At 37.6% G+C, this 119988-nt stretch overlaps 6 protein-coding genes and 1 non-coding gene across 12 annotated transcripts; 2 read left to right on the top strand and 5 right to left on the bottom strand.

The window, feature by feature from the left end:
* Positions 1 to 10723: 10723 nt before the first annotated feature.
* Positions 10724 to 10830, top strand: LOC131331693 (small nucleolar RNA R71). Its single transcript, XR_009201493.1, has one exon. It is a non-coding gene; the product is annotated as a small nucleolar RNA R71 (small nucleolar RNA).
* Positions 10831 to 15099: 4269 nt separating this feature from the next.
* On the top strand, positions 15100 to 34776 carry LOC131331380 (ubiquitin carboxyl-terminal hydrolase 17). 2 transcript variants are annotated; one of them, XM_058365300.1, is made up of 12 exons: positions 15170 to 15850; positions 27197 to 27861; positions 27940 to 28517; positions 28607 to 28695; positions 30302 to 30387; positions 30504 to 30666; positions 30782 to 30902; positions 31042 to 31199; positions 32566 to 32650; positions 32733 to 32945; positions 33712 to 33773; positions 33873 to 34776. In XM_058365300.1, the coding sequence occupies exons 1-12, from the start codon at positions 15534 to 15536 to the stop codon at positions 34495 to 34497; spliced, it is 3162 nt and encodes a 1053-aa protein (XP_058221283.1). In that variant the 5' UTR covers positions 15170 to 15533; the 3' UTR covers positions 34498 to 34776. The 2 variants fall into 2 exon arrangements, with proteins under 2 accessions (XP_058221282.1, XP_058221283.1); XM_058365299.1 differs by having other exon boundaries at positions 15100 to 15850; positions 27197 to 28517.
* Positions 34777 to 40859: 6083 nt separating this feature from the next.
* LOC131331379 (AT-hook motif nuclear-localized protein 17-like) lies at positions 40860 to 58850 on the bottom strand. Of its 2 annotated transcripts, none has more exons than XM_058365298.1 (2): positions 57832 to 58850; positions 40860 to 40874 (listed from the first exon to the last, which is right to left on the bottom strand). In XM_058365298.1, the coding sequence occupies exon 1, from the start codon at positions 58729 to 58731 to the stop codon at positions 57856 to 57858; it is 876 nt and encodes a 291-aa protein (XP_058221281.1). In that variant the 5' UTR covers positions 58732 to 58850; the 3' UTR covers positions 40860 to 40874; positions 57832 to 57855. The 2 variants fall into 2 exon arrangements, with proteins under 2 accessions (XP_058221281.1, XP_058221280.1); XM_058365297.1 differs by lacking the exon at positions 40860 to 40874 and adding an exon at positions 54742 to 55048.
* Positions 58851 to 63319: 4469 nt separating this feature from the next.
* Positions 63320 to 72790, bottom strand: LOC131331378 (AP-4 complex subunit mu). Its single transcript, XM_058365294.1, has 13 exons — positions 72629 to 72790; positions 71133 to 71227; positions 70360 to 70563; positions 69444 to 69560; positions 69210 to 69338; positions 66865 to 66991; positions 65643 to 65746; positions 65435 to 65539; positions 65121 to 65215; positions 64443 to 64530; positions 64247 to 64307; positions 64051 to 64124; positions 63320 to 63508 (listed from the first exon to the last, which is right to left on the bottom strand). Exons 1-13 carry the CDS (start codon positions 72684 to 72686, stop codon positions 63410 to 63412), a joined length of 1356 nt encoding a protein of 451 aa, XP_058221277.1. The 5' UTR covers positions 72687 to 72790; the 3' UTR covers positions 63320 to 63409.
* Positions 72791 to 77173: 4383 nt separating this feature from the next.
* On the bottom strand, positions 77174 to 81451 carry LOC131331377 (putative transcription factor bHLH107). Its single transcript, XM_058365293.1, has 2 exons — positions 81169 to 81451; positions 77174 to 77780 (listed from the first exon to the last, which is right to left on the bottom strand). Exons 1-2 carry the CDS (start codon positions 81412 to 81414, stop codon positions 77268 to 77270), a joined length of 759 nt encoding a protein of 252 aa, XP_058221276.1. The 5' UTR covers positions 81415 to 81451; the 3' UTR covers positions 77174 to 77267.
* A 2020-nt stretch (positions 81452 to 83471) lies between these two features.
* LOC131331376 (PWWP domain-containing protein 4-like) lies at positions 83472 to 88127 on the bottom strand. 4 transcript variants are annotated; one of them, XM_058365292.1, is made up of 7 exons: positions 87898 to 88012; positions 84843 to 87771; positions 84655 to 84746; positions 84504 to 84546; positions 84319 to 84375; positions 84040 to 84237; positions 83472 to 83719 (listed from the first exon to the last, which is right to left on the bottom strand). In XM_058365292.1, exons 2-6 carry the CDS (start codon positions 84987 to 84989, stop codon positions 84067 to 84069), a joined length of 510 nt encoding a protein of 169 aa, XP_058221275.1. In that variant the 5' UTR covers positions 84990 to 87771; positions 87898 to 88012; the 3' UTR covers positions 83472 to 83719; positions 84040 to 84066. The 4 variants fall into 4 exon arrangements, with proteins under 4 accessions (XP_058221275.1, XP_058221272.1, XP_058221271.1 ...); XM_058365289.1 differs by having other exon boundaries at positions 83472 to 83698; positions 87898 to 88011; XM_058365288.1 differs by having other exon boundaries at positions 83472 to 83730; positions 87898 to 88010.
* A 9435-nt stretch (positions 88128 to 97562) lies between these two features.
* Positions 97563 to 99049, bottom strand: LOC131331375 (chaperone protein dnaJ 49-like). Its single transcript, XM_058365287.1, has one exon. It carries the CDS (start codon positions 98900 to 98902, stop codon positions 97976 to 97978), a length of 927 nt encoding a protein of 308 aa, XP_058221270.1. The 5' UTR covers positions 98903 to 99049; the 3' UTR covers positions 97563 to 97975.
* Positions 99050 to 119988: the final 20939 nt, after the last annotated feature.

The following is a 119988-nucleotide window of genomic DNA, read 5'->3' as shown; positions in this document are numbered from 1 at the left end:
GGGTGAACTCCACACACACTGCTATATTTACACACGCACACTCACAAAGGGATAGACCTCACACACTTGTGAGTGTGTGTGAGTGTTTATGTGTGATTGTAGAGGGGAGTCGTATCCCAACCAGTTTGGATTGGGACCAGTTTGGTCAAGTTAAGACTGATTGTGGGCCCTTTTCGCGCTTATAACAATGATCGGAATCGTTCACTTTTTAGAGCTCGTTGAGAACATTGACCACGCCCAAAAATCACGTTGATCGGATATCGTTTGACATATTTTCGAAATACATTAATCTTCAAATAATTGTGTCAAATGGGTTGCAATCCTGTGTTACACACTTTTATTTTTACAAACTTAAATGCATTTCGAAATCATGTCAAACTATATCCGATCAACGTGATTTTTGGCGTGGTCAATATTCTTGACGTGCTCTAAAAGATGAATGATTTCGATTATTTTTGTGGGCCCTTTCCGGGCCCACAATCCATCTTAACCGGACCAAACTGGTAGGGATACGTCCCCATTGTAGAATGGTTGTAATGTGCGCATGTTGATTTGATCATTATGGGATATGATTTGACTATGGGATATTATTTGTCTATGAGATATGATTAGGACATGCATGCATATGCGTTACACATAATGAGAAGGGTGAGAAGGTTTTCGCCTCTTTACCTTTGCATCTTCAAATCCCTTCTCCATTTAGTGTAAACACTCGAACTGAATGTGTGACATTTGATGGAACGAAGGCTCATTGTAAGTCGCAGAAAATTAATAAAAATGTGAGATAAAAAAACACACCACATTTGCCAAACTTTCTGATTGTTTTTTCCTCCTCATCCAGGGTTATTTATTTTATTTAATTATGGTAATATAGAAGTTGCCTCGTATTATGCGTTGTTGTATTGGGACAAGGGGTCTAGTACTGAGTTATATCACAATGGGGTTGTAGTGGTATTAATGCTAAATTAGCTCAACATTTTGACAAAATGATTGTGTGCGGGCATGCTAAAAAAGAATAGAAATTGTCATTTTCAGATTAACTCAAAAATAGTTAACTTAATCAGGCAATTGTGATTATCCGTTCGATTACCTCAACGAAAATAATTTTTCTAAAATGTATCAATTAAACCGAATCGACACACTCCAAACAGAGAAAACAGAAAAGATAACGGAATATAAACAAGTTTGAATTTAATCAAAAGCAAGCTTATACACAATTACTTTTAAGATTTCAGCAAGAACAAGACAGAAATATAAGCACGCTATAATTGAATCAAAAGCAAGCTTATACGCGATTACTTTTCAGCAAGAACAAGACAAAATAATGTAAGATAACTTGAATTTAATCAAAAGTAAACTACATTCAAATAAGTCTTCAAACTTGCAAAATATTAAGCTACAACTATATAAACTACTACGTCGAACTAATTTATAAGTCCTAAACTACTTTAGTCTTCTGCTTCCCATGTTTGTTGCTCTAAGTAGTGGCTAGACATGTTGATAATGGGCTCCCTATTCTTGTGCAACATGAGTTAGTGCTTGGAAATGGACTATTTAAACGGATGGGGATAAATATAACTGATTCCCATCATAAAGGGTCTCTAAAGGACACCGTTCGATGGTTAATGAGTTTAATCAACGGTTGTACTTAATTATCCTTTTGGCATTTGTCACTTTATGACCAAATGTGGTCGTTTTCAATCCAAACAATATTGTACAGTACTAAAATAATATCGTAATTAAACCCGTCGATCTCATGTATCTTAGGTGTAATTATAATGTATTTTGATTAGTTTGCACATTGTTTAATGCCACGTGTAATTTCTTCATTGAGTGGTATATTTTTTGATGTAAACAAGTGGACTTCGGGTTGGTGTTGTGTAGTGATGTGTATCATGTTGTACACCTCAAAGCCGTCGGATCAGATCTTATCTCAGCAATTAACGATCGAGAACAGTTCATTGCCAAGATGAGATTCGAGCCGTCGGATGTACGATCTGATGGCTCGGAGGTGCGCAGCACGGTACTACGCACATCACTGCACAACACCATCCCCTTAATTCGGTTGTAGTATACTTCGATTGATTTCACTGAGATTTCATCACTCTAATCTAAATTGTCGTTCATGTAGAGTCCGCAAATAAACTCTAATTGATCGGATAGAATTAGCTTCTTGATCGACAATACATAATTAAAAATGAGTTTTAACACAGATCTATCATTTCATGAGATTATCATCGTCCGATTAGCTTCATTTTCGGGACGAATACAATGCTCAGAGGATTTTACGGACTGAACAATTTAGATCACGCGTATGAGAGATTTCAATAAATTCACAGAGGTGTCCTTCGCGGGTAAGTGGGGGGTGAAGTGACCGCGTCGTTCCGTGTCAAAAATAAATTTATAAAAGCTTGGAGTTAACTACTACTCCGTAGAATAGTGGTCAAGACCGAGTGTCGATCCGCAGGGACAAATTGGCTAAGTTACTATAATTCGATCAACTTCTAGATTAATTCGGAAAAGTAAAGATTGATTGGTTGAATTGTTTTGAAGAGCTAATTAAACTAAAGAACAATTTAATTAAAAGATTTAGAAACGATGGAGGAAAATATCTAGGGTTTCGAATTCACCCCGACCGCGTAACAACAATATGCATAGGCTAGGTTTATTTATTCGAATCAAAAGAGATTATCGCTAGGGCTTGCAAACCCTAACGATAATCATCAAGAAAATAATCGGGTTGTTAAAAGGTATAAACTATCCCATAGCACGGACCATCTCTCAGTTAGCACGATCTGGCAACCTAACGGCACGATCCGTCTTACGAGCATAATCTATCTCAGAACTCCAACCACAATCAGTGAAAACCATTGCAAAACTATGTATTTGAAATCTAGAGTACAAATACTTAATCGATATAAAGAATTAAAATCAATTCATTCAATTGAAACGAAAAGGATTCTGAGTTTTACAATCGATCCGAAAAACAAACTAAAACCCATGCATAAAAGAGGTTACTTGGCGCGAAGTTTCATCTTCCCCCTAGACAAGGGGTTTAGCCGGCCATGGGAATGGAAACCGTGGCAGTATGGATTGATGAAATCATAGTCAGAATGCTAGAAAATTCACTGATCCGATTGAGAACCCACGTCCAATAACTATTCTCCTGATTACGTCGAAGAAGTCTGCCTGATGTCGTCCAAGAATTCCGCCTGATTACATCCAAGAATTCCGCCTGACGTCGTCCAAAAAGTCACGTCCCATATCAGTAGCATCCTGTATACTTTATAGTGTAGGGTTTTATTAACTTTTAAGCCATGAATTACATTAAGCCCCTTTGGACTCTGGGTAATAATAAATTAATCATGCTACTTTTAGATAATTTGCACTATGACCCCAAGCTTCTTTTAATCTTATTATTAATCAACCCAATTTGCACATTTTCGCACCCATCAATCTTTGAGGCCTGCAAACACCATAAAATACTAAAACGAATCAAGTAACAGGGTAAACGGATAAACAATGCGTAAATTAAAAGGAGTAAATGGGTGCTTTTCAGCACCTATCACACCCCTCAACTTACACTTTGCTAGTCCCAAGCAAAGAAAAGAACTAAACAATTAATGAAAGCAATGAAAGATAGGACATTTGAACCCCCGGGTGCTCCGGTAGGACGAGTTTAGTCTCGTAAAAGTGCGAGGGTTATCAGCAGTGAACACCCACAAACATAAGGAACCTTTCAATACAAAAATCGCAACCTGTCATGCAACTCATCGACATATCAAGCAGAGGACACAAAGCTACCACAAAGATATAGCAAGGCAAACATAGTTCCGAGTGTTAACAATTCAAGAAATAAACTGTGGCACTTAAACTTGGCGTGTGTGAATACGGGCCTCAATTACATATGAACAATAACCAACCACTCTCTCTGGACCGAGCCTCGACTTCAATTCTCACCGTGTCATGCACTCACAAATAAAATCACTCGAAACAAGTTGCATTATGAACTCTCAAGTGTGCGATTTGGAGGATACGTTAATGGAAAACAAAGAACTCCGCACACTATGACACGAAAAGAACGCTTTATATAGTGGACACGCAATCTCATGAACAAAATGCCAAGCATTGGAACTCTCCACCAATCAAACCTCAACCCAACACCCCTAAAGATCAAACAGGACTTTAATTTCGGTTGTAATGTGGGGTAAGGAAAAATATTTCAAGGTTACGGTAAAACATCACGTGTCCGAGAATAGGCAAACAACTTAGGGCTAATTTAATAATGTGCGCCCAAATTTTTTTCACTTTTCAACTCCACCTTATCTCTCCTTCTAACCTTCCAACATTTTTCAATCATAAAACACGATTCCTCCTTTTCAAACATACCGGTGCTCCTTTCTTCTTCTTTTTTTTTCTTTTGTGTTGTTGTGTTTTCTTTTTTTTAGGGGCACCACCTATTCAATTACAAAATTTCACAATCTATCCAAAAATTATACCTTTATATTTTTGCCTTTCTCCAAACACAATATGGTAGATGGAGCTAACCAAGAAAAGGCTAAATCTATAAGGCTCAATGTGACTCGCAAGGGATAAATGTAAACACAAAGGAACGAACTAGCCCAAATATCAAGAAAGTGCCTATAATCCTCTCGCAGGGGTGTAACATCCATGTGACTAACCAAAACAAAGAGATATTGTTATGCTTTCAAGTTCCAACACTTGGCAACCAAAGATGATGAGATTGACAACAAATGTGTTTCTTTCCATGACAAACAAAGAGTTTATTCGACACTACTCCAATAAAAGATAAGGCTCAAAAGCTCACAAGGGTAGGGTATAAGTCTCCACTAATCATAGCCTTTAAGAACAGTCAAATCACAGCTCAAAAACAATTAAGGCCCGACGTGCAATGTGCAAAAATGCTAAAACAAAAGTGCCAGCAGTCTAGCAAATTGAAACTACTCTGCCAAAGAGATATCGAAATGGTAGCAGAGTGCTTATACTCAAGTAATCAACAAGCGAGCACAACAAACAACAATCTCATGCAGAAAGGCTCCCATTTTTTAATTTTCAATTTTCTCAATTTTTTTTGTTTTAAAACAAACTACTAACGAAAGCATCCAAAGTATGCCCCACCCCCCAACTTAAACTAGTCACTGCCCTCAGTGATTGCAAAGGCATTAAAAGAAATAAGGCAATGGAAAGAAAGAGGAAGGATATCACCTCGAGTGGAGAAATAAGCAGAGCAGAAAAGATATGGTGGCCGAGAGGCCCCCCAACTTGAATGAAACAACCTGCAATGCGTTAGTCTCCACCAAAACAAGATACAAAAATAAATTACAAAACTAACTGACAAAACAAAAGGAAAAGAAAACTCCAGAGATTGCATAAAAAACATAAACAACAATTAAAATCCACCACTTTCTTCACGCAAAAGACACGGGTACTACTTTTCTCCCTTGTCAAAGACTGTGGTTCCCTACTTGTTGGAAGAGCAATATGCGTAGGATTCAACGATATCTTGAGAAGTGGTGCCATCATCTAATAGGCTGTCACTCCCTCTGGGGCTACCAGATTCCTTACCCACCACTCGGCTTATGAACCAATCTCCGCCAAGCTGGACACTAAAGTCGGATGGTTCAGACAGATTTCTCGCTGCTAACTACGCGCCTGCCGCCAGACCCAACCTCCTAAGTACTACATACATAGCTTTGACAAGGTGGCTATACCAGACCGTTGGAAGCCGTTCGAGCACGGCAAAAACTAGAGGTATCTCACCCTCTATGGATTTAAAGTCTCCCAGACTTCATTTAAAACTCAATTATCTGGATAAACCGGATCAACTAAGTCGACTTCCTCAATCACCTTCTCATTATAAATACCTTCCACATATGGTTTTAAACGTTGACCGTTAACCTTAGAAACTTTACCATCCTGTGGATCTTTAATTTCAACAGCCCCATGGGGAAAAACTTTTTGAATTATGAAGGGCCCATCCTATCTTGATCTCAACTTACTCGGAAAGAGACGCAAACGAGAATTAAAAAGCCACACTTTTTGATTTGGTTCAAAGGATTTTTGGACAATATGTTTATCATGAAAAGCCTTAGTCCTATCCTTGTAAATGCGTGCACTCTCATAAGCATCATTACGCAATTCCTCTAGCTCACTCAATTGGAGACGACGATGAGACCCAGCAACAATCATATCAAAATTAAACTTTTTAATGGCCCACAACGCCTTATGCTCCAACTCTACAGGTAGGTGGCATGCCTTACCAAAAACCAACCGGTAAGGAGACATGCCAATAGGAGTTTTATATGCAGTTCGGTAAGCCCACAACGCATCGTCTAGTCGTGTTGACCAGTCTTTACGATCAGTCCTAACCGTTCTGTCAAGAATTTTCTTTATCTCCCTATTTGAAACCTCAACTTGGCCACTAGTTTGCGGATGGTAAGGTGTCGCCACCTTGTGTGTGATAGAATACTTACGCACTAGAGCCGCAAAATACTTATTAACAAAATGGGTTCCCTCATCACTTATGATCGCTCTCGGACAGCCAAACCGACTAAAAACATTGCTCTTAAGGAATTCGAGCACAACTTTATGATCATTCGTTTTCGTAGCCACCGCTTCCACCCACTTAGACACATAATCTACCGCCACAAGAATATACTCATTCCCAAAAGAATTAGGGAACGGTCCCATGAAGTCTATGCCCCACACATCAAATAACTCTACCACTAGAATGAAGTTCAATGGCATCATGTCTCGGCGGGATATGTTTCCGGCACGTTGGCACCGAAGACACGTCCTACAAAACTCGTGGGCATCTTTAAAAAGAGTTGGCCAATAGAAGCCACTCTGCAACACTTTTGTCGCCGTTTTCTTCCCACTAAAATGTCCCCCACATTCAAGAGTATGACAAAATGTCAAAATACTATGATACTCACACTCGGGGACACAGCGCCGAATCACTTGATCCGCGCAATACTTAAAAAGTATCGGATCCTCCCACAAATAATGCCCAACCTGAGAAAAGAATCGATCCTTATCTAGACGGGACCAATGCGAAGGAATCTCACCAGTGGCTAGGTAATTAACAATAAAAGCATACCACGGAGGCCGAACTTGCGACACCTCAAACAATTGCTCATCGGGGAATGAGTCATGGAGAGGCACAGTGTCACATGAGGAGTCAACAAGGATCCTCGACAAGTGGTCGGCCACAGAATTTTCGGAACCTTTCTTGTCCCGAATTTCAAAATCAAACTCTTGTAGCAACAGAATCCATCTAATAAGCCTAGGTTTCGCATCTTTCTTAGAAAGCAAGTGACGCAATGCAGCATGATCAGAATACACAACAACCTTAGACCTGAGGAGGTACGACCTAAACTTGTCTAATGCAAAAACAACAGCAAGTAACTCCTTCTCCGTAGTAGTGTAATTCAATTGAGCATCGGAGAGGGTTTTACTCGCATAGTAAATCGCATGGGAAACTTTGTCAACTCGTTGGCCAAGGACAGCGCCAACTGCATAGTCGGACGCATCACACATGATTTTGAAAGGTAATTTCCAATCGGGTGACTGCATAATAGGTGCAGAGGACAAGGCATCTCTCAACTTGACAAAGGCCTTCATGCAGGCCTCGTCAAACACAAATGGCACATCCTTGGGGAGGAGATCGCACAAGGGTTTAGCAATCTTGCTAAAATCACGAATAAAGCGGCGGTAAAAGCCCGCATGCCCTAAAAAGGATCTAATCTGCTTAACAGAAGATGGGGGAGGGAGTCGCGAAATTAAGTCAACTTTAGCTTTATCCACCTCAATCCCCCTCGTAGACACCACATGTCCCAACACTATCCCCTCTTGAACCATAAAATGGCTCTTCTCCCAACTTAGCACTAAATTTTTCTCAATGCATCGCTCAAGCACCTTGCTCAAGTTACGGAGACAATCATCAAACGAGGTCCCAAAGACCGAAAAGTCATCCATAAAGATCTCGAGAAACTCCTCCACCATGTCAGAGAAAATAGACATCATGCACCGTTGAAAAGTAGCAGGTGCATTGCACAAACCAAATGGCATACGCCGGTAAGCGAAAGTGCCAAAAGGACAAGTAAAGGTAGTTTTCTCTTGGTCTGCAGGGTCGACGGGCACTTGATTGTATCCGGAATAGCCATCCATAAAACAATAATAGCTTTTGCCCGCTAACCGCTCTAAGATTTGGTCAATGAAAGGCAATGGGAAGTGATCTTTCCTAGTCATGGAATTGAGCTTACGGTAGTCAATACAAACACGCCACCCTGTGGTGACTCGTGTCGGGACAAGCTCACCTCTCTCGTTCTCGACCACAGTTATGCCCGACTTCTTAGGCACCACTTGAGTGGGACTCACCCACTTACTATCCGCGATGGGGTATATGATACCCGCATCCAAAAGTTTCACAACCTCCTTCATTACCACCTCCTTCATATTCGGGTTCAACCTCCGTTGCATCTCACGAGATGGTTTAGCATTCTCTTCGCAATTGATGTGATGCATGCACACGGAGGGATCAATACCCTTCAAGTCCGCCACGGACCACCCTATCGCACTCTTATACTGCTTAAGCTTCTTAACCAGTTGACCCTCCTGTGTGACAGAAAGGTCAGACGCAATAATAACTGGAAGGGTGTCATTGGTACCTAGAAATACGTACTTGAGATTAGCCGAAAGAGGCTTCAACTCAAGTTTCGGTGGAGCCTCAATAGACGGAGGGGCGGTCTCATCAGAAAGTGCAGGAAGAGGTTCAAACTGCGCTGTCCACTTTGGAGGTGAATTATTAAGTAACAGATTCACCTCCTCAATGGACTGATCGATATCATACTCCCCATACCCAAAGTGTGCCAAACAAGCGGCCAACGGGTCATCGGTCAAAACATAAGGCAATGCCTCCTCCACCAAGTCCTCCACGACATCGACTGTGAAGCAGTCTTCCTCTAAGGGAGGGTGTTTTGCGGCCTTATAAACATTAAGCTTAAGGGTCATGTTCCCAAAGGTCACCTCCATCTCTCCACTCCTCACATGAATATTAGCATTCGCGGTCGCCAAGAAAGGACGACCAAGAATAATCGGAGTCTGCTTTTTGAGGGTTTGCACCGGTTCTGTGTCAAGGACTATAAAATCAGCCGAAAAATAAAAATCATTAACCTTGACAAGAACGTCCTCAACTACTCCACGTGGCACCTTAATGGATCTATCAGCTAATTGCAAAGTAACCGACGTGGGCTTCAACTCCCCAAGCCCCAATTGTTCGTACACCGAGTACGGAATCAAGTTGACACTAGCCCCTAAGTCTAAAAGTGCTCGCTCTATGGCATATTTTCCAATGACTATATCAATAGTCGGGGTACCAGGATCTTGCATCTTAAGGGGAGCGTCCGACTGAAAAACAGAGCTCACTTGCTCGGTGAGAAGGACCTTTTTGGACACATTGGTTCGGTTTTTCCTCTTTTGAGTGCAGAGGTCCTTTAGAAATTTGGCATAAGTTGGGACTTGTTCGATGGCATCTAGGAGTGGGATGTTAACTTTCACTTGCTTGAATACCTCAAGGGTATCCTCCATAGATGCTCCCCTCTTAGGAAAAGGAGATGGTGCATTCAAACATGATGGGAACGGGGCTTTAGGCACATAGGGTGGTACCTTAGAGCCCGCTGACACAGAAGTGGGCGATGCAGGTGTGACTGGAGGGGTTCCCTCCTTACTTTGTGAACTCTCCTCCCCAAAGTCATTGGGGTCGGAGGGAGCCAAATGCTCCTTCGATTTCGCTTTCTCTGGTCGGGTTTCGACTTCTCTCTTATTGCGCAAAGTCATGATTACCTTAGCATCAGCAAGAGGCGGGTCATGAACTACAAACTGTCCTCCAAGGGGTTGGACAGGTTGACTAGGCAACCTACCTTCTTCCCTACGGTTAAGTGCATTGGCTATTTGACCCATTTGGGTCTCGAGCCGCGAAATGGACTGGGTATTAGAACACACTTGCTGTTGGGTATCAGTTAAACGGTCAAGCGCTTACAGCACCTTGTCCTCGAAGGATGGATCCCGCGTGGATTGGGTGGGTGCTTGGTGGTTTTGTGAGCAATAGGCAGCTGGATTAAATGGAGTGTTAAAAGGCCTATGCTGCTGGGCAGAGGAACTACCCTGCTCTTGCGATCTCCATGAGAAATTAGGATGTTTGGCCCAACCCGCGTTGTAAGTATTAGAATACGGATCATTACTTGGTTGGGAGAAACCTCGTGCATTAGCATACCCTTGTGCAGCATTAACCTGCTCCTCCACAAAAATAGGGAATTGTGGGGCTACAGGACAGTCAGTGATGAAATGGGCCGGACTAGCACATAAAGAACATGCCTCCTGAGAAAGTGGAGGCTGTGAGGTGGCCGGTCCCATACAAAGAAGTTTTTCAACCTTTTCAGTCAGTAGTTCGACTTTGGAATTGAGGTCATGAGATGGTTTGATCTCATACATACCTCGTGGCTTATCAGAGCCAGTAGTGACTGACTTACCTCTCCTCTCAAAAGAAACATTTTGCAAGGACCCTTCGCTCATAGTTTCAAACAACTGCCAGGCATCCTCTTCATTCTTAACCATCACAGAGCCTCCACATGAGGCATCAACCATCACACGATGCTGCGGATGCAGCCCGGAATAAAAACTCTGTACTAATTGCCACTTAGGTATGTCATGGTGCGGACACTTACGAATGAGATCCCCATATCTCTCCCAAGCCTCATAGAACTGTTCATTCTCAACTTGTTGGAAAGTGGTAATCTCCTGCCGAAGTCTGAGTGTTTTTCCTATGGGGAAGAATTTCTTAAGGAATGCCGCACTCATTTGCGCCCAAGATGTTATAGAATTAGTTGGCAAAGTACTAAGCCAATGTTTGGCATTCCCTATCAAAGTGAATTGAAACAAAATCAATCTCAATGCATCCATCGGAAAATTATGAATTAAAAGCGTGAAACTGAAGGCTTCAAATTCAGTGATGTGTTGATATGGATCCTCTTGAGATTGCCCTTGAAACTTAGGGAGCATTTGGAGTGTACCGGGCTTAATCTCATACTGATTAGCCGTGATGGTGGGTAATCGTACACATGATGGTGTAGTGTAAGCCGTAGGGGCGAAGTGTGAGTTGAGAGGGAGGGGGTTAGGTACCACAAGTGCTCCATCAGCATCATCTGCCATTGTGACTAAGTTGGTCTTTTTGTTAACCCTACGTCTCCTATCTAAATCCAAATTAAGAGGTACGAGTTCGGATTCCAAAGACCGACGACCAAGCATGCAAGTTCAATACCCCTCAAGTGTAAAAAAGGGGTACTCCAGATACAGACACTAATTTGCCAAAATGAAGAACAAACTCACAGTGGGTCAACGAAATCGCTTTTATATCACGGCACCGCTTCTCCACAGTGATCTTTGCTCGTTTTGCCGCCTCGTAACCTGTAGCTAAAAGTACCAAAACTAACAAACAAAATAAAAATAAATAACAATGAACTAAACTAAAAACTAATTAAATTAACGCAACCGTGCAAACTGTCCCCGGCAACGGCGCCAAAATTTGACCGCGTCGTTCCGTGTCAAAAATAAATTTATAAAAGCTTGGAGTTAACTACTACTCCGTAGAATAGTGGTCAAGACCGAGTGTCGATCCGCAGGAACAAATTGGCTAAGTTACTATAATTCGATCAACTTCTAGATTAATTCGGAAAAGTAAAGATTGATTGGTCGAATTGTTTTGAAGAGCTAATTAAACTAAAGAACAATTTAATTAAAAGATTTAGAAACGATGGAGGAAAATATCTAGGGTTTCGAATTCACCCCGACCGCGTAACAACAATATGCATAGGCTAGGTTTATTTATTCGAATCAAAAGAGATTATCGCTAGGGCTTGCAAACCCTAACGATAATCATCAAGAAAATAATCGGGTTGTTAAAAGGTATAAACTATCCCATAGCACGGACCGTCTCTCAGTTAGCACGATCTGGCAACCTAACGGCACGATCCGTCTTACGAGCATAATCTATCTCAGAACTCCAACCACAATCAGTGAAAACCATTGCAAAACTATGTATTTGAAATCTAGAGTACAAATACTTAATCGATATAAAGAATTAAAATCAATTCATTCAATTGAAACGAAAAGGATTCTGAGTTTTACAATCGATCCGAAAAACAAACTAAAACCCATGCATAAAAGAGGTTACTTGGCGCGAAGTTTCATCTTCCCCCTAGACAAGGGGTTTAGCCGGCCATGGGAATGGAAACCGTAGCAGTATGGATTGATGAAATCATAGTCAGAATGCTAGAAAATTCACTGATCCGGTTGAGAACCCACGTCCAATAACTATTCTCCTGATTACGTCGAAGAAGTCTGCCTGATGTCGTCCAAGAATTCCGCCTGATTACATCCAAGAATTCCGCCTGACGTCGTCCAAAAAGTCACGTCCCATATCAGTAGCATCCTGTATATTTTATAGTGTAGGGTTTTATTAACTTTTAAGCCATGAATTACATTAAGCCCCTTTGGACTCTGGGTAATAATAAATTAATCATGCTACTTTTAGATAATTTGCACTATGACCCCAAGCTTCTTTTAATCTTCTTATTAATCAACCCAATTTGCATATTTTCGCACCCATCAATCTTTGAGGCCTGCAAACACCATAAAATACTAAAACGAATCAAGTAACAGGGTAAACGGATAAACAATGCGTAAATTAAAAGGAGTAAATGGGTGCTTTTCAGCACCTATCATGAAGTACTACCGGAACCTTGGCCTTTTATTCTATGGTATCAAATTGATTCAGGCCCCGTTCCGAAAACGGAAATAAGTACTTATTTTTTTAGAAGACAATTTTAAGCTAAAAAATTATGTGTTTACGTAAATAATTTTTCTATAAATATGGATCTTGTTTGATAGATCTCATTGAGATCTTTTATACGGTGAAAAAAAATTGAAAAATAATTTTTCATTTATATTATTTTTGAGTTTGAAAATGTAAAATAAGTATTTATTTTTTAATAAAGTGTTCTGGAACGGAGCCTCACTGTATAACTCGTGCATATTTTAAAGAAGAGAAAACCTAGTCTATTTTTGCAGTTCGTAGGTAGGCCTCCAAACCGGTAAATGTGGTCCCCCTGGCCGAATATTTCCCTTTCGCGAGCCAAGAATTCACGCTTTCCAATGCCCTCAACACAAAATTCCTTTCGTCCAATCATCAAATTCATCTACTTTTAGTATAACCTATCGGTCAATTTTCATTACAGAAGGTCTAAAATTTCAAACTCCCACAGATTTTTCATTTTTTTTTTAATTGTTGTGGAATTTTTTTTTTATTTTGCGAGAAAAAGGAAGTAAATCTCAAGAGCCTTACGCCAATACGCGCCGATCGACGGATATACAGGAAAAAAAAATTAAAAAATTCTCACTAATATTTGTTTTCATCCCGTGCATACAGACGAGGGACGCGGGGGGCTGCTGTTCCAATTTTGGGGCCCACCCCGCTCTCGCTCCGATAATCTGAATCGTTCACTTTGTAAAGCTCGTTGAGTAGAACAACTATGTTAAAAATCAGCTTAATTGGATATCATTAAGTACCTGATCGGAGCCCATATAACTCTCAATCCATAGGTTGCCGTGGATTTGATCCAGTGTTTCGGATCCATTCTTTTTAAGATAAAAAGGTTCCGATTAGGTACTTAATGATATTCAATTAAGTTGATTTTTTACATAGTTGTTCTACTCGACGAACTCTACAAAGTGAACGATTCAGATTATCGGAGCGAAACCGGAGTGAGTTCCAAAATGGAGTGCAGCAGCATGCCGCTGTCCCCTTCGGTACAGCAGCCCCCCTCCCTCCACAGACGAGATGCTAGTAAATTTAATCCAATTCTACGAAATTCAATTAGGCTCGTGCCATCATGGGATCCCTCCTTGTCTTTGAGGAATTTTTGAATTCACTCAAAATAATCGAGAACATTCAATTTTCAAAACTCGTCGTGATGATTAATCATATCAAAAAATCATGTTGACCGTATGTGCATCGATATGAGTTCAGAGAGTATATATACTATTTAAGTCCTGCTATTGGTAGCGATAGGCGTACCGAAAATGGACCAACGGCCGTGCCGGGCTGTCTCCGGCCACAGGACGGCCGATCCAAGCCGTCCTAAAATTCTAAAAAAAAAAAAACGAGTAGGCTTTTGCGAGAATCAACGGCATCCGATGTGTGTAGGTGCTCGATCCAAACACCCCATTTTTTGTATATACATATATACACGAAAAAAAGATGTTTGGATTAAGCACCCTATACACATCGGATGCCGTTTATTTTCGCGTAGGCTCTCTTGTTTTTTTTTTTTTTGAATTTTTGGACAGTTCGGATCAGCCGGGGACGACCCGGCGCGGCCATTGGTACGATTTCGGTGAGGACCCCATCGGTCCCTATAGGTTTTCTAAAACTATTTTGGTTTGAAACTCATCTTTATCCACATAAATCCGTTTCGAGTCAAATAAAATATTATAGTATTTTGGTTCGAAACTCATCTTTATCCACATATATCCGTTTCGAGTCAAATAAAATAAAATTCGATTACCATGATTTTCTACTATGACTAATGTCCTTATCGAATCTACACCATAAATACTTACGATCATCATAGTCGATCCGTAAAGAATCCAAGAAGACTCCAATGAAATTGTTTAGCCCTAAAAAAATCTATCCGGATAAGATTCTCCCCATTTCATATTTATTGTCAAATTTCACAGAAAAAGATAGGCTACTGATTTTGCCACTTCATTTTTGCGTTAACAAAAAAAAGAGTAGCAAAATCATTTCTCAAAAGATATATATAAAGAGAAATGATTTCTACACTTTTTTTTTTATTATAGCACTCTATTTTTTGTCTTATAATGAAGCTTTTGTGTGTATTTTTTTGGCTAAAAGACAAAAAAAAAAATAGAAAAAGAAGAGAGAGTGTTGAAATCATTTTCCTACATAAATACTACATATTTACAAAATCTGAAATCGATTACTGTAATCTCCATTAATGAAAAAATCCTTCTCTTTAAAGGGCAGACATGAAAATCATCTCAGGTACTGAAGACTTTATCGCTTATCCAAACCAAACCAGATTCCGTGTAATCTCTCTCTCTCTCTCTCTCTCTCTCTCTCTCTGTATGTATATGTAGGAGTATATAAATATATACACACACACCCTATAATATATCATATCTGTATCGATATGTATATCTTCCTGGGTTGAATTTCATCAACGCCTCAACCACCGCCACAAGAAATGATGACGCAATCGCCTCCATCTCGTTGCGTTCCCACGATCCCCCCGATTCGCGCCTGAGATCCGCCACCACCTGCATGTGCCGCCGCCGTGACGATCGTTGCAGGAAAACCTTCTCCTGTACTTTTGATGAAACTAGGGCTGTCGAGCTGTGCCGCTGGATGCATGTTATCGTTAGGGCCGAGATAGATGCCTTGGGGAGGGGATCTGGGGTTTTCGTCGTACCTGGTCCTGCTGGGGCTCTTCGTGGGCCCGTTGATCGCCTTCGTTCTCCGCCGGAAATGGCGGCGCTCGGTGGCTAGGAGGGAGGAGATCAGGAGGCTCCTGGTCTTCGCCTCGGAGGAGGCGGCTAGGGCAGAGCTCGAGGCCTCCTCCGCGTATGTCACCTCTGCCGCAGCTGCTACCGCCGTCGCATCGGAGATTTCCCGGTCAGTGCAGTACCAGTGCGCCGTGTGTTATTGCCCCACCACGACTCGATGCGCTCGGTGCAAATCCGTTCGATACTGGTATGGTAATTCATTGCTTGGTGTCATTTGTTGCTGTTAGGGAAAAGAATTTTTGAATTTAATCAATGTATTGTTACTTTATGTTTTCCCTAGTTTCATTTTTCATGGTCAACGAATTGGGTGCAAGGAATCCGTTCTTTGATGTTAGTTTTTGAGGAATCTGGTGAGAATGTACTCCTTGGGAAGAATCTTAGTTGGGGATTTTAGGATTTTATTTATGAGGTATAGGGTTTCAATTCCGTTTATATACAGTCAACATCCTCTGGACTCGACAATGGCCAAAATGGGTGCAAAAGTTGCAGAACGGAATTTGATGTTCCTCCTAAGTCATAGCACGGATTCTTAATTGATGAGCCCGGGCACTTGGTTGATTCGGGGAAATCATATCAACAGTTTGTCCCCGCAAGTAGAAAGAGTATTCCTGTTGTGATGCAGCAGCTACTGAGATACAAACAGATGACGTGCAAAAATAAGCGATATGCACGTTGATATCATGGCCCCTAACTCACTATCGATGCATAAAAGAAAAGATCTTTAGAAGGGTAAAAATTACATTAACTATTTAAATGTTCATGGTTAGGAGGTTCAGGATTTGGATGATATTCCGGCTTATCAACCTGTTCACCTTTACCTTGACGTTGTGTAAGCATTACAGATAGGAATGACAGCGGGGATTTGCGGGTCCTTATCCCAAACCAGTTGTGCTAGGAGAAACCCTCAACCCTCTCCTCCCTCAACCAGCTATGCATCCCATGCCTTTTTCAATGGACCTCGTCCTGTTTTTTGGGCAAAATTTCTTATTTCCAAGAGTAGCCTTGATGGTGAGTGTCACATTTATGAGGTTAATAACAAGTGACGTTTGAGTGAGAGGCGGCATTTAGCAGATCTATGACATATCTAGATGAACTAACTTATAGTGCGTTGGTATTATGTTATGTCATGGAATAAAAGAGGGATTTTTCTTTGGGAAGAATCTGCTACAGTATATAGGGAGACAATAGGAGGATCTAGAGAGGTTTGAGAAAGATGAAAATACAAAAATCTTTGGGATTGCATGAATGGGGATAATTGTAAGCGTATGCCAATGGTGACTAGAACTGAATCATGAATCGTAATGCGGTCAACATTTCTAACTTTCATGTGACATGTCTCTATGCATTTAGATTTAGGCAATAAATATATGGGTTGAGATCCTTCTCAATAAACACTCTCTCTCTCTCTGAAGATCTTGTGTTCCTTTACCTTTGATGAGACACCTCATAAATTGAGAGATCTGGCGGTGAAGATGATGCCACCACAGAAGACCCAGTTTAACAAATGCTATGACATCGTCTTTGAGGGCTTCACAAATGGCAGAATGATTGCTCTGTTTCTCCTCTTCTTTGTTAGCATTGTATATGCCTCGTGAAATGGTGAAGTTTTACTACCTGAACAAAATCCCTTTCGGGCTCAACCCCTCAATTCCCCTTCCCCATTTGATACCCTACTCCCTTCGGCTTTCCAATGTCACTGCCTCCACTATCGCATTGCTTTGTTGTTAGTAGTTTTTGTATCAGAAATTATGTAATTTATATGGCTTTTTATGAGTTCAATGCAGTCCGCTTGCATTTTGTCATGAATCCAACATTTTGAGAAGACATCAAAGAGTACCATCATCAATGGAGAACATGGTGCAACGAAAATTATAAGAGTTTCAATTCTTTTTGCACATATTCTCATTCAAAATCAAGCCCTAAGCCCCATATCCATTCTCTCTGCCCAGCACTTCGATTTGATTGCATGTGGTTGTTTCATCCAAAAGGCCATGGTTGCGAGAGGTGCCAGATAATGGAAGATGAAGCCCTTGTTTGGTTGTGGGTTTGGAAAAAAAATTGCAAACCCAAATCCACTCATTATCTATATTTTCAATCATTACTTTCATTTCTCTCTCCACTCATTACCCCTATATCCAATCATTAATCTCATTTATCTCTCCCCACTCATTACTCCTATCCCCAATTATTATCCTAATTTCTCTCCTCATTCATTACCCAAAAATCAAACCCAAAAATTTTCCAAACACACAACCGAACAAGGCAGAAGAGAAAGATAGCCGAGAGAGAGGCTGGTGCTTGCAAAAGAGAAAGTTGGAAGATGGAGAGAGGAGAGATTATTCCATGGAGAAGATGTGGGGAACCTCTGTTTTTTTCCAAAATAATCTGTGGGGAGAGTGAGAGAGAGTAGGCGTTAGAAGAAAGGAGAAGTGAGGATAGTGGAACAAAAGTTAGCCTGTTGTATTTTAATGCCGATGATGATAAATGAAACCGGGCCGTTTTGTTTAATCGATTGTGCGCAACGGATTTCAACATTTGGATTCCGAATGTTATGGGGTGGTGGGCAAAGGATGGAAGATGGAGAAGATATGGAGAGAGAAAAAGTGAGACAAGATTTGAACCTTAAAGATATATTATCAATGTGGAGTGTAGACCTAAATAAACAACAAGGTTATTTTTAATAATGATTACATGGTTCAAAAGGTAACAAACTTGCTTCTGTGCCCAGAGATTCCTATTTATATTATAAATTACTTTATATGAATGATCATTCACACAGTGCATGTACATATTTGAATTAGAAGGAAACTTGAAATGAAGATTCATCATAAGAAGCAGTAAGTCCAGGGACGGAAACCAACCTTGTGAAATGCACTGATGGACAAATTGCCTAGAAATGGGCCTCAAGCCCACACAAATAGATCTTGAGTCCATACATGCTGTTCCTCTAGTTGGGTTATGGTTGCTTTCTGTTTTTGGGACCTAGATTCATTAAACGCATTCCATCTAAGATCGCCACATTACTCTCTTTCTAGTTTTTTTTTTTTTTTTGGTTCATTTAGTATTCTTAATGGAGAGACCATACAAATCCAATCTCGCAATGTCTAAGTAACTATTCCTTAGTCACAGTTCTATGGCATATGTACTACAAAAAGCCACCTTTTGTTAAGTTATCGGTGTCCCAAAAGCTCAAGATATTAGGAAATGGGTCCAACAATGTATATCAAGCTATTCAACACCCTCCCTTAAGTGCAACCCCGTCTTGCACGTGGAGATGCAAATTTTTCGTAGATAGATCAAAAAAGAATACAAAGGGGAGAAGAAGAATGCAAACAAAGAAACTTGAACCGAAGACCTCTTGCAACTTGAGTTTTGATATGATGTTAAGTTAGCAGTTGTCTCAAAAGCTTAAGCTGCTAGGAAGTGGGTGCAACGCTATTCAACTTGGGATATAGTTGAGTGTGTATGCCTTGAATTATTTTTGAGAGGATGGTCTCTCTCTTCCTCTTTTCTTTGGGATTTGAGTCTGTGAGAGTAAAAGGCAAAGGACTAAAATGGCATATGGTAACTCTAAAGACCTTAAAAGGATTGCTTGAATCCTTTCTGATGTAGTTTTGGTTTTGTTAAGTACCGTTAGCGGACCCACTATCGTGGATCAAGGCGGAAGACATGCTAAAATCAGACTTTAGGACTTGTTCTTTACTTTTTAGGGCCGTAGCTCGAGGATTTTGAGCCTTCCTTGCTAGATTTAGCAGAAATCAATCAAAAAATTGTTTCTGCAAATTTTTTGCTCTGATCCATTCTATACGGATTCACCTACTGCTATAGTTATTAGAACCTCCAACCATACTATTATCAGTTTTGGTATCAAACCAATTGAGATCCTTAGTTTGCTTTCACAAGTTTTCTGAACATGGTAACTAACGCGAAACGTGATGAGAAGATTCATGCCCACGGTGAGTGGGTTTAAAGTCTTGAACAAGTTGTCAATGGTCCAAAGACCGCCCTTGAAAACCAAATAAAAGAAAACAATGAACGCTTTCAATAGTTAGAAGATATGTTGAGCACTATTTGGAGGAATTTTCTCATGAAAGCCGTCGCAAAGGTATTGTTGATAAATGAACTTCATTTTCAACTGATGAACATGTATTAATTTAACCAATTATTTGAAAAACTACAATTACAGTTAGCATACATAAGCTGCATTCGTGGTGCAACATTTTCCAACCGATAGAGAAGAGGATCATAGTCCAAGAAGGATGAGATAGTTTTTGGCGGCGGAGAGACAATTAGTTGGATATCATGCAACATGATGCCCTTGACAACGTTTGATGGAGAAAACGGATTCATACAGTCCACCTCAATTGGTTGGGACTTAAGGCTCCAAATAAGACCATCGACATGAATTAAGGGGGCAACAATAGACGTTTTTAGTGTCATATGGTCGTCACTATGATTAAAGAGCCAATTAATGGCCACACAAATGTTAGAAATTTAAATTTTAGTTTTTTGATGGGAGGTAGAGTGGTTAAATAAGAAGTGGCTGACTTTCATGGAAAGATGAATCCATAAATTTTCCTCAATTGGTTGCCAGGGGAGATCATTTATTTAGTTGCATCAAGTAATTGATGGAAGTAATGCAATTTTCAGATTCTAAATTAGAGGGAGCAATACACACATGGTGGCCAAGAACGCAAAAGGCAAACACAAGAAAGTGGTAGAGTGAAGTAATTACATGGGATGAATCAAAAACTCTTGAAAAGGGAAAGCGTCTCTATGGTAATGGACTATAAGAAAAACACTTGAATCTTGAATTTCAATTAATCACAACTTCTTTAAACCTATACAACCATATACATGGTACCTAAAAAACTTTGTGGTGAAGTACTTAGGAACAAGATAAGGAAGTCACAAAAGACGAACATGTAGCCTGTTGAAGGTTGGGAAAGAACTGCCACAGTGCCACTTGATAGATTGTATTCAATCTCGTGGATACGTCATCTTAACAATCCAGAAGTTAGCACAAGGTGTCTACCGGGAGACTAATTACACAAGGAAGTCTGTACAAGGTTGTTCTTAAAACATCTGAGATTGTATTTGGGCAACCATGGATGTATGATTAATTTGGCACTTATGACACAAGGGAAAATACATATACATTTGATTGCAAAAGTTGTTTGATCACTCTCCGACCTCAACTAAAGAAAGCTCATGTTTTTTTGCTCGTATCAAGATAATCACCTCAATTAGGGAGGGCCAAATTTTACTCGACCGGGAGGATTGATGAAGTCAAGCTTTAGGAAAGAAACTTGAGGAGGATTCATTTGATTAATCAGCATTTGTGGATGCCAGTTTACGTAGTTTATAGTTATGCTCATTTAGGCATACTTTTATTAGCTTTCTTAGTTGCAAAGGAACCTGCTTTGGAGGTGTGCCCCTTGTAAGGGGCTTGTATGTAGCTCCTCACTTGTTTATGCTGAAGTGAGTGCTTGCTTGCTACGTGTCACTTTCTTGTTCTATCTATCTATCTATATAGAGGTACTTCACCACTAGATAATACTCCCTATGTCCCAAAATCTTGGTCTTTTTTGGGAGTGCGTGTCATTTTTTAATTGATTATATCTTACGATCTATAATCTTTTAGGTGATTTTAAAAACTTTGTATAAAAGAGATCATTGAGATCTATCAAACAAGATCCATATTTGATATAAAAAACATTATAAATTAGAAGATATAGCCAATCTTTTGAGACTTCTAAAAAAGGAAAGAGAACCAAGAATTTAGGATGGAGGTAATATAGGGTTTGAGTATTGGTTTTGAAGAAAGCTATCTTTTATGAATAGAAATGTGGGATTTAGAGTTTATTGTAGCCTTATTGTGCTGCCTTTAAGGGCTTGGTTTTGAGCCCAATAGTTTGTCAATTGCGAGCTTGGCTTGTTGGACTTGCCATAAAATTTGATTTTCTAACCATAATTACTTAACTACATCACTAGTCCAACAAGAAGAAAAGGAGGGGTAAACAACCAAATTCGTTGACTGAAAAGTGAATCAAGATTTGCAGTAAATTGTTGGCCACCCACTATTAGAGTTTGTCCCCCGTTGAGTGATTATTGCCTCCAAAACGAATGAGTCTGGGCTGCCACTCCACCCACCCACTACCAATTGATTTCGAGTTGGATGCTTCAACATAGTATAAAAGCTAGACTTTCAGAGGCTTGTAGACAAGACTCTCTTGATTTGATTGCGCCGTTGTTTGTGCTTTAAGTGCACCTTGTTTCCTTGTGGTTCCTATTTATGAATCTTCCATTTACCTCTCCACATGTGATTCAAGGGTCGCACGTGCAGGGTATTAACTATTAAGAGTTTGCCCTCCATTAACTAATTATCTCCAAAGTTAGTATATGAGTATGAGTGGCCACCATTCTTATTTCATTGCTATTTGTGATTCATGCAATGTGTTCGTATTATTGCTATTTGTGATTCATGCAATGTGTTCGTATTGATACCCACTAAATCGTATCGATATGATAATTATGATTGTAAGGGTCCATACTCCACACTAGTGTACTACGTGGAGGTGTATTGGAGAATTGAGATTAGTGCTACCGGCCTAACCTAACCCTTTGCCCGACCTGACTTTTGGTTCACTTTTCATGTAATGGAATTGGCCTTTTAAATTGTATGCTTGGAAGAGGAAAAACGGAACATTTGTGTGCTCCAATATTGTAACCATTAGTCCCACCGTCGGTATCTATATCTATTTTTGACGGGTTGTGATTATAGTATTATCCCCAAATAGTTCTAATCTCCTTAGGTTTGAGGAAATTCAGACTTGTCAAAAGCAATTTTTTGTTGCTTTTTTCTTTTCCCGAACATGATAATTAGGTGATTTCAAATTTTTTATGGTTTATATCTTCGCGTAGGAAATTATATTTTCTAGAATATATTGAGTCATAGTGGATTTTGGAATTTATTTTGTAGTAGAAGTTTAGGTTTTAGTTTGGTAGGACCGTAGGAGAGCTAAGGTAGTCATATATCTTTATAAGAGCTGACCTTTGTACAAGTAATAGGTAAGTTGGTTAATATAGTTGTTGGAATATTTTATTTGTCAATGGTGAGATTCCGCGTTGAAGAATATATATGGAAGTATTGTCATTACTATTAGATTCCCAGTAGGGGAAACAAGCGACTGCCCAATTGAAGTAGGACTACACAAGGATTTGCTTTGAGCCCTTACCTCTTTGCATTAGTTATGGGTGACTTGACTAGATGTATACAAGATGCATGAATTGTTCGCAGATGATATTGTCTTAGTAGATGAAACTCTTAACAGGTGTTAATGCCGATTTAGAAACTTGGAGAAAAGCATTGGCCTACAAAGAATTTTGAATCTATCGTAGTAAAATGGAGTATGTAGAGTGTAAGTTTAATGGTTGTCATAGTATTAATGTTGATAGATTTACCCTCCAATAGCAAGAATTACTCCCTTTTTCCCGTGATATTGTCCTGCCTGAGATTCCATGCCATTTTCAAACCCAAAATTTTTGCATTTTTGAAAATAATTTTGTAACTTGTTTTTGCACCGTTTGAAAGTATGGAATGGAAGTTTAGTGGAAGTCAAATTGCTTGTGTTGACAGAGTTATCCTAAACAATAGGAATTACTCCCAAGTATGGAATAGAAGTTTAGTGGTAGTCAAGTTGCTTGTGTTGACGAGTTATCCTAAACAATAGGAATTACTCCCTTTGTCCCCCCTTGGAATCCGTGTCATTTTCAAACCCAAAAATGTGGGAAATAGGTTTTTTTATTTTTGGACACCGTTAAAAGTTCTTTGATCCTAGGCAATACAAAATCATGGGATAGAGGAGTACCAAGAAGCGAGCGTTTTTAAGTATATCGTCTCAATTGTTAGCAAGGATGGAAAGATTGCGAGTAATGTAACACAGAGTACAAGTTGGATGGATCAAATGGTGAAGTGCTTCGAGAATGTGTGCGACTGTTCCACCGTAGAATATCTGCAAAGTTGAAGGTAAGTTATACCGTATTGCTGTAAGGTTGGCCATCGTATACGAAGCGGAGTTTTGCGTTACTACGAAACAACATTTGAGTTAGATGAGTGTAGCAGAAATGAAAATGTTGCGATGGATGTGTGGTAAGACTTTGCGAGATAGAATTAGAAACGGAAACTTTCACGGAACGGTAGGGATAACACTGATAGAAGATACGATGAGAGAAAATAGGATAATAAGTTGGTTTGGACATGTTACAATAGGTTTATGTGGTAGTTATGAGAAGTGATATGGTTAAATTGGATGGCAACAGTAAGGGGAGTGGGAGACTAAAATGAACTTTACAGCAGGTGGTTGTTCGCTAGAACTTAACAAGTTAAGGGATCCATCAATGGAAGCTATATATATAGATATCTATATATATAGGAAAAGTTTCAAATGAGGACCTCTTAAAATGCGGACTCCTCTTTCCCATCAAATTTCGATGATCCGAGTCGCTCAATGTGTTTAGAACGTGATTTTAAGGGTTTCCGTGAGAAATCAGCAAAACAAATGACCAGGAAAGGCTTGATTTGAGCAGTTTTTTATTGAACCGTTCAATAAAAAGCTATTCGGATCAAGCCATTCCCCTCCCTATAAGGGCGTCCGCACTCAGCAAAGTGCGGACCTCCCCTTTCCCGATCTAATTTCGATGATTTCGAGCCGCTCAATGTGATCAGAATGTAATTTTAAGGGTCACCGCGAGAAATCAGCAAAAAAAAAAGACTGGGAAGGGCTTCATTCGAGCCGTTTTCATTGAACGGTTTAAAAAAACTGCTCGGATGGAGTCCTTCCCGGTCATTTTTTTTGCCGATTTCTTGTAGGTACCCTTAAATCACATTTTGAACACATTGAGTGGCTCAGATTATCGAAATTCGATCGGAAAAGGGGACGTCCGCACTTTAACACAGTGCGGACGCCCTTAGGTGAAGATTTGTGTGTGTGTGTGTGTATATATAAGGCCTTCCTCTTGTTCGATCAAATTTTGATAATCCGAACCATTCCATGTGTTTAAAACGTGATTTTAAAGGTACACGCTAAAAATCGGCAAAAAATATGATCGGGAAGGGCTTGATCCAAAGAGTTTTTCATAAAAACGCATTATTTGATCGGAAACAATGTCAAACTCATGAGGTCCTTAACTTGAGTTAAGGACGCCCTTAGTAGAAGGGAATTGATATATAAAAACACTCAAAATCTCAATCTCATAGTTCTCAATCAAATTTTGATGATCCGAACCGTTCAATGTGTGCAGAGTGTGATTTTAAGGGTGCCGGTGAGAAATTAGCAAAAAAAATGACTGGGAAAGGCTTCATTTGAGCAGTTTTTATTTAAACCGTTCAATCAAAAACTGTTCGAAACTGGTCGGATCAAGCCCTTCCCGGTCATTTTTTTTACTGATTTTTCTCGGGTACCTTTAAAATTACGTTTTGATCACATTGAGGGGCTCGGATCATCAAAATTTTATCGGAAACTATGAGGTATTTTTTTGGGTGTCCCCGGAACCGCCCCGTATATATACACACACACACACACACAGAGTCCACTTCTTATAAGGGCACCCTTACCGTATTAACGTGCGGACCTCCCCTTTTCTCCCATTTTCAACCAAATTTCGATGATCCGATCCGCTCAATGTGTTCAAAACATGATTTTAAGGGTACCCACAAGAAATCAGTAAAAAAAAATGACCGGGAAGAGTTTGATTTGAGCAGTGTTTATTTGAACCGTTTGATAAAATATAAACAATAAACTGTTCGGATCAAGCCCTCTCCGATCTTTTTTTTTCCTTCTGATTTCTCGCGAGTACCCTTAAAATCACGTTCTTCACACATTGAGCGGCTCGGATCATCGCAATTTGGTCAGGAAATGGACGTCCTTACCTTAATACGGTAAGGGCGCTCTTATAAGAAGATTTGTGTATATATATTATATATACACACACACTAGCCTTCCTGTGGACTCCCTTACATATGCTATGTAAGGACTTCTAATAAGGGCCGTTAGATTGTGTTTTCAATGGTTCAGATCCGCGAATGGTTTATAACCATTTATGACCAACCCCTTCCCAGTCTATATTTTTTTTTTTTTGGCTGATTTCTCGTGGTAACCCTTAAATCACGTTCTGATCATATTGAGCGACTTGGATCATCGAAATTCGATCGGAAAATGGGAGGTCTGCACTTTGCTGAGTGCAGACGCCCTTATAGGAAGGGGACTGATATACACTAGCCTTCCTGTGAAGACTCCCATACATAAGTTATCTAAGGACTTCTAATAAGGGCCGTTGGATCGTGTTTTCAATGGTCCAGATCCGCGGATGGTTCATAACCACATATATATATATATATATATTTCAATATTATGGAGCACGAAGCCCTCAATGGAGAATACGGATTCACATAGCAACCCTAAGGCCCTGTTCGGTTTTGGTTTTGAGAGAGGTTAGAGTAATGAGTGGAGATAGATATATAGAGAAAATTTATTGAAGACCGTGCCCAGGGGTTTTGGGAGAAAGATATATAGAGAAAATTTATTGAAGACCTTGCCCAGGGGTTTTGAGACCCAAAACAAACACGGCCCAATTGTTTGTGACTTAAGGATCGGTTGGGTTTGATTCAGTAATGTTGCGATTCTGCACATTTGTTCTAGCTGAGACTTTAGAAGAACTTAGTTCTAACTTTGACCTACTTTTTCTTCTTCTACTTTTCTAAGTTTTCTTTTACACTAGTTTATAATAATGACAGCCACAGCAACCTTGAAGGCATTCCAAAACTTTATTACTTCTTCCGAAAACCCCTGATCGTCATTACCTTAACCCTTCATCTGTGGTGTCTAGGAATAGTTGTGAGCATTAACTTTCACTATCTTACCAAAATTTAGCCTACGACCAAATTGAAACTTGAACTCATCCAATACCTTTATTTGTACTTTCTCAGCTATGAAATCCCTCTGTTGAATCCCTTGCAAAAAGGGGACTCCTTGACTGTAATCTCAAGAAGTTGTTGCAATAGCAGTGTTGAGCCAAGTCAGTTGGTAATTTGAGTGCTTCTAGGTTCCTACTTTGAGGCCTTACATGGACTTGGTTAGGAGTAACGGGTGTTGGTGCGATTTACGATTAAGTGCAGGATTCATGCAAAATCGATACAATCTCTTGTGAATCGAGTTCGGAAGATAATCTGTGATGAATCTCTTCACAGACCGATTCACACTCTGATTCACAATTTAGTACAATTCTGGCGATTCTTTAGAGTGCATCTGGCAAATTATGGACCATTTTCACTTCTTCTATCATGAAAAGAAATCTGTGTCCGTGCTACATAGGTCTAGGCAGCAGCTGTGAAAGTAGAATTGCTTGATGTTTTTGCACACTCTAACCAAATAACCAGCATGTTTCTACAATGAATGCTAGATCTACTTGTTTTCTGTGTCGTTGGAGTTCTTTAATGTTTGCAGCTACTCACATGACAACTTAATTGTTGCAGCTCTGGTAAGTGTCAAATTATTCATTGGAGACAAGGGCACAAGGAAGAATGCCGTCCTTTTACCATTTCTTACCACATCAATGACACAGGAGGGGGCTCCAGTCAAAAGGTGTTGAAGCAGGAAGAGGATGAGATATACGGCGGCCGCTTTGTGACCAATGGGAGGCAGTTCGCTGAGTCAGTTGAAAACTTCCCTGCAGAACATGCATGCTTCAAACCAAACGGCTCTCCTAAAGTTTTCAATGGGAATGATGATAGTGATGAGTGCCTTTCAGATGGGGAAAGGACAACTTCCAGTTCAACTGAAACTGAGAGATCAGAGGCACATCTATCCCCTAATATTTCCCCCCATAAGCCTGAAACATTTTCTGTTAACAAAATGGATCAAAACGGGCCACCATCTTCAAAACTCAACACTTCAATGGCTTATGTGGATTGTCTTACTAGTCCAGGTAACTTGAATCAGCTGAAACCCAATGGCACTCATCACAGTATTCAGCATGGTTCAACAAGCTCATCGGGTTGGAGTGCAGATGGCACCAACGAATCTTCATTTTCTGAGCCTTCTACCCCCTCTTCTGGTTTCTGGGAAGGAACTCTAACTTCCGGTAGGCCCAAAATTGATACCCTTGATGATTCTATTCAGTCCAGTTCCAATGGGGATGGTAATGGCTATATGAACAATTCTCGGTCTTGTCGTAGTTTTTCCTTCAACTCTGACAGTCATCCCGCTCCTCCTACAGATGTACGACATACTGATGCCACTAGATTTGCATCAGATGGTGCTCCTTCAACTACTTTGGGCATCAAGAAACCTATTGACGGGGCTACTCTATCAAAAGAAGTACGTGGCGATGCTCCAAAGGGCAGAAACTCACCATTATTGGTCCCTGAAAAACTTAATCGTCTGGATGTTGACACTAGAAGTGATCGACCTGTATCTAAATCCAGAGACCCTAGAGACACAACTTTCATGAGTATGCATCCTCCAAATGTCAGCAGTATCCGGTCCTTGAGTCTTGAGAGGTCAAATCACATGATTAATGGAATGAAAACTAGTCTGCATCCATTGGAATCTAAAGAAGGTGGATTCTTATCACCAACTGCTTCTGTTACTCATATTCTTCCGTCTAGTACCAGAAGGTCACTTCAGGGTGCTGTTGCTGCTAGTTCTTCTGAGGTTGGAAGCTTTTCACCAAATGCTAGAAATGGCTTGACAACATCAATGCGGAAAGTTGTTGACCAGCTCCGAGGCTCTAAATCCTCACAAGAGCATCAGTCGGTGGTTGGGAGTGAGAGTGTTGGAAGATACAATGCCAAGGTTTGGAAAGAATCCTGTTATGTTATTTTGTGCCAGCAACTTGCTTGTTTGGGACTTGATTCCAGGATTGGATGTCTTCGTTTTTACAGGGTCTGTTTCCTTATGATCATTTTGTCAAGCTCTACAATTGGAACAAGATTGAACTCCGGCCATGTGGCCTTACAAATACTGGGAACAGGTAAGTAGAACTGTCCCTTATTTCGGGAAAGCTGTTAGAAAGTGCCAAGTTGTCCATTTTTCTCAAAGTTTTTGGTGTAGCTTTAACCCTGTCTGATGTGGTATTTCCACTGTTACGTTTTATTTTAACATCCTTTTCTGCCATATAATCTGTCTATCTGGTATAAAATGAAAATTGTATATTCAAGTAGTTGATTCTTGAAAAGCAGCATCAATTTTTGTGTTCTTTTATGCCACTCCCATTGTCCCATATCGTTTGTCAGAAAATTATGCGCTTTGTTGTATAATCTTTCAAGTTTTTTCCCTTTAACCATAAGAACTATTTGAGATCTTTTGATTGGTGGATTATCTTTTCATCCTAGCAAAGGCACTAGTTTCCGCAATGCACAAACCATATGTGATGGAGGGACTACTATATGTAGTTGAGTCCTCTTGGTGGTGGTGATGTCATATTGACCTTTGTAATGCAATCTTCCCATTGTACTGTCGATTACTTATTTGAGTGCGTGGGTGTTGCTCTAATTAGGCGAGATTAAGCAAAATTATTAATTTCAAGAATTAGATTTATTGGCTCTACGCAGAGCATAGAGATATCTCCAAATTGTTTTGTGTTACCTCATTAAGCTGTAACTTTTTATAAGATGGTTTTAGTGACTTTCATTTACTACCTTTGGATTATGTTGGCAAATACATTTCAGTAACACCTGCAAGTGCAAATGCCCCCACAAGCATGACGTGCTCTTCTCTATCTTGCATTTGATAATGTATGCTTCTTGATGTACTTGTGGGAAAAAAGCAAAATAAGCATGCTCGTAGTAGCATTTGGTGGTATATTGCCATTGTAACAAGAATAGAACGGCTAAGATGACAAATTTTCATGTGGTGCCTTATTGTCTAAGGAGTGAGAGCTGTCTTGTCATATAAACACTGATTTGATCAGATGCATTCATGTATCATATTATACATATGTTGTTTCAGTAACTTCATCGGTAATCATAATTTGCAATGGGACATCAAACTTTATATTCTCGACACTCCGGAAAAATAATGGTCTATGGCTTTAAATATAGGAATATTAGTTTGTGGTAGACCTGTATGGACCGGCAGATCCGATCCGAAAAATCCGAATCCGATAACGTCGATCCAATAATCCGAATCCAGTAATTCAAATACGGATCGGATCGGATCGGATTCTGATTAAATCCGTCATCAATCCGATCTGAAATTTTATTTTTTTAAAATTTTAAATTTAAAAAAAAAAACTGTAAATTTTTTATTTTGAAAAAAAAAATTGTTTAAGAAGTTGTATTTTTATTTTAAAAAAAAATTTTGGATTTTTTTTTTTTTATTTTGCTAAAATTTTTGAAGTAAAAAAGTTTTCGGATCGGATTCGGATTTTCGGATCAAATCCGAATTTTTCGGTTTCGGATAACCACTATCTGATTCGAGTCTTATCGGATTCGGATTTGTCGGATCCAGCCCATTGACAGGCCTAGTTTGTGGCTTTGTGCTCATCCATTGATACAGCTTGTTTCATTTGGTTTGTTTTTAAAAGCATCTTTATGTTTCCTAACACAAGTATGTGTATTCTGTCCAAATTACTGCAGCTGTTATGCTAATGCGGTGCTCCAGTGCTTGGCATGTACCCCACCTCTCACTGCTTATCTTGTTCAAGGGCTTCATTCCAAATCATGTACATTTCTAATCATGATATCTTTGTTGAATCCGTTGTTTTTCAGATTTTTTAATGCCATGTGTTTTTTTGTCTCCCATTGTATCAATTTCCTTTATTTTTCTCTTCAATGTAAGGTGGAAGGAAACAATGGTGCTTCACCTGTGAATTTGAGAGTTTAATTATGAAGGCAAAGGAAGGGAGTACTCCACTCTCTCCAATTGGGATACTATCCCAGATTCAGAACATTGGTCGTCACTTCAGTAATGGGAGAGAAGAAGATGCGCATGAATTTCTGAGGTGAGATTACTTTTGATTTGTGGAGCCTGGCTAGCTTAATTTAGGGGCTTCTGATGTCTTTGTGATTCGTCATGAGGAAATATTTTGTGAACCACTAAATGAATGACATTGGCAGGTATGCTATTGATACGATGCAATCTGTTTGCCTCAAGGAAGCTGGAGTACATGCATCAGGATCTTTAGAAGAAGAAACAACTCTCATAGGCCTTACATTTGGGGGCTATCTTCGATCAAAGGTAATTGGCCATCTAGTTTTCAGATCTTTTTACAATTAAATAGCTCTCCCTATATCTCTTGCGCAACAAATTGTTGAAGTTCATTTGAAACGCTGTGGGAAACATTCCCATCTGGAATCCTAAATATTGCACCTTGCAGATAAAGTGCATGAAGTGTGGAGGCAAATCCGAGCGGCATGAAAGGATGATGGATCTTACAGTTGAAGTAGAAGGGGACATAGGAACTCTTGAAGCAGCCCTTCGACGATTTACCGGCACTGAGATTCTGGATGGTGAAAACAAGTACCACTGCAGCAGGTTGGTTGGTTTGATTTTTTCTTGAAACTCTTAAGAATTTTTTTTTGTTATATATGTGATTACAAGTACCTCTTTCTCAGCACATTGGTACTTCATTTTGATAGAGCCAAGCATTGCAGATTTTTCTTGGTTATGCATCATTGCATTGTTTCTTACATTGTTGAAATGAGGATCGGAATGCTTAAAAATTGAATGCTATTCCAGCATCTATCAGGCTTTACGTTCTTGGTAAACTCTGAGGGAAAGTGTTTACTATCATATGGCTTCAAAATGTTATGTGGTTATCCCTTGGAAAGAGAACTTGTAAACTGCATGGCCATTTGGCTGGTTAACTATCAAGTCAAAATGTGTTGGCCAAGTCCGTCTGAGTGGAATTCTAGGAGTTTTGGCCTGAAGTTATGCTGTATTACTAGTTGCTTTCCTGTAGGTCGGTAAATATTTTAAACTCTGTCGTGAATCATAGTTTTATCCGTTAAGTCGACTGAAATTGTTGTGCTTAAAGCTTCCTGGTTATGGCTTCTATTTACTGTCTTGCTCTTCATGTTGGATGCTTCTTGATAAGGTAAGAGTTCTGGTCCAGTTTAATCTACAGTTTTGCTCATCATTTTCGAGATTTACATATTATTTTTGGATTAATGACATGGTAGCGGTGGTGGTCATAGAGTTTCGTGATGGGACTAAGTTTCATTATATATTGTTTTTCTTTTGTTTCCTGTTCTTCTTTAGAAAGTTAAGTGCTGGATGTGAGTACCAGTATTCAGCTGTTTGGAACTCTCTTGTCCTTCAATTTTGAATTTTGCATACTCTCAACCTCCCATTTTGACTTTTGAAGAAACAATACCCTATCTCTTCATTTCTTGTTATTCTGTTTTTTTGGTGGACTCTTCACTATATTTGACTCTTGGGTGGGGATGTGTCCTATACTTTCCACAGGACACCTTTTAAATATACATTGTTGCTACTTGCTATAATGGAAAGTTCCTTTTTTTATTTCATGCTAAATAAAGCTTCATTTTATCTCTCAAAAAGTTAGAAATTAAAAAATGAGTTTTATATTTGGATGTATATCCTTCTATTGGAGTTTTGATGGGCCCAGCCCCTAGATACGACCTGAGTCTATGTCACATAGGTCATTGTCCTCCACTGATCTTTTGGAAAATATGAGGTGGCCTACGAAGCCCTTGTACTTGGGTTAGTCAATGGCAGAAGTTGAAACTGGGTCTACATATGTTCGAGAACGTCATAGAAACTAAAACCGGCAGTATGCTTCTCTTATTTCTTCTATTCAAGATGAATTGAGGCTTCTTTTTATGTTGGGACGGTAAGGACATTCGGATGAAGTACTGACTTTATCAGTTTGTAACAGATGCAGGTCCTATGAGAGAGCTAAAAAGAAGTTGACAATACTGGAGGCTCCTAATATCCTTACTATAGCACTAAAGCGTTTTCAGGTAACCTTATCTAGCAATTGAATATGATGTTTTGGTCTAGGTTATGTTTTTAATGGCTCCTTACTTTGCATGACTTTTACAGTCAGGAAAATTTGGAAAGCTTAATAAGGAGATCAAGTTTCCGGAGATTCTGAACCTGGCCCCATGTGTGAGCGGGACAAGTGACAAATCACCTATATACAGGCTGTATGGGGTGGTGGTTCACTTGGATGTCATGAATTCCGCATTTTCTGGTCACTATGTGTGTTATGTCAAGACTATCCAGAACAAATGGTTCAAGATTGACGACAGCACAGTATGTTCTTTTGCTTGTTGATTAGTTCATTTAGCCTTTTTCGTGGGTGTTATTTCTAGTGTATCTGAAATTTACATTGGTACTTTTATCATATGATGATTTGAGTTTTTGGCTTCTGGTCCTTTTTCTGCATTTCAGTTTTTTTTTTTGAAACAGCAACAGGTTTATTGAGAAACTTGATATTGGGTACATCAAGTAGGGGGAGAAGGGAGGGGAATGCAAAAACTTTTCTGCATTTCAGTTCTGGTAGCTCTGGTAGCATTAAGTAGACACCCTTTGTGTAGTGATTAGATTTGTAATGCTTCCATTTGCTAAGGTTTGAAAGAAATTAAGAAACACCTGGGTGAAGATTTTATCAATTATGATTAAGCTGTTTAGTGCAGGCTTAGGTTTGGTTGTTAAGCACGGGAGCCTAACTACTGTGTTCCACTATTAATACTTGTCTTCAAACCTCATGACTACAGGCTTTTTTTTCTTTGCTCAATAGTTCCATTGTCTTTGTTTCAAAAATCCAACATTGTATTTATTTTAGATCAAGATATGTACAAGTGTCCGTATATCAAACATTTCTGGATATTGCACGATCCGAACTATCATACACCAACATAGCAGTCAAAAACTCTAGACCTTACATTTTTGAGACCCTTTATTTCTGCTTAAATTTTCCTGTCATCTCTAAACATCAAACAACCAACGTTTACAATTGATGCCAATCAAGGCATTTTGTTGAAGAATTGGACCTCATGCTTTTTATGGTTGGGTATAGGTCAAGGCTGTGGATCTCGAAAGTGTCTTAACAAAAGGGGCATACATGCTTCTATATGCTAGGTAAGATATTTGTGTTTGCCTTTTGTTATGCAATGAAAAAAGAGAGATTTGTCTTTCCTTTCCAGGTTATCTATTGGACGACTTTACCATTTTTCGCAGGTGCTCTCCTCGTGCCCCGAGATTGATAAAGAATTCAGTAATACCAAAGAACCATGCATTCAAGTCAAGATCCCACCCCTCAAGTCCTTGGAATCCCCCTGGACCCAATCCTCTAAATGATGAGACTTTTACCGAGAACTTATACCCTAATTGCATGAGTAAGCCTCCAATCCAGACAATTTTGGAAGAGGACTCATCAAGCGACAACTCATCCTCTATCTTCTCGGAGGGATGTTCCTTCAGTAGTGATTCCACCAAATGGGACTCTACTAGCACTGATAATGATTACTTTGAGTCCTTTTTTGGCGATTTGGGACGCAGCTTAAGTAGCCCGTGGCGGAACTTGTCAGATTCTGATTCTTCCTCTTCGTCTTCCTCTCCCTCCCCTTTGTACTCAAGGCTTTCACAGAATGTGGAATCGGGTACGGATGATCGAGGCTTTTGGGGAAGAAGATTACCAAGTGTGAGAAGCAATTGGGAAGGTAAATCTAGTGAACCCTTTTTGTTTTCTGATGACCAAAGTAAACAGTGTAGGAAAAGTAGTAGTTATAGGGAGACTAATTCAGGCAGATTAGGATCCTCTAACCCTTCTTTTAGAAGATCAACGAGGGAAAGAACAGAATGAGCCTTTTATTAGAAAGTTTTTTTTTTTTTTGAAGCTAGAGATGGGGGAAAATAAGAGTTGGGGAGGAGGGGTTAGGGAGAGGCTGTATATGTTATAGTAGTACTCTTGCTTTGGGGCTCTGTCTTTGGGAATCAGCCATCATTTTGTCACTCTCCTCCCCTTTATATGTATAGTTTATATATAAGATGCAATTATTCCAAATTTGTACAGAGGGATGGGACCTTCAAATAGATGACCTTTCTAATTATCGACATTAATCTTTAGATTTATTCCTTGGCATTCTGTTTTTGTTGCTATTTCCCTTCAATTTCTTTGGGAATTTACAAGTATAATTTTTTGTGTTGAGTGGTGTTGCTATGGAACTTGATGTCAAAAATGTAAGCAGGAAGTCTGCATGATCTCTCTTTTGTAAGAGTAGGACCTCAGCTTGTGTCCAATCCCATTTCCATGGAGTACTCTCTCCGTCTCAAAATTTGTGTTCCGTTGGCATAGTGAGAATTTAAAAAAAAAATACAAAATTTTTAAGAAAAACTCAAAATTTTCAACAATTTGCCAGATATCAAATGGTTCTTTAAATTTATGAAAAAAGTTTTGAGTTTTTTGTGAAAAAGAGAGTATTATCTTAAGTTATTGTTTTGTGGACCAAACAAATATTTTGGCATTGAGGTATTGCTGATGAAATTAACACAGAATGACCGATCATTCCCTGATTTTATCTTTTTTATTTTCACTTCTTTGTGAAGATTTGCTGATTTTATTGCACTTTGTCCAAAACCAACACGCCCACCTAACCCAACTAATAAGTCAATCGGTGGCTTCTCGGCGGATTTTCTTGGGTCCGAGAATGTGAGAGGCTCATGGCGGTGTGAGCCATTGTCTGGTGGTGTTGTGGTTCACGGCCTGGTGTGGTGATGGGTTGATGGTGGTTTCAGAGCTTGTTTGATCTGCTTTTAGTTAGCGTTAGGAACCGGGCTGGGCTGTTTCGGCCCTTGGGTTTTGAGCTGTAGATTCTTATTTGGGCATTTAGGCCCTTTGTTACTATTCCTTTAATTGTCTGATCTAGGTATTTTATGATCCATAGGTGTTCGGGTTTGGCCCGTTTTTTCAGGCTATGCCCCACAGGTGTTTGGACTTTGGTCCATTAGGTGTTGTCCAACTTTTGATTAGAATCTCCATCCTTTCTTGATGTACTCCTATCAAGTTTTTAATAAATTTGTTGTTTCAAAAAAAACACCTACGGGCGAAATCGTGGGGCGTTTGCCCAACTTTAAATTTATTTTACAAACCACATTTGAATTGATAATCAGTATTAAAAGCCAATTAAATTGATGCTCACCAATATTATTTCTTATGTTTTATTTTTTTTTACCCAAAAGCAAAAATAGCACCCTCCATCTCTAAATAAGTGTTTGGCGTGCAAACCTAAGCCTTACAAAAGATGAATGTTTTTCGTTAAAAAATCTAATTTTTTTCCACAATATAATAGAACTCATTGTCATCTATTGATTTGTGGAAAAAAAATTGATTTTTTAACGAAATAAATGCATTTTTTTAAAGGTTTAGGTTTGTGCGTCGGACACTTATTTAGAGATGGAGGGGGTAAGAAACACAAGGAAACACTTGTGTTCGGATTTCAAAGGATAAGTGTACTACGAGTTATAGATGTGACCTTTTAATATCATGGATGTGACCTTTTTAGATCTTATCATTTTGATGTGAACCGTTTATTTTATTAAGTTGATTAAATATTGGAAGTTATACTATAACCTAACATCTATACTTTTTTTTTCGGTGCGATGGAAATTCAACATCTATGCTTTATAGTAGTCTATACTAAAGCATGCAGTTACGTAAATTAAAAAAAGATATTCTTAACTCTCTCTCCTACATGGATTTTTTTTTTAGTTTTTTTTAATCTTTCATTCATTATTCTACGGTTTTTACAAAATGTAAAACATATATTCTAATTTCGCTTGAAAAGGAAACTTTCTCCAATCAAGAACATAACAAATAAAAGAAAACAATTATACTTCTTTCTTTGAGCATCCGCAATGGTAATAATCAAAACCAATAACCAAAATGTGACACGTCAACATTTGATTATTCATTTAGTCCATAATTAAACTTAATAATCTCTACCTCTACACTGGTTTGTTTTTGCATCCTCAACCAAAAAACCCCCCACAATACACAATCTACATTTGTCCAATCGCATACGAGTTCCAATCACTCATCCGACCACACTAAATTATTCGTCTCGATGAGACAATTCCAACATGGGGTGTTTTTGAGTTATTGAGTTTTGAGTTTGGTTATTGGTAAAAGTTGTTAAGTTTGGTTATGGAATGGGTGAAATTTGGTTATTTGCTAAAAGACTTGTAACTTTGTTTATTACAATATGAGATGTTTTTTGAGCATTGTTGTTAAATTTGATTATCTATACCCATTTGTTTATTACAATGTGGATGCTCTTATACTGAATTTCATCCTTTTTTTTCTTTTATTTACGACTAATACACAATTTTTCGTATAACATAAAATAGTATATTTTGTCGTGAATTATTTTTTCCTTAGTCCTGGTGCACTTGTCATAAAATACTTTAACATACGATTATTTGAAATACTGTAAGAACTTTGAATCACTTTTGCTTTAATTATATTATTATAAGACCTTATTGAACATATTTCTCTCTATTTTTTCCCTAACAATATGCAAAAAATTACACATTATCAAAGTAAGGGTCCATCAAATACAACGCGTGGAAATTAAGCACAGTGAAAAATGAATATGTTGTCATTCATGATTTTTTTTTTCATCTACGCATTTCATTATTCTGTATTCTGATGAACGATTTTCACATTAATTTATAAATGAAAAATAAAGTGTGAAGGAAATATATTCTTGCTTTGTGAAGGAAAATCACTCAGTTTTCCTTTTCTTTTCATTCTTAAAGCTCCTCCACAAATCATAGATCAAAACACAAACTTATAAATCCGAGCATCACTTTCATATTTAGAATAAAAATACTAGCATTCAAAACCGTCATTGCACAGGCTTTATTTAAAGTTAATGTGAAACTATCTGCTTTCTTCCTTTGTTTTTTTTTTTTTTGTTTTTTTTGTTGTAAAATTTTCTTAATTTTTTCTGCGAGAATATATATATACACGCAAACACTCATATGCAAGAAAATCAATTCTTTTAAAAAGGAGAGTAAATTCGAAGAGCCGTCCGTGCCGACTCACCAATGATGTACAATGTCATTATCAATGCTTGAAAATGTGTTTTGTTTCATTATGCTACCGATCTCCGATCGACTTACTTTTTTATAGAGTTAATTACCGCTGATTATTCTAACATCAATCTCTCTCAAAGTAAGCCCCAGGCCGGTGACCATTTAGCCCAACTAGGTACATTGTTTTGACCCAAGATAAGAAGGATATATCCTTTTTTTGTTTACAATTCAATCCTGATGCAGGGAAGCGTATAAGAAAACTGATAATCGAAGCGATAAGGACAATCACAAACTCGATATTTTAGAGAAACTCTCTCTGACTCTTTTCTTTATCATTAATCAACTGTTTAGCCCTAAGGCATTAAACTGAATATAAAGGAACCCTAGAAAACATAAAGAAACAATACTGAAATTAATTCGGACCCACAAACTAGACGGGAAAACAAAACATCAGAAAAAAGAATGGGCCTAATTGGACTTTCCTACGGAAAGTTATAAGAGCGTAAATAATAGCCCAAAAACGGATCGAAGGCCTAAACGGCCTCAGAAGGCTAAAAAAACACACCGCACAGGGCCTATGGCGCTGTGTTCTGACCGTCGGCCCATTTCCAATCGAACCCAGGCAAGCCCGACGCCTAATTCCAAATCAGTAATATTACGAAAATACCGGTTAGTAGAAATGGGCTTTGGCATGCTTAAAATGAAACTCCTCCTCTTTGGCTACTGCATCAAATCCACACCAGATGTCAGTGATCTTCGTGCATGCATTGCTTGGGAAACAAGGACCAAAACCTAAACTTTCAAAAATGGGCTTCTGTTGTTCTCTAAAGGTCTTCACAAATACTAAGACTCTTGCCCCCACCACTATCGATAAGCTTATCTTTGTTCTCTAGTTTTTTCAGAGCATTTCCAACCCATTATCTATATAACTCCATTTAAGTGTATCAATTTACTCCAACCCATTATCTATATCCATCTCTATTTGAGAAGACTCTTGAATTTTTTTTTTTTCTAAGTTTAGAGGGAAAGAGTGAAATATTAGAGTTTTAAAGTGATTTTTTGAGAAAAAGAGGTAGAAAATAGAGTATTGGGTTGGATTTAAACATGAATAGTGAACTCTTTCTTAATCATTATTTGAATAAATTGCATTATTCTGATACTCTCAAGTACTAGAGTATTGGTTGGAGATGCTCTAGAATTGGCTATAACCTCCACTCCGCTATCTTCTACGACATGGTGCAATACTCATTCATTAACGCAACAATCAAAATAGGTAAATTGAAATAATGGCAACCGTACGACAATTCTGTAGCTGCACCTGCGTACAATGAATTTGAAAATTAAATTCATATGGACAAAAAGTCGATACTCGAATAAGTTGGTTAATAGCATTATGATCAGGTAAATTCTAATAACATGTGATGTGAAAGAAAAAGAATAAAAAATTGAAAAAAGAAAGGTAATAACTAATAAGTACCGCCACTCTTTCGAATTTTACATTGGCAACCAATTGGAGTTAGCTCTGTTGGCTAGAACTTTTGCATTTCACTAAGAGATTAGGAGTTCGAGTTTCCCACCTGCATATGAGTGTTCTTCTATTTGTATTTATTGATGTTATTTCTCCCCTTAATGAGGTTTGTAGTTGAGTTGGGCTTATATATTTATCATGTTAGTTCACTTGAGCTTAGTTATCTCGTGGACTCTCACACTATGGATGCAGTATCCCGTAATTTGTACTTTGTACTTTATATATGATGTAAAGATCTCTCCTACCGATTGGCAAAAAAAATTTAAAAAAAAAAAATCTTACATTGGCAGGAAGGAGTGGGAAAAAAAGAGAGAGCTAAACTGTATCTGTATGGTGCATAATTATTACTACTAATGGCAACACATGCTTAATGTGCCAAATGACATCATTACTAACCTTAATATACTATTTCCACTCACAAAAGCAGCCTCACGTGGATCAGTGTTGGCGGTTGATTACCAAGGAATAATGTGAGAAAAAGCTTAATTAATACTACTATAGGGTAGAGGTGAGAAAAAATCCGTCAAATCACGAATTCAGTCCAAATCAATCCAAACCGAAAGATTTGGTTTGGGTTTTTAGTAGTATGGTTTGGTCATGATTTAAAAAAAATTAGAAACCGCATTATATGGTCTGGTTTGTGGATTCACGTACACGGTTATGATTCCAAACCGATCTGAACCATATATACTTATTATATAATTTAATTATGATTCACCAAATAAATATGGGAGCCTTAGTCAACTACTTTTCCAATTATTGATCCTATTAAATTCATCGCAACTCATTCCTAATTTTCTATAATTATTAATTTATCATACACAAAAAGCACATAGGATCACCAAATCAGTCAACTTATACTGCCCAATTCCTAAATTTCTCTAAATTCTATTCCTATAATTCCTTCACTACCAAGACTTGAAGCAATTGTGGTATTCCACTCTTAATTAGTTGGTTGATGTTAGCGGATTTTGATAATTTGAGTGAAATTGATTTTAATATAAGTTTTCTTTTAATTTATCTTCGTAACTTTAAGTACTTTAAATATTTTTTGAAAATGATAGCTTAATTCATAACAAACTGTGGTTTAAAACCGAAACCGAACAGTACTTTAATGGTTTGGATTGGTTTGGTTCAATGTACGTCTTTTGTGGGTTGATTTGGTTCTCTAAATTCATAATCCGTAAGTATTAGTTTGGTTCTCGGTTTACTATAAAATCGAACAAATCCAAACCATGCTCACCCCTACGTATATGGAGTACTTGGAAAAGTTGTAACCTAGATTAAGGTAGTCACAACTAGACCTGTTAATGAACCGGATCCAATCCGAAATATTTGAATCTGATTCCTCTAAAATCGCTCATCTCTCAGGAAGGGGCGGAGGAGTTTGCAATGGATGAGCTAAAAAGAATTCGAGCTAAGCCAGAACGGCAGGACAAGACTTTCTCACTTGGACCTCAGCGAATGGCAAGAAAGCAAAATCCAGGTTTCATTCCATAAGAGGCTACTTTTGTTCTACTTTACTAGAGCAATTTTAGATCTGCCGGTCGTCCGATCTGATAATCCAAATACTTTGAATCCGAGAAAATCCATCCGATCTGATAACCCGAATAAATCTGAATCCGAAAAATTCAATTTTAATAGGATCGGTCGGATCCATATCGGGTTAGAAGTTGATCCGAAACTCAATTAAGCAAAACCCTCTTCTCGTAATATGTTCAATAAGGGCTGGGCAGCCATGCACTAACAAAAATGTAACCCTAAACAGTGGTGTTACAGTACATGTAAAATTAACCAACAAGCCTTAATGCAAAAACTCAATTGACAAACTCATACACGAAAAGCCGATCTGCGATGGAGCAGTGATGCGACACATTAGCCTCTAGGTCTAAGACAAGAAAAGTGTGGAGTTAGAATTTTCGAAAAGTGTGCGCGTAAAGAGTAAGCGAGATTTTATTAGGTGGAATGTGTTTGTTGAAACTTAACTATGCATACGACATGGATGAAGATTAAAGGAAAACGTGTTTGTTGAAATGTAATTGATATGAACAAAACACCAATTGACGATGTCGCTGGATACATGATTAAAGCAATCGCGATCAAGTGCAAACCAACCCATCTCCGGCATAAAAAGAATCATCATATCATCGAATTTCAAGGGACAACTTAGCCGAAAAAAAAGACAAGAATTGAAGAATGTGATCTGGGGACAAGCTCTGTCCATTGATCTTGCCTCCACGTTAGAAAGTTGGCAAATACAAGAGTCAATAAAAGAAGCTCAAGGTAAGAAGAAAATTCCCAACAAGCTTTAGCCAAAAAAAAAAAATCTAATAGAATCACGTGGAAAAGTGGAGCAACGGATATATTGTAGATTCATGCACCAGAATTGAGCTTCAATATGTGAGAAGTATTAAGGGTCCACCATCCACTTGGTCACATTGTGATTAATGCAAGTGCCACTTCCATTATAGATATGGTGGTAGTTTCAACAACCTCTTGACTTCCCCACATTCATTATTGTACTAGTTTAATTAATTGGTTTATTTGATGGAAGGAAACTATAAGGTCTTTATAAGGAGATATAGGGTCCCTAACCTAGCATGGATATGTAGCTTATGGTCTCCATCAAATCATGGCAAAAGTCATGCATGGGTCAAAAGACACATAAATCTAGTGCATGTGCGTTCGGTGTTCAAACTTGAACAACAATAACTAGAGATTAGTTCGATTATATTTTCGCTGCACATACCGGTATGGTATTATTAGCTCCGGATCCTCTGTCCGAGAGAGCCTGTCCGGCTCCTCTGTCCCATACCTATCTATGTGCCATGTTACCCATGCTCCACTCCCTCAACTTTTACTCCGTATTTTACTCGGCTCCTATGTTTTGTTTGGTGGCCTTTAACATATGCTATTTACTATTTTTAATTTTTGTAGGGCCATTATGGGTTTTACAAAGATGATTCAAATCGTAATTTATTATTAATTTTTTTATGAGTTCTTTTACCGATATCGGATTGTGCTAATTTTTTCTAGGAATACATAAAAAATAATTTAAGAATAACTTATGATTTGAATCATCTTTGTAGGATCTTTAATAGACCCCACAAAAATAAAAAAAATATCATTACTTTCTTGCCCATTTAAACTTGTTTGGTTGGTACCTATGAAACAGGAAATAAATTAATGAATTTTTTATTTTTTTGGGGTCCATTACGGATCTTACAAAGATTATTAAAACTACAAGTTATTCTTAAAATATTCTTTTTGAGTTCCTGAAAAAAATTAGCTCAATCCGATATCAGTAAGGGCAGTTTCAGAATTCGTAAGAAACCGATAAATTCTGAAACAGCTCTTACTGATATCGGATTGAGCTAATTTTTTCAAAAAACGCATAAAAAAATATTCTAAGAATAATTTGTGCTTTGAATCATTTTTATAAGACCTATAATAAACCCTACAAAAATAAAAAATAAAAAAAAAATGTTAAGGCAACCAAATAAAACATAGCAGCCGAGTAAAACAAAATCATAGGGGTGGAGCATGGGTAACGTGGCACCTAGATAGGCGTGGGACAGAGGAGCTGGACAGGCTCTCTCGGACAGAGGATCCGAAGCCGGTATTATTTAAATTACAACAAGTTTATTAATAATGCAAGTATGATCAATAATGCAATTGATTTGGAAATGGATTGTGTTTGTTAAAAAAAAAAAAGTACACTTTCTATTCTGGCTGATTTTTCTGGATACGTATACATGTTCTGGGCAAAGTTAAATTACAACAAGTTTATGTGCATGCTTATGCGATGAAAAGATTTTGGATGTCTTGTTTGCCTCTGCCTATATATGCCTGAACAATGAAGTTTGGCTCGATTTAAGCCAATATTATTGCTTACGGTATTTGTTCACAATTCATGTTCCAACCTTGTTCATGAGTCAGGCTCAAGATATCGAGACCATAGAGAGGGCATTATTGAGGTTTGTCCCATCAAAGTTTGGTGATGCAATAGATGTGACTTGAATGTTATAATATTTTGAGATTAACCACAGCATTTTGAAATATTATAGTGTTACATATTAAGTTTAGTCACATGCGGAATAGTCATTGCACTATATGTGTTTATGTAACAACCTGTATATTTTTTTTTCATTAATAGTATTATTAGTATTAATAAAATTCTTTTCCTTAATTTTTATAAACAAACGTTTTTTTTTTTTTTTCCATTTTTGCATGCAATCACATGCATGCATGTATTATTTTTTTTCCCCTACACTCCCATACATGCATGCACATTCTTTCTCCTCCCTCATCTCACTCTCCTGCAGTATCTCTCCCTCCCACAGCTCCATCTCTCTCCATTCAATAACTCCCTCCATTTCTTTCCCATAAAAAAAAAAAAAACAAATTCATCCCCCGTTGCCCAAAACCCAAAATTCTTCATCACCAAGCAAAATCCGAAATTTAATTTGTTCATATCCTTTTCCTGCTTCCTCTTGAGCCCCAAAAACAGTCCCAATTCGTCCTTTTTAAGTTCATGTACCCAACCCCATTAAATTCAATCTTATCATTTCCTTCCAAAATTCACCTATAAATACCCTACCCCATTAACCTACGGACACATCGCGATACTCACCACACTTCATCGGTCTGAAGAGAAGAGAAAAACAAAAGAAAACCAAGCTCCAAGCTATGGAATTCTAGAGAGAGAAAAAGTGGGTTTCATAGTTACAACCCACCAAAACCCAAACTGACCATTCCAATCACTTTCTACAACTCCTAAAATCACCAAACATCATTAATTCAATTCAGTCTCAAGGTTCCTCCATAGCCAAAACTGAAGTCATCTTCCCCAAAAATCCAAGTTTCGATTTTGAATCAATTCGATCCAATCGAGGTATTATAATCTCTTCCAACCACTTCTCTAAGTATATTAAGTGTTATATGCTTGACCCTATGCCCCGAATGATCCCATGCATCAAAACCGTGGCAAACAAAAAAAAAATCGAATTCCAGTCGCGACCTTGAGGCCGCAACCTTCGAGTTCTACCGCCGCAAGAACCAGGCCTTCCGACCTTGCGGGCCGCAAGGTCAACTCGGTCCAGCCTTGCGGTGTGTACTGCTTTGGTTCAAAACTACTTTGTGACCTCCCGAACATCATTTTTGACACCTGGACTATTTTTCCTAGATTTTTCACACTTCAAAGATCATAACTTGTTAATATCATATATTTTTTTATTTTTCTCTCTATTTATTATATTTTTCACTTGTTTTCATTCAAAGTTTACAAACGAAAAATCTTTGCAGCCTTCCAAAGAACGTTTTTACCACCCAAACTATTTTTCTTAGACTTCTCACATCTCAAAGATAATATATTGCTAATTTCATATTTTTTATTAAATTTAATATTTATTATTATTTTTTTAGATGTTTCCAATCAAAATTACTTTACGACCTTATTAACCTTGTTGTTAGTCTCAACATATTTTATTTATTAGATTATTTATTGTATAATTATTTTACTTTCAGCAACTTTCGTTAATATCTTTATTTTAAATATTTCCGCGACCCTCCGGATTCAACTTTTGATACTCGAACGTGTTGTATAGGACCTTTAGGGCTCTCATTAATGTTGTGATAATTATTCTAATATTTTACCTAATTAATGTATTTAATTAGTGTTTTATCAATCCAATTTCTTAGAAAAATTTAATGAGAGCCTAGCAAATTTTTTTTTTAAAATTTTCTAAAAAGTTCTTACCGTATTATTGACATCGTGACCATATAAGACTAATGACAACGGCACATTCATAAAAAATTGTGTGATTGCGTTGTTGTTATTTGTTTTAATTATAATTTGATTTAATTGTATATTGCACCGATATTTTATTTGAATGTTAGATTGGGCCCTAGAGACATGGGGTGGTATACGAATAGAATTCACCTAAACGGTACTAGGTAATGGATAAAGTGGAAAGTTTTGTTTTTAGATTGCCTGCAGGCAAAATTTTTAGATGTGATGATTTGAAACTGGCAAAGTAAGTCCAGTGATGACTTGAAGCTGGCAAAGTAAGCCCAGCGGTGACTTGAAACTGGCAAAGTAAGCCCAGCAGTGATTTGAAACTGGCAAAGTAAGCCCAGTGATGATTGTGAAATTGGCAAAATAAGCCCAGTGATGATTGTGAAGTGGTGCTTAAGATAGGCGAACCCTAGTTATGATTCGTGCATGATAAGCTTCCTTTTGTTGTAATGAGAGGGATACACGCTGGTACATAACTTGGGTGCAATCCGCGACAACAAAAGAAAGTGATCTCATGGGACAGAGCATAGCTAGCAGTTGGGGAGGAAAGATCTCGTGGATGAGATCTTAGATTTCACGATAGGTTAATGGTTAGTAATGAACTGGTTATGTGAAAAATCTCTGTTTTACTTTTTTGCATTACTATTAACTTGCTGCTTGCTAGCTGTAAAGTAAGAGGGATGGTTAAGTTGGATTATTTTTACTGGGTGATTTATCACTCACAGTTACGTCTGTATCCTGATAAATCGATTGCTTCGCGATCAATTTGCCAGAGGGCGCAGGATTCAGCGGAAGGGATTCAATGATGGTGCAGTTCGACACAGAGAGAATATCAGGAACAAAGATCGAGTATGCTTGCAATCCGTATCAATCCTAGAGTCGGCTCTGAAATCAATGTATTTTGAATCAGTAAATTTATCTTGAGATTGTAATAGCTAAACTTTATTTTGAAAATTTTTATTTATTTAGCAAAATTTTCTTAAGAAAGTATTTTATTTTGCTCCCGAAAAATCGGGGCATTACAGTTTGTGTTCGATGGCATTTAACCATGAGTTTGAATTAGTAAAATTAATTATTTCTGCCCACAGGAGAATAATTAGTTCTATTAATTCGTTTAGGAAAATTTCCATGTCCACACGTGGTGGAATTTTATTTATTTAGCAAAATTTTCTTAAGAAAGTATTTTATTTTGCTCCCGAAAAATCGAGGCATTACAGTTTGTGTTCGATGGCATTTAACAATGAGTTTGAATTAGTAAAATTAATTATTTCTGCCCACAGGAGAATAATTAGTTCTATTAATTCGTTTAGGAAAATTTCCATGTCCACACGTGGTGGAATTTTCATTTTGATGTTCAAAATTTGCTAGTCTTCTTGTTGTTGCAGTGAAGTAAATTCAGTGCGTGTTGCAACCTTTGCCCATAGGGAGGTTTGAATTTACTTTATTTAAGTTAAAGATTAGCATAAAAGTTGAAGTTACTTCCTGGAAATAAAAACTCATGCGAGGAGGTTGTTATTTTTGTGATTTACGTTGAGTAAGATAATCATTTGGAAATCAAGGATAAATTTTTCCTATGCCCACAGGTATGGAGTATTTGTTCTCATTATTGTGATTATTTATCTTATTCATAAAGTGTTATGTAAATTCATGTGTGATGCACCTTTACCCACATGAAGGTTTGAATTTACAACTTAATTGAAAGTCGTTATTTCTTGATTGTTGTAGTCATTCATACAATTTATAAAGTTGCTTCTTGTATTCTGCTATAAAGTTGCAAGAATTATAATGACTATCTAGAAATTCACTTTTCTCTGATGCAAAGGTCATGATTTTGCGTTATGTGTATGAAACATTTATAGTCACATAATCAAGTGCGCAAATTAATGTTAGAACATAAATAGTGGGAGAAATTTAAGCCTTTAAGATTAATGTTCAAAGTAATATCCATTTGGAGTTCTTTTTCTATACTAATGGCCGGTTTATGGACCATTGGAAGATCTAATATAATTTTGGCTTGGATAGCATTGAGAAAAGAGTTTTGCCCAAGAAAAATATAGTCATTTTGCTTATAAGTAGCAAAAAAGTATACTCCGTAAGGTTAGTGGAAGCATATACATTTTTCTGGGCTATAAGCATATTGGTCAAGGGTTTACTAGATCGATATCCAAGTGGCCATGATATGAAATACTAGAAGGCTACAAATAAAGGTTGTGAGGTACCTATAAAGAACCAAGAATTTTTAACTTGATTTACATACTGTGGGCTCCCCGCCCGGCATGCCCTCGAAGAGTCGCCACCCGGATTTTTGAGATGGATGATCCGAGAAACCGAGAACTCGTTTTGAAAAAGGCATTTGATCTAGCGAAAACGTCGAGACTTTGGGTTCGGGAGCCACGTTACAAACGTGGAAGGTTTTGTTAAAAAGCACCCTATTTGCCCAGCAAAACCGGTCTCTACTAAACATTTTCAAAGGGAAAAAATTTCGTATATTTTTCGGAGAATAACACTCTTTAATAAACAAGCAAAGGGGGAAGGGTCATGGGGGAATATATCACAATGGCGTGCATGTGGTGTTGCCTGTACAGAAATGATAAGAATATGATGTTATGAGACGAAATAACTATCTAATAAACCGTCTTAGATCAGAACCATCCCCACACGGTTTACCATAATACCGCGCATGGTCTTATGGTATGCCGTGCGGTCTACCTGCTTTGCTGTTAGACTATCATCAATATCCATAACAGCGCGCGGTGTGTTATATATTCTGTGCGTTATTCCCTAAAGATATCAAGAGACGCACAACCGTTGATCCGTCTTGAAACAGTATCATCTCTTCAAGCCATGAATCAAAAAAAGATTTTCAGTGTATTTGATCACCTAGGATGATCAGGAAAACCTCTTTTGGACATAAAACATGGCTTGTAGATGTGGTCTCATTCTTATAAGTATTGATGACAGTATTTTAACAATACAAACAGGCTTGTTGAAAGATGGTAATGATCTAGACTGTTCAAACAAACGAACAACAACTAACAAAAGGCCGTGCGCTCCATTCTACGTCGTGCGACGCATCAGAATGTCGCATGACGTGGTATGTCCAATAGAGTGACTGTTTTTGTTTTTGAAAATAGTTTTTTAAGTCAGTCTTTAACCAAAAGAGGTTAAACCTAACTACAGGAAAGTTCCCTTAGGGATCAAGACATGGCCTATCCCAAGGAAACTTGATTTTTACCTTTTGTCTTGAGCTTGAATCAGAGCCGGCTATATAGCCAAGGCGAGGGAAGCGAGCGCTTCGGGCCTCCGAAAAAAATTAAAAACGAGGGCCCCCAAATTTTTAGGATTCCTATATATATATGATCCACCAAAAATTGCACTAGACTTCTCTACACAAAATAGGCCCAATTGAAATTTAGGAGCCACAAAATAAGCCCAAATTGTGGTATTATTCATTAGAAACACTAATGCATTAAAAAAAAAAAAAGAAAAAGAAAATAACTTAAGGGTATGCAGGAACTAGCAAGGAAGATATAGCCAATCAAAAAAAATCAAAAAAGAAAAAGAAGATATAGCCGATCATAAGGAGTAAGTACGGCATGGCAGGAACTAGAAACGCTTCATGCATTAGGAGTCGAAAGGGAGGGAAGACAACAACCAACGACTGTGGACGGAAAATACTTGCACAAGGAATTCCTTGAGGCCTCTCTTTTACTATCTCCAACTCTCCACCTCTACCAAGTAAGTTTTTTATTATCTTAACCAGTTGACCTAATTGGTAAAATTTGTAGATCACTTTTGTATGAAAAATATAGGGTGGCCCCATTCAAGAGGTTCGCTTCCGACCTCCAAAACTTATGAGCCGGCCCTGGCTTGAATGAGGACGGATGATGATGGATGAATGTGGACAAGATCGGATGAGAAAAGATGAGTGTGGGTATGAATGGTTGTTGGGTGTTTTGGTAAAAGACTCACTTTAATGGTGAGGATAAAAATGGGGCATTTGGAGAAAGAAAGTACCTAAAGAATGTCTTAGAGCAACTTTCTTAATACTTGGAAGTAAGGAATGGGAGTGAAAGCATGATGAGAGAGAAAGAAAATTCAGCAAAAGGAGAGAGAGAGAGAGAGAGAGAGAGAGAGAGAGAGCCCTTCTCTTGAGTGAAGAAGTGTATTTATAGGCAAAAGGCTAAGGATTTTGAATTCAAATGAGAGAGGTGTTTTCTGGGCGGGCTAGAAATGTTTTTTTAGTTAAGCCATTTTGCAGCTGTGGCTCAAACAAACGTGGTCGACAGCTTTCTGAGCCAGTCAGAACTTTATCCAAAATACCGTGTCGTTTACCTCATGACCTCGTACGGTGTAATGAAATTCATTACGCTGCGCGGTGTAGAAATGTACCGTGTGGTACTAAGAGTCTAGTTCCGGGACCTTGGGCTTATTCTAGGCTCTTGGGTTTTTGGGTTGAGGGAGTCCTTCATCCAAGCTCTCGAAGGTATCATTTCCTTTATTTCATCATCGGGACATTCAAAGAACCTCTGAGGTCCAAATTGGGGTGTCTACCCATACACATCATAATCATGTCTTAAGTTACTATTTTCTATGAATGTAGAAATTAGTGGGAGCTATGCATAAAACTAGCTAGCATGTGGGTCTCAAGTTGTCGATGTTATGGTGAGATCATTACCAAATTTACTACAACTACAATTTTCTTCTCTAAGATAAAGTAAAAAGCCGAATAGAGTATATCGACATAAAGTAGCTCATTAGGGGAGAGAGATAGAGAGTTCAAAAAAAAAAAAACTTTTCGTGACCATTGAGCATAAAGTATTGAGTTAATTCTTGCCGATAAAACAGTATATGTCATGTTGTGAAATATGATATGTTAGTTCATTTTATAATGTTTTCTCTCATTTCTTGTTCAATTCAGGTTTTGTCACATTATAAGTGTTCTTGGAGAATAAAGACGTACATGTGCACATAAGGTAAAAAGTACGTATAAAGGTTATCCGTCGGGATGAATAAAGAGGACCCTAAATGACTATTAATTAGTCATTTATAAAGTATATCTTATTCGATCTTATCCAGTACTCGTTGGGAAGTGTCACATATTGTAATACATGAAAGGGACTGCTTATTAGTAGAGCACTGCTGTTATGATTTATGTTTGATATTTTTCGATGGAGTAGGAGGTTTTCTGAATTTCAAGGATATGGGCAATTTCAGTTACATGAGCATATTAAAGTATTTATTGCCTAATGCAGCAGTATACAAGTGTCTCGTGAGCCAATGGGAGAATGTAAGAAATATTAAGGACCCACTTGGTCACATTGTGATTAATGGAAGTGCCCACTTCCATTATAGATATGGTAGTGGCTTAAAGAACCTCTTGGCTTCCCCATATTCATTATTATACTAGTTTAATTAATTGGTTTCTTTGATGGAAGGAAAACTAGAAAGTCTTTATAAGGAGATACAGGGTCACTAACCTATCATGGATATGTAGCCTATGGTCTCCATCAAATCATGGCAAAAGTCATGCATAGGTTAGAAGACAACTAATCTAGTGCGTGTGTGTTCGGTGTTCAAACTTAAACAACAATGGTTAGAGGTTAGTTCAATCATATTTCCGCTGCATATACCAGTATGGTATTATTTATCTTACACAATACACCCTCAAATATGACTAGTATATATGTTCCACAAAAAATGGGAAATGTTGTAGAGCCATCTTGGCACAATGTTAATAATTTGTCTATATATGGAGGCTTTTGATCTAAGGTTTAACCTGAACCTCACCGTGTGCTATCAATTCTCTCTATAAGACCAGTCCTCACAGAGCACTGCACACTTTCGAGTTCTTTGACAATGGGCAATGCCATTGTTTACCCGATATATTTAACACTCGCAGCTTCACGTTCTTAAAACTTGATATCATCACGACAATACAAGGAATCAAGCATTTACAGACAATGCCATTGGGAGTGATTCTGGTATAGTACCCTTTTTTTCTTGAATCTAAGTTAGAGTGTATTCTTTTAAAGTAAAAAAATAAAATAAAAAAACAATTTGCTAACATCATGTTGCTGTTAGGCAATGAACTCACAACCTCGAGGTTGTTACAGGATTGTAATCCCGCATCTATATTGGTTCCTAAGATTAAGCTCGTCTCTCGTTTTATCACGCATGTTTAAAGATAAAGACTGGACTAGAGGGGAGACGATTTACCTACTTTTTTTTTTTTTTTTTTTTTTTGGTAAGTAAAAAATTTTATAACACCAAAAACCGCAAGAAGCTACAAAACCTCATAGGGGCATACCCCTAGCAAACCTATACAGTAGTTTCAAAAAACGAAAAAATACAGATTCCTATCTACACGTATTGATCCCAAAAATTCGACGATTTACCTACTTAATAGCCCATGTAAGAAAATAAGAAATTATTCAATACCACTCGGTGAATAGTACTACAGTAGTGGTTAAACCGGACCTATATCATTATTTTCCTCTTCATCCAATGGTCAAAAATGATTTTTCACTTCTTATTTCATCCAAATCAAACATGGTTTAACTAATTCTGTGCTTCAATCTCTTTTATCACCATCATTAATCCTATTTTTCAATCCTTTCAAAAAATAATTCGACAATTAAACGAGCCCTATAACTAAACCAGTGCGAAAAATAACATGGAAGCAATTAGCAACAGCAATCAACAAGAAGACAAAACGCAAATAGGCCTCCCCAGTGATGAACAGCTCAAAGATCGAATCAAAATCCAAAGAGCCACCAATTGAGGAGACGGATAAACTTTTGAGAGAGATGAGAGGAACCCTTTCTCTCTTTATTCTTTCCCCCCTTCTTTCACTCCCCATAGGAAAAGGTACAGACATAGAGACAACCAAAGTACAGAAAAAACCAAAGGGAAAGAGGGATAGATATAAAGCGGAAAACCTACGCCCACCGACCCAGATGGTACCGACTATCCACGAACAGCCACGCGAGGCCCACTCCAGGTCCCGTATCAAAAATCCGAGCTGTTAAATAATTTTTTTTTTAAAAACGAATGGATTTATGAAAAATTAGCTCAATTTGATATGCGTAGGTACTCAATCCAATCTTTTCATTTTTCATTCAGATGATAGGATCATAAAATATGAATGAAAAATGGGAAGATTGGATCGAGCACCTACACATATCGGGTTGAGCTGATATTTTGCAGGCCTACTCGATTTTTTTTTTTTAAATTATTGAACAGCTCAGATTTTTTGTGCGGGACCCAAAGTGGGCCCCGCGTGGACACTTAGTACCGTCTAGGTCGGTGGCTTTCGCAAAGTTTCTAAAAGCCCACATTCACTCACCATAATTGATAAAGCAACATACAGTCTCTATATCGAGTGGATTATTCAGTGCTCCAAGGGCCTCTGCCACCACACGTTCATGTGAGGTCTGTACACTTGGTTCTAAATTCCTACGTGAATATGTCGTAGTAGAGGCCTTTAGAACTTCACATGACGGTATTCCAAGAGCAAAGACTAATAATTTTCCCTCCCTCCCTCCCTCCCTCTCTATTTTGCTTCCCCGCTGCACTAGAAAGAACCAGCAAGCACAACCCTAAGCCAGAGCTTTATCCCTAACCCAGAAGAAATGGCCAAATCTCAAACTCCAAAGCCAAAACCAAGAACTAGTCACTGTCCAAACCATCTCACCCTCTACCTAGGACGTAAGTACGCAGTTATGCTAATAATGGCCTATTAGGCCGTAATTACAGTATAAACACTAGACCAAGTGCCTAATTTAAATTCAGGTACTTAAAATGGTAGTAACCATGACCAGATAATCATGGTTGAGAAATCATCAGTCCCCTAAATTTGGCCCACAAAAGCTAGTAATATAAAGTGGACTGGAGATGGAGCAATGCGATTGCACCGAATAGTTTCAAGTTCTTAAGTAACTCATAAACCATTGCCTCGACTCATAATTAAGCAATGTCTATGCAACCCATAAATCAGTACTGCCAATCCCTAAAGACTAGGCGAGTATAGCAACGGTACGAACAATGCACCAAAAAGAGTCTCCAAAGATGCGATAATCGAGCGATAAAGTTCAAACAAAGTCTCCAAAGATCCGATAAAGGAGCGATCAAGTTCAAACAGAGTTAACTTACGAGCGAAGTTAAGATCACAAGTTTTCACCCATATCAAATTAGGGGACAAACTAACATGGTGCATTGATCATCACGAGAAAGCCACCTAAGAAAAATGAAAGAGTCAACAAAAGGGGCCCAAGTTAAGAAATTTCCCAACAAGCTTTGAATACGAAGGAAAGGAGGCTCGACGCATGACTTGGAAAAGTTGTTTAGTGTAGTAGACAAAAGATACATGCATGCACCCAGTTTTACCTCCAAAGCAGCCTTAAACATGGTTCCACAGCAAGGTAAGCAAGGTATCTATTTTGTTAAGTCAGAATATAGCATGTATCTAAAGTCCCAAAACCTTTTTTCCCTTTTGGTTCGACGGTCAGGGGTGCCTGAGCCAGTTTATGCGAACCTCGACTATTCCCTTCACCGATCCAGTCAAAGGCAAGTCATCCAAGCTCAGACTAAGAGATTCACAAGAGGTTTTTCTCTTGCGGCCTGACCCCAAGAGGTTGCCAAGGACTACGGATAAAGTACGCACAAACTTGTGTACATTGCATGAGAGACAAGGGCTAAACCCTAAACCTACATTTGCCATAAGTGCCACCAGTATTACAAGGCATAGAAGATGTTGGAGGTAATGGCGTGAATTGTGACACCATTAGCGCATAGGCCGCGCTAGCAAGTTACTCCACAACAGCAATTCGATGCCTTGCATCTTCCACAAAATTCTCTGACACGTGCTTTGCAGAAAAAAAAAAAAAATCTATGACACGTAAGAAGTCATACCTAATGCACAAGACAAATATACTGCAACAGCTAGAAAATGTATTAGCAAGAAAGTAGGTCTATTCATGAGACCAAATCTACGCCATGGTAGGATAAAAAAAGGAGCTAAAATTTAAGGCAAATGAAATGTTATGAATGCCGGCAAATGTTGAGCATGCCAAATGAAATCATTCCAAACCCAAAATATTTACTCTAATCACAAGACTAGCTTCACATGTGGATTAGTGTTTGAAGGCCTTATTGTACTTTATAGTAGAGTATAATAAGACAAGTGCTAATTAGTTAATATTCAAAAACTGAGAAAGTAAACAAGATAAGATCGATATTCAAGTTCAGCACACAGTCAACAAAATTTGACTCTAAAAGCTGGCGGTACACTTCAAAAAAAAAAAAATACATCACCTAAATCTGCTACACTTAAAAAATTAAGCATTCACCTAAATTTGACTCTAAAAGCTGGTGCTACATTTAAAAAGACTTAACCGACAAGCCATAAAGTCTGAACATCCAATAAGAAACTGATATACAAACAGCATAATGGGTAAATCCAAGTTTCACATCACAAGTAAATAATGTAAATGAGTAAAGAGTAAATCATTTGGTAAATAATGTAAATGAGCAAAGAGTAAATCATGAGGTTTAGTGAGAAGAACTTGATTGTTGCAACATAACCATGGATATGATATGAACAAAGCAACAATGAAAAATGTAGCAGAGACATGATTAAACGGATCGCGATCAAGTTCAACCACATGTAACTTAGGATCAAAGTTATGGCAGATAATTGACTAAACACATTGCAATCGAGTGCAACCACGTGTAATTTAGTATCAAAGTTACAACACGAACATCCTAAGAATCGCAACCACATGTAATTTAGGATCAAAGTTACGACACAATTACGAAATCCTAAGCTTTCATATAGGAATATATCATCAGATTCATCACAAAATCAATCTTATGGCACAAGAACTCTGGATTTACAATAGTAATGGGCATCCGCACACGAAATGTGGCAATACAAGGATCAAGAAGGGGGCTAGCTCAAGGTACTCCGTAACTCAGGAAAGTCGCAACAAGCTTTAGCACAAAAGAAAGTACCGTCTACATATCACTCGAAAAAGTTGGGCAAATGAACAAAAGATTAATGCATGCAACCCAATTTGAGCTCCAATGCAGCCTCAGTAACGAAAAATAGACGTAGTTACATTAGGAAGTTTCCCAATTCTGACACTTATATATTCTGTTTACAAAAGTTTTATTTTTATTTTTATTTTTTGAACCAAGAAAATCCTAACTGAGCTAGGAGGCATCTTCATTTACAAGTGTTTGATTGATGACCCTTTTTGCATTTAGAAAAGAAGATACTATCTAAAACTAAATCAAATGATTTGTAATTTGTTCCACAATTACATCATCCAACCCAGCTTAGCAATGAGAAATGATAAAGAATACCAGGACTGAAGTCACATGTGTAAAAGTATAGGAGTGGATTGTAGCACTCCACTTCTCTACATTAACAATCCACTCTTAGTCCTTCTTATGTGGAGTTACAAGAAGGAAAAAAACTTCAACCTATCATCTTTATTATGTTTGAAAGATTTCTTATGGTAATTTTGTGTAACAAAGTGAAGGATTTTGAAGTAATATTTAAGAACTCCATTATTTGCAATAATCCAATTTCATGTCTAATCCGGGCAATCAAATAGGCCGAATGAGTGGAGAAACAAGGCCTACCACCATAACCTGCAAAGTCTTTGGGAAAGTTGTGGAAGCCTCCAAACTAGTGCCAATCAATGACATTGTAATGGTGACAGGGATGAGGCTAAAGGAAAATCCCAAAAGGTCTCCCTAGTGGGAAGCAGTGATGGGGATCACAAACTTTAGAGCACCAATTTGGGAGATGGATAACTTTTTTTTTTGTTCGGCGGTCAGGAATTTTCGGGTCAGTTTACAAATACCTCAACTAATTCCCTCTCCTATCCGGTCAAAGGCAAGTTCATCCACACCGAGACTAGAGAATTCATAAGAAATCATTTCCTTACGGCCTGACCCTAAAAATCAAACCCTAGTCAATTGTGTAAAAAGCAAAATCACCAACCAACCAATCTAAACTTGAGGCCGGAGATGGACAACTTTCTATAAGTTTAGAGGAGCCCTTTCTCTTCCTTTTTCCTTTCCCCTTTCTCTTTATTTCCATTTTACTCTGACCAAAGGAAAAGGACAAGATAAAGAGACAAATGAAAGTACAAAAATTAGATCAGCGAGAGAGAGAGAGAATGGGGTGGAAAATAAAAGTTGGGGTCTGGAACTCTGAAAGCGCCTTCATTCGCTCACCATATCGGATAAAGCACACAGTGAGACACAGACCACCTCCCTCTCTCTCTCTCTGAAAAGAAGAAACTGGCAGGGGGCACAAAACCCTAGACACAGCCTTTATTCAGGACAAGAAAATCAGAATGATCCATTCCATCCATCAAAGCATTTATCTTCAGAGCCCAGCTGGTTGCAGCAAAGCAGACCACCCACCAGCATGGTCTCCGGACTCATCAAAGCTGGCGGATATGGTCAAAGACTCCAACTCCAACGTCAAAGACCAAACCCTAAACCAAATTCCAAATCTAACCCAACCCGTCTTCACATATTCTCGATTCCACCCCCACCATTACTAATCTAGGGCATGTTTGGTTTTTTTTTTTTTTTGATAGGCCATGTTTGGTAATTGTTATAGTTATGATGGGATTGGTAATGAGGTAGAATTAGAATTGAGATACCTAAGAAGTGAGATAGTACTTGTGAGGAAAGCATAAGTTAAACATCCATGTTTGTTTTGAACCGGATTACATTTGGTCATTTTCTTGTAGCATGGGCATCGTGGTAAATACACAAACAAAGGTGAGATAGGATAACTAATAACACCTCCAATGGGATGGCTCCTCCTATTTTGGAGGATTAATGGAGTATTAAAAGTCCACTTGAAATCTAGAATAAGATTTTTATTTTTTTAAGTACTTATTTCTCGCTTTGTGAAATAGATCATTCTCTCACAATACATCACATTCAATTCAAAAAATAAGTACTTATTTTTTCCTTCGCAAAACGGGGCCTAATAGTCCCATTCAATTTCTAGAGACCCACAAGATTAACAATTCAATCCTCCCACCTATAATGGTTATCAAACAAGCCCTACACGTTCCAGTAAAAACCCAACCACATTGCTACTTTATTTCTTTCTCTTTCTAATTGTATAAGGAAAATCAAACCCCAATGGGAGGGGTTTGGTTGATGGTTAAAGACTAGGACATGGGTTTGCCTCCTCTCACACATGCAATCGACCCTTATGAGATCAGTTCATACATGACTTTACTCCAATTTTTATAGGACCAGTCAGTGGACGATGTGATTGCTCCTTGGACTAATCGAGTTGCGCATGAGCTAATCAGACACGAGCTATCAAAATGCTAACAGCATAAAAATCAACACTAGTTAAGATGCAAAAAGTGCATAACAAAGGAAATATATATATAATCACGAGCGTATTAAAATATATATAGTACTAAGAAATTTGTGTGCAACTTTCACGCTTAAGCACTAATAGACACATAATCACCGCCAAAATTCTTTGATTCATACACACGCATCACATCATTAGCAACAAAAAAAAAAATCATCAAACACTAAAATTAAAAAGGAGCAATATGCTGCACTGCATTGCACTACTCTCTTCCAAGTTCTATTACCAAGTTAAATGAATCTAACACAACGTGATAATAAGAGTTTAAACATGTGAAATTCAAAAGCAACCACTACCACTAAGAGAGGGGAGAGAGAGAGAGAGAGAGAGAGAGAGAGAGAGAGAGAACCAGAAGAGCCAAAAACAAGCTCATTCATCCATAGTGCGGCGGCGGCGGCGGCGGCGGTTGTCTGGCAGTAGGCGCCCATATCACATCCGAGCCCCCCACGTGACAGCTACTTGTGTAAACCGACATCCCACACGACTCCCCCGCCTCTCCTCCGCCACCAGACCCCACCGGCGACACCTCTCTCTCATCCCTCCCTCCTCCCCCCTCCTCCTCCCCATCCACCACCGGCAACCGATGGAACGACGGATTATTGAACGACGCCGCCACCACGTAAACCGTACCCGCAGCAAAGAGCGGGCCCACCACCGACCCGCCGATAACCTGCCCCTGGGGGCCCGATAAGGTTATAGCGAACCCATTGCTTCCAATCGAAGGGTTGGTGGTGATGTTCGGGTGGAGGACGGTGGCGGAGAGAGAGAGGAGGTCGAAGCGGCCGTGGAAGGTGACGGTTGCGCCGGGGGAAGTCGGTTGCCGGAGGGTGACGTTGGCGACGGCGCCGGAGCCGGAGAGGACGCAGAGGCCGGTGTTGTGTTTTTTGCAGAATCTGGTTATGGAAACGACGACGTCGACGCTGGTGGGGACCTCGAGGAAGTACGGGGTCATGGAGGGGTCGGGCTCGCGGGTGATGAAGACGGGCGGCTTGGGCTTGTTTTTGGAGCCGGGCGGGCGGCCGCGCGGGCGGCGGACGACTTCGATGGTGGCGCCGTCGCTGGTGGTGGTCGGGGTTAGGGTGGTGGTGGGGCTGTGGTGGTGGTCGGGTTCGTCGGGGGTGAGTTGGAAGTGGTGGGGGTGGTGGTGGAGGTGGGGAGGCGGCGGCGGTGGTGGTTGGTTAGGTTGGAATTTAAGCTTGGCGAACATGTCGTTTGGGTGATCCTTTTCTTCAACGTACTCGCCTTTCATTTTCTCTCACTATATATATGTATGTATAGTTGGTGCGTTGTATGTGAGGGGCCTGAGGGGTATAAAATAATGGTAATCAAGGCGAGGAGAGAGAGAGAGAGAGGGGATTTATTAGACTGGGATGGAGATGGGATAAGGTTCATATGCAGAGGGAGGAGAGAGAGAGAGAGAGAGAGAGAGAGAGAGAGAGAGGAGGTGGAAGGTGGAAGGTGGGGACAGAGGTGGGTGAGCTTGGAAACCAAGTAAAGACAGAGGCTAGATGGAGTGAGAAAAGTAGGCTCCACCGAAAGAGAGTAGTGAGGAAATTTGGAATCAGGCGTGTGGGTTAGGGGGTGTTCCGGTTTCACCGCCTTTTTATTTTCTTCGATTCTAGTTTGAAACAAGAGGGTGGAGAGAGAGAGAGAGAGACACGACGGTCTCTTTTGAACAGCTCGCACACCGACTGGATTGACAAAGATGCCTTGATGTTCTCCTTTTAGGTCAAGGGGGATGAGGATCTTTCTCTCTCTCTCTATGTATATATCCTGACAAATGACAATTGTTTGTCTCTCTCTCTATCATCTTTGTTTATCCGTATCTCCTATGGTCTATGCCCCATGGTTTTTCTCCATTCGAAAAAATCTTCTTCACGGTGCGTCCGCTCACGTCCAAAAGTATTTTAAATTATTCGAATTGAAAATTAATTGTGATTGCTAATAATTATTTTTGATCGGTCAAAATTAAAAATATATTTTAGTCATTAATTACGTGAATGGACAGGTAAGATTGCGTGAAACTGAAAATAAGTTATTCACGGCAGAACGGCTCCGCTGTGAATAAGTTTTGAGGGCGACTATTCGCAGTCTCGTATTTTCTTCCTTAGCCCACTACATTTCGGTAAATAGTTGTTGAAAATCATACATAACATTTCGGTAAATAGCTGTTGAAAACAAGATTATATTTCAGTAACTACATGTCGAAAATATGTTCAACCTTCGATAAACAACTGCCGAACATACATTTTCTATAAATAGCTGTTAAAAAATATTATATTTCGGTAATTGTATGCTGAAAATGTATCTCAATTTCGGTAACTAAATGTCGAGTATAATTGAAAATTTTTAACGGACTAAGAAAAAAAATACGGGGCTGCAAGTAGTCGCCCCTGAGTTTCTCTCTTTCCAGTCAAACCTTGATTGAATAATAGGTTGGTAAAATTATGCGGAGACTCCCTCAACTATTACTTTTTTCACGAAAACCTTCTAACATTTAAAATCGCTTATACAGACCCTCTCAACTATAACCATTAACCTATCTGCACCCTTCTGTCAAAGAGACCGTTAAGATAAATAGATCAGCGTGGAAAATTTTTATAGATGAGGGAATTAGTGTGGGCAATTTTTTAAGGGTAGAATCATCATTTCTCCTCATTCCGTTAACAGAGTTAGCCGATTTTTCATTTCTTATAGTTGACGGGTTTGCATGAACAATTTTAAACGTTAAAGGGTCTCTGTGAAAAAAGACTTAGTTGAGGGAGTCTTCGTGTACTTTCACCTAAAAGATTCTTGTAAACTTTTTTTTCTTCGTTTTGTTTGCTTTGTACGTCTTTTTTGAATTTTTGTTAGATTTGTTTTACATTTTTTTAATTAATCATCCGTCTCAACGATAGTAGTCTAAAAAATAAATAATTATGACCAAAAGCAAATAAAAGTTCACTAAAAACAAAAATAAATAAATTAAACAACTGTTTTTTTTGTCTAAAGTATCATCTTATATGAATATCTTTCAAAATTATAACGAAAAGTTAAACAAGAAGTTATGAAAAGTAAAAAATATCGAAATAAGTTTTGAACAAATAAATTTATAGGAACACAGCCAATGTATAAAAAAATAAATATGATCAGACATCGATAAACACGTGAATAAGTAAATCGTTATGCAAAATAAATGGTAAATATATTCTACAGTTTAACCTTACAATTTATTGAACGAAAAGTAATTTATTCGCATGTCTATGGATATCCGTAGCTGTCAAATGGTCGTGTCGTGCTGGCCCGGCCCGTTTAGCTTCGTGTCAACCCTGCTTCGTGTTGTGCCGTGCTAACCCATTTATTTAATCGTGCCGTATCATTTTTAATCGTGTCGTTTCGTTTTTCAATCATGCCATGTCATGCTAATCCGTTTACTTAATTGTGTCGTGTCGTGCTGTACCCTTGCCGACAGATGGCCAACCGATTTTTGTTCGAAAAAAATTCTTCCCAAAAATTTTAAAAGTTTATTTTAGTTAAATTACGAAGCTAAAATGTGTTGTTTACTATTTTTACCTTATATTAGCTACATAGTGAGTCAATTTATTTTTACCTTAATTAATGACATAACGAGTCAATTTTTTAATAAAATTAAAATTATTATTTGTTTTCCTGTGCCTGTGCCCTTTCGTGCCGTGCCAAGCTAGAACCGTGTCGTACCATGTCGTGCTCGGCCCACTTCCGTGTCGGCCGTGTCGTGCTCGGCTAAGATTGTGCCATGCCCGCCTCACTTCCATGTCGTGCCTTCACACTTCCGTGCCCGGTTAAGATCGTGCCCAGGCCCATCTAAAACCATGCCCATACCAGCCTGGTCCGTTTGACACCTCTAGATATCCGATTAGAAACGGATCCTCTCTTGTCCAAAGGTTTGGATTAATTGGACGAGACAGTCCATGTATGGACCGTACATTTGCTACAATGAATGATTTAGATTTGTTCAAAACCTCTTCTAGTTTAAAGAACAATTCGAACCATTGATTACCAATGAACAATCCCGATATGGACTGTCTCACCCTATCCAAAATTTGGAATAGAGAAGATCCGGACCCTAACCGATTATACTAAAATTTTGTAGACTAATAGTTTTATGCGTGTTCTATGAAATGAATGGCTTAGATCATAATTTTTTATCCAAGATGTGGACGAAAATTGAGAATATGAAGGGATGGAGGATGTAGAGGAGTTGATCCCATACGACACGACCCATTTAACATCTCACGATATATATCCCCTGTTTTAGATCATAAATTTAGTCCTTTTTTTATAAAAAAAAATTAGTCTTAGATCATAAATTTAGTCTTTTTTTTAAAAAAAAAAATTTAAAGTTTCATCCACAAGTTTAATTTTTTGATTTGTCTCATCAAAGACTAATAAGGTCCCGTTTCGCTAAAATTTTTATTTTTTAAATATTTATTTTCCGCTTTACTTTTTTTTTCACGGATATTTTTCGCTTTATGAGACAGGTCATTCTCTTATAATATATCACCTTTAATTTAAAGAATAAAATAAGTACTAATTTCTCTTAGCAGAACAGGACCTAAGAAGCATAGAATAATTTGATGCCAAACTAAACAAAAGTTTGAAAGACAAAAAGTAAGCCATAATTAATACTTGGAAAATGATTTTCACACTTTTCTTTTATCCATTGGCGCCTCCTTTTTTGTCTTTTATTAATGTAAAATTACTAAATTACCCTTACCTCTTGAGTCACTTTTTCATATGAAGGGCAAACTAATACTTCACATGAATAAAAAAGAAAGAAAGAGTATCATTGGATAAAAAGGAGTGTTAAAATCATTCTCTTAATACTTAGGCCAAATGGAATTTATGAGAGTTTAGTGAGTAAAAAAAAACACTCCGGATTTACAAATGGATGAATTTGGCCTTTTTATTTGATTTGTTCTTCATTTTTCTCTTCGTGCGGCAGGAGTTGTAGTCCTCAATATTTGTGTTCTTATATTTCCTTTTTTTTTTTTTGGATAAACTCTTATATTTCCTATTCAGTCATCAGTTTTAAGAACTTAGCTTACCTGCAGTCTCATTTGGAATTGCAGGATGCAATTCACCCACATTCACATTCTTACTTCACAACCCAAGCCGTTCATACCGTATGGCATGCTAAAATCTTAATATACCGTCCACGCAAAAATTTAAGTTAATCGGACACCCCCAAATACTTCATCGGAGCACTCCTATCTAAGGAAAATAGATGGTCTAAGAATTTTTTGGAAAACAAAAGCACCACGAGGAGGTGGTTAAGGTTGTTTCATCAACTTGATTTTATGATACACGTACAGTTCAACGAGCCCTACAACTTGAAAGCCGAGTAAATATGGAAAAGTTTATTAACGCAACACATCATACAACCGTTTATACAACATGCATATGTAGCATTCTATCATTAGTGAGTGAATGATTTGCAATTTTTTTGTTTAAACTCATTCACCTACAAAATAATGCCACATAGGCGTGTTGTGGCTGTGTAGTATACTTCCCCTACAATTTAGTGATCACTATCCTTCATTTTTCTATTTTCGTGACAAGCTTTGTACTTGATGAGTTTTTGGTTGTTATACATGCTACTACTTACTACTTCTTAAGAGTGCCGGAATAATCACATTTGAGTATCATCTAATTCGTACTAACAAGTGGACTTTTTTTCAATTAAAATATGTTACACAAATTAGCAAACTCGATAAATATAGTTTTAATCACTCATGTATAATACAGTAATTGTACATCAAAACTTGAAATAGGCCCTATGTAAAAGAATTGCCACACCGATTCAAGTCCAAAAAAAGTTTGTCAAATTCTTTAGAATCCGTATGGACTAAAAGAAGGAAACAAAAAGAAAAGAAGAGAATGGAACGAAAAGGATGACTTCCCTTGGGTTAAATACGAGCAACGTATGAATTGGTCTGGGTAACATATCTCACCCACCGATACGGATTGAAGGTTTTGGATTTCTTGGCTATCTGCAAGTACTTCACCTGCGCATCAAATGACAACAGCAGGAAATAGGTTAAAAAAGAAAAAAAATCTAGCCCGAATTATACAACTCCACTGTGATATGGTGTGTACACACAAATCATGTGTTGTTCCAATAGAAATATTCTCGTTATACTCCAACTCATAAGCATAAAGTGGATCCCAATCTAAAGATCCTGACGGGTTTACCATGTTGAAGTATGCGGAAGCTGAATAGTAATGGACTCACTGGCAAATGTTAGAAGTTTTGTACCAGTGTTACGGGTATTATGGCAATTTCATTGTATATAACCCCAAACAGTCTATAATGCTGCTATCCTTAGTACCTATCTACACCTTCTTCCTGATGCCATAAAATAGTGAAAGCTGATATTAGCCGTAGGCTGCATTCTTGCCAAACCACGTAAATTTGTTTCGCGTCTGCTTTCTTGGTGCAATTATTTGATTACTCTTTCTGCAATGTGTCTGTATTTGGTTTGTTGTCCAACATACCCTAAAGAGAACGGAAAATGTACAGTAATCAGCAAAGTCGGAAGAAGCTCACCTGAAGCCTCGAGGCATTATACATTGGTATTGTAAAGTTCATACTGACAGGTCCAGCTTCCTTAGTGATGTTTCCTATATTGAATAGTAAAGAGGACCAAAATGGAAGGTTAAATATATGCCAGAACAGCAATAAACTCTCTGCTAGTTTTCAGCTGATTATATGCAAGGTGCTACTGTTGAGAATATAATCATACCATGTAATTCCTGGGAAAACGTAAGCTTTGCACGCAGTGTATGTTCAGATCCACCAACAATCTGTTGTGCAAGGCATCATTCATTAGTTACTTAAAATATAAAAATAATTGGAACTACTTTGAACAGGAGAATTATTGTTAGAAAGTGAACTGAATTTAAAATGCAACTCATAAGAGCATTGAGAAGGAACATTGCCTTTTTAAGACCCCACTCAAGCCTCTTATTGGACTCCTTGAAATCAGTCACTTGTCCAACAGCGCCAGGTTCCAACTCAAAACTCACTCTGAAAAACAAGATCATTATCAAGATTAAGTATAAATGTGCCAGCAGAACCAGGTTCTAACTCAAAACAAACTCTGAAAAACAAGGTGGAGGTAAAAGGAGTAAAAGATCAATACTACGATGAAGTGAAGTTGCGGCAAAAAAAAAAAAAAAAGTTCTACCGGATTTAGTTCTATCAGTTCTCACTCCTCATGTTGTAGCTACTTGCTTTTCGGGAACACAGGACTGTCACCAAGATTACAATTATGTGTTACCTGACCTTCTAACAAACCACCAGGAACGAAAAAGTTTAAAATGTTTGCTGCAGCCAGTATAATCTAGTTGAAAAAGAAGTTTTCTGTGCCTGGTCATATAACTTGACAAGGTTCCTGATCTCTTGACCATCATAAAGGCGAAAGAGATGCCAGTGCCTACTAATACCAGGTACACAACCATTCCATACAAGATTGCTACCCCCAGAAGACAAACTTGTTTAGCATTTCAAATTTCCTAGGAATGTTACTGACAGTCAATATCTGATTAGTGCATATCAAAGCAAAACCTTAAAAATTGCCAAAATTGTAGAAAGAAGTTGACCACAGTGAAGAATACCTGGTGGTATATGTTGGTAGTGGCATCTGCACTAGAATAGTGTTTGCAGTGATGCTTGAGGCATATTCAGCACGTATTTTCAGAATAACTTCAGCCTTAAATAGTTAAACTAAAGTCAGATACTTTGAGAATAAGAATAACTTCAGCCGTAAATAGTTAAACTAAAGTCAGATACTTTGAGAATAAGAACCCCTACTTGCCGTATTTTTCCATGGCATTTGAATGTAAATCCAAACAATTGCTGTTATCCAATCACTGTTGCAGGTCACATTTTCATTTTATTTCAATTATCAGACAAGAAAGATAATATCTACCTTAAGTGGCCCAGCTTGTTCAATCAAAGCGTTGATGCGAAAAGGAGGCTTGAATTCCTGGGTTATGCGGTAATTCATGACAGGAAATTCCCCATCTGGCGGCACCTGAAATATAGAAAATATGAGGCATCTGTTTTACCAGGAGAGGGTTCAAACAAGCGTATTATGATATTCAACTTCCAGAATAACAGAGCCTTAGACCACTCACCAAAGACAGAGTCCTGTCCACATCAAAACTATCAAGATGAACAGATTCATGGAAATTACAATCATCCAGAATCACTGCTCCAGATCCAGAGGAACCACTATAGTCTGTCAGAAAGCCAAAAAAAATGAGGTGATGAAAGAAGTATCAAAGATCGACAAACTTGAAGCACTGACACTCCTAGAGAATGTTGTATCTGTGTTGGACACGCGACACGCCAGGGACTCCTGCGGACATGCACGTGACACGCCATGTGGCGAGTCCGTTAAAATACTAATATTCTTTATGGTGGGACATGCTGGGGACACAGGGGACACACATCAGGGACCATAGTTCGGAATATCGCCATCGGTTGCCATGACGCGGTTTCACTATATACATTTGCTCTACATAAGCGAGGCTAATCGAGCAGAATAATGTCAGGTTCAGGCTTGGCTCATTTATTAAACGACCCTAACATTGAAGCTCAGGTCATTTTCGTTTAATACACGAACCAAACTCAAACGAGCCTTTACAGCTTTACCGAGTCAAACCTCTGAAGTTCGCGAACAGCTCGGTTCATTTGCAGCCCTATGTATGAGCGTATTTCAAACCATGCCAAAGACACGCATGGAGACACGGCAGGGTGGTTTTTAGAAATTTTAAAAGAATTTTCTTGATAAAAGATATAAACTTTAAAACTATTGTTTGTATACACGATCAGTCAATAATGCATTCGATAGGAGTCCTAACCTAAATATTTAGCAATTACAATGCAGGTTTGCATAACTACATAATTATTTTAAAAGAAATTGCCGTGTCCCTATTCTTGAGAATTTCCGTGTCTTCCACCATGTCTGTGTCCGTATCCGTGCTACACGGTCGACAGACTGCAAGAGGATAACGCCGTAGTCATAGTATAATTGCTAATCACCACACCGTAAATGCATAACTATAAAAGAACAAAGGAAACACACAATCCTACTTTGACAAGCAGAAAATAGATACACGGTTCTTACTTCTTAGATTCAAACTCATAACAGTACTTAGGTAGAAATGAATAAAACAAGAGAACCAGAATAAATGCAAACAAGATCAAATAGTCAATTGAATTACTATTGGATCAAGTAAACGAAGGAATCGTTAGAGTTTAACTTTCATGTAGTCCATAAACTTTCACTTTTGGAAATCATGCGTAAAATCAGTACACGAAAAGTATATCAAGTTGAAGGGGACATTTGAATACCATAGATAGATCTGCCGCCTCTTCCTATGCTCAAATCATCATTGAGGGCTAACCGGATTTCTGGATTTCCACTAAGATAACTTTTCATTTGAATAGTGCCATCAATCTCCGAAGTCAGTATATAACCCTGTTAACCGATACCATTTGTTACATGAAAGCTTAAATGCGAAGCCCACGAGGCATATAGCAGAGATGGAAACTACTTGGGGTCGGAAGAATGCCAATCTAGGAGACACTCATCAATGAAGAGCAAAAATTAAGGCATTAGGATTATGTCCCACACAGAAAAGAAAATAAAAAACTTGACGAGAGAATCAAGCATCTTATCTAGTTTCCCGAATGACCAAAACATGAGAAGATACAATTTACGTATCAAAATAACTTGTATTTGCTAATGTAGTGTTGTTGCAGCTTAAGAAGCAAACATTATTTGCCCACAAATATTAAAATTGTAAATTGTGCACAACACAATAAGGTAGCATTTTGTGTTGGCTGTTTATCTAATGCATCCTCTTTTTATCCCAATGCATGGAACATGCTATCGTAAACAAGGCAGGAGCCACAAACGGAGTTGAAAGACAGTTCTAATGTGTCAGGTCACTACTACAGGCTTCTTATGAGTAGCGACAATGGCTCTATGAACTCAAGTCTTTCTTGTGTCTTCAGGTGCAGCTACCAGTGCTGAATCCAAATATATCAGACAAGTTTGTAAAGGAAGGAAATAACCCAAGATCTTACCCTAATTCCACTATGGGTCGAAGGAGGAGCTAGTCCAACTTCTTGGTCAAAGTGTACCCTAGTTTTTTTTACAGGTCTTCTGGCATCTCAACCAAAAGAAACAATATAATGAGTTAGAGATAGGGCTGTTTCCTCCTCTAGTCCTCCTCCTCCTTTCTTTGTAATTTCCTCTATTGAAGGTGAAACTGCACGTTGCTCACCCTGTGGATGTAGGCTACCAAGCCGAACCACATATATTTTCTGTCTCTCGCTTGTTTTGACTTTCCGTGTTTGTGTGCATATTTCGATCCTATTACCTTTCTGGGTAGGTAAGAGATATCAAGTGTACAACTCTCGCAATTAAAAAAAAATGTGCAATCCTCGTGTATGCATCCCTTAAGTAGCGGGGAGCATGGTTTGAAATATCGGTGATGCGTGTCGGTATCGGTAGGTACCGACTGCCGAGTCCCAATACAACCGATATTGCGGTCTAAAAGAAAATCGCATACGTAACCGTATCGGCTGATACCTCTGATACGTAACGGAGGTATAGGTCCGTTATGGCCAATATGGTCAGTATTACGACCGATATGTAACGGTAGTGTAAGTTATGTGTTGTGCGAAATTTTAAAAAATTCACACCTCTGGTCATCGATACCATTACGCTACAACTGATATGCCCAGAAACCGCGACATTGCAACCAATACCGTTATGGAGACTGCTACCGATATTTCGAATGACGGCGGGGAGCTCCTAAAGGGGTGCCTCTCCCACCTAAGGAGCTTGATGGGAGCTTGCTCCCATCGAGATGGGATCACGTTTCTTACAAAGATTGGAGCTTTTGTAGGATTCTTGTATTTAAAAACAGAGATTTATCACTTGGTTTTATTAATTGGTCTTTGATGAACTCATAATATCTAGACCAAGTCATGATATCTGGACAAGAAAACCATACTTGTAACACTAGCCCATTTCTTACGCGTATAGTAGACTTGGCCCATATTTTTATACCCTAAAATGGTTGTACTTTCAAAGTGTATATTCTATGCTACATTATTTTTTTAATATATGTACACACCACTTTCAAGCTCCCAGCCTTGGGAGCCGATCAAAAAAAAAAAAAAGAAGCTCCCAACCGTGGGAGCATCTCTATTACCCCGCTCCTGCGCCATGCAACTAAGATCCATCTGCATAACGGATACTTTCAGACGAGTACATTGTGTTTCTATACTAACATATACCTACAGAGGAAAGTCATCTACACGTCAACAAATCGTGTTTGAAATACGAAAAGTTGATTTTTTTTTTGCATTAGTTAACTAGTGATTAAGTATATCAATATTTCTGGTATGGATACAAGTTCCAAAAACTTCCTTGGTAAAGAAAGGGATACAATGGACAATAACAAGCCTTTCAGGAGAATCCCAAATGGCATTTATGGTTCCATTCACAAAATGATTTGACATGTTTGAAGTTGCAAACTATCTCATAAATTTAGCAAATTCTTAATAATTGTTGCCATAAATCTCGCCGAATTATTGACACAATACCACAATTATTGACATACTTAGCTAACAAAAATACAGATATCACGTATATTGATTTAGTTAAAGAGATGAACACTCACACTAGAGCTGAATGTAACACTTATTTTCTCAATTATATCCACAAAAATTTCCTCCCTCTTTCTACCCGCAGGTTCATTTGCAACAACCGATTTCGTAACAGCTGTCCCTGGCATCCTTTTGGTACCTTGCTGCATGTGTGTTCAACTTATAAGGTCAGAGGTGACATATGCATGCAAAACATATAGAATGCTCTTTATTTTAATTATTTTGTGACTAAGTAGATAACATAGTACCATAAAGAGGCCAGCAGGGCCAAGGGCTTGTAAACGTGCAACATCAACCACAATTGGCTCATTGAATATAAAGGACTTCAGGAGTTCAGTGGATGTCGTTTGTACATAACCAAAATCCTGAAACAAAGAGAAGAAAATCAACTCATCTTTAAGCTCACAGAGTTTCTAGATCAATAAAAACACCATGGCCCTATTTATTAAGCACTACATCGATATGATGGTGAAACAAGTTCTAAAAAATTGCAACTTTTATGTTACTTTACGCATGCATCTCTTTCCTATGACGAAGGAAGACTAACTAATGCAGTCTGGGGGAAAAGGAATTGACAAGACAGGTAGAACAAACACATTAATTAATTCTGACTAAACGTACCAAAGCCTGTTAGCTATAAGCCAAAACCCTAATAAAAAAAAGTACAATAGAATCCCCAAACCAAAAGGAAATGACCCATAATATTCTGATTGTCCTAAAGGCAACTACTAAAAATTACAGTACATAACTGAATAAAATCTAAACATCATAAATTGAGACTCCTTTTATGTTTTACGTACTGTAATATAAACATCCTAAATGGATCCTCCTTTTATCTTTTACCTACTGTATTACTGATGTGTGCCAGAATTGTCGTGATTGATGTGTATCTGGTGCAGGTTGATTTAGTGTCGACGTCTATATTTGACCAACTGCTTACATTGGAGTTTTTTTTTTTTGGAAGAAAAAACGTGAAACCTAAAGAAACTAGATGTAACAGGAAAAAGGCAGAAAAAGAAGTAGCATATTGAAGAAAAACTGCTTTTAGTATGTGAGAGAACAAACAGCCTTCCCCATTTATGATGCTCAGAAAACAAAGAAGATACACATCATGAAAGGATTTTTTCTTTTTTCGCCAAACACACATCATTGCAGGATACTTACAACAACTTCATCCAGCAATTCATACACAAGCACAAAATTCTTTCGAATTGAATCTTCATTGAGAACTCCAAGATAATCTTTGACGACGCGTGCAATCCTCTGTAAAAGCTCCAAGACAAGAGAAGGTGATACATTGGTTCTCGTGGTTGCAACAAACAGCAATCCAACAACCTTCACATGGAAGTAGTTCACACCATCCACATTCTATTCAAAGCAAAGAAAACCATGAGATAACATCAGTGTCCATTGGATCGGAAAACATTTTTGCACCAAATTTGCCATATTCCACACATTTATCCCATGCGGATAAGGGTGGAGATTATATATACGTTTGTACAGTGTTTGGTTAGGATGACATAAAGTTTTGAGTAGTAATCTTGGTTGTTGGATCGAAGTGGTCAGATAATCTGAAGGTTGGTTTAGTCTTGGGATTTTTAATCCTAAGGGGGGAGGTGGGATACAATAGTGACTTATATGAGGGACTATTGGCCCCAATTAGTCCCAGCCATAATCCAATCCCACCCCCTTGATTGTTTTCCCATGGGAATAGGGGACAATCCCGTGCAAGGTAGGCCCATATGTTTTCTCCTGATCCGATCCCATCCTCAATCCTCCCAATCAAACAGGCCCTAAGAGATTGAGGCCAATTAAAACAGACTAAGTCTAGTCTAAGAAGTAATCAATAAGAATCTCAGTTCAAGATGCTATATTGCTTTGAGTCTGATAGATGAAGTCCGATAGTCATCAACATTCGAAAAGGAAAAAATTCATACAAACACAGGTGGTGCTTCCTCTTCACCATCTTCTTTCCAGAACTTCACTTTGCGGAAAAATATTTCTGCACTTCCTTTTTGTACATCACCACGGTCTGCATCAACATTCACATGAAGAATACAAGATGTAAGCTCCACACTACAATAAAGGGCAAATTCAGAGAATGGAATAACTTAGCAGCCTAAGTAAATCTACCTCAAACTTCTAAACAACTTGCAATGCACAGTAACGAACCCGGGAAAGTTATATAAATGTTTCTTGAAATTAGGTCCCAAAGTAGTTACACAAGATTGAAAGGGTAGGGGTGTATATTTGAAGTAGAGGTATAGGACAAAGGAAAGCAAAGGAACACTAGGAAATCAATATGGAACAACATAAGCACAACACAATTGGGAGCTTCAAATACTAAATTCAGCCAATTGCCTCACACTCACATGTATAGCACCATCCTATTATAAGTTATAACTATGTTGTTAGCATTTGTTTCTTTCTCTTGCTTGCATACCCCTCTGTTGCAAATTACTTTAATATTGTGCACAAAAGCACTAAATGTTGGTAATCGATGAATCCAAATTTCTAAAAAAAGAAGCCAAGACTGCGGTTTAACTACCCACAAGACGAGATTCATTGGCCCTATAGTCACTGGCTTTAAAAGGTCTTCAAAAAGGGAGGTTTTAATTGTAAGACATTTTACTTTCAGCCTTAACTTAAGCATAAAAACATGACAATGACAAAAAAGTTTCACCTACTGATACTAAGAATTAGTCATTGTTGAGTTTGTGAAGCCTCATTCAATCTTGATTTGCTACTTCACCAGCTATGATGGGTATTATGGTAATTGGTGATGTAAAACTCTAGAATATATAATGTATAATATGTAACAGAGTTAACTGTACATCTTCTTCATTTGATGCATAACGAAAACCGGTACAAATCACGGCCGTACACTTTCAATTAACACTGATTTGCCATTGAATTTTATCTTCATGCTATCGTGTGCAAGTGTTTGTTCGGGCAATTCAACAACAATCATAAACCAAAAGTTGCTCTACAATTTCGATTAGGCTGAATTGCAACTCCATTAATCTATCCATTCCATATTCAATTGTGCAATCCAAAAAGCAGCTCCTCCGGTAAACACGGAGTAGTTAGCTAAACTGATTGTGTCAACACACAGTCTAGTGAATTGATCATTTCACAAAAAGCTTCAGGCATCATAAGGCGTTCAAGATTTGGATCGAAGGTGGGACGATTTCAGATCAGTTGGCTCGAATTCGACTCCAATATCCGGTCAGAGTGCGAATCAGCCAGAGATTCACGGAGCTGATTCCAGAACCTAACAATTTCCAATATATGCTAACGAAGAGATCAAGATCAATAAGGAGCACAGCTCTCTTTCCTGAAACGAAATGGTGCATATGTATACAGATGTTTGTATGTATGAACGTGTATGGAGAGAGAGAGAGAGAGAGAGAGAGAGAGAGAGGGCGCTCACAGTCGCGGAAGACGATGTTGTCACCTCTCTGCGACAGCACAAAGAATTGCGAGATCATGACTTGCCTCAACTCTGATCCTTCGCTCTGCGCCTGAGGATCCGAGCTGAAGAGGCTCCGGTTCGATTTGTTCGGTCAGTAGTTTGTCTCCAGTCCTTATCCTTTTGCAGATTTATATATAGGCCCCATTCGTATCTAGCTTTGTTCAATCATGCCCCCCTCTTTAAACGTTTATGCATTTTTCTCAGCAAGTTCACCCATTGTGTGTTAAAATTGTTGTTGTCTTTGCTATATATGGTTAAAGTGAAAAATAAGCTAAACCGATTTGATGTCATTTTGACACAATCTTGACATTGAGATTATTGAATTAAACTCCTCTCATGTTTTAATATAAATCCAATGGCTAGACTGATATAGAGACATGTTGTCATTAGTATCATTTTTTGTATCAATAAATGGTAATGAGTAACTTGATTTTGTCTAAAAAGTTGACAAATTTTGGCACCACAGATGGCAATGGTGGACTTGCTCTTAGCAGCCAAATATGATAGGATAGTATGACCCCGTAGATGGCAATTCGAGTTCCCCTGTCTTCATGGTTTGTTTGTATTTTTGCACTTGAATGTAAGATTCATGGCCAAAACTTATCTCAACACCCTTACTAATTATGCCTGCTCTGCCTATCTAAAATTTTGGATCCACTATATCCGGCTGCTATTTACAAAAAATGCAATTATTTATAATAAAAAATGTTACTCTTATTTGTAGAAATATCCTTATTCACCGATATCCCCCTACTCAACCAAACCAACTATGAATAATCACCTCTATATGATAATCTTCCATTCTACCATATCCCCTCCTATTATCTTCCCACATATCCCTGCAAAACTTATCCCGCTAACAAACTTGTCTTAGCGGTTACGATGATATATTTGGTAGACGTGCACACAAGCCCGCTGCAGCCCGCCTATGGGCATCCACTTTGGAGATGCAAATTTTTACATATTAGAGCATGTTCAATGGTTGCCAAATGTGGCTCTATACCTATACTTTGGAACAAAATTAAACAACTTCGTACCCCAATGAGAGGTCAAAATTGGTTCTGAAATGGCAAAGTTCCAAAGTTGGAACCATTCCTTTTTCTTGTTTTTTATCATCAGTTGGAACCATACCTCACCAATCACAATTGGTTTTGATACAAAAGTTGGCACAAAATCATCTTTCGGTGCTAAAATAGAACCACCTGAGAGTGAGTGGCAAAATTTGGCAAAAAATTACCTTTTGGTGCTGTAGGATTGGTCTGAAATCTGATTGGACAAATATCCCTTAGGAATAGATGTGCTGGACAAATATCCCTTAGGAATAAATGCGCCGAAGAGGTTGGAATAGTCAATGGGAAGGGATGAGAGAAGTGATCTAGAAGGGTGAAGAAGAGAGCAGTGGTGAACAGAGAGGGAATAGGCAGTGAAGACCTTAACCCAAGATCCCAAGGAGGAAAGACAATAAAGCCCTGAAAGGAGGATAAGACTCCCTTTGGAATCAATGCTCACCAACTTTCTCTCTCTAGGGAATATTCACAATGAGCTTTATCTTTGGGATTTGATAAAGAGAAGTTTCATATTTATAGACCATACAAGCTAATGCTTGGGCGCCAAGTGGCGCGTTGATAAAATGACACGTGTCCCCTCCGTACCCCCTGATCGCCGAGGTGTTGCAACCCTCGCGATGACCATGAGCATGACGGTAAGTGTATCCTCTTATTCGCGGAGATCCTTTCCTTCTTTTATAGCCACCAAGCCACTAGATCCTACTCATTCTTGTTAGGGCAAGGTCGTGACCTGATCGATCGCACCAATACCGCTGCCAAGCCTCAAGGGGCCCCTAGGGTCCTGCCTAAAGGCCAGAGCAGACATTAGAGTCTGGGCAAGTTGTTAGTGTATCTTGGTTAAACTGCGTTATTGTCTCCATTACGTTGGGACCGCGCCAAGTACTCACTTGTATAAATACAGTTCTCTCCTTAAAGGAGGAATATGGGCTCGCAACCCTCATATGGGCGCAGCATAGCGATGGCTAGCACGTGGCTCCGATGCGCAGGGTCACGTGTTGCATGATTGAGGTGCCACGTCATGAGCTAGGGTTCATCGATCAAATCGTCAATCCCGCGAAGGATGCGTATACGTGTCACATGCCCATTGACTAGTCAAACGATCAACAGTCGCGTCCATTGACCCTTCCTACAAGTGCCAAATTGTAGAAACGGCTATGGCCATTATCCATTTAGCATTGGACTTGCTCTAAAAGTGTTCAAATAGCTGAAGTTAGAGTTCACTTCACTTAGTTATTAAGGCTTAAGATATGTTATAAACTATGAAAAGTTTTATGGATAAGCTAAAATGTAAACTATGTAAAATAGCTACCTCCATTTATTAAGGCTCCGTTTTGCTAACTAAAATAAGTATAAAAGTGATATGTTGGTGAAAGAATGACCTGCATGTCTTGTAAAGCAGAAAATAAATACTTAAAAAATAAAAATCTTAGCAAAATGAGGCCTAAGTTGATATTAAAAAAATGAAAATAATGCATTAATTTGTTGGGAGGGTCCACTCCTAGATGGCTAGAAAAATAGGCCAACGCTTTATCATTTACTAAATTTAACTCATATACAAACCCATCCAATGCATTCTAAAAATACCCAAATGCTACAATTTTTTATGTTCAAAAAATCAGTACGATTTTTTTCCTTTCAAGAAGCAAATTCAGATTGAGGTGAGAGAATATAAAATAAACAAGTGCTGATGCTGATAAAATTTGAGGAATTTCACCTACTCTAGAACAATGATAATTGAAAGAGACCAGAGAATTTGCTCGGTCATTAAATTCAAGATTGCGGAATTAGTCGAGGTGCATGCAACCTGCTTCAGACATTTAATTATTGAAAAAAAGAAGAAGAAGAAGAAGAAAGAAGGAGACTTATATATGGGATGGCAAACACTCTATACTTGCTTCACTTTACAAATACATTCTTTAGTCCATTCGATCGTAGAACAGAGAATGACACAAATGGATCTAACTCAGAGGTAAAAGACGCTTTATACAATTGGGTGATGTTTATTAGTAAGTTATCAACTATTCATCATTCCCAGTGACCCACCAAGGCCCCAATATACAATTGGGTGATGTTTTTGCCCTTTCTAAGGCAAAATAGTTAATGTTTCAAATTTTGAGAGGAGAACAACCGTCATCTTAATTTTGAAAAAAAAAGAGAGAGGAAATCTTGAAGAAGAAAACCACCACAATCATTAAACAAATAGACATATTATAAAATAACTGCTCCATAAGAAATTGTTCTCTTTTATCATGTTTTCTTACATATACGGCCAGCTTGTTTGACAGAACTAATAGTGAAGAAAGATTTAACACCACTAGATATACTATCTCACCGAACTAGTAGTGATCAAATTAAAAGTAATTGGCCTTGTTCCTCTAATAGCTGTAGGGGCTTTTTGGGGGGCTTTTTAGTTTTGTCTTTATTTAAATTTTTTCGCGCTTGTTAGTTTTGCGTCAAACTTTTGTGGATTATTGATTCGTCTCGACAAGTGGAATCGGAAAAGTAAAATTTTTTTACTTTTACCCAAATATTTTTAGAAATATCCAAGATAAAGCTCAGTTTTTTTTCTAACTTCTTCAATTTGTCTCAACTAAATGAAACAATAATTCAAAAAATTTGACACAAAATTACGTAAAAATTTAAATAAGGACGAAACTTAAAAAGCCTCTAAAGCTCTTATAGGAACAAGGCCATACTAACACATGATATAAACCCCAAGGGGTTGGGAGGGAATAAGGATTTGCTCCTTCTCAAGAACTCGAGTTCGAAACATTTTAGATGTTACTCTCAACTCCTTTAGGGGCCCATACAAAGTTCTGTGACTTTTAAGGAGCACCCTGCCAGTGAATGATGCGACAACAAACAAAAATAATAATAATAAATACTCACACAAGGTATTGCATAACTTTTTATATTTCATGAAATTATATATCCGAGTCATGTTCAATCAAAATCGTAAATATTTTAGCCAAACAACATATATTCAATATTTTCAATATGTGTTCCAATCCATCCATGCACACATCCGATCATAACAAACATGCCCATGGAATGAAGAGCCACGTATCAAAAAAAAGAAAGAAAGTAAAGAGCCATAACTCATCACCATTAATTTGGTATCATTTTATGAATTATCAAATTACAAAATCTATGACATGATGGAGGTTTTTAAGAGTAATGAGTGGAAAGAAAGAGATAGAGAAAATTTATTGAAAACCATACTCAGAAGTTTTGAGACCCCCAAACGAACAAGGTAATCTCGTAAATCGCTTGATGTTCAATTTCCTTCTTTCATGTACAAATTATTTATCATTCAATTTCCTTCTTTTATGTACAAACTATATTCATCATTCTAATCAAACACTACTATATTTTTCCTCGGGAAAATGACGGCCCAAGACGTGTTTTGATAATTAATACCCGTTAAGGACAAGCTAAAAACATTTGTTAATATTGAAAATGTTCTTGGAAAATATTAATTATCAAAACATGTCATTTATCGTCATTTTCTCTATTTCCTTTTCAACCAATCAAACAGTACGCCCAAACGAACCATACATCCAAGCCCGGTTATTCCTCGACATCTCAAGGCCCAATCCAGTACGGCCATTAACTCTCCCTATCTGGCCCAAACGATAAAAGCCCAAAGGCCCGCTCTCCACCAACGCCTTCAAATCCCTCGTCAACAACCCAATCTCCTCCTCCTCTCCACCGCCCTCAGCCCACTGCACCACTACCACAGCCTTCGTACGGCCACCGATCGTCGCCATCTCCGCCCCAACCGGCTTCCCTCCAACGGACCGGAATGCCTCCGTCAGGTCCCGGTTCAGACCTGGCCTGTCCTCGCAGCAGACCGTTGCTTTTACCGTTTTGCCCTCGCCTCCTTCGCAGCGACTCACAGTCGCCTCATCGCTCCCGTCGGGAAACGTGAAACATCCCGACACGTCGGCGTGTCCGTACTGTTGCAGCGCAACGTCAGCCGCCCTCTTATGTAATTCCTTCAGTTGACAGATCGTCTCCGTCAGTATGGACGCCTTCACCTTCTGCAAATATTGACAATACACAGCCCCTTCAGAATCATCTAAAATTACACAGTTACCAAAGGCCTGAATTCTATTTTGTCTTTAATGTACTACTATGATTTTTAATTTTTCTCTCACTTTACCAAACCAGAATAATCAAAAAGAGTTACTCCCTTCGTCCTATTTTACACAGTTTAATTCATACATACATCACCCCTTCCGTTAGGTGACATCAAAAGCGGGAAAAGGAATCACAACTACTCCAACAAAATACCAGGACAAAAGGCTGACTATTGAAGGATAAAAAAAATGAAAAAAAGGGTTGACTATTGAAACATCCCAAACAAAGGTCGAGTGTCTAGAAGTCTTAAAAAACCGGAATAAATTTGTCTTTATCCGGGATTTGAATATCGGGTTTTTCTAATGGGCGCCATAATGCGCCGGATAAAATTAATAAATTATGAATATATTGCAATCAAGTAGAATTTGTCCCAATTTAAATGTCAAGGGACAATGTAAATGTCAATTCCAACCATCTTTATAGGAAATGTCTACTAAGTGTGTCAGGTGGTACTGAAAATTTATGGGAAAAACGCCAATAACCCCTTCAGTTTTCTTGCTATTACATAATTTACCCCTGTCCATAATGCCTTCTCCTTTTCACCCTTTAGAAGAACTGCATGAACTTCGCATTTTTCCAGGAAATAGTTTTTGCTATCTTCACAATCCTAACGTGGAGTTTACCCAACTTATTCATCTTATATTATGGTTGCGTTCTTGTAAACTAATAAGTCTGAAACTTATTTATGTATTTTTTTTACTATTCGTAACGTTTATTTAGCATTTCGTCCTATTTTTTTGCATTAGTCGTTTGCCTCAACGAGACGAATCGAAAAATATAAAAATATGGACGAATGTTGAAAAAATCCAAATAAGATGGCACTTTAAACAAATAAGACAGTTTCATACTTTTTTTGTCTTTAGTGATTTTTTTTTTGCTTTTGTTCATAATTTTGTACTTTTAAGATTGCTCTTGTCAAGACAGATAATTAATCCAAAAAATATCTTGCAAAACAAAAACAAAAACAGAAAAGACGAATAACACACACAAAACAAAAAATAAATTAAGTTTCCAAGAACCCAACCTTGTGATTCCACCATCTCGTACTTTTGTTTCTAATTAGCAATTTTTAGAGTCCTAAAAAGATTGTCCCATGCAGACGAAAAGTAATGAGCAAAAGTGACGAGTTTACATTTCTAGTTAGCACTTTTTAGGGGGCGTTTCTACTAAGCAACAAATTATGGACCATAAGTTTTTGATATTGTCTTTATTCAAAAAAAATTCACGTTCGTTAGTTTTTCATCAAGTTTTTATGTATTATATGGGTTCGTCTCGATGAGAAAAAGAATTTCTCTTGGATATTTCATAAAATGCTTGTGTAAATGTCGTAATTTTTTACTTTTTTGATTCCTCTCATTGAGACGAATCTATAACAAATAAAAGTTTAGCACAAAATTAACAAATGCAATTTTTTTTTGAACAAGGACAGAGTCAAAAAGCTATCGTTCACATGTTTGATTAGTGAGAACATTCCCATTCCCCAGTGTCCTAAAAAGTTGTTTTGAACATAATTGAAACTCCCGCTACTGAAAAGTAGAATTAGTATCGGAATTAGTTGATATTTGAAGCGGTATAATAAGAACAAGAAAATACCAATTTGATCGCTACCGGCACTCTAATCATCCCCATTTAGTTATAGTTTTTCACGGTCAAAAGAGGAAAGAAGGAGAAATAGGGACATAGGGTAATGAGAAATGTAAAATAAGAGATGGATTAAAAGTGTAATTCCAAAAATGTACAAAACGTGTATTCATGGTTTTTTGTCCCACTGTGTCAAAAGGAAAGGACAATACTTTGACACGGAAACTTTTGTCCGCCGGGAATATTCAGCGCCGCTAAGCGCACGTTAGAATATCCGATTGAATATTTATACCCCCACTCCTATTCATTTGCTTACTTTCAATACAGTAATGCTGTTCACACAGATTTTGTGCACAGATTTTTTGTTGGACCTACTACCGGTCCCACACAAATAATCCGAGCCGTTCATTAAATGTAAAACATTTTTTCAACGGCCCCCGCAAAAAATCAGCTCAATCTGATATCTATAAGTGTTTGATTCAATCATTTAACTTTTCATTATCCTGAGATTCGAATGAAAAGTTAAATGATTGAATCAAGCATCTATGAGTATCGGATTGAGCTGATTTTTTGCGGGAGCCCTTGAAAAAATGTTTTACATTTAATGAACGGCTCGGATTATTTGTGTGGAACCCGTAGTGGGCCCCACAAAAAATCTGTGCACAAAATCTGTGTGGGTAGCATTACTGCTTTCAATATTTCGGATCTCTAAAAAACCTATCTAGATTTTTTAATTTATAAATATGAATCTTATTTCATAGATCTCGATCTATTAGGTCTATTAAACAAAATTTTATGATACATTATATATTACGGAATATAAGATATAAACAATTTTATAAGTAATAGGTTTGTTGAGATTGGACAAATTAGATTAATGACTTTTACCTTTCACTTATTTACAAATACATGCATGCATCAATTTTGTTATTCAAACACCATTTGAAGTCAAACACAATAGTAATAAACATGGGAACGACCTGAAATAACCGTTTATATATATAGTAATAAACATGGGAACGACCTGAAATAACCGTTATATACAGAGTCCCCTTCTCCTAAGGACCATCTTAACTTAATAAAATAAGGACCTCTCTTTCCCGATAGAATTTCGATGATCTAAGCCGCTCAATGTGTTCAGAACGTGATTTTAAGGGTACCCGCTAGAAATCAGCAAAAAAAAGACCAGAAAGACTTCATCCGAGCAGTTTTTGTTTGTTTTTATCGAACGGTTCAAATAAAAACTGCTCGAAGGAAGCCCTTCCCGGTCATTTTTTTTGCTGATTCCTTGCGGGTATTCTTAAAATCACGTTCTGAACACATTGAGCAGCTCAAATCATCGAAATTCGAACGGAAAATGAGAAAAATGCAGAGGTTCTTATTTTATATTATAGTAAAATAAGGACCTCCTCATTTGAAAATGACTGTATATATATATTCTTTGGGTGCAAGCAAAATGCAAAAAAGTTGGCAATAAAGATAGAGAAACAATTTTACACTCTGTTTTGATATTATATAAAATCACTCCAAAGTTTGTCTTTCAGACTTTTAATATGTTGTGAGAATTGTAATTTATATATTGAAGGACAAAATTTAAAATGTATATTTATACTAAAGTTTAAATTTTCCCAGCCGTGGCAAATAATGTGTGTGTACGTGCGCGCATACGAGAGAGAGAGAGAGAGAGAGAGAGAGAGAGAGAGTTACTTTGGAGGTCACGTTTGGCAGGAGGAGTTTTTTGAGTGTATGGATATGGGTGTTGATTCGCTTCCTTCGCAGCTGCTCTGCTTTGGCGTGCTTCTTTGCTGCTGCTGCTTCTGATTTCTGCTTTTGGGCCCTTGAAATTGAATCTCTGTCCATTCCCATCCTCTTCGTCGAGTCTTGTTTTTGAACCAGACTTTCTTCATTCCAAATGGACTGAAGCCCGTAGGAGAAGTTTTGATGTGGAAGCATTTCTTTTTCTGTTGTTGCAAGTTGCAGAGAGAGAGTGAGAGAGAGAGAGAGAGTTTTATAGGTATAGGCGTGGAAGAGATATATTCTTATATTTATCGCTGAGTTAAGGCAACCCAAAGAAAACACTTTTGTGAAGAGAAAATATTTTAATAAATTAAAAATGAAATAATTATAGATTATGGTAATTATATGCGAGAGATACGGGCGCCTATTTTTATTTTTTTTTGAAAGATCTACGGGCGCCTATTAGTTACTAATATGGAATTAATTAAAGCAGGATAAACAAGACAATAATGTAGACCTTAATAGGAAGTGCTTCTTAATTGGAGATCCCGTTTAGGCATTTTTGTACGGTATGAAAATTAGTAAGAAACTTTTGATTGGAAATTATGGTTGTTGATATGGACAAAAAAAAAAAAAATGCTCATGAATGATGGACTGCATGATTTGTTACCCAAAATGCAACATGATAAAATTTCCAACGCAACGGTTATTTGTAACGCCTCTCTTACATGGTGTTGAAAATTTTCTCAACCTAGAGGAGGGGTGACTTGGGTTGGTTTTATTATATGCATATGGTCTCAACCATAACATAATCCCACCTCCTCGTTTGTTTTAACAGTGGGATCATGGGACTACCCCTTGCAAGGTAGACCCCATATGTTTTCTCCCAATTTAATCCCATCCTTTTTTTCTCGTTTGTTTTAACAGTGGGATTATGGGACTACCCCTTGCGAGGTGGACCCCATATGTTTTCTCCCAATTTAATCCCATCCTTCTTTTTTTTAACACATTCAATTCATTTCATATCAAAGCCCGAAGGAAATACAGATTTTATTAAAAAATACAAAAATAAACCAAAACTACTAAGTCTTCAACACAAGCACTCCCTGCTAAGATCGACGAAATTGTTAGATGAGTACCAATCTAAATCCGCATAATAGAGAAACCCTAACGGTCCTCCAACTCAAACTCGATAAAGCACAAATGAAATCTGGACGGCTTCACGGCAGTGAAACAAGTACCCGCCGGTGAACCGTCAAACAATGCAACCACGGCTACAGTGTACCACCTCCGAGAAACCCAACATACTGCCACGCACCAAACCCACTCCACCAACCAAACCATGGAGACTTATTCTCCCACCACCAACACCCATCGGATCTGGAGAAACCAGACCGATACAAACCCACACTAGAAGAACCATCTGGTAAAGCCGGACTAATTGGCAGAAGAAAAAAGAAAAGTAAAAAACAGGAAAAAAAAACCCCTAACCCATCAAACCCAAACTCCAACCCACCAATATTACCTCGTCAACAATCACTTGACGCCGGATTTGAGAAGACAAGGTGGGAGACATGCCGATTCCAGCCCACAAATTGCCGGCCGGAGGTCGAAGAACCCAAAGCTTGATCACCACGAACTCAACATCTCTTGCTCTCAAAGTTTCAAACCGGTGAAAAGATACACCGATTGAGAGGAGAAAGAGAGGAGGAGGGGGGGGGGGGGGGGGGGGGGGGGTGGGGGGGGTGGGGTGGGGAGGAGGCGGCAGCCCCCCTCCCCCAAATTGCAGAAGATTTTCTTTCTCTCACTAGGTTTCTCTCTCTAGCAGCGGGAGCAAGTATTTGAACCTTCAATTTTAATCCCATCCTTAATCCTCCCAATTAAACAGGCCCACAGAGTATTATGATAGTATAATCTATGCAATGTTATGTCATTTAAAGAAAGGGTATCCAATGGAACAACAAAATGTGAAAAATATTTCTAACAGCATAAAGTCTGACTGAAAAATGGGAAAAAAGAAGAAGAAGAAGAAGAAGTGAGTCTAATGGAGATGCTCTAAAGAACCAGAATTTATGTGAACCTGAAACATGGATATGCTTCTTGGACTCCAAAGTTCTACGCAAGACGAGCATAGCTGCAAAACATGCAATGTAAGAAAACATCACAATCATCTCGGCAAGATTTTGTCGACCCCAAACCCCTACCAAATAATTACGGTTTCTGTGATCCAAACCAACAAGAAAATGAGCATTTGAACACTCGAAACACCAGAATAATAAGTTCTACCTTTGTATTTTCACAAAACATTTAGGTTTACTATTACATAAGGTCAGCCTGAAGTAAACCCCCCTCCCGCCCGCCCACTCAGAGCCATATCTTCTCTTCCAAAATGAGGGATAATAGTTGCATATTCGTATTGCAGGCCAAAACTTGGGGTGCCGTCCATTCTTGATACTGCTAAAAGAGGCTTTTTGCCTTCCGATCAATCTCTACGGCCAGCCTGAACAAGGCAGCTCAAAAACTTCCATAAAACTACACAATATATAAATTAACTTCATTAGTATATTTCAAATTAACCAGAAAGTCACTGGCAGGGAAGAACAATAGTATGCTCTATTGAATAAAGCATCAGATGCAAAAGAACTTGAAATAGGAGCCGGTACGAAATCAGGGAAGATAGGGAATAGCGAATACGTAATTATCATCTTGATTGCGTAATTTTCCAAAAAGCAAATGCACCACATAATCAGAGCTAAATTTAGTCAAATTGTCAAGACTTTTCATCTAAACTTTACAGTATCCACTCAGTCATAATTTAAAACAAGAAAATAAGGATCATACCATCACAAAAAGAAGAAGGGGCGGCTGTTAACTGCAGGGCAACAAGTCTGGATCAATGTGCCCATTCTGACGGAACAAAGATCCAGAAAGAGCAGTCAGACCAAGTCGTTGCATAACTTTCATTCTTCTTTCAATCGGTTCTTGCGATGTGGATCCCTTCTTTGTGTTTCCTCTCCCAGATCTAAGACGACCAAGATCCTACACCCCAAATTGATTATTAAAAATTTACACCAAATCATTGGCTAAAGAGATACAAAAGAGAAAGAAAATGTATGCCACCTGCTCAAGAGCTTTCTCAAATATTTCACTATAGTTGCCATTTTTTTGCTTGAGAATCTGAGTTCAAATATATTTATTATTAGACGGAGTAAAATAAATCACGAAAGCTGAAGAAACTCAGCTGCATATTCTTTGTACTAAAGAAAAAAATCTTCACGAGGTTGGAGCTGTATACTGGTATTTACGTTGTCGAACTCTGAGCGACATTTTATAGGATCCACATACATGCTGTAGGAATGAAGCAAGAGTTAGTAAAGCTCATAAATGAACAAAAAAAAAAAATGTCATCAAAGATAGTAAAAGGTAAAAACAACAATGCAGGAACATAAGAATAACTATTTATAGCTTCCGTATAGTCGAACAAGAACTTCTCCAGTTGATCTTTTTCTCGGTTTGTTTCTCCGACTCACAGCATTATCATCAAAGACCTACAACACAAACATGGAATTGAGGAGCCAAAATTCACAAATGCCAAATCTTGGCTCCAGCATAACACACTGCAAAAAAGAAAACCTTCAAAATACCTGTGCAGGCCACCATGATGATCCATGAAGACTAACCCATATTAGATCCCCTAAGACGACTTCCTTACTTGTTTGATTACATGCAGCCCCACCCCCATCTTCCTTGTCAGCATAACTTCCGTTTGCAGAATGACGTTTTCTTTTCATAACTTATCCTTTGCACTTGAATGATCCAATTGAGCATGAAAATACAAAAAGCCACAGATTTCACATCATTCCATGACAATGAAGCATATAATGTGGAATTTTGTTCCACACAGGAGTTCTTATAGTTTAAAATGTTAAATTGGAAAATTGAAATCGATAGCATTTGTTTTTAAGTCATTGCTACGTTATATGGAGTCAAATAGTCCTGTACTTGTGAAGTGCCCATATAGAACACGCACTCGGGTACGGATGAATAGAGATCAAGTCCAATAAGCACCAATAAGTATCAGAAGTTGATCTTCCTATAAACCAGCAATTTCGCATGCCACCTATATACATAACATGCCCCATGCGATATTGTACACATTCACCAGCGAACAAAGCATAATGTAGTAGGGGGAGATTGAATACCAAAGCCAAATAAATGAAAACACCATAAGGAAACCAATTACATCCTAAACCAAGCACATTCATCTATTATCTATCTCTTTAGAGCTCGCAAGCACCAATCAGACACTGCTGTCAGACAAAGATCTGGACGGAGCATAAAGGGAAAACCTAGACCTAAGATACATTTTTAATCTTATGGATTACCATTACAAGCTGCATAACAAGACCCAACAGATTGGGGTAACTCCAAAGCTAACTGGTTGGATACCAGAAATCTCAGTGATGAGGATGCTCCACCTTAACTATACATGTGCTGCAAGAAAGCACATACTTGACACAATCACCGCCCATCATAGATACCTTTTCATGGTTCAGCAGACATTCCCAGCCACAATTTTCAGAAGGTGTCAGTGAATTTCGCAGGGATGTAAATTTGTAATGCAAGGACTTATTCTTTTTGGCACTCTTATTCCTCCACCAAATCATGTTTAAGCTCATTGTCTTACACTTGTCGCACATGTTCCAAACATGTCAGGAACTCCCAGCAATCTTAGTGAACAAAAATGGCAGGCCAACCGGAATTTGGGGCTGATGTGTGACGGACACTGTGTGAGGCATATCAGGATGTCATATAAAGTCTTACACATTACAGCACCAAGCTCAGATAAGGCACACTCAAGCAATTTATTTAAGGGCATTAGGTCAAAGGAACGATTCAAAAGATGCAGATAACCAGCTCATCACAACAGTTAAAGATAGCTTCAATTCTAGTTGAGTGAGAGTTGAACCCGAAGATGCAACAAGAGAATTGGAGGTTTTATGGAAGTACTAGGAATGTTTTCCAAAATAGATTTGACGAGTGAAGAACACTGTGAGGCATATCAGTATATGTCATATGAAAGTCTCACACATTACAGCATCAAGCTGAGATGAGGCACGCTGAAGCAACTTAATTTAGGGCATTAGGTCAAGCGATTCAACGAACGATTCAAAAGATACAGATAACCAGCTCATCACGACAGTTGAAGATAGTTTCAATTCCAATTGAGTTAGTTGAAACCAAAGGTGCAACAACAGAAATTGGAGGGTTTTTTTGGTAATACTAGGAATGTTTTCCAAAAGAAATTTGTCCTTGAGGTTTATTCGACTACCCAAATATATCTCCGTAAAGGGGCTTTCCACCTGGAAAACTTCAGCCTCTCGAAGTAGCTCCAACATAACCTCTTTTTTTCAGCCAGCTTAGCATTCTAAAGAAAATTTTACCAAACGAGTGGAATTTTCTCACTGTTCTTCCAAAACATAGCTTCTAAAAGGAAGGCCTATGGACGGTGAGTTTAGGGCATAACTTTCAGGTACTACTATATCAAACAATCTAGTGAACAATAACTTTACCAGAACTACTAAGTTTAGCAAATGGTCACTATTTTCCAACCTATATTCTTTTCTACACCGTCAACCTATGAAAACGAACATGATTACCATCTTCTAGACACAGTGCATGTCCCACCTGGAGAGAGTCCAAGTCATTTAACTCATAAGAAAAGCTCTACAATGTCTACATTGATGCTTGTGGGGGTTCAATTGAAACCACTGACATAAAAACGCAATTCTATACATAAAAACCATAGTTCTATGTACTGAGCCAAAAAATAACAATAATAATATGGTTACATGTGATTCAAGGCATAATTGACCCCGACATATAAAGAAGTTGAACCCCGTCTCAATGACAATGGCAAACGTAATTTGCTAAGTGCCAGAGGCCCAGAACACGAATTTGGAAGTTCAGTGGATCAATAAGTATTGATTGGTTTAATATTATTGACCACGTAACTATGGTGCAACAAAAACTCATTCAGGCCAGCTGTAGAAGTCAATTTACTAGCATTCCTTCTATAAAAACGATCCTATGAACCTACCAATGTTCTTGCTTATTGTAACATGGCAAACTCAAATTTTTTCCTTTAACTATTGAAAGGAAAGATAGATACAAGTAAGAGCACAACACTGTGAGTTCTTCATTGACCCCCATGAAATAACTCCTATAGCTGCTGTCGTGTAATGTACTTTACTCCTTAGTTTCGCGACACACATATGCCGTCTGACCATTTTTCAGGGCCCGTTTAGTAACCCTCGGTCACTAGCTTTTCTTCTTCTTTTTTTGATAAGTACGCTCACTAGCTTATTTACTTATTTTGACTCCTAATCCGTGATCGGAAGTTCTCGGGGGAAACAGATTGAGGAGTTCAAGCTAGCATTTTAACAAAGCAAAAGGACTCAAAACAGGAGCAAAGTACATTTGAGAAAGTAGCGATCAAATGCTTCTACTTGCACACAAACACAAAAACGTGCCCTAGAAAGTTAAATAGGGAATGAAATTCCCTGGTTCTATCTATCATTCTATTCATGTGATTGTTGAACATTTTGTTGGCGAAGAACAAATTAATCTTCAATTCCTTCACTACAACACATGGAAGACAAACAATGTGAAGACGAAGAGTGCAAAAACGAAGAGAACAGTTCCAAAAAAAATTTGAGGAGATCATCCCCATTCAAAACAGCGGGGCTTTCCACTGCTCCATCCAGACTCGGTTTCAGAAGTAAAAACAGCAACGGTAAAGGTGAGGAGAGAGAGAAAACTTACATGTAGGAGTGTTGGCCTCGTTGGGTTGAGCTGGAGAGCGAGAAAACTCCACTCCAGACTCCACAGACTTCTCTCTCTAAATTTCGAGAGAGAGAGAGAGAGAGAGAGAGTGAGTGAGTGGAGGGGGTGCTCTCGAATGGTGAGCTGGTTTAAATTGGAGGAGAGCTGCTATTCCCCCCTCCCCTGACACACACCCCCCGGCCCCACCTCCCCTTTTCCGGAATTACCCTCGCCTCTCTCTCTCTCTCTTCCTTTTCTTTCTTTCTTTCTTTACAGTTTCTTTCTTTCTTTCTTTTTTTTTCCTTTTCTTTCCAGTTTGATTTTTTTTTCATTTTATTTCTTTTTCTTTCTTTCTAGTTTGAATTTTTTTTCTCTTTAATAATAATAGATTCAAATCTAATTCTAGGTTTTATAAAGTAATTAAGAAAAAAAAATGTTTCAATTGATCATGTTTATACGACTGTTTTATTTTTCTTTTTTTTGTCCTTTATAGATTAAAAAATATAGTTACGAAAATAAGTGTTTCAATTTTCAATCTGTTTGAACCAGTGCAAAGATATTATTTTTTCTGATCATTTCATCCTAAATAGTCATAATAAATTTTTGGTTCCAAGGCTTTTCGATGGACATCCTAAGAGTCTTAGAACTAAAAAAATAAGTCTTAAGGTGTTTTGTTGAAAGGCTTTAAAAAGATATGAGTAATTAAATAAAGAAATAAATTAAAATAGTATGATCAAAATAAAAAAAACTTCACACCCCTTCAAATGCATTAAAAATTGAAGCACTTAATTTTTTAATCATATTTTTTATATATATAAACGGTCTAAAAAAATTAAGTGCTTAAATTTTCACTCCGTTTGAATCGGTGCAAAGATCTTGTCGATATAATCAGAATAACAAGATCTTTGCACCGATTCAAACGGAGTGAAAATTTGCGTGCTTAATTTTTAATTTTTTGTTTTAATTTTTTTTATACCGTTAATATATTAAAAAATATGGTTAAAAAATTAAGTAGTTCAATTTTTAATGCGTTTGAACTGGTGTGAAGATCTTTTTATTTTGATCATATTATTCTAAAGAGATATAATCAAATTTTGTCTTTAAGGCTCTCATAATTACATTTCTGCTCCATAGGATTGCAAAATTGATAATGAGAATTTTTTTTAACCCAAACGTTGCCGTTTAGGGGTAGCAGAGCCCAGCGCCAATTAAAATGGCGGAGAAAGGTAATTAAAAGGGCTGAGGGAGGGTAAAAGCGGAAAAAAGGTATGGGACCGGGAGGGGTGTGGTGTCAGGGGGGTGGGAAAAGCAATTTACAAATTGGAGACGTCAGACGCTTTGTCTTCGCTCATTGATCGATGCCCACCCCACCCCCACCGAGTTACCTTTCGATTTTCTTCATTTTATTCAAATTCCATGCTTTGAGACCGGTTTGGATTACTATTTTTTTTAAAGTAATTTTAAGTTTAAAATAATGAGTTTATTAAAATTTAAAAATATGTAATATTTATCTTATTTGAAAAATCTTATTGAGATCTTTTGAACGATACCAAAAAATCGAGAAAATTTATTTTTATTTATATTATTTTTTAGTTTAAAAATGTGAAATAAAAATACTTATTTTTTAAAAAAGTATTTTAGAATTTGCCGTTCATCGGGTAGCTCTGGGTCCAGGGACAGATCCAGTGTAGGCCCAGATGGGCCACGTGACCCAGCTGAAAATAGGGCTGCAAAGGAGGGCTCCCAAGTTTGAGGAAGTAATATATATTTATGTTGTGTTGTTTGGTTCGGGTTTTGAAAAGTTTTTTGAAAAATGGTAGGGATAATAAGTATAGAAAGATAGAGAGAGAAATGTTGGAAGTAGGGGGAATCTACAGAGAATCTAGGGATATTTTTTGAAAATAAACAAAATGCTTATTTGCCACACAAATCAATTAGGATAACTATAAGTTCTACGTAAAAATAAACAAAATGCTTATTTTTATAGTTTGTTTATTTTTTATGTTAGCTCAAAATTAATTAACACTAACTAAAAAATATGTGATATATTATATACTCATTTTCAAATTGAATAATAAAAATTGATGTGTGTTCGCCTACAACTTTTAAATGTATAGAGCCGGTTTTAAAGGAGTGACCCATCTTAAGAAAATCTCTAGATCCGCCACTGCTTGGGTCCCACCAAAGGACACTATTTCAGTTTGAAATCTTGATGGACGAAAATTTAGGCCTATTAGGCTAAATAATTCATTTTGGATTATTTTTTATCTTTATTTAAAAAATTGCATTTGTTAGTTTTTTTGTCAAATTATTACTTCATCATGAAGAAAGAAATCTAAAAAGTAAAAAATTATTATCAAAATCCAATTATTTTTAATAAAGACGAAAAAAATTGGCTTATTTTTGTCTTTATTTAAAAAAATTGGGTTTCGGTCATAATGTTTCACTTTTTAGATTCATTTCATCATGATGAAGCAATAGTCCTCAAAAAATTGATGAAAAACTAACAAATGTGAAAAAATATTTGAATAAAGATAAAAAAATAATCAAGGATGAATTATTTAACCGAACAAAATCTTACTGCGTTAAATTTCCGTTTGACCGCAAAAAAAGAAAATTTACTGGGTGTCGAGTGGTGGTGAGATTTAACTTTCTACTAGAAGTAGTACAAGTTACGGAGGCCTTGTTACTCACTGTTGGTAGAGGAAGATAGAGAGAGTTGAGAATAAATGTAAGTGTATGAATCCATTGAAATAGTGATGAGAGAGCAGGGAGGAAGAGAAAGAAAGGAAAAAAGAGTGTGGTCACCATTAAATTTCATTATTCAAAAAGAAAGGGTTGCTAGTTTTGGTTATCTTAATATGCCAAAATTCTGTTATTAGTTAAGGGATTGTTAAGTTTAATTATATCATTGCGAGCCATATTTTAGATCAATATTGCTAACTTTATCATTGTGAGCAATTTTGAAAAGATAATCCAAAAGGTAAAGGTGATAATAATCTTTTTTTGAGTATTTTTGCGTTTAATGAACTTTTTCAAGTTTTTTTTCCATAACTTTTTAATTTTTAAATTATACTCCTCAACACAAACCAATAATCTATAAAACTCAGATGAAAATTCCACAAAAATTTATGTAAGATAAAATTTTATAAAAATAATTCAGTACTACTATAATAAATTATGCTAATCGCCCCCTAGAGCTGCAAAGGAGACATGGTGAATCCACTCCATCTTCGAGATGAATTAAAATCATGTGATTATATATCTTTAATCAAGAAATAATTTTGTACACGGACGCATTATCACCATCTTAAATTGGTTTCACTGTCCCAAACTTATTCTGTAGGACGAGAAGCTTTTGGGTGCCGGGCGGTACCATATACAAGGTCCCTTGTCAACGATCTTAGCTGTCTAAAAGTATTTTGATGGTTTGGATTTATTCTCTCTCTTCTCACCCCACTTCTCTCTCTCCCCCCTCTTTTTTTTTTAAAATTCGGACCGTTCAAAACATATTTTGACAGTTGAGATTGCCAACGGGTACCGTCACGTGGTACCCACTTGTCACCCAAAAATTTCTCCGGTAGGACCACCATCCAGTATGATCAACAATGGGAAACATCATCACACCCTGCTCCGCTGGAATCACAGCTCGACTGCGGTAATGTTCGCAAGGTGCAGGGACGGAATCAGAATTTTATCTCTAGTAGTGACGAAATGTATACTAAAAAAGAAAGTTGCATTACAATATTAATAGTTATCGACTCTAAAAAAATTAAAATAACATAACAAAAATTATAGTAAATGATGTTTGTCATTTGCACATGAAATACGAAAAAAGACTAACTTTAATTTTTTAGGTTAAGTTGTTTTACAATTAAAGCGTGGAGTTCTTTTTCATTAATTACACCTCATCCTTAATATTATTTCATTTTTGAGTATTCTTTCTTGAAAAAAAGAAAGAAAGAAAGAAGATTTAGGACTAGTATATGACAAAAAAATAAGAAAAAAAATCTAGCGGTGGCGAGACTATATAAGTTGGAGATAATTTATTTTTTTTACATATAATAATTATATTTTCTAAAAATTTTGTCTTGGTGGCCGCCGCCACTAAACCCCTTGATTTCATCCTTGGTAAGGTGTGCATAAATATTTTCTCCTTCACGAAACCACTCACGTGCGTTGAGGTGAATAGGGCTATAACGAATCAAGCCGAGCTTTAAAAATGTTCAGGTTCGTTCATTAAGTTTTTAAGCGAACTCGAACCAAGCTCAAGCTCAATGAAAATTTGACGAGTAGAACTCGAGCCAAGCTTGCCTAGGTTTGATTCAAACTCTAACTTGTTTACGAGCCTTAACAAGTCAAAAATATTAGTAAATATTTATGCTCTCATAGAGGCTACAACTACAAATAAAATATTTGTTGCATCCATAAAAAAATCCATACATATATAAAATTATAAAAGCATACTCAAATTTATGTTTATTGTACTCATAAAAGTTCATACGCATACAATGGGAGGGAGGGGGGCTGCTGCACCCCATTTTGGGGTCTATCCCGGTCTCGCTCCGATGAACTGAATCGTTCACTTTGTAGAGCTCAGCGAGTAGAACAACTATACAAAAAATCAGCTTAATTGGATATCATTAAGTACCTGATCGGAACCTTTTTATCTTAAAAAGAATGGATCCGAAACACTGAATCAAATTCACTGTAACCCATGGACTCAGAGTTATATGGGCTCCGATCAAGTACTTAATGATATCCAATTAAGCTGATTTTTTGCATAGTGGTTCTACTCGACGAGCTCTACAAAGTGAACGATTCAAATCATCGGAGTGAGACCGCAATGGGCCCCAAAATTGGGACAGCAGCCCCTCGCGTCCCATACAATGTAATTAAAAAAAATTCATTGTGTACTTGTAAAAGTTCATACATATTCAGGGTTACATATGAAGTTCTGGTGAGATATATACAAATACTGAAGGTTCATGAGCCTCATCAAGCCTAACACTGTCAAGTTCAGTTCATTTGTTGAACGAGCCTAAATCGAGGCTCAAGTTCAATTCGTTTAGTTCCCGACTCGAACGAGCTTTGATCAAGTCAAGTCTCGAATAGTTCACGAACAGCTCGGTTCATTTGCAGCTCCAGGTGAATACAGAGAGGAGAAAGAATACCAACATACTTGTGCAGCTTTATATTCGGTGCATATATCACATTTATTTCCAAGTGAGCCCCAAGCATTCAGGGCCTATTTGTCGGGGGGCGGGGGGCTGCTGGCCCTTTGGGGCAGCAACGCGCTGTTGTGCTCGAATTCTGGGCCTACTTCGGTCTCGCTCTAATGATCGGAAGCGTTCACTTCGTAGAGCTCGTCGAGTTAAACAATTATGCAAAAACTCAGCTTAATTGGATGTCATTAAGTGTCTAATTGGAACTTTTTTATCTTGAAAACAATGGATCCGAAACACTGGATCAAATCCATTGTAACCCATGGACTGAGAGTCATATGGGTTCCAATCAGGCACTTAATGATATCCAATTAAGCTAATTTTTTGCATGGTTGTTCTACTCGACGAGCTCTACGAAGTGAACGCTTTTGATCATTGGAGCGAGACCGAAGTGGATCCAAAATTCGGACACAGCAGCGCACGCTGCTTCCCCAAGGGGACAGCAGTCCCCGCCTCCTATTTGTTGAGGGATATAGGAGCCGCGGATATAAAAATCTGGGTTAAACATATCTGGAGAGTGCTGCGGAAAACAACGAGGCACACTGATAGCTTTGCGGGACCCATTCCGGCCACCGGACAGTAGATTCGAGCCATTTAAAAATTCTATAAAAAAAAATGAATGGCTCTACGTGAGAAACAACGGTATTTAATGTGTATAGGTGCTCAATCCAAAAATCATTTTTTTGATTTAAATGAACCCCGCGCGACCGTCGGTGTGCCTCATCGGTTTCTTTAGCATTAGCGAATATATCCGGTGTTTGTTTGATTTTCCCTTCCCAGATATGTAATTTCCCGAATATACATATCTCCAAGTTTTAGACACGCTTGAGGCGCCGAAAACATATTCAGGTGTCGAAAACTTATCTCGGCCTTGAATTTTTTACCGAAAGACTTTGAGGCTGTACTAATTCCGCGCCGGAAACTACCACTCTGATGGTCATCGAGTTCGCCACAGGAGACGTTGCAGTGGAGGGCTAGACAATCAAGTCATAACAGATCAGCCAGGCCGATTCGAGTTTGTCAGAGGAGACTCCGACCTGGGACAGTCGATCCCTTGATGGCCGATTCGAGTTCAACCAGGCCATATTATTAGAGTTGCGCTTTGAAAAAAGAAAAAAATGAATCCAGAGGGAGAGAACCCATTTCAATTCATTGTTCTTATCAGCTTGTTCTTGACTGTTCGTTCGAAGAAAAATAAACCCAGGTGTAGAAATGGCCCCACTTAACTGGCTCTACCCAGGGACGGATTCAAAAATGTCGTTTAGTGGAGGCATTTTGTTAAATCTTGTTAATCATAGTGGCGGAAATTTATTTTTCTAGTTAACCACGATAAGATCGTTACATAATTAAGGCATGCAATACAAACTACAAAATATATAACACATACTTTCACTTAAATTATGTAAAAATAAGCACAAAATCTCAGACAAAATTTAAGAGTATGTTCTACGTGAACATCTACAAGTTTTAGAATGATCGATATAGTTTTATTAATGATATTATTTTAAAATATTGCTATTAGAAGGTTAAAAATAAGTACAATTAAAAAAGAATCGATCCAAGAAGACAAATAGTTCAAAAATTAACAAGTATAAATGCACCATATGACGAAATTGTAACGTAAAATTAGTTTTATATGTATATTTTCAAGATATATGCACTTGTTTACATGTAGTAGCACACTTAATTTTATAATTATGCAAAATATACGAAAATATAACAAAATTATTTTAGTTTCAAGCGGCGGCACGTGCCCCCCTTTCCCTCCGTCCGTGGCTCTACCTTGATTCGGGCCAGGTTTGCATATTACAGTAAATCCCATTATTCCTTCCAAAATTTTAACCGCAAACAAACGAGTCATAAATCACAAGGGTGTGGAAAGTGGAGGCCAAAGAGTTTACATTACCAATTACCGTAATACAGACCAGTTGTTGATAGGACTTTCTGCTCTCAATTTTTTTTTGTTAGAATCAAGGCTATTAGGTCCCCGTCTAACAAAATCTTTTAATTTCGTTCTTGGATCAAAGGAATGAGCTTCATAGGTAACATTGGAAGGAAACAACTTAGGAGAAGACAAGACATGAAAAACAAAAAAGCTTAGAATGATGGAAAATGTAGTGTGTAAAAACAACTGCTAAAAGTGTCGGAAAAGCCTAAGAATCCATGCTATCAACTTTTTTTAAGCCAGTCCATACACAGTTTTATTTTGGCTCCCCGCAAATAAGCAGTGTGTTTGGTCCCTCAGGATTAGTCGATGTGCAGAAAAACTAGCCCGGACATGGGACACTTGAGTTAAAATAAAATAAAAAATCACGGAATCCAAAATACCCTTAAATAGAAGAGTGGTGCTACAGTTCCCAACGGGAGGAATCCCGAAGCCCCGCCGGGCACACTCCGGCCACCGGATGGCCAATTCGAGCCATCCAAAACTTCTAAAAAAAAAAACCAAAGTGGGCTTTTGCGAGAATAAACGGCATCCGACGTATGTAGGTGGCCGATCCAGGCACTCCATTTTTGGCCGATCCAAACACAAAAAACGATTGTTTGGATCAGTCATCTACACACATCGGATGACGTTTATTCCCTCGCAATCCCACTCGGTTTTTTTTTTATAAAAATTTTGGACGGCTTGGATCGACCGTCCGGTGGCCGGAATGTGCCCGGCGGGGCGTCAGGAATTCCGATCGGGATATTGGGTCGGTAAGCTTAGACTTTCCGTGAATAGAATCCTAACCACCAAGAATATCTAAAGCCCTATCAAAGACCCTAGCACTGCAGTCTGACTCCTGTGCTATTTACACCAAACTAGTACTGTACTATTAATAATGAATGTCACAGGGTCATGCCCAAATTGACTTCCCAAGTACCATAGTCCACTATAGTTTCATGTATAATAACCCCTCTCGAGTTGTTGGTGGTCCATTCCCCGGATAATAACCATAGGAGTGCAAAGGAGATAAAGCACCAAAACATAGTTTAAAAAGAAACTTAAAATGACTTGGCATAGAAGTTCTTAAATCAGGAATGCAACAGTCCAGAGCAAGTAGGCTTTGTCCAGAGCATAAAATTTCAAGGGCATGGGAGAAAAATACAACATGACGCGTACAACATTAGGGATTGAAAACATCTAAAGCCAATACTCGCTGGTCCCGATCAGCAGAAAAGGGAAACAACTTAAACTTGGGACGAAACAAAAAAAAACACAAGACAAACTTGATGTTTGGGCATGTACTATGTTGCAAACTGCAAAGTACCGAATGTAATGCCATTTGACATGTTTAGTTACCATCACAGTACCGAAGTCAACATCTAACAACATGAATGTGGTAAAGAAACCAATGCAACTAAAGCAATATGGCATAAAGATGAACCTCCTGCTTGCAACTTCCCGTCCAACAAAATGTATGGAGGAAGTCTTCTTCGAGCAACTCATCTATCTATACGGGGAAAATCATCTAGACGAGATTTTCCAAAGGGAACGATAATAAAAGTTTACAGCAGTATGATTGCTGATGATAGTGATCATTGCGTGCAGATTCGACCCAACACACAATCACACAAAAAGCAAATCAAGCAAGAACACAAAAGAAAAGACACCAAGATTTTCATGTGGTTCCCCAATTGTTTAATTAGGTAAATCCACGACTCACACCGATTTCCACTATGTAGCGGATGAACTTCAACTGTTGCATACAAAATGAGTTTACATTTTCGGGTTTAACATTACCAATTACCGTAATACAGCTGTCTAGGTTTCGGGGTGATGCCCCGAGCCCCTGCCGTGAACTCCAACATAGTTAACAAAGAGACAAATCAAGATCGAAACAGGCTTCCGAAATGTTACACATAAGACATACAACAAATCTAAGAGCTATATCTACACTGGATTGGTAAATCCCTCGCCATTGTCAAAATTTGGCTGAAATCAGCAAAAGTGCAGCTCCACTGGTAGAGAAAATTCTTGTCAAAGCCATTTTTATGTCAAAATTTGACACGACAAATGGCTTTGTTAAAATGACGACATAACCATCAGTAGTCTTGACTCTTGATCTTCCTTGTTTTCTTTCCCAACAGTAAAAAAAGGAGTAGTAGCATTGAACAGATGGTACAAAGTCGCTAAGAAACGGTAAAACGACACTACAGCAAGCCGATTCTTGGCAATGGCATGCACAAGTGTAGATGCTCTAATGCTGGCAACTATTACCCCAACTCATAAACTTCATCAATCGATAATAATAAAACCACATGCACAGTACAAGAGTAATCCCTGTTTCTTGAGCAACTCATCTATACCACCACAACAGTACAACCTGATTTCCAGCAAACGAAAGTTGTACAACCTGATTAAAACTTTGTTAAATGTGCTATAGGTGACAATGACCTAGAAAGTTTTCTCCGTTGACATCCAAAGAATGTAGCATAATTCAGCAAAACTACAACCTGATTCAATAGCCAACAACATCACATCCTTGCTCATTGAAAATTACACTCACCTATAGCATGGTCAGCATAAATTAAAACATAAAAGAAAAAAAGAAAACCAAATTCTACAAACAACAACTACTACTACAATACCTCAGCTTAAATGCCAAATTTGAGCAGCTTCAGTCTCCTAAAACTCCTACCAAAATGGGTTTTTGTTTTCCTCCCTCTCCTCATATCCCCTCACACATGCATAGCCATTCCCTTGAACAATCTCCTCCCTCTTGTTAGAAATTCTAACAAAGCTACCAAGGATGTACATTTTTCCTAGGCCTACCCCTCTTCTTCTGTGCCTGATCATTTCCCTGCGAAAAATCTACAAACCCATCACTGCCGCCGCCACTCATTCCGCCCGCCCCGGTGTTCGAAAACACCGACCGCGGCTGTGGCTGCCGATCGGTGACCGTCACGGCCGCCTTTTTCACGCCCTGCGAATTCGCGATCGCGGACGGCACCGGGAAGAAGCTCCAGCAGCAGTGGTACGCCTCCCTCCCCGCCACCAGCGGCGGTAACGTCGGGATCGTGACGCCGTGAAACGCCCTCTGGCAGTTCTGACACCTCAGGCAACAGTCCTCGTAAACCCTAGCGTACTCGTACAGGTTGTAACAGTACGGGCAAACCGTCCAGAAGCTCGACGACGCCACCTCCTCGACGTCGTCGTCGTCTCCGCCCCCGCCGCCGCTACCTCCGCCGCGTCTCACCGGCAACTTCTGCTGCTGAAATCCCCCGTCGCTCCTCGAGCCGACGAGATCGACCTTTCCGAGTATGCTGAGTTCGTTATCGTACAGCGATTTCCTTCGCGGGTCCGAAAAGACTGCCCAGGAATCGGCGACGAGACGGAACGCGGCGTCGGCGAAGGGGAATTTGTTCTTGTCGGGGTGGAGGAGGAGGGCGAGCCGGCGGTACTGCTTCTTGATGAGATCGAGGTCGTCGGAGCGCCGATCGAGCTGGAGGATGGCGTACCAGTCGCGGTGGTTGTTGATCCGCCTCTCCGACGCTATCAAAACGTCGGCGACGGCGAGGATCTGGTCGGTGCCGTCGAGGAACGGGTCGGCCTCCTGGGCCAGGATCGCGAAGTCCCTGGACCCGTTGAAGTCCCGGCCCTGCAGGAGCTTCTCGGAGATTCGGAGGAGGCGTTCGGCTTCGGCTACGTTGGTCGAGTTTTCCTCCATTTTTTCCGAGATGAGAAATTCAGATGGTTTTTTTTTTTCTTCTCTTTTTCTTTTTTCCGTTTATCCGGACAAAATGGGTGAGGATCCTGGGGGATGATGTCTTTTTTCCTGAGGGGTTGTTGTTTGATTTTCCGGATATGATATGAGGTGATTGATACAAGGGCATCTTTCTTTTTATATACTGTACAAGTAGGTCCGTCTAGTTGCAAAGAAAGGAAAGTACGTGAATATCTGACTTTTTAAATAAAAATTTAAGTCGATTTAATTCGCAAGAAAATTGTGGGACTCACATCTTTTATTTTTTCATAAATTTTATTTTGTGAAAACAAAAAGTTTAGGCACACAAGAATTCAACCACAACATCATCCGTGATCCCTTACATAAATGTGGGGCTCACACGACCGCGTGTACGTTGAATGCATTTAAAGTCTACGGCCACCGAAGGCAAAATGCGGTGGCCGGCCCCCGAACGCCGTGACGGTCCACTTCGGACCCCGCACGGACGATCCGAGCCGTTCAATAATTTAAAAAAAAATAGAGTGGGTTACGCGAGAAATAAGCTCAATCGGATATGTGTAGGTGGTCGGATCAAGCTTTTCATCTTTGGAAAATCGGAAAACCAATCTTTCCATTTTTTTCGATTTTTCAAAGATGAGAAGCTTGATCCGAGCACCTACACATATCGGATCGAGCTGATTTCTCACGTAATCCACTTGGTTTTAAAAAAAAAATTATTAAACGGATCATATCGTCCGTGCGGGGCCCGGAGTGGGCCCCAAATGACATGCGGTGGCTGTAGTCTTTCTGTTTACCATGTGGGCTCACACGACTGTGTGTGTGTTGAATACATTTATTTCTCAACGATTGGCGGTATAACATTTTTTTAGGCGCATGTGGGGCCTACATTTATGTGAGGGATTGTGGGGTGGTATTGTGGTTGGATTGTTATGTACGTAATTGGATTGAATTACGAAGAACCCAACTAGTTTGCAAGAATCTTGTTATGTTTAATGTATTTATTTCTCATTGATTTACAGTGTAGCATTTTTTTGGTAACGGTATAGCATTAAGTAGTAGATTTTAACTACGTTTGGATGATCAGAATCTTCAGCAAGAAAAGAAATATGATGACGCAGCAGAATTCAAGAAGAGATTATTTGCATACTAATCAGAACAAGATAGGTATTCATAGCCACGAGCAGTTTTTGAATTCACAAGAAAAAAGACAAAAGTCTGAAATATTATTGATGAAAAGTTTTATAATTGAATAGGTTACAGCACTTTTTATAAGACCATAATCCTAGAAATCCTACTGTAAAAGAAATCTTAAATCATGCCAAAACAAGCGGTATTTAAAAAAAGATATTTTCTAATTAATTAAAATAAAATCTTAATTCTTGTAGACCAAGTATCCTAATAAATGTAGAAATCAAAATCAAACTGAATACGAAAAGTTAATAATTCTAATCTAAACGAAAATATTCATAGTCAAAATCTTATTTTAAAACAATAGAAATAAAATACAAAAACTCTCTATTTTTATCCTACATCATATGATTACTAAGGCCATCCATAGTGGTATAATCAAAAATGGATAACCAAAAGTTGACACATCAGCTTTTGATTATCCAATTAAGAGGTTGCTAAGCTTAACAATGTTGAGGTCCACAATGATCACTTCTAGTCCATAACCAAAATAAGGGGTCCACTACAATTTCACTCACTCTCTCTCTCTCTCTCTCTCTCCCCTTATGTTTTCCACCATTGATTACTTCCTTCCATTACATTTTTTTTTGGGCAAAAATATATCGTTTACGTATCTTCCTTAATTTTGGGAAAAATTGGTGACTTTCATCCCTCATATTATAAATTTGGAAAAAAAATCATGTACTCAAAAAAAAAAAAAATCAGATGTGCTCTTGAATTTGGAAAAAAATGCAAGGTTCTTCATTTACTCAACCACAGGGAGAGGAACGAAAAAAAAATAAAATAGAAATGGAAAAAAAAGAAGTGAAATACCTTAATCCAGCGACAATGAGTTGAATTGTAGATGATCGAAAGATACGAGCTTCACTTTTGGAAGGAAAGAAAGAGAAACAGTTTGTGGGTAAAGAGAATGAGATATAGAGCAGGCGAAGAAGAAAATAACATTTGAAACATGCGTGTAAACAATTTTGGAACCAATTAACTTATATGGTGTTTGATCCACAAATTTTGATTATTGAAAAAGGTTTCTAGTTTTTGTTATCCAAAGCCCAAAATTTGATTATTTCTAAGAATGTTGCTAAATTTGATTATACCATTGTGAGTCATTTTTTACACCAACATTGTTAACTTTAAAAATAATTTACTTTTGATTATACCACTGTGGATGGCCTAAGAATGAAATTCTTAGAAATTTTCTTGAGTAGGAATAAAAATATGATTACTAGAAGGCTCAGTTGGATGACCGGAATATTCAGTAGGAATAGAAATATGGTTACTATGAATCAAATTCCTAGGGTTGAGTTCAGATGATAGGAATCTTGAGGAGGATTGAGAATATGAAACCATACTTCTATGACTCCGACGTTTGGAATGAACAAGAATAGGAATGTGATGTCACACTCTCAGGTTCCTCATATTTGGGAGAGACAAGAATAAAATTGTAATTATTGACGACACATCCAACCTTGAATCACATAACCAAATTGAGTGGGAATATAATCCCTCACTTACCCCATGAGAATCTTAGATTCCTGGCTCAATTAATAAAAAATAAATAAATATTGACTTTGATAAATTTTCAAAATAATTGATTCATACATAAGATTACTGAATTTATCCAAACACTGTAATGAAATTATTTTAGGTATTGTATTTTTAAGAATTTAATTTCTAGTAATCATATTCCTATTTTCACTTAATAAAATTCCTAGGAATTTGATTCCTAATAATTGCATTCCTATTCTTACTGAAGATTTCGGTTATCCAAACTGAGCATAAAAGTTTTATTGAGTGGGAATAGGAATATGATTATTAATAATGAAATTCCTATAACTACAATACCTGAAATAATTTCAGTGTCTGGATTAATTCAGTAATCCTATGCAAGAATCAATTATTTTAGAAATTTATCAAAGTCAAAATTTCTTTTTTATTTGATTGAGTCAGGAATCTAAGATTTTCATGGGATAAGAGAGGGATCAGATTCCTACTCAATTAGATAATCTGATTTTTGGGCGGATGTGTCGTCCTATTTCTCCCAAACATGGGAATCCTAAAAGTGTGGCATCACATTCCTATTCATATTCCTTCCAAACGTCGAAATCATAAAATTATGGCGTCACATTCTCATTTCTCCTCAAGATTCCTATCATCCATACTGAGCCAAAATTTAATTCCTAGGAATATAATAACTGAAGTAATTTCATTCTAATGTTTGAATTAATTCAGTAATTATATGAAAAATAATAATAAATTTATATATTTATCAAAGTTATTTATTTTTTATTGATTGAGTTAAGAATCTAAGATTATTGTGGGGTAAGAGAGTGATCAGATTCCCATTCAATCTGAAAATGTGATTCCTGGTTGAATGCATCATCAAGAATTACATTCATATTCATATCTCTTCCAAACGTGAAAATCATAGAAATATGGCATCACATTCCTCTTTCCCACTAATCTATAAATTGTAGATATTACTTTTTTCTTTATTCAAATTTTCTTCACATTTGTTAGTTTTTGCGCTAAACTTTTATGTATTATTTTAGCGTGTGTTCTATTAACTAAAATAAGTACTTATTTTTTAGATTAAATGTAATGTATTTTGACAGAATAACATGTCTCAAAAAGCTAAAAAATAATAACCTTAGTGGAACGGGGCCTTAGTTCGTCTCGATGATTGGAATTGAAAACTTTAAAAACAATAAGTCTGTTGACACAGATAATATGCACACAGTTTTTTATGGGCCCACTACGGGTAATGAAAAGTTAAATAATTGGATCGAGCACTTATAGGTATCGGATTGAACTGATTTTTAGCGGGAGTCCCTTAAAAACATGTTTTACATTTAATGAACGGCTCGGATTGTTTGTGTGGAACCCATAGTAGGCCCCACACAAAAATATGTGCGTGATCTGTTTACATATCATCTGTGTGAATAGCACAATTACTTAAAAAATGTGGACTTTTATCCAAATTTTTGGGGGAAAATCCCAAAAATTAACATTTTTTTTATTTTTTAGGATATTTTTAAAAATACTTGCATAAAAGTCATAATTTTTTACTTTTCTGATTCCTCTTGTCTTGGTTTTTCACGCTAATTCCTCTCGTTAATAATAGATAAAATTTTGACACAACACTAACAAACACGAAAAAATATTAAATAAGAAAAAAAAAAGTTGTAATCCACAACTTTTAGGATAGTGGAGACACCCCTAACATCGGAATCATGAAAAAGATCAAGTATGGGCATCACATTCACATTCCTCTTCAAGATTTCCGCCATTCAAACTTAGTCAATATTAAGAATAAAAACGTGAATGCAAGGAAATATTCGAATATTAATTTTTACAGGGTAGGAAAAGAACATAGAGGGGAGGTGAATATAAGCTGCGGATGTAGAATTTTGTCAATATTCTTTGATTTACTTTAATAAAAGAGAGCGTCAAGTGTTATTTTTGTTAGGATCAAGTGCTTACCATCTTACCAAAACTCATAAATAGTGGAAAAGAACATAGAGGGGAGGTGAATATATAAGTTGTGGATGTAGAATTTTGTCAATATTCTTTGATTTACTTTAATAAAAGAGAGCATCAAGTGTTGTTCTTGTTAGGATCAAGTGTTTACTATCTTACCAAAATCCATAAATAGTGATAAAGGTACAACTCTATTTCTTTATACTAAGAGTATAACCCACGACCTTGGCTCTTATACCAATTGTTACGATCAAACGCTTACCATCTTATCAAAAGCCGCAGGTAGTGGTAAAGGCGTATAACCCGCGACATTGGCTCTTATACCAATTGTTATGATCAAACGTTTACCATCTTACCAAAATTCGCAGATAGTGGTAAAGACGCATAACTCTATTTCCTTATACTAAAGCATAACAGGTCCCAAGCGCCACAGTTTGACCCGTGTGGGTAGGATGCTGGCCCGTGACCAACAGTTCTCTTTTAACTTTTTTGGGAGCATTTTGGGCTTTTTTTAGTTTTGTCTTTATACAAATATTTTTCATTATGTTATCTTGTGTCCAACCTTTGTAAATTATTAATTCGTCTTGTTGAGACGAATCAGGAAAGTAAAAAATTATAATTTTTATCCATTTTTTTAAAAAAAATATCCAAGGTAAAAGTCTAAACTTAACTATTAGGTTTTATCTTGGATATTTTCAAAAATATTTGGATAAAAACATAATTTTGCTTTGCGATTTATCTCATTGAGACGAATTAATAATCTACAAAAGTTTGGCGTAAAATTAAAAAATGCAATTTTTTTTTAATAAGGATAAAACACCAAAAAAACTAGGAAAATTAGTACGTAATGTCATATACACGATGATGTCATTTTTAATGAGTAAGTCTGTTTACACAGACTTTTGTCACACAGATCATGCACAGACCCTTGTGTGGGGCCCACGTCGGGTCCCACACAAAAACCTGAGCTGTTCATTAAATGTAAAAAAAGATTTCAAGGGCCCCGGCAAAAAATCAATTCAATCCGATATCTATAAGTGTTTAATTCAATCATCTAACTTTTCATTATTCTGAAATTCGAATGAAAAGTTAGATAATTAAATCGAGTACCTAAAAGTATCGGATTGAGTTGATTTTTAGCAAAATCCTTTAAAAGAATGTTTTACATTTAATGAACGCATCGAATTGTTCGCGTGGGACCCGTAGTAGCCCCCACAACAAGTCTTTGCACAAAATTTGTGCACTTTTGTTGTGTGTCTAGCATTAAATTTTTAATACTAGTTAGATTGCTTTAGAAATTTATTCATGAAATAGGCTATAATTTTTTTTAAAATAACATCTTTCATTTTTTTAATGAATTAAAGTTGGATCAGGAGCGAAGTCCGGGTCTTATTTGGGTCTAATCTTAAAAATAACATCTTTCATTTTTTTTAAAATGGGTTTTGTATCTAGACCCAACCGAAATCCATTTCAACTATTCCAATCACTTCTCACAACTCCAAGCATCCTAAAACATCATCCAATTCGGTCCCAAGATCTCCCGGCCGTCAAACCCAAAGTCTTCTTCCTAAAAATTCAAAAATTGGGTTTCGAATCAATTCAATCAAACCAAAGTATTATAATCATATCCAACTCCTCTCTAAGTATATTTAAGCATTTGTAGGCCTAACCCATAATTCCATGGGGTCCCATGCATCAAAACATGGAAGAAAATAAAAAAAAAATTGAAAACTGTGTTCCACCTCACGACCGCAATGTGCGGGCCGCAAGGTCCAGAGGAAAGTAGCGATGGAGGCTTCCACCGCAAGGTTGACCGGGTCAGAAATTGCGTCCAGGACCTCAGCCGCAAACTCCATTTGGTTTTGATAAAAAAACATTCGAAACCATTTTGCGACCTTCAGAATAACGTTTTTGATACCCGAATTATTTTTCCTAGACTCCTCACACCTCAAAAATAATGTCTTGTTAGTATAATTTTTTTATATAATTATCTAATTATTATTTATTTTACAAAGTTTTCAATCAAAATAACTTTGCGACCTTATAAACCTTGTTATTAATGCCCAAATAATTTTTTTTAGACTCTTTACACTCCAAGGATAAAACCTTGTTAATCTTAACATATTTTATTTATTAGATTATTTATTACGTAATTATTCTACTTCCGTAATTTTCGGTAATACTTTTATTTAAATTATACTCGCGATCCTCCGGACCCACTTTTTGATACCCGAACATGTTGCGTAGAACCGTTAGAAATTTTATTAATGTCATTTTAGTTATTCTGATATTTTGATCTATTTAATGTATTTACTAATCAATCTAATTTCATAAATAGACTAATAAAAGCTTAGACTTACTAATATTTGTATAAAATCATTATTGTTATTTTTTTCTTTATAGTAATTAGATAAATGTTTCTTGTATTATAATTTAACTTATTGGCCATACAAGATTAAGGGCAACGGCCCATTCATAAAAAGTTACGTGATTTTTCCCTTCATTATTTATTTCAATTATCACTGTAATTACTTGTTTATTTCTCCGACTCTTGATTTATTGTGATAGATTGGATCCTAGAGACATGGGGTGATTCACGAGTAGGATTTTACTTAGACGTTACTCGGCAGTGGTTATTTGGAAGAAAGAGATGTTAAAAGATGCCTGCAAGCGGATTGTGTGAAGTGATTTGAAACTGGCGGGTAGTCCAGTGATGTGATTTGAAACTGGCAGGTTGGCTAGTGATGATTTAAAACCTGGCAGGTAGTCCAGTGATATTTTTGTGATGATAAAACCTGGCGGGTAGTCCAGAGATATTTTGTGTTGATAAAACCTGATGGATAGGCCAGAGATGTTTTGTGATAATAAAACCTGGCGGGTGGTCTAGTGACGTTTTGCGATGATAAAACCTGGCGGATGGTCCAGTGCTGTTTTGTGATGATAAAACCTGGTAGGTGGTCCAGTGATATTTTGGGATGATAAAACCTGGCGTTTGGTCCAGTGACGTTTTGCGATGATAAAACCTGGCGGATAGTCCAGTGATGTTTTGTGGAGATAAATTCTGGCGGGTGGTCCAGTGATATTCTATGTTGATAAAACCTGGCGGGTGGTCCAGAAATGTTTTGTGATGATAAAACCTGGCGGGTGGTCCAGTGATGTTTTGTAATGATAAAACCTGGCGGATAGCCCAGCGATGTTTTATGATGATAAAACCTAGTGGGAGTCCACTGGTGATTTTGATGTGGTGATTAAGGTAGGCGAATTCTAGTTATGGTCCGGGCATGATGATTTTTCCCCTAGGCTATTGAATAATAATAAATAGGTTATGTGTGAAATATAGGTTATGTGTGAAATTTTTGTTTAATTTTTCCATATCGATATTATATTGTTTTCTTGCTAGTTGTAAAGTAAGAGAGGTAGTTGGGTTGGATTATTCTACTGGGTTATTTATCACTCACGGATATGTCTGTATCCTGGTAAATCGGTTACTTCGGTGATCAATTTGCAGGGTGCAGGATTCAATGGAGGAGCAGTTGGACACAAGAAGAATACTAGGGGCAGAGATCGAGTATGCTTGGGATATGTATCAAGACTAGAGTCGCTCTGGAATTATTTCAATAAAATTTTATTATTTTAATACCTCCGAAATTCTTCGGAAAATCAAGGCGTTACAGTGGCAGGGGTGAGGGTGGTGGTGGTTGTGGCGGCGATGGTGGTGGCGACGTGGTGGGGTGGCATCGTGGTGGTGGTGGCTGGATCGTCTATCTCCAATCGTTTTTTTTACAAGGGGTATTTTTGTCAACAAAATAATGAAGAGGACTTACTGGGCTATAGGCTCTTTGGATATGATCTAGTAGGTTATTCTTCACCTAGACAGGACCGGCCAAGAAGTTCAAAATAAGTGTATATAAATCAACAACATTACAACTATAAGGCTTTCTAGTCTGGTGGAAATGCCTATGCAGTATATGTGTGAGTGAGGTAAGTTCCGCTTAGATTTTTTAGCTTTTTCTTATTTTGTTTTTATTCGATTTTTTTTTTTTGGTCAGTTTTGTCGTGCCCCGAATTTTTTGCTGTAGGTGTTTCCCGTGAGAAATGACAGAAGAGAATACTTGACTTTATGCAACGAAATGAACAAAATGAATTTGACAGCTGTGACTTGTTAAAATTAGAGTCGCCACTTAAGAATGAGTTCAAGTGTGTTAAGTCACCCCAAAAGATACTTTCGAAAAAGATATCTTTAGAAAAACACTTGCTCGGACAATTTATTTTTTTGAATGACTCTTTTTTGAATTGGTCTGCGAAATTAATTAGAGATGGGTCCGGGAATTTACTGTTACGAGTGGAGAGATGTTAGCCACCCCACATCGCCCTTTCGGTACTTATTTTCCAAAATTAACCCTTTTAAAAATTTACTTTGGCCGAGGAAACAAAACATTAAATGGACAGTAAACATACAAAGAATGGTGGATTTGAGAGTATAAACGACAAAATAGCAAAGCCTAATTTTGTCTTGTATATCCTCGCCCCCATTGAAAGTTGTGATAATTACTCCAGTAAAATTTAAAAATCCGTTTACCTTGAACTGGTTAATGAATATCGCACGTATGTACAAATTTCATTTTCGATACCGACAGCGGCTTACTAATTTCGACCACCATCGGACCCTCAACTCGATGCAGCTCAGGCGGCAATAATTATTGGAAAACACTTCCGACACAGACTATTTCTACACATACATTGCACAGATTTTTTTATGGGGCCCACTATGGGGTTCCACAAAATGATCCGAGCCATTCATTAATTTTAAAATATTTTTTTTAAAGAATCTCGTAAAAAATCAGCTCAATTGAATACATGTAAATGCTTGAACCAATCTTACAACTTTTCATTCTCCGAAATTGAGAATGAAAAGTTGTAAGATTGGTTCAAGCACTTACATGTATCTGATTGAGCTGATTTTTCATGAAGTTCCTTAAAAAAATATTTTAAAATTAATGAACGGTTCGGATTATTTTGTGGGACCCCATAATGGGCCCCACAAAAAATCTGTGCAATGTACGTGTAAAAGTAGTATGTGTGAGTAGAACGGTTCATAATTATTTGTGAAAGACTTAAAAAATTCAAAATCGATTTACATTGAATTGGTTAACGTAAGACGCATGTAGGTGCGAATCTCATTTTGGATACCGACGGCGGTTTACTAACTTCGACGGCCGTTTGGATCCTCGATTCAATTTAAATAGATTCTCAAACGGAACTTTATTTGTAAAAAAAAAAAAGCTTTTGAAACTTCAAAATTGAATTGCATTGAATTGGTTAATGAAAAACGGGTCAAGGCATGAATCTCATTTTTTATACCAACAGCGACTTACTAATTTCGGCGGCCGTTGGGACCCTCGATTCAATGCAAATAAATTTTTAATTGGGAACGGCAAAATATAGATAACAGCAAAAATAACTCTACTTTTGAGAGTCGAAAGAGATTTAACTTGCATTTCCTTGTGCGCGAGTTACAAATATGAAAGATTAGGTTTTAGCAAAATGAAACCATAATCCGATATAGCAAAAACTAATTACTATGTGCCCATAAACTGTTCCCGAACTGAGAACCCTGCTCAGCAGCTCCAACAAGCCCGTCAGTTGCTTGCCGCCTAAAACTCTGCCAAAAAAGCGTTGTTTTACGTTTGATCATGTGTGCCCATAGAATGCTATATGTTCTCCACTTTCGAATCTCGCAAAGAAAGAACGTGTGTTTTTCCCTCTGATTTTCTCTCTCATTCGTGCAGAGCTAAGAAAGCGGGTAATTGCCCCTAATTGGTTTGGAAGTTGCATTTAGTAATCCTTTGGTACACACACCAAGAACCCCATTTCCCATATCGGTTCTCAATTTTCCAAACTCGGCGCCGATGATTCCATTTGATCAAAAACTTGTAATCTGAACTTGTAAGCTATGAAATCAGAGGAATGATCCAGTGCTTGTCAGGTCTACCACATTCTCCGAGCTAGATTTTTATTCGGTATTCTTTGCTCCGCGTGCACTTTTTCTTACGCTAAAAATATTAATGTTGTCCAATCGAGCTCCGAGATATGCGATCTTCCTCGCATTGACACGCACATTGCAATGGTAAGGTCGCCAATGCTTGAAATTGTCTCCAATGAGGACCCGGTAGGGTAAAAATGGGGTATCAACAAGTTTTGCGCCTAACTTTAATGGATTATTAATTCGTCTCGTCAGAACGAATTGAAAAAGTAAAAAATTACAACTTTTATCTAAATATTTTTTAAAATGTCCAAGATAAAGCCCAAAAAAAAATAAACTTTCTTGGATATTTTTTGGCCAAATGTGGGTTTTTTGGGCTTCGTCTTGGATATTTTCGAAAATATTTGCGTAAAATTCATAATTTTCTATTTTTCCGAAATCAATAATTCACAAAAGTTAAGCGCAAAACTAAAAAATGCAAAAAAAAAAAAAAATTTGAATGATGACGAGAGAAAAAAAAACCAAAAAATCCTAAAAAGTCCTTACCAGAACTTAGCTTGAACCTGCGCACATAGCACAGTTATAGTAACTTGTAAATTGTAATAAAGAACTTTTAGAATGACATCGTACCACGAGAACACATAGACGACACACAGATAATAAAAAGAAAAGAAAAGGAAACAGATAGACGACATATGTCTAGGGTAGGACATAACGTATGATAAAATAAAAGCATTAATCTAGGTTTAATAAGGGGTGTCATATTTGACTACGGAAGTTAGGGCATCGGTTTGATGCGGATCGATCCGATTTTCAATCCGATTCGCTCACAACGGATTGTCATTTTCTCCATCCATCAATCATCCGTAGCGTTGTTGCTTTGGAAGCGGTTTCGGGCTGATCGGTTTGGACAATTTAAGCGGATTTGAGCATACAATTTATTTTTTTATATACACCAAAAATTTTAAAAATAGAGTCCCAAAATTTCAAGTTTGCCACAAATTCAAACAAGTCTAAACCAACATTACTTATAATTAAGTTACATTCATCCACCATAATATCTAAAGATAAACTATTAGACATCAATAACACTCGAACTTGGAGCAGGACTAGAACACGAACTTGAGTCGGATTTTAATGTACAAAAAAATGGAGAAGATTATTAACATTTTAAACATAAAACCACAATAGAATACATGTTTATTACTTGTGAAATTTTGTTCAAATTACTCAACATTATTCATAACCTTTGGCAGCGACAAAGGAACATTGCGGATTGAGTGGAACCGAACCGAACAGGATCCGTCAGAAATTAGTATTTTTTAGATCTGTATCCGTCTGTAACATAGCTCGGTTTGGTTCGATTTGATGCAGATTAGACGGATGAGTGGTTCAGTTCATCCATTGAACAACCCTAATGGAAAGGTATATTATTAGCATGCTGAGGGTTCTGCCGACATAATATCCCACAAATTGTGTACGTATTTGGTGCAATTCAACTTCAGAATAAATTCTTTACACCGTCGGTGTAAATATTTGTTTCCTTCAAATCAATTGCATTGCGACACGTGTCAAAACAGTGGTCTCAATTAATAAAATATGGCGACGTGGCGCAATGCAATTGATTTGGAGGAAACAAATGTTTACACCGGCGGTGTAAAGAATTTATTCTCATTCAACTTTGGTGTGTGTATATATATATACACACACACTTAGGATCCAATGAGGGATCCCGCACGGTCTTACCGTGCGGGACTCCCTTTTTTCGAGTGAATTGCGACGATTCGAGCCGCTCAATGTGTTCAGAATGTGATTTTAAGGGTACCCGCGAGGAATTAGCAAAAAAAATGATCAGGAAGGGCTTGATCTGAACAGTTTTTTACTGAACTGTTCAGATCAAACCCTTTTCGATCATTTTTTTTGTGTGCTGATTTCTCGCCAATACCCTTAAAAATCATATTCTGATCACTTTGAGAGACTCGGATCGTCGCAATTCGCTCGGAAAAGAGGAGTTCCACATGGTAAGACCGTGCGGGATCCCTTATAGGATCCGGACTCTCTCTCTCTCTCTCTCTCTCTCTCTCTATATATATATATATATATATATATATATATTAATGTTTTTTGTATTTCTCTCATCGAAACAAAAAGCATGTACACTAGATTAGATACCTAAGCAAAAACCCAAAATAAGCATTGCACCAGGTTAGCAATAGCCCATTTTAAGATTAGGTAAAATAAATTTTGCAATAATGCTCAGTTAAATTTACCTAAAAACTATTCACTATTTATACATTTAATATTATTTTCTCTCTTTTATAGCCTCTCTTTCTCTCCTGCAACAAGAAGAAGAATATTGAAAAGAAAAGAAGAAAAAGAAAGTATTATTTTAATAGAGAATAGGTAAATAAATAGTATTAGTGTAGTATTGAAAGAAATGTGGGTAGTTAAAAGGAAAAATTTGCATTGTTCACCGGCAATTTTGGCTCAATTTTTGCCTAATCTGATGTACTTGCTTTAAGAATTTCGAGACATTAAAAACTAAAAATTCCGCGTCAAAAAATCGGAAAAAAATATTAGGCCAAAAGAGTGCAGAACATGTTCCCCACATGTTTCGACATCTGGTTGAATAACTTTTAAGCCCTGCCACCCCACCTAAACAAGAGCCACTAATTTTCTTTTTTTTTTTTAATTTTTATTTCCAACGCTTGCACCTTTGCAAGTGGTACTAGGGGTGGGCACGGGTCGGACGGGTCGGGTTCGAACCCGAACCCGAACAGTAGGTTATCACTTTTTTGGGACCCGAACCGAAGGAGGGGGGGGATATCCGCCCGTGTAACAGATTTTTTTGGTAGGGTCGGTCGGGTCGGATCCGACCAAAACCGAAGTAAACTATATGAATTCGTTTCCTTTTTGGTCGGGTTGGTCGGGTCGGGTAAGAAAAAACAGCACCCCCAACCCCAAACCGAAAACTGATTTTTTTGGAAAATTGTACCCGTACCCGACCGAACCACATGTTCGGACCCGCCCAAAACCCTTCTGGTCGGGGTCGGGTTCGTCGGGTCTCGGTTTTTTTTTTTTTGCACACCCCTAAGTGGTACCCTTTGCGACATTTTTCTACGTAAACTTGCAAATAAATAAAAATGAGTTATATGAGCAATTTTTGGTCTGATCCGTAATTTATCCAACTCTTTCTCCCCGTTTCCATGCCCAAGTCATATATAGGGCACGTTTGTGATAGTTGTGAATACAGATTTTAGATTTTGTGAATTCGTGTCGTAGAATCCCAGAAACAACCCAAATTCAGTTTTGGAAATTTGAGAATTTCATGCATTTTTTATCTTTTTAGAATTTGAGAATTCGTTATCTATAATTTTTGGCAAATTAACGCTCCAAACTAATTTTGGAAAGTTAGAATATTAAAATCTGTATATAAATAATAATAATAATAAAAAGCCTCGCAAACACGCACATATAGACATACCCGGCAATAGTTATTAGACCACCATTAAACGAAAAATAAAATAAGGTAACATTTCTCAGCCATATGTTCCTACTGTAGAATTTTATTTCGTGTCTGGTTCTCCTCACATAAAAGTTTACATAAATTTTGATACAAGTTTTTTGTGATACTTAATTTGGAGTCTCACGCAAATGATCAAAATCGTTCAATTTGTTTAAAACGTATTTTTAAGAGTTCTCCAAGAACAAAGCAGTATCTTTTTTCCTGGAATAAATATTCACCTTATAGTTATTTGAATGTGAAAAGCTTTGACATTGACATTTTTATAATGCCAATGGCTTAAAGTTGCAGTAATTACTACTCCTTCCACCCCTTTTTTAAAAGTCCAGTATTCTATTTTAGGCTGTCCCTTAATAAGCGTCCATTTTGTAAAGTTAATGGGTAAAAGTTTGTGCATTTTCTATTTTGTCCCTAAAAGAATATTCTATTTTGAAAAGTTAGTGAGTAAAAGTGTAATGATGATATCTCCATAGAGGATAAATAAGGAAAGTGGAGGTAAAAGTTGATGTAAAAGGTGTAATGATGATGTCTTTTTAATAAGTTGAAGTTGCGAAGCAGGACACTTAAAAAAGGACGGAAGGAGTAACAAATTAAAGCGCAAAATGATGTGTTATGTTCCATAATTTTCTACTGGGAGAAAATCTTATCCATGGAAGAGCCGTGAATAAAGTTTATAACGCTCAACTTCAGTCGTTCAAAAGTATTCGAATTAAAAATAATTTATTAAGGTTTATTAATCACTTCACTTTAAACTCCATTTCACACTTCAAACCTTTTTTTTGTGTGTGTTTGTGTGTCAATTGGGATAAAATACCCCAACTATCTAACTGTTTTACCTAAGAGCAATGTTAAGACTGCAACTTTAAAACTCAGCTTTGGACACAATTGCATTCAGAGTCATTCGATGCACGTGAGCACACATACACCAGATGCTTCCAAACATAATTGTGTCCGAAAATTGTGTTCCTAGAGTATTTGTTTACCCAATCTCAAGAGATGTCAATGTGTACAGAGCTGTCAAACGCATGGGCAAATTGAAGGAGGATCACATGCCCACTTGTTCTCTCATACTCCCTCCGTCCCTAAATAAGTGTCCGGTGCCCAAATCTAGACCTTATAAAATATGCATATTTTTTGTTAAAAAATCTTCTTTTTTTTTACAATCTAATAGAACTCATTGCCATCTATTGATTTGTGAAAAAAATTAATTTTTTTTTAACGAAACAAATGCATTTTTTTAAAGACCTAGGTTGGCGCGTCATCCATTTATTTAGGGACAGAGAGAGTAGTAATTATCTCATTAATTGATTTTGGCAATCTAATTATTGATAATCAATTCCAACATTTGTCTTTTAATGTTCAACATACACATAACATGAACACTAAAAGACAAATGTTGAAGTATGTTTATCAAAGACCCTGTTTGCTAACACTTATAAGTTACTTTTTAAATTATTAGCTTAAATAAATTAAAATAAGTTATAAAAATGTTTGTTGTAATTTTTTATAAGTCAGTAAAAAAAAGTATAACATGTTTGCTCAAATAAGCTGTCAAATACCTTTTTATAAATAAAATGTCTAGATTATCCTTAAAACTTGGGTAAGAATAACTTATTCACTTTAGGATTCTTTTGTCCATTCACGTTATAACAACTTAAAATAAGCAAAAAAGCTTCAAATTGAAGCTTAAAATAATCTAACTTTTTTGGGTCAAATAAGCTACAAAAGCCAAATAAGTGATTATTCATAATTGTCAACAGACCCTCTTCATTAGCTTTTTTCGTTTTTGTAAGCGCCCTTTAATGTACTCTCTTGGTTATGAATGAAAATTTTAAATTATTATTATTATTATTTTTTTTTTGGGGGAAGAACCGTGGCCAACATATGATGTGCCAAAATCACTTCCCATCTCATTAACATTATTCAGTTAAATTGGGCTAAGAGAATAGAAGTTAGAAAAGCCCATTGGGTTAAGCTATTTTCTTCGGCTGGCAAAGTTAAAGGCAAAAAGCCCATTGACTCTGGACTATGTAGTCCATCTACAAATTTTTCTGCGTTGGGCTGCTCCCCAACCACCTCACAGCCACCCATCTCTCTCTCTCTCTCTCTCTCTCTCTCTCTCTCTCTCTCTCTCTCTCTCTCTCTCTCTCTCTCTCTCTCTCTCCTACAAATGGAAGAATGTGGTACCGTTTTTTTAAAAAAATATTGGCATGTATCAAGAATGTCGTTATTTAGCTACGAATTAGTGAAATGAAAAATATCTACTTAACCCTCCCCCCCCCAAAAAAAAAAATTACATATATTTAGAAAAACTTAATCAATGGACTTTGGAAGGAATTTTGGGAAAGACCATATGAGAATTATATATCTGGCGCTTTGGTATAGGTACGAATAGCCGAATTAAATAGTTTTGGATAGTAATTTTTACAAGTAAAAAAACTTTTTCAACATTGAATATTGTTGAAACAAGAATTTTATGTAAGGGCTGAAACTCCAAGAGGAGAATTCAGAATTTTTTAGGAGATCATAATGGAGATGAATGGTTCCATCGTCGAGTTTTGTCTATACGAAAGTTCTTCCTCAGTTAGCAATTTCATACCAGCCCGGCATAATCGAAAGCACATTTAGGGTCCATTCCAGAAAGGGAATTTTATTTTTATTTTTTAAGAGCATCCGCAATGTAATAATCAAAACCAAAAGGTTGCTAAAGTTAGCAATATTTGCTCAAAAAAATGCTCAGAGCATCCACAGTGGACTAATCAAAATTGGATAATTAAAAGTTGCCATATCACTTTTTGATTATTCATTTAAGGGGTTGCTAAGGTTAGCAATGTAGATGTCCACAGCGGCATAATCGAACATTGAATAATCAAAACTTGCCACATCACCTTTTCAACCTATAAAAATCTAAAAATTGTCACCATATAAAATATATTTAAAAAAAAATAGTTTCCAAACTAATAAAAACATGTTATTAGAAATAGAAAATATTTTTTTTGAAAAAAAGTCAGTTTTTTTTTTTTAAAATAACAGTTTTTGAAAAATGGTTTAACTGTTTTTGTAAAAAAATTCTTATAAAAATATTTTTCTTAGAAACATTGGAGAGAGAGAGAAGGTTTTAGTTATTGGGAAAAAGTTGCTAGTTTTGATTATTTAAGGGCAAAAATTTGATGAAAAGAGGTTGTTAAGTTTGGTTATGCCACTGTGAGCTCTTTTTGAGAGAACATTGCTAACTTTAAGAGCATCTGCAATGGGAATAATCAAAATCGATAACTAAATGTGCCACGTCAGCATTTGATTATCCATTTAGTTCATAATCAAACTTAACAAACTTGACCTCCACATTGGTTATTTTTGTATCCCTATAAAAAAAACCCCCATAATACGCAATGCACCTATGTTCAATTGCAAACGAGTTTCAATCACGCACCTGACCACACCAAATTATTCGTCTCGATGAGACGATTCTAATGTGAGGTGTTTTTTAATTTTTTAGTTTTGAATTTGGTTATTAGGTTTGGTTATTGAGTTTTGGTTATTGGTAAAAGTTGTTAAGTTTGGTTATGGAATGAATGGAATTTGGTTATTTGCTAAAAGACTTGTAACTTTGCTTATTACAATGTGAGGTATTTTTTTAGCATTGTTGTTAAGTTTGCTTATCCATACCAATTTGCTTATTACAATGTGGATGCTCTAACAACCTTATGATTTTGGTTATTCCATTGTGGATGCTCTCACATTGTAATAACCAAACTTAGCAACCTTTTAGCAACTCATCAAATTGTAGCATTTGAATAATTAAAACTAACTTTTTGTCAATGATCAAATCTAATGGTACTCACATTTTCTCAATCAAGTACACTTATCATTACACAAAACCTTCTCTCTCTTAACAATGTTTTCAAAAAATAATTTTTAAAAACTATTTTTTTTAGAAACTCTAAAAAAGTAGTTTAAAAAAACTGTTATTTTGATAACTTTTTAAAAAAAAATTGTTTTCAAAACTGTTTTTACACAAAAAAAAAAATTTTGTTTTCTTTTTGAAAGAAAACTAATATTTTCACTAAACTCTTTTTTTTAAAATTATTGTTTTTTCAAAAAAACTATTCAAATTATTATCACAGTTTTTAGTTTTTAGATTTTTGTAGTTTGAAAAGGTGACGTAGTAAGTTTTAATTATCCAGTTTTGATTATTACATTGTGGACTTCTACATTGCTTAGCAATGTTTTAAATGGATAACCAAAAGGTAATGTGGCAACTTTTGATTATTACATTGTGGATGCTCTAAGAAGGTAATTTCAAGCTCAAAAATTAAGAATTTTTGAAATATAAAAATATGCAATATGAATCTTGTTTTAAAGATCTCGATGAGATCTTTTATGCGATGCAAAAAAATTTGAAAAATTATTTTTCATTTACATTATTTTTTAGTTTGAAAATGTGAAAAGGTTTCTAAAATGGGGTCTTAATTACTTGTATGGACATCTTCTTTTCTCTCTCTCTCTCTCTCTCTCTCTCTCTCTCTCAAAGATGACAGGAAATTTTATTGATAACAAAGTGCTCAAGAACATCAAAAAAAGATGATTAATGATTATCCCGCCCTAAAAAGCTCAATAACCAAGCAGGAGGTCTAACTTCTCATGTCTTCGAACCAGAACCTCGCAAACCATGACTAGCTCAGCTTATCAGCCACCGTGTTAGCCGATCGATGAACAAATTGAAATCTGCACCGACCCAATTGTTGCACCTACATTTGATATGTCTTCCACAATTACTTTCACATCAACCGGACAACGCATCCCTTCATTCACAAAACTTACCATCTGTCGATCATTCAAAGCCCAAACACTCTGCAAATTCCAGCGCAACACGCCAAGCTCTTGCTTCCACGCATAAAGCTGACCTCATCAAACCCAAATGTACTGTCCAGACCAGGGACGAATCCAGGAATAAAGCCAAGTGGGACATTTGTTAATCATAATGACGAAAATTCATTTTCTTAGTCAATCATAGTAAGATCGTACAAAATTAAGACATGCATTACTAACTACAAAAGTTTATAACGCGTACTTTAACTTAAATTAGGTAAAAATTAACACAAAATCTCAGAAAAAAATTTTAAAATATGTTTTAAATGAACATGACAAATTTTAAGAATGATCGAGCTAGTTTTGTTAATGACTTTATTTCAAAATACTTTTCCCAGACGATTAAAAAAAATTAAGAAAAAATAGCTCCAAATAGACAAACAGCTCGTAAAACAACAAATATAAATGCACCATATGATGAAATTCAGACATAAGACTAATTTTATATGTGTATTTTCGAGATATATACAAATGTGTATATTTACATATTAGCACACTTTCATAATTATGCTAATTTATACAAAATATATAAATATATAATTTCTAATTTCGAGTGAAGGCATGTGCCCCTAGATGCCCCCCTTTGGATCCGTCCTTGGTTTGGACATCTGCTTGTGAAAAATATTTGATGCACCTCATCTCACCTGCATAGTTAATTTGTTACACCAAGTCAGTCTATTTTTTTAATGGCAATAAAGATTTATTAATATTTGAAAATAAATTACAGAGATTAAAAGGACCCTTGACACAAGCCATCAAACTAGATAAGAGCATACCCACAAGACGTGACTACACACTCCAATATCACATGCCGCAGGGACCTAAAGAGATAGAATAACAATTCAAGATTGGTAAGAAGCCAACAATGACAAAATAACACTACTCTCAAGGAGACACCTAAGATTCAAACACCCAAAGGGACACCTACAACTCAGAACAATACCCAAAGAGACGCCTTCTTAAACAACTCCTTAAAATAGAAAATATTAATCCGAAGCCAACATGACTCTATAACGCTTCTCATCAGTTTTCTCCATTTGAGCAATCCTCCTAATCACTTCCTTCTCCTCACCATCATATCCAATACCTAAGTCTTCGAGAAGTCCAAAATTGCTCGAGCCTCGTCGAGAGTCCAAACTGCTTGAGCCTTATTTAGAGCCCAAACTATTTCTGATAAGGGTATTTTTGTACCACCTGCGCCGGGCGATGGATGCTCGACACGTGTTCTATTATTGGCAGTCAGCACACTTAAGATCGGTCGGGTCGGCCACATTGAATGAGCGTCGTCCCACGATCCCATGAACTGGCCAGTGCTCCCCGGTCTTCCAAGGAGATTGGCCAGCAACAAGCCACGACCACGGATGTGCCCATCTCCCCCGAGTTTCGGGAGCCGTGGCCAGAGTAACTACTTCCAGCCTCCGCCATGATTCCCAACCACACTGGAGATCATGCGAAGTAGTATATAAATGGCAGATGGAGCACAAGAAAGGTACGCTATCAGTTTCTACCCCTTAACGGCTGAGTGAATAGTTTCTCTAAACATTTACTAACTTAATCATCGGAGGGTTCACGGCTGGAATCACCTCCAGTCATTGAACTTCTTGCAGGAGCCAATAACAAGGCGAAGCTCGGATTGACCGTTCAGATTTTGGCATCAACAGTTTGGCGCTGTCTGTGGGGACGAACACGACGTTTCTTGTTTCATAAGTTTACCTGTGAAGTCGAAGTCATGGTTAACACGAGACAAAGCAACCGCTCCGTCCAGGAGCCCAACCCTATGCAACAACAGGTCCACCATCTCACTCAAGTGGTCGACTAGCTACGTGCCTAAAATCAAGAACTTCTTAATCGGTTCCCTCCTCCCCAGTCCGAGTCACGCCATGCGGAGGGCGAGGAGAGCGATCACCTCCACAACACAACCCAGCATACCGTTAGCCATCGTCAACCCACTGAACCAAATGGGGATGACGGTAGTGTTGCAGCCTTACATCCAAGACATGCGGCCAACTCTGATCACGAAGTTGTTCA

The sequence above is a fragment of the Rhododendron vialii genome, chromosome 6a, assembly GCF_030253575.1.
Source record: "Rhododendron vialii isolate Sample 1 chromosome 6a, ASM3025357v1".
Taxonomy (NCBI): Eukaryota; Viridiplantae; Streptophyta; class Magnoliopsida; order Ericales; family Ericaceae; genus Rhododendron; species Rhododendron vialii.
The sequence above is the reverse complement of the archived record's forward strand: the minus strand, read 5'-3'. Positions and strand labels throughout refer to the sequence as shown.

Bases quoted from the DNA above. Each gene is read 5' to 3' on its own strand.
- LOC131331377 (XM_058365293.1), bottom strand. From the start codon at position 81,414: ATGCTTCCACATCAAAACTTCTCCTACGGGCTTCAGTCCATTTGGAAT. The intron at 77,781-81,168 runs GTAACTCTCTCT...CAATATTTGCAG, and splicing joins TGCCAAACGTGACCTCCAAA to AAGGTGAAGGCGTCCATACT.
- LOC131331376 (XM_058365290.1), bottom strand. From the start codon at position 84,989: ATGAAAAGAAAACGTCATTCTGCAAACGGAAGTTATGCTGACAAGGAA. The intron at 84,747-84,842 runs GTATTTTGAAGG...TTTGTGTTGTAG, and splicing joins CATCATGGTGGCCTGCACAG to GTCTTTGATGATAATGCTGT. The intron at 84,547-84,654 runs GTTATTCTTATG...TCATTCCTACAG, and splicing joins CTATACGGAAGCTATAAATA to CATGTATGTGGATCCTATAA.
- LOC131331378 (XM_058365294.1), bottom strand. From the start codon at position 72,686: ATGATCTCGCAATTCTTTGTGCTGTCGCAGAGAGGTGACAACATCGTC. The intron at 65,747-66,864 runs GTATTCAAATGT...GCTTTCTGACAG, and splicing joins AGGCGGCAGATCTATCTATG to ACTATAGTGGTTCCTCTGGA. The intron at 65,540-65,642 runs GTGAGTGGTCTA...TCTATATTTCAG, and splicing joins TGGACAGGACTCTGTCTTTG to GTGCCGCCAGATGGGGAATT.
- LOC131331379 (XM_058365298.1), bottom strand. From the start codon at position 58,731: ATGAAAGGCGAGTACGTTGAAGAAAAGGATCACCCAAACGACATGTTC.
- LOC131331380 (XM_058365299.1), top strand. From the start codon at position 15,534: ATGCCTTGGGGAGGGGATCTGGGGTTTTCGTCGTACCTGGTCCTGCTG. The intron at 15,851-27,196 runs GTATGGTAATTC...TAATTGTTGCAG, and splicing joins TGCAAATCCGTTCGATACTG to CTCTGGTAAGTGTCAAATTA. The intron at 31,200-32,565 runs GTTGGTTGGTTT...AGTTTGTAACAG, and splicing joins AACAAGTACCACTGCAGCAG to ATGCAGGTCCTATGAGAGAG.
- LOC131331375 (XM_058365287.1), bottom strand. From the start codon at position 98,902: ATGGAGGAAAACTCGACCAACGTAGCCGAAGCCGAACGCCTCCTCCGA.